Source organism: Engystomops pustulosus, chromosome 3, assembly GCF_040894005.1.
Source record: "Engystomops pustulosus chromosome 3, aEngPut4.maternal, whole genome shotgun sequence".
Classification (NCBI taxonomy): Eukaryota; Metazoa; Chordata; class Amphibia; order Anura; family Leptodactylidae; genus Engystomops; species Engystomops pustulosus.
The window spans coordinates 39,814,437-39,920,380 of NC_092413.1; the positions used below are offsets into that span (position 1 = coordinate 39,814,437).

A 105,944-nucleotide genomic window follows, 5' to 3' on the forward strand; every position below is an offset into this window, starting at 1 on the left:
TTGTTTGCACAGGCTCTCTTTATTTTGTTGGTTGTGCTAATCGGCCTTTATTACTATAAAAAAGAAACTAAAGGTTTTTGGATATAAAATGTCTTGGAGTTACTGCATGTCCCACAGCCGTCCTGTGGTAATGAACGTTGAATCCAGGTAGTCAGGCAGGACTCTATAGCGCATGTCTGGCCACTGCTGCCAAAATGTGAGGTGGTCGTATCTGAGGAAGCTATCTCGTTTCTAAGGGACAACATGACTACATTTATGAGAAATTATCTTCACACAGGAACATTTTTTAATAAGAAATGAAATTGAAGAAATGTTTACATATGGCAAATGAATTAAACTAAATGTGGATGCCCAGATGGGAACACCCCTTTAAGTCAATGGGGTCATAGAGGAAATAGTGGAATTTGGGTGTGTGGGGGGGGGGGGCGGTCTGATGACTTGATCTTGGGAAAGTTAGTTCTGTTCCACTAAAGGAAATAAATGGCTAGTTGGGCATGTGGACTGCACTCATACTCAGCGGGACTGCTGGAGATCAGCAAGTAGTTTTGTCATGGATGGATTTACGAAAAAGGAGATCAGGGGGATCCCGCACAGTGTTGACAATAAAGTAGCAGAAAAAATTCAGCACAGGTTTGCAGTGTGAACAAAGAGGTGTCTTTATTTAAGCAAAACCATTGCTTTGACTAGTGAGCAGTCTTTTGCAAGCTTAAAACTCTAAATAACCTTCTCTCCATTTGGCCTTGCTGCCGGAAGAGGGTCCGAGATAGGTGAGGGTCCCATAGTGACGTAAATACAGAAAATCGGAATACCCCATTAAATTGACATTTGAAAATCAACTTTAATGTAGTCATTGTGTGATACTTATACCCTGTTAGGCTGGTGCCACACGCAAACGCAGACAAAGCGGCGCCTACCGGGGCGGGCCGCGGCCCGATCGCATCAGCGTTTCGATGGAAACGCCTGCGATCGGGAACGAGCCGCCGTTGTTTCGCGTTAATTTAATGCGAAACACCGGCGGCTTGTTCCCGATCGCAGGGGTTTCCATAGAGCCCCGGTAGGCGCGGCTTTGTCTGCGTTAGCGTTTTCAAACGCAGACAAAGCGGTGCGTGTGGCACCGGCCTTAGGCTTGGCTGAGATGTCCCCAACAGCTTGACGTCAGCCTGATGGCCGGAGCACTACTCTCCTCTCCTTCCAGCGTCACCCCATACCTCAAATGACAAATCTCCTGCTTATCTTATAGAGAGGGTAGTTGTCAAGGCAGGAATAGCAGTGAGGACATCCCCAGGGCTGCACAAACTGCCTCATTAGCATCCGAATTAAAATGTGATACTTTTTTTTTCAGAAATGGCATAATTGATAGAAATAATAAAGTTATGATATAAATCACAGTGTATTTCTCTACAAGATGCTAGCAACACATTATAACACATTATATAGGACGCGTGTTTGCTTTTCTCAAGTGTCTCAAGTGCTTATTTAATGTCTGGTGCTGAATCCCTTGAATTGAAGACTGGGGATGTCCTTCTCATTAGAAAAGTTGGTGCGGTCGATTCTTGAGCTGGGACTTCCCACTTTACTGAGCCAGGCTTTCCTATTAACAAGAAAAAAAACCCAAAAAAGTATACATTTAATATCAAACAGCTCAAGCATCCAGTATTTGCACACTTTTAAAGGGAACCGTTCACATTACAAGTGTCAGTAGCCACATGACCCCACTGCTCCCAATTTAACACACAAGTAAAAACGTTTTCCAGACATATTTTTCCTTTTTCATTCAGGATCTGTCATCGGTGAACTGTCATTTTTAGGAAAAATTAAGTTTTTAACCCTATGCAAATGAATTTATCTAGTGAGGTCAGCAGACCGCTTCTCAAAAATGTTTTAGATAATGAGTTCTGCTTTAAACAATTGCAACATTCCCCACATGGGCCTAGTCTTGTCTTGTGGGCCTGGAGGCAGCCGGGGCCCAGAATACCGGAGTGGCTATGTCACGGTGCTGGGTATGAGGACCGGAGAGTGAACCTGCAGCCTGGCAGGTCTCCAGCAGGTGGTGTGTGCAAGAAATATGGATGGAGAGGCTGTAATACTGGTTCTCCCTGGAGCAACCCCTGAGTGTCTGTAAGATAGGTCCCTGGGTAATGGATGGGGAAGCCAGTGGTGGTAGACAGCCGTATCTAGGGATCAGAAGGAGGCAATGTTGTGCAAATCATCTCACGGTTCTTTATTGAAGAACAGGTAGCAGGCAACGGGCCAAAACGGTCAAACAGCAGGTCTGGGTTCTGGTACTGGATTGGTCATCGAGAGTGGTTCTTTATGAATAAAGCACCAGTCTGGTAGTAGATGCAGGCTGGGATAATTTTGATGGAGCTGTGTCCAAACTATGAAAGCTGGGACCGGGTTCCGTGGCAGCACTAAAGGTGTACTGAACACTGTCTCTCTCTGGTCACTCAGACCATGTGGTCTGGACTCCTGACAGGCAAAGAAGACCATGAGGTCTGGAGAGACCGGTTAAGGCTGGGCTAAGACCATGTGCTCCCACTGCACAGGGGTTTCATACTCCCTCTGGTCAGGTGGTAGCACCTCTCCAATCACACTCCAGTTTACAATACAGCCACATAATTGGATAACATCTTACACCCATTTAACTATTTCCTTTCCAGGCAGAGGCTACAGCTGCTATTTCATAATCTCCCAGTGCTAGAAACTTACTCATAACTCAAACTATACTCATTACTGTCCTGTGCTCCAACTCTGGATGATGCACTGACCAGGAGCATGGAGGAAGGGTGAGTACAGTGGCTTTTTTATTTTTTATACCCCTGGGTCCTTGATAAAAAATCAACTCTGATCTGGGACAATCCTTCTAATGAAATGTAGACCTGTGAATTGTTTTTGCTTCCTTCAGTAGTTTCATTCAATGAGACTGTGTAAGCTTGCCAAAATGCATAATGCTGAAACGGTAACAGATATGGTTGATACACTTTTAAGACTTGTCCTGGACCACTGGTTTAATGTTAGTTTTGCATTACCGTACATAATAAGGGAATGGGACAATTGTCTTCTGACGAACCATGGAGAGCATAGACTTAAACCAAGTCTTCTTATTTTGAAAGGGTCTAACTTTTATTACCCCTTTAATGTCTCTTTTTTCTAAGAACATGACCAGGCAATTGTTCTCCATGCTTTTGAAGTCTTGGCTTCACCTACCAAATTACTTTATCAAGGGGCCTAGTATTACACTGTGGGTTTACGTGCTTTATCTACGCAATAATAGTTGAAAATGTGTGGACAACTTGCAAACACACAAAAAAATAAAAACATTGTAGCTTGTAACATGAATGGAGTTATTTAGGTTCTTTGTCTTTTCATAGAGACTTCTTTTCATATCTCAGCTGTTTGTGCTGTAGACATCTACTTCTCCCTAAGTAGATACTGCATACAATACATCCCAAACGTGTCTTTTATAAAGGTACATGGGGTCATTCACTACGTGTCCTACATGTTTTTTCTGGAGCCAAAATCCTTTCTTGTTCCTTCTGCATTACAAGCGCCAGATTTGCTGGCACCACAAAACCCTAATTTTTCCGACACTTATCACGTTTTTTTTGGTGGCCCCGTTTGAGTGCAGCTTTTGAATCCTGACACTTCTACTGCAATTCTAGTTTGCAAATAATAAGATCAACAAAAAGCAAGTCTACCAACTTTTATACCACTTTATAAACGTGGTTTGTCATTTCTGACACTTATTTGTTCTACTTACAGGGCAGCAAATAAATTCAGATTATAATATGTACCCTCCAAGATTGATACTACAGTCTTTAAAAAGCAGTGGCATAAAAACCCCCATAGCAGTCGTAGTAGCTGGTATGGGGCCCGCACAGAGCAGGGGCCCGCTTGCTGCTTTTCTGTGACTGCCAGGTTTGTGATGTCAGTACACGGCCTGCTAAGCGCTATTATATGGTACCTGTGCCTTTAACTTCTGTGTGCATTGTCTGACACAGACGGCTGATCTATGACTCATAGATCGAGCTGTCTGTGTCTTCACACTGCAGCCGAGCAGAGGAGCCGACTGCGTCCAGGCTGTCAGCACTGGTGGGGTGGGGGGGAATGTCTGGACAGGTGAGTAAAGATTTATTTTTTTCACTGGCTGCAATAAATGCAATAAAGGAACCTGGACAGGGGGAAGAGGGGAGGTATAAAGAAGATTCTGTACATATTGTAGGGGGTGTATAAAGGGGAGCCCTGGAGAGGGATATATAAATGGGTCTCTGTATAGGGGTTGCGGGGATGTATAAATGGGGAAGAGGGAGCCTTGGAGAGGGGGAAGTGTCCTTTTATAAAAAGGGGGTAGGGTTGTGAAGGGCCTGCATAAAGGTGGCCCAGGATCACTGACTGGGCCACCTTTAGCAGCCCATTGAGGGGTGAGAAAAGGAGCACTATATAAAGGAAGGGAGGCTTTATTGTATAGAAAGAGGTGACACTGTGTAAAGGGGTAGACGGAGTGTGAAAATTATAGAAGGTCACTGTATAGCACCATTGTATGAGGATAGGGGTCACTTTATAGTAGATAAGTTCTGTATAGAAGGGGGGTATAGTATAAGGGCGCATTCATACTGCCGTTGGCCGCTGTACCCTAGTTCGGCGGGCACACGTCAGCGCCGGGGAGAGGAGAAGGGGGTGAGCCCTGCTCATCCCCACCCCTCTCCATAGAGGAATATGGCGCACGGTGCCGTATGCCGAGAAAAGATAGGACGTGTACTGCACCGTACTGCTCCCGTAGAGCGCCGTGTGCCTATTGCTGTCTATGGGGGTTGTATATCGGCCCTTTATACGTCGGCCGCGTATATACGTCCCCCATACGGCAGTGTGAATATAGCCTGAGAGGGAGGTGCTGTATAGAAGAGGACACAGTATAGCAAGCAGATGATCTGTAATGGAGATGGACTTCTGTACATTGGTGGGTCAGGAGAGGGTGCTGTATAACGGGGTGATCTGTATAGGAGGGAGTATGGTATAGTAGGAGAGAGCTGATTTATGTCAATATATAGGGGGGATGCTGTAAATAAATTAATGAGGCACTGTAAAACATGGGGGATCTTTACATACATTGTGATATTGGTCATAGGCTAAAGGTTTTTGATTTTGAAACAGTATGCCTTCAGTGTCAGATTTTTTTCTTGGTGAGGGTCCCAAAGCTGACACTAGCTATGGGGCCCCAGGATTTCTAAGTTAAACAGCAAAACTTAAAGTAGTCACATGACTATCCCATCCCTTATCAAGTAACTTGGTGCGGGAACTGTATGAAGACAATGGGGGCCATTTATCATTTGTGTTTTTGTAGGCACAAGAACAGGAAAAAAATTTTGGTGTCGTAAAGGCTTAATAAATTGGAGCGCAGCCAAAAGTGCCTGAAATTATTCCACATTCATGAAGGAGAAATAGAACTAGTTAGACTTGCTTATTGTGGGTCAAAGTGTGTGACACAAATTGTGCCAGAAAAAAGGATTGGAGAAACTAGAAGAGACTGGTGGAAATCCTTTAATAAATGACCCCCAATACGTGTGAAACAAGTAAAAAAAAAATTAGGCTTGTGGGGTCCATGAATTTTGAACATTCAAGAGCAATTGGCAGTCGTAACCCTTCCCTGGCTATACAAATAAAGGTATTAAGGGTTTTTTGCAGGTCTCATAAATACTTTCTTTTTGAGTGTTGCTGCTCTCCGGAAGGGATGGTAAGGCCTGGTGCACACCAATGGAAAATAAGTCCAGAGATCAGTCAGGGTCTGCAGTGAACAGTGTCCTTCTTTAGTGAAGAAATTGAGGTACAAATCAATACAAGCAAATCAAAGGGATGACTTATCCACTCTCCTCCCTGGCAGAAGAAGGGTTAATGCTGGGGAAAGGCCAGGGCTAGCTGCCCCTCTCTTTTTCAGAACCCCAGAAAAGGCCCGGGGTCTATGGCAGACTCTCCCCATCTCAGCTTCTTCTTCTGATTGATCAGGTAGCCTGGCAGTCTTCATCTTCAAGCTCTGTTCTCTAACTGCAGACACAAAGGACTGGGACTATTCTACCGGGGAGGAGTGGTTACATTTTGCACAAACCCAATGACAAAGCGTTTTCCAATAGACTTACATTGAGTCCCCATAATATTCTAAGGCAGAGTTTCTAAAGTGTAAACAATTCATTCTAAAGATCAGGCTGTCTGCTTTTCTGATAAACAAGTCTGTTTTTCTTCTACAAAACAACCTACCATGGCTGTAGAAAATTACTGACTTATCTGAGAGATAGAGATACATAAATCAGAAACATCTCTCATTGTTCTTTAGCCTTTTCTACTCGTCTATACAGATACAGTAATAATAAACAGAATGTTTATAACAAAATGCTACAAATTAATTAACCCTTGATGTAAAATGAAGTACCGTATATACCGGCGTATAAGACGACTTTTGAAGACTTAAAAATCTTCTGTCCAGTCTGGGGTCGTCTTATACGCCGGTAATGTTTCTCACCTTTCCCGCGATCCACCGAAGCTCCGCTGCCGGCCCGCACCTGACCCCTGCGCTGCGCTGATAACTCGGCGCAGCACAGCCGGCAGATGTTTTGAATTGTGACAGCCGCGGGCCTGTTACAGCGCACGGACTGTTCTGCATCTGGTCCGTGCGCTGGATCAGGAGGGCCCGGAGCTGTCATAATTCAAAATTAGAACGGGCCCCCGATCGATCCCATCGCTGACGCAGGCTATGTGACGCGTCTGCCTGCGCCGGGTCTGCTGAGGTCTATGACCCGGCACCTGACCTGCAGACGCGTCATCAGCCGTCGCCTGCGCCGGATCCCCTGATGAGAGGCAGCACGAAGAGGAGCAGGATAAGGTAAGAATTATGTTTTTTATTTAGCATAAATATATAGGGCCCTGTTTGGTGGTGGGGGACATTATTTATGGCTACTGGGGGTGCAGGACAGTAATTATAGCTACTGGGGGGCAGGACATTAATTATAGCTACTGGGGGGGGCAGGACATTAATTATAGCTACTGGGGGGGGGAGGACATTAATTATAGCTACTGGGGGGGGGCAGGACATTAATTATGGCTACTGGGGGGGCAGGATATTAATTATGGCTACTGGGGGGGGCAGGACATTAATTATAGCTACTGAGGTGGGGCAGGACATTAATTATGGCTTCTGGGAGGGGGGCATAATTTAAATTTTTACCGGTGTTTTGTATGCGTTGGAAAAGGGGTAGTCTTATACGGCGAATATATCTTAAACTCTATATTTTAAACAGGAAAGTAGGGGGGTCGTCTTATACAACAGGTCGTCTTATACGCCGGAATATATGCTAAGTGCTGAGTCTGCAGAGGGAAAATATTCAAATGTCCAAAGTTCAAAGTTTCTCTTCAGAGAGTGAACAATAAAGGGTTAATAGTCATACTTGACCATAACATTGCAAACAATGGATTTTATGTTGAGTAATTGAACAGATAATGGGGTATTGTCACTCTGTATACTGTATAATACACCCATGCATCTCTGGCTGTTGAGTGTCAGTGAATAAAGTGTAGAATAACAGGTGCACCGAACAATGGTGAATGGATCTGCTGCAATACAAATATCAGAGATCCTAAGAGACAAAGACGCGATTTACACTTGGTAAGAAATTAACATGAATTTTGTGAATAGTACAAAGACCTACTAAATAGATTGTACAAGTTATCACATCAGCCAGTATTCAAGATCACATTCTTTTTAGAGTCATCTCTTCTAATTCTCTGTATAAAAATGCATAGGATGAAATTAACATGAAGTAATGAAATATCATGAGGTGACACATATACACCGATTTTCCCTGAATTGCCCCTGGATTTTGGCACACGCGATCGGATTGTGGCGCATCGGCGCCGGCATGTACGCGACGGAAATCGGGGGCGTGGGCGTAAAAAAACCTGACGAATTTGGAAAAAACGCCGCGTTTAAAAAACAAATAGTGTCGCTGGACACGCACTTAACCTTCACTCGGCCCGGCTTGGTGAACTCCAGTGCGTTCAACGCAGCAGCGACACCTGGTGGACGTTGGAGGAACTGCCTTAGTGAATCGCCGGAAGACCCGAATCCTCCGCAGAGAACGCGCCGCGGGATCGCGAATGGACCTGGTAAGTAAATCTGCCCCATTGATTCGAAAGAAAAAGATTTGGATCCGAAACAAGTCATTTGAAAAATTCAGAAAGCAAATCTTGGATAAATCACATCTCTAAAATCACAATTTCACCAAGGAATCACTTATCTATATATATATATACTGCTCAAAATAAAGGGACACTTAAATAACACACCCTAGATTTGAGTGAAAGAAATGTTCTTATTGAATCACAAAAAAATCATCAATGGAAATCAAATGCATTAACCAATGGAGGCCTGGATTTGGAGTCACCCACACATGCACATTTGTGGCTTCTGGAGCTCATTTTATAGGGCTCTGGCAGTGCTCTTACTGTTCCACCTTGCACAAAGGTGGGTGTAGCGGTTCTGTTGTTTGGTTGCTGCCCTCCTACGACCCTTTCCATGTCTCCTTATGTACTGGCCTGTCTCCTCGTAGTGCTTACCGCCTCTGGGCACAACCAAACAGACACAGCAAATATTCTTGCCACAGATCCCATTGATGTGCCATCCTGAATGAGCTGCACTACCTGAGCCACTTGTGTGGGTTGTAGAGTCCGTCTCATGCTACTACGAGTGTGAAAGCACCATCAACATTCAAAATTGACCAAAACATCAGCCAGAAAGCATTAGTACTAAGAAGTGGTCTGTGGTCCCCACCTGCAGAACCCCTCTTTTATTGAGTGTGTCTTGCTGATTGCCTGTGAAATTGATTGTCAATCAGTGTTGATTTCAAAGAAGTTTGATTTACTTGGAGTCATATTGGGACACATTTACTTACACGGTCCTAGGAGTTCACAGAAAGTGCATGGTTCAACGATCTTGCACTCTGCCGTGATTAACTAAGATCGTGCGCCCAATATCCTGCATGTGTCGCTTCCCTGCTCAGGTCCACCGGAGATCACCTTCTTCTTCCTGGTGTATGTAAGTGCATTATCTTGCGACACAATTGGAATCTTAAATCCCGTACTTAGTCGGAATCAGTCGGATCATCCGATGGCCCATGCCCCAATTTCTGTCGCGCCAAAATCTGATTGTGTGCAACACAACCTGTCACAGCCACGCAATCCCCGAAAAGTGCGGCCGCGGACCTTTAGTAAATAAGCCCCACTGTGTTATTTAAAGGGGTTTTCTAGATCTCTGCCTGCTGTATTATCACAGAGATTATATATAGTATGTATATATAGAGAGAGCGTATATACACATAGAATATAAATATTAGCATTCATCATCTATATTAAGAAAATGCTCACATTTCCGAAATGCTCCTATGTGCTATAGTCATTAAGAAATATGATATATTACTATGTAGAGTGAGAAGTACTGAGGGAGGTCTTGGCTTGGTTGGAAGGAATTGTGAGAAACTCTCATTTGTTTGACATGGCATCAGTCCATTCAGGATACGTTTGCAGTATAAGCCCGGAATGCAGGTATGGGGTCTCCATAGAGAAACACATTTGTCTATCATTTCCAGTAGGTCATATGTAAGTCACAGGATATACAGAGGTCACATGGGGACAGCATGTAGATAAAGAATGGACATGGCCCTGGGAAAGATTATACCACCCAATACCTGTGCATTGTCAGGATTAATATTAAACAAGGTGATTTAACTAAAAGACCGAAATAAGCAGGGATTCCAAGCACACATTCTTCTTGTATCATAAGAGACCTGATGATGTGATCACAGGCTGCATTATCATATTCTGCATTCTGTCATCACAATCTAAACCCATATCGACTCTGCTTCCTTTTGTCTACATTAAGCATTGTGGCTCTGTTATGTTTTCCTCGCTACAGACTTCCGGTCGCATTGTTGCTCAATAATTCCATTAGCACCAGCAAGGGAACTGGAGCATACACTGAGCAGGATGGAAAGGCGGCGCATGAGAACGGCTACACATACAGGCAGGTCATTCATTCTTTTCATCATAACACATTCATTTGTCTCCAGCTTATGACTTTTACAATACATCTCCAAAGGGGAAACATATTTTGAGAAAAAAAAAATTCACCCCCTCCCCCTTTCACGATCCTTGTTAAAACTTATCACATGGATGTTGAAACATTGGATATGAATATGGGACCTGGATAATAAAGTAAGCACACATCAGTCTCTGGGTATGGACATTTCTAACATTATATGGTATTGATTTTGCTGAAATTGGAAATACCTTATATACTCGAGTATAAGCCTAGTTTTTCAGCACAAAAAATTGTGCTGAAAACCCAAACTCGGCTTATACTCGAGTAAAAAATATATAGGTTTTACCAGGTTTTTGTGGTAAAATTAGGGGCCTCGGCTTATACTTGGGTCGGCTTATACTCGAGTGTATACGGTAATCTCTGTATTGGGATATTCTCATTAGCAGGTGCCACTGGGAAATTTTTGTAAAAATCCTAATGTGCCTGAAATGCCCTGGTCAATAGTAAGAACTATATATTCTTTAACTTCGGAATTGTGTGCCATATATGTTCTCCTTTCAGCCTGGCAGCTGGAAGGGGGTCAGCTGGCCATGTCCAATGGATATGTCATAAATATTTTACGCAGAAGGGGCAAACACCATTACTATAAAACCTAAAATATGAGACCTTGGCTCATAAAACACATAAATAATCAAACAGAAGTTACTATTCAAAAATATAACGTTATTATGTATTTGACACCAAACATTAATCACTACTACCGACCTTCATATCCCTGGGTGGGGTCTGTAAGTCTCATTGTGACCTTGTTTATCAGTGGTTATCGTATTTAATTGTTTTTCAGTACTTTCTCTAAACTTCTTTTACCCGGACATACTTCTTGTCTTGGTCTATACATGCTCTCTTCGGCTGACCCAGTATTATCTACAAGTAGTTCCTGCTTTTGTCATTTGGTTGACTTCCATGCTCCCCTCATCTAGAAAACATAAGGGGCCATTTATTATCGACTTTCAAATGAAAACCGTTGGAAATGTATTTTTTCCCTTGCTATGTCTCTTGCGCCTTATTTATGACATGTTGGTGGCACAATTTTGGTGGTTTTATGACACTCAAGACACTCAATATTTTTTTTTGGGAGCAAAATTGTGACGCCGCTTGTGATTCAATAATTTTTCTGCCACATCTATATTTCCGACTTGTTGTTTGGTACAATTTTTCAGCTGTTCTATGGAGTTCTATTTCACCTTCATGAATGGGGAGACAGCTCTTAACCTTTTTGTTTTTGTTTCAATTCATTAATCCCTTGCGCCACAATCTTACATCAGACTGAAAATTATAGCACGCTTCCTGAGCCACCCTGTGCCAAAATTAATTAATGCCTGCCATAGTTTCCTCTCTTTCTAGTCCTGGGTTTAAAGTTCCTGTCTTTGCCCACAAGCAGCATTGCAGTCTGAAAACCTAATTCATAAGAGAAACAAGGGTCCCCTACATGACTAACCCAACGACTGGCATTTGTAGGTACCAAAGGATAGTACACAGTGGGGCTCATTTACTTACCCGTCTGGAGAACTTCACGAAGTACAGAATGTCTGACGATAATGCACTCTGGCACGATTCACTAAGATTGTGCGCCCGATATCCTTCATATGTTGCTTTCCCGCTCAGGTCCGACAAAGTTCACTTTCTTCTTCCTGGTGCATGTAAGTGCATTGTCTTGCGACAAAATTTGAATCTTAAATCCCGCGCTCAGTCCGAATCAGTCGGATCGTCCGACGGCCTGCCCCCGATTTCTGTGGCATGAAAGCCAGCGCAGCCACGCAAAAATCTCCAGTTAAATGCCTATTACAGTGGCGCAAATCCTGTAAAAATTTAAAATCTGACAAAAGCGCGATCCACGGACCCTATGTAAATGAGCCCTAGTCTACTGCAAGTCAGTGTTGGAATATAAGTAGTTTTGATAATTGTGGTGGCTTTGTTGTGCCAGTGTCCTGTAGACTTTGGAGAAGTCCAAGTAATCACTTATATTGTAATTCTATTTTACCACCTTTGTAGAACCTACACCAAAGCTAAAACACAAGCAGTGTTACTAAAATGTAACATGTGTACAATGGAATACATCTAGCAATTTTTAGAGATGTTTTTATACTTATTAAGCACCTGTACCACTGTAATAGTAGATCAGTTTATAGTAGAGCCTGCCATTGCGTTCCTGCGTTCTCTAGTTTCTTCCCACACTCCAAAATAAGTTTTGGCAAAAACATTGTAAAATGAGAATACAATATCTTTCCCCATAGAATATTAAGTTAACGTTCTGCATTATTACAATACAGAGTTGCACACAATCTCAGTTTGGTTTCATTGTGGGCTCACCATATAGTAATTTATAAAGTTATATTTATTTCTATATAACTTACTAAAGAGGCTGCTGTTCCTTTAAAATGATATCGGTCATCTATAATAAGCTCAAAAAGTTCTAAGCTGCTTCCATCGCTAATTAAACATTCATAAGCAGTCATATTCTTCACAATCCACAGCGCCAAGAATAACCAAGCCACTGCAGAGATCATGTTCAGCATTGTGAAGAGGCTGAACAAAGTTACCTGGAGAAATAATCTAACAGCAGATCAAGAAAAACAGAATCTAACCCCTTATAGGCAGAAGACCAGCAATGAACATAGTGCATGATGTTTTACTGCAGTGGTATTGTAAATCCCAAGAAACAAGTGTTTTAACTCCATGCAGACCCATAAAATATCAAGGTCTTTGACACAATTTTTGGCGCAAAATTACAGCAGCATAAAGCAAGTCTAGAAGGTTATATTAGACCTTCATGAATGGGGAGACAGTTCGAAACCATTGGGGAAGATTTATCAAGTCAGAATATTTCTAGTTGCCCATGGCAACCAATCACAGCTCAGCTTTCATTTTACCAGTGCTCATGAATATTTTAAAGGGGAGCTGTGATCGGTTGCCATGGGCAACTAGAAATATTCTGAATTTCAGACAGCTTGATACATCTGCCATTGTGTTCGTCCGCCACACCATTAATCCCTTAAATCCACCCTGCACCCCAAATAATAAATTCCTCCAATAATCTAGTTAAATTAGTAAAACATATTAAAATATGGATGAAACAAGCCCAAAAAGAGAAACATACACAGATACCCATACATACCATTTCATGTATTCCCTATTGGCCTCAAGGTATATAGACTATATCATAATGCAAATTAGTGCAATTTAAAATGACCAAATGAGAAGGAAGAGGAAAATGCATCTTACAAAAAATAATAAAATACACTGAAGGGTTAAGAACAGGGGGTGCCAGTGGCATTTAATAGTACTATATTATAATAGTATGAATGGCTACCTCCCTTATAAGGTGATCTGTCAGCAGGTTTGACCATACAATTGTCAGGTTTGCTGGAGAGAATGCTGGTACTTCTGGTTCTTCTGGTGGTGCTAGCAGCGTTCTCCAACCTCCAGTGCGTATCCGCATAAACTCCTCCTCTCGTCCCGGGCAGCGGCTCTGAACTGCTGAGACTTGTGGTACCTCTGCATGGTGCCTGCTATTGTGCTTGGTTATTCTGCACCATGAGGGGTTAATTCTCAGTAGTTGTCCAGCTCCTATCAGGTTCTGGAGGTGGGGTTCTGGCTGCATAAATAGCAGCTTCACTAGTCACCTGTGCCAGTGTTTGAAATCCCTTCATCACTCGCTCGCTGCATTAGGTTGTATTGCTCTGTATCTGTAGTGGAATTGTTGTGACCTCGGCTAGTTTTTGACATTGACGTTTTGCCTTCTGACTTTGTTATTGACGTACCCTCTCGTTGTGACTCCGGCTAGTTTACCATACTTTTGTGTTTTATGTTTGTCAGTCTGTTTGTGTTTCCCTTCCCACACTTATCCAGTGTATTTCAAGTCTTCAAGTAGTCGCCCCACGGTTTAGCGTGGGGGGGCTATAGGAAGGAACAGAGGTTGGGGCAATCTCAGGGCACACTATCCCCTGTCTTCTGTGTTAGCCAACCCTAACAACAATACTGTAGATATTAGGTATTATCCTAGTAATCTCTGTAACCTTACCTTTGTGTGTGTTGTTAATGGCAGCAGGACTGTTAACAGTGAGTTTAGATACCAGGATTGTAGCTGGATTCTGAGCAGTCTGGTGCATTGGTGTGTGAGATCTCTTTACTGTACTGTTACACAGCCCCTTCCCCAGCTATGAGTTACTGCTCTTTGATATAATCTTACTGATTTCCTGTTCTTTATGACTTATGTCGTGTTTGCAGCAACTTTGGAGACTCAAACACTGGGGGAAATTTATTATGGCTTTTCCACCCTTTTTCTGGCTTCTCCGACCTACTCACCACTTTGGGCGTGTTGGGGCAGAGAGCAGGTGATTATTCCGGGGTGAAGGCCTGAACGCCCATATCGTCACATTTACTATAGTCTCCGCTACTATAGTAGTCTTTACTACTTTATTATAGTAGAAAACAGTAGTAGACAGTTCCACTCAGGTCTACAGGTCAGAACTGGAGGAGTTTGTGCACGTGTAAGAGTCTGGAGCAACTTAGTTGTACTAAGTCTTAATACTTCTGCTGATTTCCCAGCACTTTGTAGTTTGATTTAACTTTTTTACAGACCCTCCATTTCATATTTCTTTCCTACTTTTAGTAGGAAGGAGGCCATGGATAAAAAAAAGATTACCACAGTCACAGTGCCCGGATCTATAAGTAAGGCTATATTCAAATGAACGTGTGCCCGTGGCACGGCGGGCACACGTCGGTGCCATGGAGAGGAGGAGGGGGTGAGCAACGCTCACCCTCGCCCCTCTCCATAGAGAAACCTGGCTCATGGCGCTGTATTCCGGTGAAAGTTAGGACATGCCTGTCGGCTGTCGTACCGCTCCATACCGCGCTGTGAGCCCATTGCCGGCCTATTTGGGACGTATATACGACGTATGTATGCCGGCCGTATATACGTCCCCCAACGGCAGTGTGAATGAGGCCTAAGTGTCCCTGATTTATCTTGCTTGATTGTAATGATAGATTTTCTTTTAGGATTAATCATAGTTTGTGTGTAGTCTCCATGGAAACACAATGGACAGCACAGGTGCCATAAAGAAGTGTATTTTGTGGGCACTTAAATAATTTAAAAAATTGGATGAAAAGCCTTTAACTAACAATCATGGACTTGGGCTCAACCATAGATCATATCCAGCTCACAATAAGTTTATTTCTTGTGTTCCATTCCGCTAAGATTTAGTTTTGTATAGAGCATTCACATTATTAGCCATTACTTGTAATGAAACATTGCATACAAATCGCTACATACTGTCTAGCTGTTTTCACTTAACAGAGGCCAATTTTGTGAGTTGCTGGCATCTTGCCATAAGGTTCATGGTATTCGTATAACAATACACTGTTTGTTCCGCTCTTTATTAATTTGTTCCCGAGTGGGTGTAACATGTATTACGCAGTGTGTTAAAACCTTCTAATCATCAAACTAATGTCAAAATTATTTCTTTTTATTCCCAGTCTCTGTTTCCATGCAGCAGAGACTATAGAGCAGAGCACAGAGGTAATAAGGCTCCCCATGGTGGAGCTGCATGGATTCTTACACAGGCTTGGACCTCTCGTACCACCACTGTACATTATGTGGAAAGATAATCTTCTAGGGAGGATAGAGTTTTAAAGAAAGAATATCACAATTTATACGGAATCCATTGAAACTTACCATGGATGAAATTAGATCCATATGGGGTTACATTAATGGCCTTATACACTATAAACACTATATTGTCTCCATTCAAGATGAAGATTTGTAATATGGTTGCATGCTTGAATCTTTAACTTAAAGCGAACTTTTCGGCAGAAGTTGACCTAAGAAACCACCACCACCTTATCTCCCTTTCATATTGTGGCCCATCATGTCCACCACATATTATAGCCCCCTTGTCCTCTCCTCAGATGATGGGCTCCCTCATCTTCTCCTCAGATTGTGGACCCCCTCTTTTCTCATCTCTCTTATTGTTGATTCTCTTATCTCACCCACTTATTGTGGCCCCTCTCTTATCTCCCCCTCATATTGTTTCCCTCTCTGTGTCACTTATTTTGCCCCTCTTATCCCTCCCCATTTTAATGTGGGCCCCCTCTTATCTCTCCCCCTCTTATTATGGCCCTTCTTATCCACCCATATTGTTGCCCCCGTCTCATCTTGTGCACATCTCCTCAGCTAACTCTCATATTAAAGGCCCCCTCTCATTTCCCACCACTTACACCAGTCGGCCAGTCCGACCCTGTAAATAGGTTGCATAAAGTCATAGAGGCAGAAATTTGAGAGCTGAAGTCAAGCTCTCACTGCCTCAGAATGCCTCTTCTGCTTTGATTGTCATCATGCAGCAGACTTCTGGAAAGCTGGTTGGTGATAATCCATCAAATGAGGCATTTTGAGGTGGGGAGAGCTTGACTTAATTTTTAAACTCTCTTCCTCCATGACTTTTAGAACCAATTTACATCTCACTACAAAGTTTATTTTCTTGACGATGCCACCACATTGGGCCATGAAAGAAACATAACGTGGAAGATGTATTTCTGCTTTGCAACATACCCATAGTGGTTTATTGGGTCAAATTCTGCTGACAGGTTCCTATTTACTTACTCTTGCTCTGTATTTTTAATACTGTAATCCAATCCAATAGAAGTACGAGTATAACTAGTACATGCTGACAGACAACTGCTGCTCTTCCTGTTGTCGTTTTTGCAAAACCTTTAAAGTCATTGGAAACACCCATAGCTTTACACCGGCTTCTAGTCCTGCTCCCTGACCTTGTGAGTATCCATTATTTTACGCTTCTCGCATCCCGTCCCTTTTTTTTTTTCGTACAACTACATGGTACTCCATCCAATGTTTTACATCTTGGTGAACAATTGTCAATCTCCATATTTTGGATTTTTATGAGATTGTTCTTCATTTTATGCTATTTTTTTGTACTTTTTGCTAATTTTTAATAAACTCTTTTAGAATGATAAATAAGTTGGACTTGTTTCTTTAGGCCCAGCATGTGCTTACTAAAATGCTGACATCTTCTTGAGTAGTAGAAGAGCCTTTAGGCATCTTCAGGCACCAGCGCACTGCTACAAAAACTACCTGTATACCCCAAGAGCTACTCCACTGGCTGCAGGACTCAGGACCCTTGAAAGTCTTCAGACCTGGTTAACCCTATAGAAGTCTACACTATTTTGCATAATAGCAATCTCTAGCAGTGACCAGGCCATATGTAGTTTCATAGACAAAATCTCATAGAAAATGCAAATTGCAATCCCTATCAACAGAAAGAAGATATTTCCATGTTTGATTAATGAGGCGGGAATCTTAATTTTTCTATGGCATTTGGGCGGTACTGAGATAGTTTTAAATAGATTTGGATCATTCCCTGGATGGGCTTACATTTATTTTTGCTGACAGCGAGAGACTTCCATGCATTGTAAGGTCTAGTTCCAGACGAGAAGGAAAGAGGCTCTTTTGCGGCACGGGCTCACCTTATAAATTATTCAGACACTAAGTGCATTATGCTTCTACTTGTTCTCTAGCTGAAGCAGATAGAAAAAAGAGCAGGAACCTTGATGGAGAGGTATTCAGGATCTGTGGCGCCTGATATCTGCACAAGCTTCAATGGATACCCCTGTAACTGCACGTAAATTATCTTATGGCCACTCTCTATTTGGTGCTTATGACTAGCACTTTGGGGGTTTTTTTCTTTACATTTTACATCCTTTATTATTTAAGGTAACTGGGTCAGTAGAGTAGTACAATTGTATTCCTGAAATAGTTGAGGACAGTCTGTGGAATAGACACTATCTTATTATTGTATGCACACATCACAAATTCAGGACTCACCTTTCTATTTTTATTGGTAGTCTTCAGCCTTAAAGGGACACTGTCACCAGCTTTTACACCATTAACCCCTAAACGCATTATGGTGTACATGTAAGTCATAATTCTGTTTAGACAGGGTTCACACCATGTTATTTGCAGATTTGTTAGGACACGTCAGGAGGTGCCCTTAAATCGTATGGCATAGACGTATCCCACTGTATGTTGATACAGTGGGATACTTTGCCCGGGACCCCCTCTCCCCCCTAAATGTGGGGGAAGGAGTGTACATCTGCTTCCAATGACTGTCTGCTACCAATGAACAGGGTGTTCCCCAAGTGATGTCACTGTCCTAATATGGATACTGACATCACCGGGTCCCCCCTCCTGCCGCGTGACGTATGTGCTCGGCGGGGCTGTGGGGAGAGATGCAATATGCTGGTGCAAAAATGGGGCAAATGCCTTTTTTGTATTATTTCATCACATTTGGAAATTTTTCTAGCTTCCCAGTAACCAGCATGGAATATGAAAAGTTGTCACTAGGAAGTACAATTTGTTACACAGGAAACAAGCCCTCACACATCACTGTAAACGGAAAGTTATGAATTTTGAAAGACGGGGAGTGAAAAATGGAAACGCAAAAAATGAAAATGACCTGGTCCTTAAAGTGTTAAAGTAATAGTAGAGTAGATGTAGATTGTGAAATATCCTTTTATATCAGTGTTCCCCAACCTTCTTGTATCTGGGGACCTGCTGCACCCAAAATATTTTCCTAGAGACTGGGCCAGGTAACCCTCTTACCATGGTCCCTGAAAAAGTATTGTGTGCCACGCAAATAGTCAATATCTAACTGCAACCCATATAATGGGGCACATTTACTAAGGGTCCGAATCGCGCATTTCCATCAGTTTTTCCTAATTTTACCATTTTGCGCCGAATTGCCCCGGGTTTTTGCCGCACGCGATCGGATTGTGTCGGATTGTGTCGTATCGGCACTTAGTAAACTCCAGCGGACCTCGGCGCAGCAGTGACACCTGGTGGACATCAGGCGCATGACCTTAGTGAAGCCCGGCAGAACGTGAATCCATGTCGGACAACAAGCCGCGGGATTGCAAATGGACCGGGTAAGTAAATGAGCCCCAATGTCTCATATCCTGAAGCCCCAGGTCTAAAATGCTACTTTCCCGCAGTTACCCCCTTTTCTGTAGCCCCCTCTATAGTGCCCCTTTTTCTGAAGTCCCCTGTTAATGTCTTGATAAGAAGACGGCTAAAGAAAAGGGGATATTAGAATATCCCTTTTTTATAGCCTCTCACACACCTATAATGTTCCCTTGTCTTTTGGCTTTTCACTGTGTAGAAAAAAATCTAAATACCACATATACACAAGTATAAGCTGATTTGAAAAACTGGGAAAACTTAGCCTTGAGTATAAGCCCAGGGTGAGAAATATCTTTAAATATCTAAAATGTCCAGCAGCCTCCTTAATAAAATGTCCAGAAGTCTTCCCTCACTAATAAAATGTCCAGCAGCAGCCTCCCTGCCATTTATGAAATGTCCGCAGCAGAACCCCTCAGTTAAATGTCTGCAGCAGAGCCCCTTAATAAAATGTTCCCAGGAGTAATCCCCCATTAATGAAGTGCCCCCAAGAGTGCTCCCTCATTAAATAAATGCCCCCAGCAGTGCTCTCCCCTAATGAAATGCCACCAGTAGTGCTCCCCCCCTAATGAAATGCCACCAGCAGTGCTTCCCATTATTGAAATGCCCCCAGCAGTGCTATCCACTAAGGAATTGCCCCCAGTAGTGCTCCCCCATTAATGAAATTCCCCCAGCAGTGCTCCCCCATTAATGAGATGCATGAAATTCCCCCTAGCAGTCCCCCCAATAATTATATGTCCACAGCGGATGCCCCATAAAAATAATAATAAAGTCAACACTTACCTCTAGCGCTCCTTCACCCCACGGTTCAAATTTCTTCTGTCCTCAGCTTCCTGGCACAGCAGGCAGAGGCACGTCTATACTATGATGCGGTCATGTCGCTGGTTGATGACATCATAGCAGGTGAGCACTGGCAGGAAGCACAGACGTGCCTCTGTCTGCAGTAGTGATGGGAAGTTGGGCTCTTCTCAGTGAGCCTGATCATTAGGTTCCGCTCACTAAAAAGTGCCGGCTTTTTTGGCACCTAAATGGCTCCCTATTAAATATAATAGGGAGACTCCATTAAGAAGAGGAATCAGCTGTGAAGGTTTACCAAACTATCGTCTCCCTGCCCTGAGCTGGCTATTGCATAGTGGGTTCATTACAAAGGAGAGACCCCAATAAAAGTCACATGTCCTGTCCTCCTGCCTGCCCCGATCCTCTTTAATGCAAGGAGCGGCTCACTGAATCAGCTCTCGGGTGAGAGCCAACTTCCACCGTTCACTGAAAAGAGTCAGTACTTTGTGCCAGCTCGGTCATGAACGACCCATCACTTGTCTGCAGTGCCAGGAAGTTGAGGACAGAAGGAGCTGGGCCGCAGGGTGAAGAGGAGCTCCGAAGGTAAGTACCATTTTTTTCCCCCCAGGTCTAAGTTTCTGGCTGCGGCATGGGAACGGGTGTTCCATTACCAGATCTTGGCTGTTGCCAACCACTGTTTTATAGGATTCCATTGTTATGTCAAAACTTTTCAGTTTACCCATAAAAAAAAATCACCCCCGAAGTCTTATGCAAATGAGTCGGGAAGAGTCTTTTTTTCCTGCCACTTTTTGAGGTTACAGTTATTTTACTTGGGCTCTGTAGAAGCTAGAACTATGGTTATGAAGTCATTGCAAAGATGAGACTCCGTACTGGGTTGTGTGGGGAAATTAGAGGTTACCAGGGCAGAACAGCTGGCGATAGCCAAAATTCTATATCAGGAAAGGAAAACAATAGCTACACATTTGCTAGATGCCACATCTCCTGGTATTTCAGAAGTTAACAAAATGGTAAATGCTACAATTCGCATGGAACTGGGGTTCTACCTAAAGCATAATGCCTTGGGGAAATTTGAAAAGCTATGGTGTAAATGGCTGGGTTGCCTAGGATTAGGGACGGAGGAGTTGCTCAGAAGGTGGATGCAGGTGAACCTAGGGGGACTGGCGAGGGTGAGGTAGAGGCTGGGATAGCGCAGGGGCAGTGTTGGGTTGCAGCAAATAAAGGGTATAGCTTTGGACTAGGTGGGTCCGGACCGCTGGGGTGGGGGTGGTTTTTTTGGTCATGCACTGTAATTTCTGTATTCATAAAAGCAGTAATGTATGTTTTAAAATGGATACTAATGTATATGCTTGAATAAAGATCATTTGATTTTAAAGAAAGATGAGACTCCCATCCTTAAATTTATCTAATAACAGTGATAATGACAAGAAGTCAAATACATAGGGGGGACTGGATTAGTGCCATATATATTTACTAATATGCTCCAGCCTCTTAGTACATCTTACACCGGGGTGAGCCCTGGAAAGCAATTTCCACCAGGTCAAATTGTTTTCTATTGATGATAGTGTGACATGTAATAAATGGGGCACAAATTACATCAAACCCAAATCCAGCAAAACTCATCTTAAATATTCCTCTCATTCCTCTCCCTCTTTGTGTAGCAGTTCCTCACATTTTTTAGATCATTGTTTGCAGTTGTGATTTACGTTATGTTGATCCAATGTTGGATAATCCGGTAATGCATTACATGAAATTTACTTCCCAAAAGGCAGCTCTGTTATATATACTGAACTCCCTTATCACATATCTTCACAGGCAACTCCCTTTCTACCTTAACATGCTTGCTTCGTCTACTCATACCAAAAACACAAAGATGTTAACGGTTTCTTAAAGGAAACCTACCATTTGAAAATGGTCATTCTGACCCACACATACCTGCACATAGTTCTAGATGAGATGATAAAGGAACATATTGGGGCAGATTTATCAAGCTGTCTGAAAGTCAGAATATTTCTAGTTGCCCATGGCAACCAATCCCAGCTCAGCTTTCATTTCACCAATGCTCATGAATATTTTAAACGGGAGCTGTGATTGGTTGCCATGGGAAACTAGAAATATTCTGACTTTCAGACAGCTTGATAAATCTGCCCCATTTTCTTTAACCACAGAAAACGGCCGTTTTGTTTTAAAACCAAATCTTATATTCTGCCAAGTACCCATTCGGCGATTCTGTGTGTGCCACACAGGCTGGTCCGCACTTGGGCATCAGCATAACCCCTGCGATCTCCTCGCCAAAGCCTCCCTATAGTACAGAACTTCGGCTGTGGGAACTGAAGATGTGATGCACAGTGCAATACTACGGGCACACTACGTTTCTGAATAATTATGCTAATGCACAAGCGCGGATCGCCTGTGTGATGCACACAGAAACGCCAAATGGGTACTTGGCTTAATAGAAGATTCGATTTTAAATGGCCGGTTTCTGTAGTTAAAGAAGATATGTGTGGGTCAGTATGGCCATTTTCAAATGGTAGGTTTCCTTTAATGGCAAAAACTGTTATTGGGAGAGAAAAAAAGGACTGGACCGCACATCCACTGCGTATTGCACAGCGTCTGCTGCTTCTGTGGTGCGGTGCTGATGGGGAGACGGAGCCATGAGGGCTATGCCTGCTTAGGTCTTGGTCTCTGTTGGTGCTGCATTGCAACAGTGGTGGATGCCCTGAAGTGGATAGTGGCTTATGCAGTTTGATCAAAATGTTACTAAGAACCTCAAGCTTGTTTTGTAAATGTAGCCTAGTGGCAATAGATCATTGTATGTTATGTGGTTGTGCGGTCCATTTGAGTGGTCATCTCAATAGATTTCTTTTGACCTTGTTCTTTTTTTAATGGAGCGGTGATTGGGCTCTCCTTTTATGTAAACAGGAGCACCAAAAATAGCGGACCAAGCTTGTAGTATGTGAGAGCTATAGAGACAGCCAAGTGTAGTGACATATTGGGGGACATGTATTATGGAATCTGTGCCTAAAAAATGCCGGGATCTTGAGTTTTTTTGGGGCGCAGAATAGTTGCGGATCATTTATAATGAGTTTGCGCCAGAAAGAACAGATGTTTCAAACTATCCCGACTCCTCCGTCTTTTTTTTTTACGCAAGTGGGCGTGGCCTAACTTTTTCACATTATCCATCACATTTATGTGTATTTTGCCGGCATTTTTAGGCGCAATTTTTGCCGCACAATAGATCAGGAATAAAATGGTCAGAGAGCAAAATTTAGGCGCAGTCCATGTAAGCTTTTGGCACACATCTCATTAATGTTGGCATTTTTATGGCGCACGACTGATTATTACCGTCTACCCATTATTTACTTACAGCCTTGCGCCACTTTAAAACATCGGGCTGTGCTTTGCGGAGACTAATCTCCGTTGCCAACAGTCGTGCTTGCACCAGAATTAGTAAATCCCCCCATTGGGAGGGTTTTAACAATGTGTCTCAGGTTCCGCCAGTTTCTAGATGGAAAATACTTGTCTTTTGCTGAGCCAGATTTATCATTGTAATAATGAATTCTGGTGCAGTATAAGACTGTTGGTTCTGTTAGTTGGTCTAAACTGTGCGCCAGAATTTTGGGCGCGAGGACGATTTCCTGCAAACCACGCCCCTTTCTTGCGAGGCCACACTTATTTTCCCAAAGGCCACGTCCCTTAATCGGACAAGTCAGAAAAGTGCCAAAAAAAGGTCTACAAGCCTTGATAACTGTGGTGCAAGGCATTTTAGACAGTTTTTTTGCGCAAAAACACCAGAATTGTGGTATTTACAATACCCCCAATATAACCCCCCCATGTTGTCCTTTATCTGAGCTTTACTTGTATGCTCGAAAATAGGAGAAGCATGAGACATTAAGTATTCACCGTTTGCTGTGATATTTAACTCACACGCTGTCTATTTCCTTCTGATCCTTCTTGATATGGTTCTAATCTTTCATTGGAGTCCAGCTGTGTTTAAACTGATTGGACTTGATTAGGAAAGGCATACAGCTACCTATATAAGATCTCACAGCTGTCAGAGCTTGTAAGGAACTTCCCAAGGGGAGAAAATTGGGGCAAGGCACAGATCTCGCTACCAGTCGCTTCAGGAAAACCGGCGGAGGCTATAGCAAAAAAAAAAACTGGTCGGAGCCACTTAGTGAATATGATCACAAGATCGCCGGCTGTTTATGTATTATAAGTCTGTAGGTGAACATTTATGTTTCAGTTGAACTCACTTGGGAAAGAATTATATCAGGAGAAACTTTACTCTTTGAAAGCAAAGTATTTTTGCTGTACACTTTGAAGCTGAATTCCATCCAGTTTCTCCATTTCTAGTGTGTGATCTCAATAGGTGAAGAGGTTTCCTTGTTCCAAGTAGAAAAGGGAACAAAAAGTACAATACATAAGCATAATGCACTTAGAAAATAGATGGGAACTTAGAAAAAAATTAGGTTATAGGTAAGTATTCTATATCTGAGATGTGATATCGCTTTTACCAAAATTCCAGGTTACTATGTATAGAAATAGCTTGATTACACATTCTTTCTTTTTGAAAAATTTATAAAAATACAGTTGGATAAAAAAAATTGCGTGATTTTTATTTGTACCATCAAATCTAGAAAGTCACTACCAACTTTTATTTTCTTAACACACTTTTATGTTGTATATTTACAGCTGATTTGTTCGTGTTTTTGTATTAAATACAGGCAGTCCCCGGGTTACATACAAGATAGGGTCTGTAGGTTTGTTCTTAAGTTGAGTTTGTATGTAAGTTGGAACTGTATATTTTATCATTGTAATCCCAGTCAGAACTTTTTTGGTCTCTGTGACAATTGGATTTTAAAAATGTTGGGTTGTCATAAGAATCAATATTAACACTAAAGCTTCATTACAGACACCTGTGATAACTGTTATAGCTGATCATTGTAGCCTAGGACTAAAGTACAATAAATTACCAATATCCAGTGGGCCGTTTGTAACTATGGGTGGTATGTAAGTCGAGTGTTCTTAAGTAGGGGAGCGCCTGTAATTCACAATAAAAATTACAGTTGAAAACAAATAAATAAAAATAAAACAATAAAAATATGAATACTGTGAAAGCTACAATCAATTTGTTTTCCAAAGGATTCCAATCAGTTGTTACTGACAAATCACCCAGTTAATATTCTAGCAGCCTAAGACTACATTCACATGACAGTGTGGCCGCCGTACTGTAGCACGGCAGGCACACGTCGGCGCCTATAAAGGAGGAGGGGTTGAGCGCTGCTCAACCCCACCCATGTCCATAGCGAAGTATGGCGCACGGCGCCGTATTATCTGTCAATATAGGACATGTCCTATCTTTCTCCCAGCTAGGGAACGGTACGGCGCCGCAGGTGTTCTGCACCATACTGCTCCCGTACGGAGCCGTGCGCCCATTACTGTCTGTGGGGGACGGATATACAGCGTATATACCTCACCCGTACACAGGTCCCCCATACGGCCGTGTAAATGTAGCCTAACATTTTTTTCTTTTAAGACTGTATTTTTATAACTAATCCCATTGTAGGCCAGAATATTTAAGTAGACTTCTCTATATTGTAGTTAGTAGTTTTCTGCTACAAAAGTGGCAAGCATATTGACAGAAAATATAATTTTACTAGATCAGGGAAAATTTTGACTGTACATATTGTACAAGGCAAAGGCTATAAAAATACATTAAAAAATCTGACAAAATATCATCAATCATGTCTACCAAGACTATTTACTCTCCTCTTCGTAATAAGAATATTTATTTCCAGATCTCACATAGCCACACCCTGGGAAGTAAATTTCATCATCACTAGTGAGATATATATTGTAAACCTTGAACTCATCCAATACTTTAACTATTTATTTTATTACAAATCTCTAACCCTACGACCAGTGATGGAGAATCCTATGGCTTGTGCCAAAACTTGAGTTCCATCAAAATCATTAAGTTCTTTTTATCAACATCCTGCGTTAAAATAAATGATCACATAAACACAACTAAAACTCTATTTACTTTATTCCAAGGAACATAATAATATACAATTATTCACAAAAACGTTTCCAGACTTCACAGATCAGGAGAGGGCGGTCTATATACATAGAAAGTCTTACTGGTGTATGAGGCTGAAGACCAAATATTTGGGAGTTGGATTAAACATTGTTTGTATTGAGAGTTGTTTTTAAAAGATGAATTTAGAGTTTAGAATTAATAAAAAAACACACATTACATTACAATCAGAAGTGGACATTCATGTAGACATGTCATTGTACTCACTGCATGTAAGCCACCAGTAAGGAGATGAACTCACTAGAGTTCAGTTTTGTTGACCCTCCATTGCCCTTGTCTTTCATTGCCCAGCTCTGAAAAAAATTGCAGATTTGTCTAACATTTACCTAAATGGGCACTTAAGATGTGACATATCCTTATCCTCCAGGACTCCAGAAAAATTAACTTATATTTTTTGGATTGTCGTTGTTGTTTTCAGTAAGGAGATCTCACACACCGGTGAATAATAATAATAATCTTTATTTATATAGCGCTATCATATTCCACAGCGCTTAACATATTATGTGGGACATACAGTGGCGTAACTAGGAGAGGCAGGGTCCCATAGCAAACTTCTGAATGGGGCCACACAAACCCCTTAAAAATAAACATACAGTATATACACACCTTATATACATATATACATAGAGTACCATATACACCCATGCATCAATACACAGACATACAGTACATACACATCACATATGCATACACATTTAGAGCAAAGCACAAATACACACATACAGCATATTCAAATATAATACCCCAGATGCCACGGCCCCCTGACACTGTGGGCCCCATAGCAGCTGCTATGGCTGCTACCGCTGTAGTTACACCCCTGGGGACATATACAAATATAATATTACATTACAGAGTACAAACAGTCATATGGAACAATAGGAGTGAGGGCCCTGCTCACAAGAGCTTACAGTCTATAAAATACAGTGCTCCATGTCATGGCACAATCCTGGAATATAAATGCATTTTTCACAGTCCTGCTGCTGCTAACAACACACAAAGGTATGGTTACACAGATCTCCAGGAACAATTGTCTGCAACTTTGTTTGGTAAAAATTGCTGACAAATTCAATTTAATTTGAAGGGGTTCACTTATTTTAATAAATTGATTACCTGGGAAAACGGGGAGAGACTACACATCATGGTGCTGCGGGGGGTATATAGAAAGGGCTCACAGGCTGAGCTCTCTTCATACACAGCGGGTGTGTAGAGACTTGTAGACCAGCCAAAGATAGTGATCGCTAATAGCCTACAGTAGTATTGCAGTATATAGTAAGAGCGATCAGACCCTCCAGGGTTAAAGTACTCTAGGGGGCCTGAAATAAAAAAAATTTTAAGTCAAGTGCCTGGTTCTATCAGTAAGTGTCGTTGGTTTATCAGGCTTGATATTTGATGGTAGATTTCCTTAAAGTGAATGCCAACACCTGCAGTACCAATCACAGCCCTCCTTATTATAAGGGTCTTACTATTTAATTTAACTATATTTGATTGAAACAAATCCTGGGCTATTATCAAAAAGTCTTGAATACTGACCCTAATTCTACAATCATGCTATATTATATTACATTATATTTCTCTTCATCCAAAATTCCTTAGGAAATATCCATAGCATATAAAAACTGCCATTATACATAACATAATGTATTTTGGCAAATCAGAATAAAACATATTGAACTATTTATGTGTAATCGGAATGAAAAATAATACGGTACTTGAAGAGAACAGAGCAGGGAATTACTTGTCCACAGAGTAAATTCAGCAACAATACGGCTGCGGATTTTCTAAATATTAAGCGAATGTCTGGAAATCATTTATTTGACTTATTCTGAAGTTAAACATGTTTTATGTTGCTTTTGCTGAAATCCACTGAATGTGTTTCCGAGGTAATGATTTAATACATATCATATGGAGGGCTATAAAGAATGTATTACCGGGACAATGGTATCACTGCTCAACTTCACAAAGTTAAACACTTGTAGAGGCAGTTCCTGTCCTGATTACATTGTGTAATATTTTCCAGCGTTCCGCATTGATGGAATGGTAAGAGTCAAGTGATTGAAACGTTTTCATGGAATTTCCAAGTGTTCCTTTTCATTGTCCAGTCTTGCGACCTTTTCTGTAGGTGGGGTTTGTTTAATCCTTTGTTTAAAACTCAGAATCTCAGACATTTCCTCTTTCCTGACAGAACTGAGAAAGGTGCTTCGTGCACAAGTCAAGTCATATTTAGCATTGTCTTGTTACTGTTTCCATGCGAAAAAAAGGGCGTGAAAGGTTTTGCAGTGATTAATGTGACTTTCTCCATAGCCAAAATGTTTTAGGATGTACTGTTCTATCAACAGAACATGTGGTTCTTATGGTTAGAATATACAAAACTTTCACAGTTGCCATTGGACATGTTACAGTCTGCTCCACCTTAAAGGAAACCTGCCACTACAGATCTCCCTATTAAAGTCGATCCGGTGGCAGGTGCATCTAATTTATAGTAGGGCAGCCCTTTTTAGGGCTAATCCTTTAGTCCCCCATATCTTTTATAATTTTTAATTGCCCTAATATGCATATTTACCAAAGAGGCTATTGGGGAGTGGAGTAGCCGGAGCTGAGGCTACAGGAAGCGGTCACTCCACACCCCAGTAGCCTCTTACGATCCTCCTACCAATCCATCTTCAGTGCGCTGTTCCTTTTAGCACATGTGCAATCTTGGCTCCGAAGCCGGACCGAATGTGCATGCGCAGAACCCGGCTTCGCAAATGAGAGGCTCAGCTGCATGCTGAAGATGATTTGGTAGGCGGACCGCAAGCAAGTTAATGCAAAATTACATAACTGCATTTACCTGCAGCACAAGAATCCACAAGGAAGTATAAAAGGTGAAGTGTGTGGCTAAATTATTAATCAGTAAAAATGAGTGTGCTCATGGTGAATAATTCACACGAACAGCCGAATATTTGATACATATATAACATAAGTAAGATACGGTATAAAGTATTTGGAAATTTTTTGTCCTCTTTTCCTTGCTGTTATATAATTTGCTTTGTAAAGTAATTGATGCATGATTAACCTTTATGTACACACAATACATGAAATATAGTACATGGTTAACTCAGGATGTCATTTAGTTGCTAGGGGAGTATTCTGGAGAATATTTGAGGAATGCAGAGCCTCCCAATGGTATTTATACAAATTAATAATAACCTACCTCTTTCTTCCTCAGTTCTCCATCAAACAGGGTTAGGTGGGAGTGCTGCATTGGCAGTGAACACGGTGAGGAATGCAAGTTGAAAGAGAATAGTTTGCTATCTTATGCAGTCAAACTGTGTTTCTCTGGATTTTTAGGCCAAGTATGCTTTTAATTAATGTCAGGATTTCTGTGAGAATAGAATAGCAATACACGTCTTTGCTACAGTTTGCACAATGCATTAATTCAGACCTCAGCATGAGCCGCAAAATCGTAGGAGCAAATCAGTAATAAAATGTGTAGAGCCCCTTTCAACAGTATAAATGTGTGAGAAGACGGCTGACAGAATGACAGCTCCAGATCTTATCACCGCGGTTTTTCCCTAATAAAAACCAGATGAGAATTTGGCATTCTTGATTTCATTAACCAAATACTGTTCTAGCAATTTTGTATTATAAAATATAATCTTCATGTCTGTAATCATATATCAAATAAAGTCCAGATAGAAACTCAAATCCTCATGATAAATAAGGTTATGAAATATCAAAAATAGGTGGATTTTATTTTAAGTAGTTTGTAATACCAGACAAAGTCCATGGATGGTTGGTTTTGGTTCTGGTCCCTGGCTACTTGGCCTCACAGGTGACAACTGGATGACAGCCATTAGTCTGGGTATGTATATAGAAAAGATATACAAACAAAGAGACAGACAGACAATAGTGAGTTCAATCTAATCAGGTCTAAACCAAGAGAGTGGTACTGAATTGAGAGGTAAATGGAATAGTTAAAAGGTACAAAACACCAGAATTTGGAAATATCCATGAGAAGTGCTGCAGATCTGACAGTATAACTTGCAAATTCAATCAAGGGACTTCCATTGATCCTTAGAAATTGTACTCCCAAATGGTAACCGCATAGCAGTCGCTCCATTCATATTTCATGGGTCTGAGAAATTTGAGCTCTGTATTTGGTTTAATCTGGCAGAGCCATAGTCACCGAATGGGGTGGCAATAAAGGGGTAAGCACCTTTTTCACTGACCATCCCAAATTATATGAGGCTTAGAAGCTAACTGAATATCGCTGACCACTTGTCAACATGGAACCATGGAACCAGTCCCATAGTAGAAAATGGTTACTGTACTATACAAAATCAAATACTATGGAATACTAAAGGTTTACTATGGATTTTTTTTATAGTTTCCCCCCCAAAATATACATAAAGGATGTGCATAATTGTTATGGAAGAATATCCTTACACACAAGGGCAGATTTACTAAGAATTTGGGAAACTGCAGTAAAAGTGCTGTGCCTATGTATAATGCTGGCTGTGACGGATTCATTAAGATCATGCACCAGAAATCATGAATCTGTCGCTTCCCTGAACTGGCCCGACAGAGTTCACCATCTTTAACATAGGGTGTGCAACAGACTTTGCGTGTTAAATTAGGCGCACAGTCGGACTGAGCGGCGTAACGCTCACTAATTTGGGTGGCATGGTGCTTAGTGCAGCTGCGCCACAAAACATATGGCTGTTATTTGCTGTTTTTTTAATTCAAATTACTCTTATTATGGTCACGTAAAAAAAAAAATCACAGCACCCTGCATGGGCTTCTACTTCTCTCCATGCATGCTGCTGTGAGTTCATGTGATATGATATGCTGTGATTTCATGAGATATATACTTGGTGTACAGTTTAGTAATGTAAGGAAGCTAAAGGACCTGTGATGATGTCATCCTGGTCACATGACATCACTGCTGCATGCATGGGGAGGAGCTGCTGGATTCAGCCTGAGGAGGCCACGCCACGCCCACCTAAACTCAGTATAGACATCCTTGGATACCAGGTACAATTATAATGTTGAATTTTAATGTTTTAGTTAAAAGAAGGGTGTCAGTTAGTTACTAGGGCTCTATGGTAACCTGTCACTAGCTGTGAAAAATATTGGTTTATGGAATGAATTTATGTTGTATTTGATGTATACATATATAGCTGTTGGCAGCTATAGGTGGCTACCAGGCAACAAAAGAGGATGAAACAATTACACATGGTAGAGGGGTCACTATGGTAGGTTAACATTTAGACCTATGCACCTCAATTTCTGTGACATTCTAAACTTGTAAGTAGACTGCAATAAAACAGCATGGGGGAAAATTTGAACCTTGTTTCTATAATGAGAGAAGCTGGCTGCTTGCCTACGGATCACAAGCATTAGACGTAATGTGAACACTGGAAAGCATTTAAGTAAAAGCCTCAGCAACAAGTTTAACAGCTTCCATTTGCATTGAACATAGGGAAATAAGTGTGAGATATGAACAAGCGCTTGTATAAATGCACGGTAAATGCTATATGGATGATCTAGAATATCTCGTATTGTCAACAATTGTAGGAAGCTTTGTATTAATGTAAAGTCCAAATCCTGTATCTGCCATATAAGGAATTACAACAACGTGTACATTACTGTACACTGGCTATATATCTATATCTATATATATATATATAATGATATACAGGCAGTCCCCGGGTTACATACAAGATAGGGTCTGTAGGTTTGTTCTTAAGTTGAATTTGTATGTAAGTCGGAACTGTATATTTTTTCATTGTAATCCCAGGCAGAACTTTTTTGGTCTCTGTAACAATTGGATTTTAAAAATGTTGGGTTGTCATAAGAACCAGGATTACCAATAAAGCTTCATTACAGACACCTGTGATAACAGTTACAGCTGATTATTGTAGCCTAGGACTTAAGTACAATATATTACCAATATCCAGAGGTCGGTTTGTATCTAGGGGTCGTATGTAAGTCGACTGTTCTTAAGAAGGGGACTGCCTGTATATATATTGCATTCCTGTGAATACTATGGGGCACATTTATTTACCCAGTCACTGAAGTTCACTAAAGTGCATTGTCCATCTATAATGCTACGTGCAGCGATTCACTAAGATTGTGCGCCTGAAATCCTAAATGTGTCACTTCCCCGCTCAGGTCCGACAGAGTTCACCTTCTTTATAGTGGTGCATCTTAAACATAGGGGTTTCAATCAATTTAAAAGTTAAATCCCGCGCTCAGTCCGAATCAGTCGGACGATCCGACAGCACGCCCCCTAATTTGTATCACATGGAAGCCAGGGCAGCTACACCACAAAAGGATCACATGCGCCACATCCCAGCGCAGACACTTATTTAATACTTATGCAAGCCGTTTTAGCCCCGAAAAAGGGGCACAGTCCGACAAAAGTGCACAGCGCGACCCTTAGTAAATGAGCCCCTACGTATGTTTTGATGCATCATTTACTTTCCAAAATCGCATACCTCTGGCTAGATTTGCACATAGGCGGATAGTTATGTTTTTCTGGAGCAAAGTCAAAAACTGTACATGCACATTTTCATTTAGTCTTTAAGAACATGTTACTTAACAACTTAAAGGGGTTGTACAAACTTAGATTGTTATTTCCTATTCCATGACAATCTGACCATCGGGCGTCATACTGCTCAGATCCCAATGATTGCAAGAACTAATCACATGAACTTAGGTCCTCACTCACTGACGGAGCAGCAGGTTATGCATGCGTCTGACAGCAAGTTTGTTAAAAAAAAGTTCCAATAAAAATTTATTAAAAAGAAAATTGCATATAGCAATCAGAGGTTAGCACTATAGACGTGGGGTTCTGGTTTCAAGTCCCATACATGTCACCATATGTAAAGATTTGTATGTTCTCTCCATGTTTGCGTGGGTTTCCTCCCGGTCCTCAGGTTTCGTCCCACATTCCAAAACATACTAATAGGTTGATTAGAGCCCGATTTGGAGAGGGACTGATTTGGCAAGCTCTGTGCAGCTTTTTGGGTCTCAATACAACCCTTCACCCGATGAAAAACGTGAAAAATTTCAAATTTCAATTTATGAAAAAAGAAATTTTGTATCTGATGATGTTTTCAGACCTGAAACAAGTTATACTAATTTTAATATTGCTGATTGCTGTATGCATTTTTTAAAGAATACATTCTTATTGGAACCTTTTTTTTTTTTAACAAACTTGCTATAGTGAGTGTCTATTTGCACCATTGTTGCAGGTTTTTTAATGCATATGCTTGGTGTTGGTGGTTCAGAGTTACAGACAGCAGGCTGCACTTAGGCACCAAGAACCTGATGCTGTTTGGTATATGGTGGCATGGATCTAACTGGGATCTAACTGACATCTGTTCACCCCTTATGGCAGTGGTGGCGAACCTATGGCACGGGTGCCAGAGGTGGCACTCAGAGCCATTTCTGTGGGCACTCAAGCCATCACAGAACAGAGGTCACCAGTCAGGAACAAATCCAACAAATCTTCCTGCAGTCCCAGGCGACTTAAGAGATGCTGCTTTTAGCGCTATTTTAAAGCAACACTTCATTGGCTGTTTGGAATGGTGGGAAAGTGAGAAGGTGTGGACAGGGCTGCATTATCTTTGAAAGTCATCCTGCGGGACCCACCATTCTTCTTCTACAGACCCTGGAGAGACGCTGCAATGATAGTCTGAATTTGCCCTCCTTCTTTCAACTGTATTGGTGGCCTCAGGGACTAATACGATTGAAAGATGTGGAAGAACGTGTAGCAATAAGTTACAGCTTAAAATACCATGTTGGCACTTCGTGAAATATAAGTGGGTTTTTTGTATTAGTTTGGGCACTCGGTCTGTAAAAGGTTCGCCATCACTGCCTTATGGGGTTATATGCATCTCATCAAGTGGTGTTCAGGTGAGCAGCAAATTTATGGTTCTACACTGGGACAACTTCCTGACATTATTACCCGAGCTGTCATCCTCTCTGTTTCCTTTTTTTTTTCTATATGTACATCTTCACTGTATCAGGACTGATATTTACCAAGACCATGGATATTTTAAAGGACCAAATATATTACAGCACAAAACACAAAAAAAGAAATGATAAGATAAAATATAAGTAAAACATAAAAACATATTCACAAAATAATTTACACAGCTGTATTTATTTCCTCTTTTTGAGGGTAGCAGAAACAAAATATACACAACTAAGATATGAGACCTACACAATATAAAATAATGTTTATTGCCCAAGTTGTATTTTACATTCCCATTCCTAATTCTCAAGGTTAAATTAATAAATTATTAAATATCAATTTCTTTAAAAATATCACCGCAATAATCAAAAGCTTATAGAGAATGCTACACTGTGTCATTATTGTTTTCTCATGAATATATTCTAAACATGAGTTAATGGATAATATTCCATTCAACAATCAGTTCAATATATAAAATAATAACCAGAAGACTGTTTAGCTCCCTCTAGTGGTGGCTGCACCCAGTCAGAATTTCATTACCCAACTCTTGGTTATTAAGATGTTATGGAATCAAAAGAGAGTAACAACTTATGAAAATTAATATGAAGAAATAGAAACCCGGGGTACCGCCTCACACTACACATTGGTATATTTTCAGTGGGTAAAAAATCAGGTAACATTTTAGAAGCTTAATTGCATAGATTTTCCCTCCATGGAATTTTGGCTGCATGTACAGTTATTTTCCAGCTAGCTACATCTCTTTAACAATAAGAAGTACTCTGCTAAACCTTTAAAGATTAAAAGCCATATGTCATTGCACCACATGCACAGATCAATGTTACTAAAGCTTTTAAAATGTTATGTTATATGACATCCAGTGATTCCGTATAAAATTAGGAGAAAAAGACGCTGAATCTGCTCCTGCATGTACTTTTACCCTTCAACAAACTCTTGTTCCTTGTAGATGGCTCACACCAGAATGTTGTACTGTGTAAAACAATGGCTGGCAGCAAATCAAACAGTAATTACTGAATCCCTGTCACGAACATATGAGAATGTCAGAGTACATAAACATAACCTTGTGCACTTTTAGACAACTTTCTTGATTTATCTGAACCACTATATTTTTAAAACCAAATTGTTCTACCAGTGGCATTTATTCTTCCACTGTCTCATTACCCTTTTATCAAATATCACTTCACATAGGGAGCTATGGAGCAGTTACCAGACTTTTCTTTTACTTAAAGGAAAATTATGCAACCATGAGACAGACGTCAGGGACCACCCTTCTGGGGATGGTGATCAAACAGGGTGGAAGGCATCTATAGGATATTTATGTTGTATCCTGTGGAAGTGCCCTAAATGTCCCAGATGGGAATTCCCTTAGAGTGTAAAACTGGCCACCATTTAGTACAATGCACTTCAGGAGTACATCAGTCCCCTGTTCTCATAATCACTGTGGGTCCCAGAGGTTGGGCCTCCAAAAATCAGACACTGATTTTCGATGGGCCCCAAGAACACTGGGTTTCTGCAATTGGCATTCAAATGCAATTTTCTCACTAGCAAGGTATGGAGTTCTACCTTCTCTTTGCAAAAGTTGAATTCTGGAACCAAAGGGCAAATATGAAAATACATTTTCCAGGATGGAAAACATTGCCTCCTTATCTACCTTATTAGGCAGCCCCATTAAAGGGATATTCCCATCTGGGCATTTACATTTAATTTAATTCATTTGCCATATGTAAACGTTTCTTCAATTGGATATTATTAAAAAAAGTTCCTGTGTGAAGATTATTTCTCATAAATGCAGTCATGTTGTACCTTAGAAACGAGATAGCTTTCTCGGATACGACCACCTGACATTTTGGCAGCAGTGGCCAGACATGCGCTATTGTGTCCTGCCTGACCTCCTCGATTCAGCGATCATTACCACAGGACGGTTGTAGGACATGGAGGAACTCCTGGGCATTTCATATACAAAAACCTTTTGTTTCTTTGTGCAATCCCTCCAGCAGAGGAGGTCATATCCAAGGACACAGTCTTGTTTCTAAGGGATCATATCACTATATTTATGAGAAATTATCTTCACACAGGAACATTTTTTTTAATAACATCTTATTGAAGAAATGTATATATAGGGCAAATTAATTAAATTGAATGTGAATGCCCAGACGAGAATAGCCCTTTAACATTCTGCATGACTTTCAAGAACCCTAATGACATGATATGGGGATTTATCAAGCACTCGTTTACAAGCCTTGAAAAAGATGCAATTCCTGGCCATGAAAGACTTGATAAATTCCCTAAAAATCTGCAGCAATAATTGACTTGCAATAATTAAACTGCAGCAAATTTATCAACTGCAGGTTTTTTCATCACGCAGACGCGCAGCCTAGTTCATGGAGCAATGTGCGCCGGGGTTGTCTTCCGGCCACATCGCTCCAGGAATAGTGCTCTAGTGGACGTTCCTTGCCCCTGCCGGACTGTCGAAGGCCGCTGGATCTTTGAGTTACAGGCAGGGCCACAACTCGGATTTTCAGGACTAGCAGATTTTGAGACCCCTCGCTCCCCAAGCACATTAGCTTCCCCTCTTATGTTTAAGATGTTGTGTAATGTTAGTATAAGTTTAGGAGCTATCACTGACTCTGAGCTGCAAACAGACTGTGGCCTCCTAATGGCCTTTTTAATCTGATGTAGTGCATAAACACAGAAATTTTAACATAACTAAATGTCATAAACTGGGGATAGCACTAAATCCAATCTTATTACATACCAGAATTACTACATAGAAACATTAGCAATACCATGATTACGATACAAATACAGGACCACCACCAAATGACTGCATAAACAGAGGTCCAAAGGTCTCCTCCATCGTACAGGCCGTCCAGCTTGTGAGATGGATGAAGAGCAGCGGAGCAGGGAGCTGACAGCTAAGAGGTGGGATCCAGTTCAGGAGCTGAGTTCTTCCAGGTCAGATCCCACCTCTGCACAACCTAAAGGAGAGAATGGGCAGGACTCTGGACTCTAGGGTTCCTCTCCTGTCTGGCCCCTGAACGGAGTCCTACTGATGGTGACACTGGTTACCTGATTGAACATTGTTATGTTTAGTTTGTGCTTGTTTACTTCACTGGGGACTAAGCTTCTAAATGTTGTATCATTGCTAATATTCTTGACTGCAAAGCCAGGAAAAGCAAGGGCACACCCTTATATCTCCCAAAGTACACAGTCATAACCAACCTACGGCAAGACCCATTTATTTAATGTGAATTCATAATAATCACTATTGTTTTGGGATGTACACTTGAGATAAGTTTGCTATAGGATAAGACATGTTTTAATGAAGACTTTATGGAGCTTTAAACCATTAAGGATGTTTTTCTTTTTTTTTTTTTGCAAAACAACATTTCAGTGTATCATGGTGTGGCCACGAAATCCAGTACAGCCTCTCTTGCCAGTTTTGCAACTCCCAATTATCCATACAAAACCATGCACTTTTCCCTGTGGACAAGGGATGGTGCACCAGATCTCACGGCCACACCCTTAGTGCACCCATTGATTTCTCAGCATTCAGCTTATGGATTTTCCAAGTAAGACATGTTTATGATGCCGGACACTTAAAGCATAAATGTCATTTGAGATTTTTGATATTGTGTATGGGAGGATGTAGTGCACATTTGTCTAATACACTTTATTAACAAATTTTTCTTTGTTTGTAAAGAAAACAAGCTACCCCTCCCATAGAGATACGTATTCCAGCATGTCACAGTGTGTGTCTATGGATCTAATCTTCCTTTGTTAAACAACTCTGGTAGTGAGGATTAACCCCTTCTTTTTCATGTTTGAAAATTATGCTCAAAGCATACTGCAGCTAGGGAGAGAGCAGAAAGGGTTAACACTCACAGCTGTGTAGAAAACACGAAAGAAGAGAGAGATTAGTCTTCAATCCTGCAGACAGATTTGCCCTAGCAATGTAGAAGTAACATTGTAACTAGGGGGCACTTTACAGCCTGTTACTTTACAAACTAAGGCTGCATTCACACACATGTATGGGGGACGTATATACGGCCGATATACGTCCCCCATACACTTCTATGGGCTCACGGCATCGTACGGGAGTGGTACGGTGCAGCACACGTGCGGCACCGTACCGCTCCGTACACGGGAAAAGATAGGACATGTCCTATCTTTTCCTGTATTACGGTGCCGTGGCCCATATGTCCCTATGGAGAGGGGCGGGGATGAGCTGCGCTCACCTCCTCCTCCGCTCCCCGCGCGCTGCTGTGTGCCCGCCGTGCTACGGTGCATGTAGCCTAAGGAGAATTTGTTAATGAAGTATATTCGAAAAATGTTCACAACTGCCCCCTCCACACAATATCAAAAATCATCTGAAATGACAATTAATCTTTGACCTCCAGGCCACGTTTAGTATACATGTGACCTTGGAGCCGATAGGTTCCATTTAAAGTGTATTAAATAATAATGCCTCAGTAAAACTTAATTAATAAAGTTCAATCCATCTCATAATTGTAATTAATCCCATAAACAATATAATAATGAAATATAAACAACAAAAGCAACATTGTTCTCTATCCACACATTTTCAGGCTGTGTCCCCAGCAAAATGAAACAGATTGCAACAATTTTGTAGCAGGGATTCCAGTTGGAAGTTCTACAATAGCGTCTTATTATCTCCAGACACAGATTAGTTTCCCTATAAATTTATATTTATTGGAAAAATGTACAGTATTTTCATTCATAGTTGGAGCACCAGCATCAAGAATTGCAAATGTTTAATAAGGCGACTCAGCAGCTTAAGATGCATAATAGTATATGTCACCAACAACCGTCAGCAATAGTAATTTTCTCTGTAGAGCAAGGAAGCTTCAGCCGTATTGATTCAGGAACCATCTAGAAGCACAGACACGATTTTTACAAGTAGGTTGACATCTAGTGCGAACATCTAGAACTACAACAACAAAACATCCAGGCAGTATCTGTTTTAGTGTTTTATGTTTTATGTATAATGTTATAAAAGGATTTACTGTACACACCAACATTAAAATTAAAATGTGTTCAATCATTTGACTCTATGTGGGAAAATTTTCAGTTTTCTTCCCCAAACGCTACTATCAGGGCAGTCGCCAGCACGTGCTGGGGCCCAGAGCTGCTGGGGGGGCCCACATAAGGCTGTACGTAAGGAATCCATGGGGGTGAAGGAGGCTGTATCTTATGAATCCATATGGGGTAAGGGGGACTTTATATAAAATAACCATGAGGGGCTGTATATAAAATAACCATGAGGGGGCTGTATATAAAATAACCATGAGGGGGCTGTATATAAAATAACCATGAGGGGGCTGTTTAGTATGATAAACTAGGGAATATTTTATGGAACAGGAGACTGTTTTAGTTTCAGAATTTTTAATGTTATCATGTTAGTTCACTGCAAAGAAGCCCACTGAGGCTCTGTCACCCGGGGTCCTACTGAGACCTGGAGCCAATCCTGGCCACTATGGGTGTGGCCCGTCATGTAAGCCCTGGGTTGACATATTTACTCCCGCCATAAAACTTAGGGGAAATTGTTGACATGGTGGAGATTGATTTCCAGTGCTTAAACTCACCATCAAGTTAAGCCTGACCCTCATAGTTCATCCGGTGTGTAGTGCACCAGTGTGGCGAATATTAAGACCTGTGCAATAAGTGCCATTCTTAATGAATTCCCCCTTATGTTTCAGCTACTGATATTCTTACTGACTATTGTTACTGATTGTTGTGACTCCTCTCTTTAGTACATTAGCGAGTGAATAGGTGCCTTCCAAAGATGCCGATTAGGTGTAGTCTGTAATGTGTCCCAAATATAATATGCCAAGGTGCAGCATGTTTGGTGGCATTTAGCATTTTTATACTACTTATGTCAGCACCTGTCCAGCAACAGCGCAACCACAACCAGGCTTGGCGGTAGCTGTCAGACTAGGTAAGTGGTGGCGAACTCACCCTGTGACGTCCCTGCGGGCTAAGGCCCTGCCTAAAGCAGATAAACCGCCCTGGTAAGGGCGAAGCCACTATCAGGAACCTGAGTGACCCTACAAGATGACAGGGAAAACTCACTTCGTCTGGCAGCTGCTGGATGGTCGAGTGGACAGGTAACCGGCGTACTGAGATAGACCAGTGTTCACACTGGTGCACAGAATACGCGGACACAGGTCTGAGACAGGGAAAGCGGAATAACACTAGAAGGTAAATGGTACTGAGGGACAAACAACAGATACAGGAAGACAGGCGGGATATACACAGGGCAGGTCAAGATCAAGCGGGATATATACAGGTCAGGTCAAAATCAAAGGGGTTATATACAGGTTAGGTCCAGAAACAGACAGACAAGCGGAGACAAACAAACTGGGTCAAAACCAAGATGGCTGCAAAGGCACAGAATCGGATACAAAACACAGAATAGCAAACAAGATAGCAAGAGCACTAGATACACAGGTAAGACTTGACATAACCAGCCAGGTATGATGGGAATAGGCAGGTATATAAGGCAGTTCCCGGACACGCCTCCAGCAGCACACTGGAGGAACTGTCAATCAGGCTAGTAACCCTTGCTGGGCAGGGCTGAAATGCAAGGAGCAGGGTGTGGCTCAGTTAATCCAAACACAAGGACTAAAACATAGTTCACACACAAATAAACGCCATCTATTCCGCAAACTGCGGATAGTGCGACGTTTAGGCATGGACGTTACAGCTTATATGCACACTTTATCACTTATTTGTGAGTATAAAATGTACTATGGGCCAGATTTATAAAAAGTGTCCTAAGGTTACACAGTGTAGAGTTAGACTAGACAGTCTTTTTCTGCACCAGATTCATATAAGTGTCTGTTGCTGGGTGATAAATCTCTCCTAGTATAAGACTGTCTAGTCGTACTCTGCACCTCCTATTAGTTGGCTTACTTTACACCAGAAAGTTAGGAAAAAATTCTGTCTGGTCCAGAGTATTTTTGGCACACTGACCTTTCTGGTGTGGGGCCACGCCCCCTTTTCACAGGCCATGCCCCTTTTGAAGAGATAGTCGTAAGAGAGACAGAAAACTGTCTAAAACCCTTTATTAATGTGATACAGATACTTTTTTTAAGTGCAAACTACAACAGAATTCTGTCGTAGTCAGATTAATAAATCTCCCCCTATGTGTCTATGGGGCAGATTTATCAAGCTGTCTGAAAGTCAGAATATTTCTAGTTGCCCATGGCAACCAATCACAGCTCCCCTTTAAAATATTCATGAGCACTGGTAAAATGAAAGCTGAGCTGTGATTGGTTGCCATGGGCAACTAGAAATATTCTGACTTTCAGACAGCTTGATAAATCTGCCCCTATGTCTTTATATTTAGCATTTCTATGGACACCAAAGTCCAGTCTCGGTTTGGGAGCACACACGTTTAACCTAGTGTGAACGTTGTTGGAGTAAATGAAAAGGAGGATGAGACTTGATGTGGAACTCTTTCTCTCATTTCTCCGTCTTATGGTGTGGTGAGCTGGATTGGAATAAATGACTTATTAATATGTAGTAGAGCCGGTTTTGCATATGTATAATTTTTAATTCAAAAGATGTCACCTGCATAAAGACAGCTCTCACGAATATTGGTATGAAGGAAAAGGGTTCGGGTTTTTGCAGGTTCATAATTAATCAGTAGAGATCTGAAACTCAGGGCAACCAGAGACAGATCCTTCTAGATATCCAGCTCCTTTCTTTGTGCAGTGACCTTCCAAAGGAACTGCAGCTGAACTCCTATTTGACTGTCAGATTCCCACTGAAATAAAACGGATGGGGATTCAGAATAAGGGAATAATACACCAACCATCCCAGGCACATGAACCCTGATTACCCAGCACCTCATTGAATACCAGATGAAATTCATCCCCAACTACAAATCAACACCCTTGGTAAATAACCACATGAAATAACCACAACTCTGGCCTCTCCTCATCATCTCTGGGCAGTAATCACCATGGCAGTAGCTGCAGTCCGCGCTGTATCACCAGGGCCGCCATCAGGGGAGGTTAAGTGTGACTGTGTTCAGGGGGCCTGACTAGGAGAAGGGGCCCCAAGTCACTGTGTACATAGGACTAGATTATCATTGTGTGGGGGACTGACAAAATTTGTCAGTCCAGAGCCCCAAACTTCCTAGTGGCGGCCCTGTGTATCACACTACTATTTGTGCCTGTAGAATGAGTGTCGCGCGACTCGCGCAACACTATAAAACTTTCTTAATGCCAAAAGTACAACAGTGAATGAGCCAGCAGTGACTCAGTGCTGAAACAGTGTGGGCTGGGGGCTGTCAGATGCCTTGATATATATTGAAGGAAGTGCCGTAGGCCCCCATTCCCCTACGGACCTGGTCATCAATTGTTACGTTCCTTGTAGTATACGGCTAATATAACGTAATGTACTCACAAAAAGAATAACACGATAGTAGCTGTAAGAAGCAGACACGGCATAATTCATTTGGAAATCAATCCTGTGGGGATGTTTTCCTTCTTTGCAGCTAGATTGCAGCTATTAAGTATATTTTTAGCATTTCATGGTAATGGTTGTTTGTTGCACTATGTCAGACACTAAAATCTCCTCCCACGGAAGGTGGATTTGGACTTGTCCCAAGCTGAAGAACAAACAACATTGTCATTCAGTGTATAATGGAAACATCACGGGCACAGCACCCCAAATGTTAGATACGCCTCACCTTTGGCTGGAGGTTTATGGTTAAATATATAACAGATCTATATTTAATTTCTTGCCTAAGCACCATAAGTCTTTCTGCTGCTACATGGAGGCTTCTTTTAATATATATATATTTTTTAAATCCAGCTGTAAATGTTCGTTTTGCATTGGTGTGGAAACTGCCCTGAAAGAGTCTTTACAGTGTTAACGTAAAATTTCTCCATTTAACAGATTAAAACCTTTTTAATCTTTTACCATATTCCAATTAGTCTACGTATCCTAACATAGATATGTACCCTAGCATATCCTAACGCAGATGGGGTTGAGGGTTTATTGGTATCGGATGCTGTGATACCATGAATCCAGATGGGGAAGGCTGAAGATGATAGGAGACTTGAGTATGCTTTGCACCCCAGGCATGTGCACACTACACCTCCACCTCACTGCACATGTTCTAAACATCGGGCACAGTGACGCTAGGTGTACTGACCTTAGCTTTACTATGTACAATATGTATGTGACAGGGGGTACCAGCAGACTCATTTCACTGAATCCTTGTAGCCTTGACCCTCCTGAATCTTGCAAACCTGGCAGTAAAAGCTATGGGATTATGGCATGCATGCAGTTTAAAACCCCAAAACCTGACAGGTTCCCTTCAAATGGACCTTTCACCATTGATCCAACTCTTTGCATCCTTTATAGATGCTCCACTGTCCACCAGCTTGAACCATAACCCTGTGTACACCAAACCTGTACCTGAACCTCAATCCTGCTCCTGCCAGTTTCTGGGAGACCGTCCTTGTTCTGGACCGTGTTCTGTAGGGACCTTGATCCTGTGTCAGTTCCCCAAAGTCAGAGTAGAGAATGTCAACTTTATATTTATGCTGATGACACCCAGCTATATACTTCTGTACATAACATCACCCCTGCCTTAATCCAGAACACTAGTGACCGTCTCTCTGCTGTCTCTAACATCATGTCCTCTCTCTTCTTGAAACTTAATCTTTCTAAGACTGAACTTCTTGTCTTTCCACCATCTACTAACCAACCCAACCCGACCTCTCCATCTCGGTCTGTGGGATCACTATAGCACCAAGGCAGCAGCTTGGGGTTGTTCTGGACTTTTCACTAGGCAATGATGGTGGTGTCTGTGTCATAGAGAACATCATGGGAGTGACAAGGAGCCAGCTGCAGGGAGCATAGGTAGGTTAGTATTACATTTTTATTTCTGTGACTACCTATCTACTGGGGGCATGTGCTTTGACTACCTATCTACTGGAGGCATGTGCTGTGGCTACCTATCTACTAGAGGGCATGTTCAAATTGTATGGCTCCCACGTATAAGACGACCTGGTGTATAAGACGACCCCCCTACTTTCCTGTTTAAAATATAGAGTTTAAGATATATTCGCCGTATAAGACTACCCCTTTTCCAACGCATACAAAACACCGGTAAAAATTTAAAAAAAAACAGATTTGAATTTAACATGGTCCTTTTTTTAATTTAAATTCTTATGACTTGCAGGTATATGGCAGGAAAACTGTCGCTCATAAACATAAGGCATACAACAACAACATTACCATTACAGCACAGCCCCCAGTATTATACAGCACAGCCCCCAGTAGTATACAGCACTGCCCCCAGTAGTATACAGCACAGCCCCCAGTAGTATACAGCACAGCCCCCAGTAGTATACAGCACTGCCCCCAGTAGTATACAGCACAGCCCCCAGTAGTATACAGCACAGCCCCCAGTAGTATACAGCACAGCCCCCAGTAGTATACAGCACAGCCCCCAGTAGTATACAGCACTGCCCCCAGTAGTATACAGCACAGCCCTCATTAGTATACAGCACTGCCCCCAGTAGTATACAGCCTGCCCCCAGTAGTATACAGCACAGCCCCCACTAGTATACAGCACAGCCCCCAGTAGTATACAGCACAGCCCCCAGTAGTATACAGCACAGCCCAGCCCAGCATTAAAAAAAAAATAAACTTATATACTCACCCTCCGGTGGCCCCGATGTGCTGCGCTGCTCCCCCGATGTCCGCGCGGCTCGTCTTCAGTCTTCTGCGCCGCCTTCTTTCTTCTGCTGGGCGCCGCCATTGATCTTCCCCGGCAGGCGCCTAGTATGACGCGCCGCTGCTGACGTCATAATAGGCGCCGCCCCGGGGAAAAACATAGCGGCGCCCAGCAGAAGAAAAGACGGCGCGGAAGACTGAAGACGAGCCGCGCAGACATCGGGGCCTCCGGAGGGTGAGTATGCGCCCATGCGCCGCTATCTTTTTGAGGCTGCCGGCAGCCATCGCTGTGAAAACACTCGCGATCGGTGCTAGCAACGATCGCGGGTGTTACCGGTAAACCTTTGCTGCAATATGCAGCAAAGACTTACCGGCTATGGAGAGGGCTCAGCCCGTGAGCCCTCTCCATGCAGCGGGATTACCGGCGTATAAGACGACCCCAGACAAGACAGAAGATTTTTCTGTCTTCAAAAGTCGTCTTATACGCCGGAATATACGGTATATACAGTAAGAAAAGATCCAAGCCGCACTATCAAAACAGAAAATGGGTAAACAAAAATAAAAAGTGGGTGCACGCCTAAGAGGGCCGGGCATCAGGTCCTTCAGTTATAGAGAGTAAGGAAAAATAGGCAGCACACCAGATTGTAGTGAAAAATACCTTAGTGGATTTATTCCATGTGAAAGAGCAACGTTTCAGCTCCAAACAGTTTGAGAAAGGCTCACTGTTTGGAGCCGAAACGTTGTTCTTTTACAATGAATAAATCCACTAAGGTATTTTTCACTACAATCTGGTGTCTCTCTCTCTCTCTCAACCTTGAGAAGCTTGTGCAAAATAAATGATACTAGCCTAGTATCAGCCCAACTACAGAACAATATCAGCTATAGTGGAATATTACACTAGATATAATATTAAGAGAAATATAACACCAGAAAATTAAAAAAAAAAATCAGAAAGAAATAGAAAAGCTATTCAAATTCTTGAATCATTCTTGAAATATGTGAATTATATTAGTTCATATTTTAATTATATGATATTCTAATCTATTCAGAGCGTGTAAGAATATGGACACAATCAAAATTTTATATAATATATGTGTGTATATCAACTGTGTAGACTTTTTACATCATGAGCACATCGAACCTCTGTAATGCAGGCTGAAAATTCTTTCTTTTCTACTTTAAAAGGTCAAGATTTGAGTAGCCCAGAGCCCATGTAACAGTAACAGCTCTGTGTACCGCAAACCATCCGGAAAACAGACCTTCTGGCAAACGTGAGACCCTGAACTGACGAGGCAGAAAAGGAATTCTCTCCTCTCCAAATATTTCTGCAAGTGAGATATTCACATCCACTCTGTATTTTGGCATATACAAGACTGAAGTTACGAAGAGGGAAATTCCAGAGGTTATTCTTTTATTTGTTATGGTTCAACAAAATATCACATTGACAAATACTTGGAACTTAGTGCTGGAAGTTTTATACTGTTTTCAGTTACACAGCAAATTAGAGTGTTAAGTGGAATATACATTAAAAAATCTACAGTGGCACATGTGCCAATTTTTGGTGCAGATTCTTTTGCTGCCTCGGTGTGTAAAATCCACAGTTAAGAGTCGTGCAGACCCGAATGGCACAGACCTAAACATTGCGGTTTTGGGTCACCAAACCCATACTTCAGGCAGAAGTTCAGGACCAGCATTCAGGTTCAACCCCACCTGGAACAGAAATTTAGATGGCGGCGAGGCATATGTGCTGCCATTTTCTATGAAATTATAGACACACTGGCTTTTTTGGTGGCATATAAAGGCTTAACATCCACAAACGTTACTGGTTGGTTCTTCAAGGTTCGGCTGAACCTAAACTTGAATGGGTCTGCTCATCTGGTAATACCCACTCACCCATCAAACAGTGGCAACTAGTAACCAGTGTCTATAAAGATACACTACATTAAGGCCTGACTGGTGGCAGTGATTATACTAGACTAAGACCTGGCTGGTGGCAATGATTACACTAGACTGTGGACTGACTGGTGGCAGTGAATATACTGGACTGTGGACTGACTGGTAGTAGTGATTATACTAGACTGTGGACTGACTGGTAGTAGTGATTATACTGGACTGTGAACTGACTGGTAACAGTGATTATACTAGACTGAGGACTGACTGGTGGCAGTGATTATACTAGACAAAGACCTGGCTGGTGGCAATTATTACACTAGACTGAGGACTGACTGGTGGTAGTGACTATACTAGACCGAGGACTTACTGGGGGCAGTAGTTATAGTACACTGAGAACTGACTCGTGGCAGAGATTACATTAGAATCAGGAAAGACAATTGGCCATGCTTACACTAAATTGATGACTTAGGTGGCCATGATTAAACTTGAATCGAGAAGCCTGCACTGCTGGGACTGAAAGTATTAATCCGTGCTGTTGTGTCTGACCAGACCCAGTATAGCTCTAATCGGACATCTGCCTCTACAGTTTGTCTATTCCCCCCAGGGCAGCCATCAGGAAATTCGGGGCCCCATACAGCAAAAGTGTCTGGGCCCCAACACACCCCAAAACCGAACAAGCCTCCTGCCCCCCGCAGTGACCTTTCACAAACAGGGTTTGAGGCCTGTTGCTACGACAAGGCACACTCTTCTGGTAGATTGCCAATAGGAGTCATACTATTGAACGTCACGTGCAATTTTTCACATTTTCATAAAAAAAGCTAAATCCTGCTATTGAGGGACCTGCTCAGGTTTCAAGTCACTTTGAGAGGCCTAAATAAAGTAAAACCCCATAAATTACTCCATTATAGAAACTACACCCCTCAACGTACGTAAAACAACTTTTATGAAGTTTGTTAACCCTTTAATTGGTTTACAGGGGTTAAAACAAAATCGGATGCAATTTCGAAATTACATTTTATTTGGCTAAATTAATGTGTTTTTCATAAAATGTACAAATTCTCAGTGGATAAAATTCCAAAACGCTCCTCAAAATTTGATCCCCCATCTCTCCCGCGTATAACAATACCCCATATGTGGTGGTAACCTGCTGTATGGGCACACGCCAGGGCATTGAGGGGGAGCTGCGCCATTCAGAGCAGATTATGCATTGTCACTTTTTATTGGCTATACAATCTTTATTTTTTTGGCAATTTGGACATTTAAGGGCTTATTTTTTGCGACATGAGATGCACTTTACAAATACTTCATTTAAGTGGGTCTATAGCTTTTCGATGAGATTTTATTAACTCTTTAATGTATGGAGGAAAAGAAAATTGTCAATTTGGGGTTTCTTTTTTTTGTATATTTTGGGGGTCGTACACCATACACTAAAAATACTATAATATTTTCATTCTATAGATCACTACGATTACGGTGATACCTCATTTATATAGTTTTTCATTTATTTTTACAATTTTACTGGAGAAAAACTAATACAGAGGAAATCTTATTTGTTTCTGCATCGCCATCTTTTCGGGAACTTAACCTTAATATTTTTTGGTTGACAGAGCTAGTTTAGGGCTTATTTTTTACGTGTTGAGTTGTTCTTTCAATTGGTACCATTTTGGGGCACATAACTTTTTTTGATCACTTTTTAGAACATTTTTGTAAAGGGATTTTATGAAAATTTATATTTTTGGCGAGTTTTTCGGGTTTTGTTTTTACGGCGTTCACCGTACGGGTCCAATAATGTTTCTGACTTATTGTACAGATTGTTACGGACGCGGTGATACCAAATATGTGGGGGGTTTTGGTGATTTTCAGGTATTTTTACTTTATTAGATGTGTATAGGGAATGTTTGTGTTTAGGGGACTTTAACTCTATTTAATTAATTATTTTTATTAAAAATTGTGTTTATTCAGTGTTTTTAACTTTTTTTTCTTTACTTTTACAGGTTAGCTTGAACAAGTGATCCACTGATCACTTGTTCAAGCTATTCTTCACCTAATACAGTGTAATACAGATGTATTACACTGTATTATGTGAAACACTGAGCATGCTGCGCATGCTCAGTGTGTCACAGCCGGGTCCTGCCAGGAGGCACGGACCCGGCACCCGGAAGAAGATCGCGCAGCCCCGGGACCCCCCCGGTAAGTGCCGCGGGGGGGTCCGAATCCTGTTAAATGCCCCTAGCGCGACCGCGGCGTGTTAGGGGTTAACACCCCGCGATCGGAGAAATCTCCGATCGCGGGTGTTAGAGGAGGGTGTCGGCTATAATATATAGCCGACACCCGCAGCTTCTGGCCCCGGCTCCATTCAGGAGCCGGGGCCAGAAGTTTGACGTACTATTACCGCATATTACCCCACCGGCCGGGCCCCCCCCCCCCCTAGTGTCTTAGAGTCCGGGCCCCATAGGGCAGTACCAGTTGTACTGCCCTATCGGCGGCCCTGATTCCCCCTGTAACTTGGGCTTGAAAGAAAGAAAAAAAAAAGCAAAAGTTAAAAAAAAAAAAAAAGGCTGTCCCCTGGGTGTGTTTTATGCCCTCATGGGGGACATATTAAACACACACAATACATATACGGTATGAATAAATAACACAATAGATAAACAATACAGTATATATACGGTAATATTTCCCAATAAAGTTGTAAAAAATACCCACTAACCCACTACACTAGGAAAACCATTGCCATTTTGTCCCTTTTGCCCAAGACTATGCATATTACTGATCGTCACATACAAGATAATTCATTTGTAATGGTCATTTTGAGTTATAAATTTAAGGTGCTATACATTACAAAAAAAAACCGCTTTTCCCCAATTTTTGTAATTTTAACACATACTGGGGCACATTTACCAAGGGTCCGCAGCCGCGAATCCGTCGGGTTTTTCCCGAATATTTCCGCTTTGCGCTGTATTTCACGGGATTGTGGCGCATGCGATCGATTTTTGGCGCAATCGCGCCGACTTTCGAGCGACAGAAATCGGGGGGGGGCGTGGCCACCGGACAACCCGAAGGATTCAGAAAAACCGCAGAATTTAAAAAGCCATTTGTGTCGCAAGATCAAGCACTCACATACACCAGAAAAAAACAGGTGAACTTTGGCGGACCTCGGCGCAGCAGCGACACCTGGTGAATATCGGCGCAAGGACCTTAGTGAATTCCGGCAGAACCCGAATCAGCGTCGGATAACCCGCCGCTGGATCGCGACTGGACCGGGTAAGTAAATGTGCCCCACTGTGTCATTTAATTTTACAAGCAGCAAGTAAATAAAAAGAGTTATGGCCCTTAAACCACTATGGTATGGTATGCTAAAAATGTCTGTTCTTTAAAGGCCCCATCAATAAACAAAATCTACCATCAGAATGACTGATTGAAGACCGGCCATCATTTACATGTGCGTCCGATGAAGTGGTGTCCTATGCAGTGTGTTTTTTATACAGCAATGCATACACTTTGAAGAGATATGAGTTTTATAAAATATGTAAATGAGTCTGAGGGGCTTTGAGGGCATCAGCGGAGCCCCTCTGTGCTCTGCCGTCTTTTGATTTAATCACTCTTCTAGTCCTTTGCCATCCCCCTCCTCCTGCCCCTACAGCAGGTAGAGAGCCCATAACGGCACCCAGCTCTCTGTAAATCCTGCACATGTTCTGTAGTATCTTCACTAAGGGCATTGCTGGATATAAAAAACACATCACCTGACTACACTTCATTGGACACACATGTGAGTGGGTCTACCATCAGTGATTTGGAAGTTAGATTTTCTTTACGGGGTTAATGGAAGGGAGTAAAAGAACTGAAATGCAAAAACAAAAAAACAAAACAAAAAAGGACTACTACAATCAATGGCATCTTACACGACATAACATCAAGCCACCTCACCGCCATGCATGCTTCTTAATGGTGTCCAGACCAGGAAGTAGATGACTCGGTCATTAGGAACGCCCAGGGACACATTTATTAGGACAAGTGGATTTTCACTGTTCCCTAGCTCTTGTACACTGCTCTGCACCAGCTTTCCAGGGTAATTGGGTTATACAATATTTATACCGCCCAGCTCTACAAAGCCTTGATCTGCAGGAACATTGTACTTTCATGACTGAGTGGAAATGTGCTGTCTCAGTGATAATCAATCTATTTGCTTCCATTAAAACCTGCCATTATTTGCAATGTATGCATCAATGAGGAACAGAAATACCAGGAAAGTGCTCCGATGTATTGTGTAACTAGCAGATACTACATAGAGCAGTCAGAAAGCTATTTGCCATTTCAACTTGTGACTAAATTAAAATCTTACCCAGTTTGTCTCTACATGAGCTCTCAACAAATGTTTCTTCCCAGCCCAATAATAAACATGGACATCTGTACTCACAGGAAAATTTTACTATAAATCGGTTTTCAACATGGATCTACTCATGGATTCATGGAGGTGGAGAGTTTAGGGCTGAAGTCAAGCTCTCCCCCTCAGAACACCCCATCTGCTGTGATTGATTTCATGTGCCAGACACCGTGGTCACTAATGTATTTGTAGAAAAGGGGTGTCAATTACCCCAAAGGGGACATTTTGACAAGGAGGGAGATTGACCTGTCCATATACATGACTTTATACAACTAATTTACATCTCACTTCAAAGCTCATTTTCTGGATGATGCCACCAGAAGTTATTTAGCTACTTGATAACTAGTGGTTCATTTTCTAGGTTTCCCATACACCTTTGAAAGCTAAAAATTTCCCCACCCCAACTTCCCTATATTGTCCTGTGTATGGAGCTTTACAAGGCTGTTCAAAGACGTAGTGGTGCTCCAGTGAGTGCTACTTCTGCTTCACCCTGTTATGTTCATCACCTAATACATTGCCTGGTTTCATCTCAGTTCCATGCAAGTGAATGGGGTGAGACACAGCCTTTATACAATGTACAGCATTTTGCTTGTTAAGCAGCAGGGTCGGATTACAGGGAGGGCTCCAGGGGCACGCGCCTCTGGGCCCCTACAACTTTACTCAAAAGGGAGCTCCCACCAGCAATGCCCAACAGTCCAACACAGCTGTGAGCTGACTGTCTCTGCAAGTGATGTGGCGACGGCCTGCCACCAATCTTTGACTCACTGGCTCTGTCCATGAGAATGTGCCTATCTAGTGGTTCTCAATCACATTCCGCATGCAGCATGCTTTTCATGAGCTGTACTGCATTGAGAGTGCCACCTGATCCGCCCCCTTAGTAGCTAACACTGGTTGGCTGGACTGGTTGTGAGCCAAGTCTTAGCCAATCAGTGTTAGGTTTACTTCTTCACAGATTACTCGGCCCGATCTGTAAGAGGAGGAGAGAGAACTCTCTGGGAAGCAGTGGCGCATGGGACTAGGACTAGTAGTCAGTACCACTGCCTCTGTGCCAGCTAGGCGAACATGTAAGAAGGATAAAGTTTAGAATATTTATGATAATTTAGAATAGTGATGTGTACCAGCGGGTACTACCGCCTACCTTAATCTGGTCCTGGTGAGCAGTGGTGAAGAAGCTATAATGCTCACCTGCACCCTGACACTCCATTCAATTCAGTGCAAGTGTCACAAATTGAAAAACACAGCCTTTGCCATCTCTTGCAATCCCTTTCACTGTCTATGGGTGTGCATTAGGTAGCCAAGTGCTGCGCTTGGCGATTTCCAAAACTCCCATAGTATTGAAAAGAGATTCAGGACACATGCTCGACCTGTTGTCTAAGTTCCTTACAAAAAGTGACCGCTGCAGTCTGCAAAGCTGTATTTTTTATTAGTATCATGGAAACCAGTTATTTTTCCTCAGAACCAGATGATTGACACCAAGCCCTCCTCCCACATCCTCAAACCCATACACCCACACAATCTTATCACAACCTTATCGCTACTACAGTACATGAAAATTCTGAGAAATGTTCGAAATGAACTACTATAATTTCTTCTAGTGAATTCAGCCGTACTAGTACAAAACTGCACTTTGCACTTTTGACTATTAGACCTAAAGGGGCACATTTACTAAGAGTCCGTCGGACGCATTTCCGTCAAGTTTCCCGAATAATTCCAATTTGCCCTGAATTGCACAGGGGTTTTGGTGCACACGATCGGATTGTGGCGCATCGGCGCCAATTTGCATGCGTCACAAATCGAGGGCGTGGCCTTCGGACAACCCTACTGATTCGGACAAACAGCAGAATTTAAAATTCAAATTGTGTCGCAAGATCAGCACTCACATACACCAGGAAGAAAATGGTGAACTCCGGCGGACCTGAGCGGGGAAGCGACACATTCAAGAAATCGGGCGCACGCTGTAAGTGAATCACGGCAGCTCAGAATCCTCGCCGGACATTCCAGATCGGCGGACACAATGTGACGGGTAAGTATTTCTGGAATAATTCATTCAAAAGGCTTTGTCAATAATGTGGGTCCTTGAGCAACAGATTCATAGGCCCTGGCATCTGCCACGGTTTGCCGTGTGATGCCAGCCCAGTTGTCAGCACCTATTTATGAACATAATACTTCTTATACTGTATAACTTCATATTACTTCTAAGCATCATTGTAGATCACTGGCACTGCACAGATGTAGACGTAAAATGTAATCTGGTTGTCCAAGCATTTTTTTAATAAAAGTGACCGGTCCCACTCCTCTCATTAATAATACTGACTTTGCCTTTATTAGTAAGACTTCCTGTTGGATCCAATCAAATCCATATTGGAGCCTCCCTTGTTATTTGGCAGACTGGACATCCTTCCTACAAGGAGGCCAACATTTGCTTTAATATTAACATATTTAGACACAAGAAGATGTTTTTGTTATGAACTTTCTGATATTTCAGATATTTCCATTAACATTGATATTATGCTTACTCCTTGTGGACCACAAACAAGTCAGTTTTTTTTAATGGTTTGACATTTGCTCCCTCTATTTTTAATCTCTACATGGCAGTATCAAACTTGGTTAGTGACCATTGATTGCCTAGAAGATTGGTGCCCTGGGTTGCCATCCAAACCACCCACATTGTAATCTGCTACCGGCAGATCCAGATGTTGGTGTATAACCTCCAGCCCTATTTCCCAGACTAATATTTTGCTAACTAAGGTAATGTAAGGCCTCATGCAGACGAACGTATGCTGCAGAACCTGGGTGTACAATACCGGCGGCCGGAAAAAGGGAGGCCAGGTTGCTACGCCGTACTTATAGTAAAAGATAGAGCATGCTGTATAGTTTTTCCGGTGATGGGACGGTAGGGTGACATCTTCTGTGCCGTGCCCAATGCACCTCTATGGGGGCTTTATGCTAGCTGCCGTTCATATGGCTAACATAAGGCTGCCATATACATTTGTATGCATTGGGAGTAATATTGTATACTGTACCTTGAAACACATAGGAGCACATTAACTAAGGGTCCGACTATTTTCATTTTGCTTGCATTTAACAGAGGTTTTTGGCGCACGCGATCAGATTTTGCCGCAATCGTGCCAACTTTCGTGCGATACAAATCGGGGGCGTGGCCACCGGACAACAAAATTCAAATTGTATCACAAGACATGCACTCACATACAACAGGCCGACCTGAGCGGGGAAGCGTAACATGCAGGATCTCGGGCGCACAATCTTGTTGAATCGCGGCAGACTTCATCCTCTTCGAACATCGTACCTCGGGGATCTCGCAGGGACCGGGTAAGTAAATGTGCCCCATAGTCTTCGGTTCTGGCCTGAGCCATTGTCACATGGGAGCACTGCATGCAGCATTCGTAGGTGAGATCTGTCTATTAAGGAAGCAGTACTGTAGTAAAAAGTTAAAAGAAGGTGAAAGGCGTTTGAGATGATACACCAACCCAAAAAAGGTAGTAAGTTATTAGGCCCTTTAACATCATTTCTGCCTAAGGAAAGCCTATAGAACCTGGAGAGGATAACCTTGTGAACCCAAGAGGGTAGCAGAATCCATTCCTGTTACTGTTGTTACTGTGAGTTTTTGCTACTGACAACTACCTGATTAGCAGAGTATGCCTTGTATTTAATTTTATAATACAGACAAGGTGACAATTGATTTTCCTTTGTATACACTTGTAGGCAAATGTCTAAGCATTTAGTCTAAAGTAGTGTATACATTATACACTAATTGTTCAATCCTTACTGTAAGAATCACTGTAGATTATTCACGATTGTCTTACAGACATGAGTAAAATAGGAACGCTTTGTGCCTGGACAATTTGTTGCTTTGGCAACCAAGGTGACGTTTTTAGTACCAATTCAGTATATTATTCACAAGAATAGTAGGGAAGAAGAAACACGTTGAACACATGTCTGTTCCTTATCTAGTAGAATGAATGCAGAATAAAGCTTAGGCTTCACAGTTACTACTGGTCCTGTGACAATAAAGAAGTTAGTGGCCATTTATCTATTTTTAAAAAGTAATTGGTGGGGGTCTTATACCTTGACCCATATATGAGTTGTTCCAGAACCCTCCTGGTACTGGAACTTATACAATGGAAGGAGCTTCTATTCATTTGATTGGTCACTTGTCACTAATCAAGTAGTAGATAGCAATGTAGCTTTATTACATTGCTTTTCTACACCAATGAAATAGGGGGTTTCTTTGGATTTTGTTTGTTTTTCTATGTGTATTTCTATATATTTCTCCTGGAGGGCTGGCGTTGAATGCGTTAATGTGGGGATCCTCAGGTATGCATCAACGTGGCCAATGGGAGGGGGAGACAAAAAGCGCAGAGGATTCAAGTGTATTTCGTTTGATAAGCGAAATATAAAATAGAATATCTCTCACCTGGTTTAATGAAAAATGGAGCATGTCATAAAATAGATTGAGGGACTGCTGCCGATGGGACTCAGGTCCGGGCAAACCAGTGTTGACGGACTTGGCTGTGTAGCGAAGATCCATGAGGAGACGTCCCGTTCTGGAAGGCGCTGTCACACTCAGAGAATAGACTGGGATGTTATGTCCGTAAAAGCAATTTTAATAAAAAGTAAAGGGTAAAACACTACGCGTTTCGGCTCCGGGCTGGAGCCTTCGTGAGGTGGATAATTACATCTTGTTGTTGGTTGTAATTACCCACCTGACGAAGGCTCCAGACCGGAGCCGAAACGCGTAGTGTTTTACCCTTTAATTTTTATTAAAATTGCTTTTACGGACATACCATCCCAGTCTATTTTCTGAGTGTGACAGCGCCTTCCAGAATGGGACGTCTCCTCGTGGATCTTCGCTATATATTTCTCCTGGACACCATAATTTTAAATACCAAAAGCACACAAATTAAGAACAATTAAACTTCAAGAGCACTGTGGCCAATGTTGTGACATCAGGAACCAATCTTAATCATTGGCAGTAATTCTGGCGTAGCAAAAGTGGGCTTGGATTAATATCTATGCCAGACTTGCTTGAACCTTTTTGAAACAAAATATTAAGTGGATAAAATTGCTATTTGGATGACAAGATACCATATTATTGATATATCCGACAAAGGAAATTATTTTGTACACAAGCAATCTTGTAACTCTGGTCAGGGATATTGCATTCAGTAGACCACGCTCAAAACTATAAGTCACTAATCAGTGGCGTAACTAGATGCTGATGGGCCCCAGTGCAAAGTCTGTGCCAGGCCCCTGACTATAATGTGTGATTTATAGTACTAGTCTTCTCATATGGAAAAGTCACACCATAAGGGCCCACTAAGCTTCTTGGGCCCAGGTGCTATCGCACCCTCTGCACCCCCTAAAGTTACGCCCCTGTCACTTATGGTTCACTGGATAAAATTATATCGCAGTGCTCCCAGTGCTTGACTCAAAAGAATGAAAAAATGATGATAAAATGCCTAAAAACTCTGAATTGAAAAATGTCACCAGTGAATAGTAAACAACCGCAATGCCTTCTGCCTAAACAAAATGCTAGTCAATGTCCCCCTATTCAGACCATGTTTAAGATGAGGCATAATCCAGGTCAGGATTTGGGATTTTCCGACAATTCCTTTAAAAGCCAGCCAACAAGAGGGTGTTCATAATGCTACTGATGAAGGAGTTAGAAGATCCGAAACACTTAAAGCTTTTTTTTCTGAAAAACTAATACACAGAATAATTTTTTTTTTGTTCTTTATATATCTGTGGATACTAATCACTTGTTCTCACTATATTGAGGTATAGAAGTTTATGAATACCACGATAGATGGTCAAGTATCTATTTGGCCATACCAGCAATTTATTGGCCAGTTTTTACAGCTGTTTTGTATTTTATCATTTGTATCTACATTTTATATTTCATAATATGTAGCAATATACCTATTGTGATCATTTGTGATTGTCAAGAGATAATTATATTAAATGGTAGATGTTTTTAGGACTCTATGTAAAGGTTTATCTGTGTTTAGTCATCAATAAATATCCATTTAAGTATAAAGACATTGTCTGAGATTTTTTCTTCAATTTTGTTTGTAGTTGTACCAAATGACACTTTGACATTTTGTACAATCTTGTAACTCTGTTCCATTCCATGCCCTCCCATTTTCCATTTTGTGCATCATTGTGTGTAATTGCAATGGCATGAATTAATCCCAAAAATTCCAGAAAGGCTCTACTGTTCTCTTTTTACACACTGTCAATGATCTCATCCACACTTCAGCCTGTACACACGTACACTTGTTACTCACATTGGCTTTTCACTTCTGCTAATGTTAATCTCACTTTCCATTGCAACTTTATATCACAACCAGATACAGGTCTTTGCCATAAATGTACTTTTTAAGACCTTTATAAAACAGAGGCCATACACACCCACCGGGAGCCATGCCAGTGCACTAGGCCATAAAATCATTTCCCTCTGCTCTTATATACTCAGATCAAAGGAGGTTGCTTTAATTATATGTATACAGGATAGTTATCATAGTTATTAACATGATTCTAGATAAGGTTATATAAAGACACAGAGCCACCAAGTCCAACTTATAATCCTACAGTGTTGATCCAATGGGGTTGCTGATGCCAATTGGCCCATTGTGGAGGAAAAAATTTCTTTCTAGTTCCAAATATGGCAGTTATTATCCTTAGATCAATGTCCTCTCCCGAGAATCAAGTTCCCATAACATGAGATATTTTTGCTTTCATGAAAGACATCTAGATCCCTCTTCAACTTTTCCAGTGTTGCAATTCCTGGGGCAGTAAGTTCCATACAGTACAATACTGCTTTTACAGTATAAGACCCATTTCACACACATGTATGCTACATCCAAGCCGGGACCATAGCGTAGCATAGGTTCAGCTTATGAGGTGGAGGGGGGAACGCTCCTCACCCCTTCCCATTCCATAGGAAGCCATGCACCGGGCCACCCTGTATCTTTTTCCAGTGATGGCATGGTACTGTGAAACACATGTGTCACTATGCCTTTCTATGGTGACAGTTTGTACAGCTAGCATATGGCCGCCATATACCCTCTGTGTGAAAGGGGCCTAATGATAGTGATTTCAGGTGAAATAATTGGGGGTATATTACTTATTGATAGAGATCTGCTAGGGGTCTCTCACCATACTTATAATCCTTTACCGCTTTTTTCCAGAACTGCCACAGTAATTGTAACAATGCCCCAGGAGCACCCGTACACACTGGATATACTGAAAGGACACAAATTTTACTTACCAAATTCTTAAACCCAAAGAACTGCTGCCATGTTTTGCCCCACTTTTTAACACATTTAAGGCACTTATTAGCAGCTTTTATGGCTTTTACAAAATGGAGTGTGGTTTATCTTAAAATGGGCCCCTATAGTTTTTCCAATATTTGGATCCTAGAAGGAATAAATGCACTGAAAATGTCTACAGGCAGCAAATGGTAACTGGAGAAGATATCAAGAAGTGATTCATAGTCCAGAGCGATCAAAATGAAACATTAACACAGAAGCAAAGCAAAGAATTACAATAAATGTTGTTTTCATACTAAGTTCATAAGACGTTCAATCCCTGTGCGTAGGTCCTTGAATGGTAACAGGGGTCATTTGCTTTTCACATTGAGATCCCAGACTTATTGGAGAAGGGGGACACACTACATATTAGTGCAGATGTATCAGCGTACAGCTGTTTTCTACAAATGTCCTCCCAATATGCAGTGCGAGCCTCACCCTTAGGCGTGCTCTGTTATCCAGACTGGACTATCACCAAACTTATCATATTACTAAATGGAGATAACTGTACAGCTGTGAAAACATCTGTGCCGCCGATGAGATCTACAGCTGTGTACCCTGGCAAAATATAGTATTTAAAAGAACAGGAGGCGAATGTGTCAGATATTGTACTTAGCGCATGATCTGAGATTTCTCTTACAAAAATGCCCAAAAGAAAAAATACTTTCATCTTGGTACATTAAAACGAGGTTCACCATTACATTACTACCAAAACATGGAGAACGAAATAACAATGTGGGTGAGGCAAGACAGACAATACAGGGGTTTCAGGATGCAGCTTCTTAAGTTTTTACCATTCATTTCTACTTTATTATTATCTTGGGCTGTATTTTAACAAAATTCAGCTTTTTAGTACCATGTAATTGTCAGGCCCTAGGGCTAGTGGACCCACTGGACCACCGCAGACGGTGACGTAAGCCGACACCTGGGACTGGAATCTAAGTGGAACCCGGTTTTCGCAAGAGCCTTCTGCAAAGCGGGGTGGACCTGTAGAGGCCTGGTACCACAGGTGCGACTTGTCCGAGGTTGCAGCCAAGGTGAGGTACAAAAACGGAAGGCAGGTTCATGGTCGGAGACAGGCAGGAGGTCAGGGCAGGCGGCACGGGTTCTGTGTCAGAGGCAGAGAAGAAGGTCAGGGCTGGCAGCGGAGGAGCGGAAACAGGAACAGGTCCAGGGTCACAATAGGGCACAAATTCAATTAACAGGCACAGGGCAACAATACAAGCTTTCTCAGAAGCATATAGCACAAAGCTCCGGCAAGGTGAGCAGGGAGAGGCAGGCTTAAATGGTATTCTGGAAATGGCCAGCGCCAATTTATGGTGCGCTGTCCCTTTACATTTTCTGAAGCCGGCGCACACCAGCCGAGGCAGTAGAGACAGGAGCAGGGACAGGTAAGCGGATGCCGCAGGGTGCTGGGGCACAAGGAGGACCACGGTGAGCCCGTGACCCTAGACATGTCTCGGGTAACGGGAGCACCCATGACAGTAATGCTACTATACTTTTAATAATGTACTTGTGTATCTAGAAAAAGAATCTGTAAATAAGTATTACTGGAGGAAAAAATATAAACTTTACATCCGGTTCAACATTTAAGAAGGCAGTTACCTTTAAGTCAATGTCCAAACTTCAAAAAGCCTTGTGACAATATTAGGGATTGTGCACAAGATCTCTTGTTTCAGAGATTTTGCTCTATATCAGTGCAGAGCAGGGAACTGTTTTGGCCAATTGAGTGTATTACATTGCAGGAATCATTGGTCTCAACATAACTACTAAGGGGGTGTTCCCATGCAAGTTATATTGATTCCAACTACTTTTGTATTTCAAAAATTTGCTTGCACTATTACTCAAACAACCCACTCCCACCATGTATTTGTCATTAGAAGAAGATTCTTCTGCACTAGCCATGCCACTAAATGGCAGACAATCTTACTAGGGATTGAGCAAAGGATCTGTTCAGATTTTTTCTCATCATCAGTGCAGATCAGGGAACTGTTTTAGCTAGTAGAGCAAATTCCATTACAAGAATCCTTGGTCTCAACTTATCTGCTAAGGTGGTCTCCCCATGCAAGTTATGTCCCCCTCGACTAGTTTTGTATTTCACAATTTGCTTGCGGTACTGCTCAAAGAAGCATCACCACCACCAATCATTCATCATTACTCAGGGAACTTACCACTAAATGGCAGACCATCTATTACATAGACATTTTGGGGGTTATTTATCATTAGGCATGCTCCTTGGGACACTTCTGTGTCTAATTTTTGAGCTCCGCACCCATCAGATTCATTAAAGTGACTTTGGCCCTTTAATAAATGGGATTTTTTTTTCAAAAAGTCTCAAAATGCAGAAAAAGTCTCAGCGCATAGACAAGCAGGGGACTGGAGTGACTTTGAGACTTTTTATGAGAAGTTTTGCAAAAGTCTCAAGTCATGAATCTGGCTTTGCACGGTGTTGCACTAGCAGTAGTTCTATATTTAGGCCAGATTAATGAAGAGGTGTATATAGTCCTGTGAGACTTTTTAGCAGTGAAAAGTCTCAAAAAAAACCTCAATGTGACTATTTTGAGACTTTTCTACCCATAAAAATCCCAGGAAAACCCAAAGATAAATAACCCCCTTAATGTCAGTCCTATTGAAACTCCCATTTTGCTAACAGAAAATTATCCAAGAAAAGACTCTCTCTATGAAACATATGTGTCTTATAGACATATCATCAACGGGTGAAGATACCATTGACTTTGTTTTGCCCTTTCCATCACCATTCAATGGAAAAAAGGACTGTGCAATATATTAGGGGAAGTTAATGACGCCTCCAAGGCATGTAAAAAGCCCCATATCTACCAGTTTTGTGGAAAACGATAGCTTGAATCTCTGTCGGGCCAGACCTGGTCTAAATGCATCTGACATGGCAGACATCACTTCCGGATCTACTAGGAGGCCGGAGCCTCTTAGTAGATCTGTCTGCAGAGTGCCGGTGGGGTAGAGAGGGGATTGGCTTTTAAGACTGCTGTTCAAAATTCCAGTCTGAAACAAATTTTCCCCATTGTATCCAAGGTTGGCCAAAATGGTCCTCCTTTCTGTTAATAGAAGGAAGTCTAAAATTGGGTTCTTCACACAACAGGGGTGGTCTTTAGGAGAACATTGATAACATTGTCATGGGCAGCTTGGTCACAGGAGTGCAACATCAATGAGGCGAGTTGAACCTCTTGCCTCAGGCATCACCACCTGCAACAAAATAAGGGGCAGCACCAGGAGTGCAGTCACCTGCTATAAAGCAGGACTTGATGCCCAAAAATAATGGCTCTTCACACTAAAGGTCAGCATGGGTGTGAGACACTACATGGAGAACCCACTTACTAAAAAATAACCTATATAACTACTTAGTGGTGCAAAGGGGGCGCTTTTCTATAGCTCGCCTCAGGCAGCACATACCTCATCCCTGCTTGGTCCGTGTTATAATTATACGCAAATGATGTGGTTCAACATATAGTAGAGCTAATTTTGTCATCTGATTTTCTTTTGCATTGATAACTCATCTATTGCAATGAATTGTTCCAGAAGACAGTCTCTGCTGCAGCTGTAGATACACTACAAATGAAAAGCAGATGGGCAGCTACGTAAGAGCGCATGGAGCATAACCATTGCACATCTATCACACAACAGTAATACGTGGGCAATTATCCCACACTGGTTATCAATGACGTGTTTCCTAAGTCTGCAAACTTGTACGGTTGTCAAATTACAAATGTGTAACCAATTATAGAGTAAGGGAGACAAGCTGAGAGCAGCGAGTGCATAGTGAATGTGCAGTGCGGGCAGCCATGGCTGTGTCACTATAAGGGTGTGTGTTACATAAGGAGAAGAGACATCTGTGCTACGTCTCTCATTACTTGCTGCTGCTTCCCGCCCAGCAAGAGATTGGGCCGCTCCATTATAATTTTCTTATCCCTGTGCAGATCTACGTAGACATCAAAAAATCCACTCTAACTTTGGTTATGTTCACACAAAGCAATGATGTGAATAGAGTGTGAACCATAGAAGCATAAAGTTTAATGCAACTTGGTACAGATTGTATTGCATGGGAGAATCTGCTGTAAAAATTTGTAACAAATACTTGTAAGAATTTACATGCTATGAGTGCTGAAATTTATTTGCATTATTGTACAGTACACAAAAACTTACTTTACTTGTATTATATAACATGTTACTTTGAAATCTGCACCAAAATTTTTCAAAAACTCTGCAGCATGTTATTTTACTCTTCGTTGCACATATATACTCGAGTATAAGCCTAGTTTTTCAGCACAAAAAAATGTGCTGAAACCCCAAACTCGGCTTATACGCGAGTAAAAAATATATCAAAACTCACCTTTCCGGCTTCCCCCGCAGCTGGCTATATACTGGGGCAGGGGGCTGGCTATATACTATGGGGCAGGATCCCGCAGGCCATATAATCGGGAGGCTGTGACCAATGCCTTTGCCACCCTCGGCTTATACTCGAGTCAATAGGTTTTCCCATGTTTCTGTGGTAAAATTAGGGGCCTCGGCTTATATTTGGGTCATCTTATACTCGAGTATATACGGGTATATATATAGATATACCACACATAAATATAAGTTCTTCTTTATACACACCGGTGAAATAAGTATTGAACACTTCATTAATTTTCTAAGGGAACATATTTCTGAATGTGCTTTTGACATTAAATTATTAACAACCCATTAAACCCATACTGTCCCAAAAATGAAACGATAAATGTCCAAAAGTGAATAATGTAACAATGAGAACCAACACAAAAAAAGTTATGAAAAGAGGTTCAAAAACCCATGGAAAGTCATGACACAAGCTAAAATATATCAGTAATAAGAACGCAATCCTGCCACAATCCTGCAACATTAATGATATAAAATATACTGATGATTACAGAAGAATTTTGAAACTACTGAAAGTTTCAGGATGGCTATATAGTCACATGGCATTTCTTCCTACCATTGTAAGGGAGCCTGGGGCTGATTCCCAACGTGTCCTTACAATGTCCTTACGTGTCCTTACAATGGAGGGCAAAGACATATCCTACTGTTTGCACATTTAGTGGGATATGTTGTCCTGTTCCTCCTCCTTCCCCCTTAAATGTGAGGAGGAGTAAACATTGACAGCAGCCAATGATTGTATGCTGAACTGCCTGAATGTATGCTCACTGGAGGGCGGAGTAGGGATGCAATACGTTGCATCCGTCCACCACTGCCTCCATTGGCCTCCGCTGTGTGTACTTACTTATTACTTACAAAACTGGTGACATAGAAAATACTCATTCACCTTCTGTATATACCATATGCTATATTCATATAAATGTATATAATATATATATATATAAATTATTCATAAATGTGTTGAATATGTCTAATTTCCTGGACAAAGGTGAGTTGTGCACAAAATCGTAATTAAATCTTATGAAATCAGACCTCCTAGAGCAAACTTTTTATGTTCCGCTGATCAGTTTCATTTAAATGTTTTCACTGGTCTGGAATGTTTTTATTCTAGGAAGGTCGGACAAAAACGTTCCCTCTGGTCTAAAATCTCAGTTGTAATTAGGAACGGTCTACCGCCAGCTGCTCAAATGAAAAACTACATTAAAAAGTCATCTGTAAGACTAATATTATTTGTATTATGTCATTCTTTCTCACAATTAGTTTTAAATAAAGTTGAACTTTTAGACCAAACATGTCAGGAACATACGAAACTGCTTTACCATTAGCAATTATTAAGTAACAGTGACTGCTGTACACAGGGTACATTTCATAAGGCTGCCTTAAAGGGAATCTGTCATGGAAACAGATGCCGTGGAATTAACAGATGTATTAGCCAGAGGTCTTACTGCACCTGCAGAGTTGCTCCGCATTTACTAAGGACCACCCTACACACAGAGGGGAGGGTATGAACATTGCATATTATAAGAACACATAATTCTGCAGGTAATACTGAAGTTTTACTCCCATAACCAGGCCCTTTTTTGCTTTCACCTTCTCAAAACACAGGAAACTCTCCAAGCTAGCCACTGGGCCAATAACTGGCTGAAGCATCACAACTCTGGCCAACGATAATAGATGATGTCACATCTTATCTCCTCCCTTCCCTGTACAATGACCTCTGTATAGATAACACTGACCCATCATTACATCACTACTGACAATAGATGATGTCACAGCTTTTCTCCTCCCCCTCCATGTACAATGACCTCTATATAGATAACACTGACCCATCTTTACATCACTACTGACAATAGATGATGTCACAGCTTATCTCCTCCCCCTCCCTGTACAATGACCTCTATATATAGATAACACTGACCCATCATTACATCACTACTGACAATAGATGATGTCACAGATTATCTCCTCCCCCTCCCTGCACAATGACCTCTATATAGATAACACTGACCCCTCATTACATCACTACTGACAATAGATGATGTCACAGCTCATCTCCTCCTCCTCCCTGTACAATGACCTCTATATAGATAACACTGAACCATCATTACATCACTACTGACAATAGATGAAATCATAGAACATCCACGACACCTATCTGTACAGATCATGCCTACAAAATTTTCCTGTTTGAGTATTACTGTCTATTGCGATGAGCCAAGACAAGATGGCAGCCCCCAATCCCCTATTCTTGGACAGGTAAGAAAAAGGGATGTTTTGTTATCCAGTTTTAATAAAAAAAATTCTCAGCACATTCCCATTAACTACAGTCCTGAGCATTTGTCTCTGGTGAAAATTTTATTACTTAATTGTTTTCCAATTGCTTAGGTCAGCTGCTCTCCTCTTTTGCTGCCTATGATTTCACATATGTAGCCCATCATGTATTATTAGAGGTCAGAGAGGACACAAAATGGTTATCTGTCAGCCCTGGAAATATAAATCCTATTGACAAGAGACCTGTAAATCACATAAATGCTAACATTTTCTATTATATGTTGGGCTAGATACACTTACATGGAATCCACCTTTTCTTCTGGGCCTTGGACTTGACCTTGTACAGTGCCTTGTCTTGTATTTTTTACCCATCCTACCACACCTAGTTTTCTTGCTTCATCTTCCGTGTACTGCATCGAATTTCAAAGAAATAAATGTAAAAATCATACAAAATCGTTTACTTTTTTGATTATAGTTTATAAATATTTGGCATGGTGAGGGCCTAGCTGATCATCACAGCAGCTCATCCTAGCATAGGGAACTCTCCACACTCATCAGGGCTGGCAGGGAAAAATCAAGAAAAAGGGATGCTGCATGGTATTCAGTTCCCCCTTGGCCATTCCCAATTGGTGATGGCCCCAGGTGGATGTTAAAGGGGAGACCCATGATGGTAATGTGGATAGCCAAGGACACAGAGGGAAATGCATAGCTCCCAACTGTTCCGGATTCGGAAGGACAGTCACGATTTCTCAAAGCTGTCCTGCCGTCCCGGACGATTGTGAGATTGTCTCGGCTTTCCCAGCCGTGTCCTGCACATCTCTGATGCGTCCCGCTTCCTGGTCCCCACACGAAGCGCTCATTGGAACCAGGAGGTGGAACGCAGAGAGAGGAGATGTGCAGGACACAGCTTCCCCCTCCCATAGTGCCCTGAGCCCTGCTTCCAGCTCCTTCTGCTGCGTGGCTTAAACCACACCCCTCCTCTTCGAGACACACTCGGCAGGTGGTGAGGGGAAGAGGCCAAATAAGAAGGGCTGCTGCTGGAGGGATTACATGAGAGGGTGGGGTGCTTGGGGAAAATATGAAAGGGGGTACAGGGAATAATATGAAAAGAGGGGTGCTGGGGGATAATATCAGAGCAAGAGTGCTGGGGAATAACATGAGAGGAGTGGTGCTGGGGGAATAACATGAGAGGAGTGGTGCTGGGGGAATAACATGAGAGGAGTGGTGCTGGGGGAATAACATGAGAGGAGTGGTGCTGGGGGAATAACATGAGAGTGGGGTGCTAGCAGGGCCGGTTCTAGACAAAGTGGGGCCCTGGGCAAAACTAAAATGGGGCCCCAAAATAAAACTATTTTATGACCAGTCACAGTCAGCAAGAGGCTCCATTTAGTATGGTAAAACAAACTGTAATATGGGAGAATTTTATAGGAGATAGATAAATGATAGGGAGATTGATGGGCAGCATGGTGGCTCCGTGATTAGCACTACAGCCTTGCAGCACTGGTCAACATCTGCAAAGATTTTGTATGTTCTCTCTGTGTCTGCGTGGGTTTCCTCCGGGTCCTCCCACACTCCAAAAAATTACTGGTAGGTTGATTAGACTGTGAGGCCCATTGGGGAGAGGGACCGATATTTTCTGAAAGCAGACACTTGCCCCATTTTCAAAATTGCATCAAAGATTTTATAGACACAGGTGCCTTCATGCAATTTTGATTCAAATTGAAACATTTTATTAAAAATACTTAAAATTTGACTTTGATGGCAAAAAATTTGATCCAAACAGAAAATGTTTACCGTCACATCTCCTAAATGTAATACATGGACATGTGTAGAGTTCACAAATGTGCCCTATTGATAAGTTCACATAATATTACTAAAACTGTAATAACCAGATATCTGCTTTTCAGCTAGACATTTTTAGACAGTCAAAACCTGCAAAATATATCAATAAAACAGAATAAAAAGTAAAGGCGCCATAAAACCTATATCATTTTGAAAGCAGACAACCAGGCGATGCATTTGGCAATTAACATTCAAAATTTCCTCTAAAATATGTACAAATCCAGATACTTATATAAAGAAAATCTACTTTCCTAAAACAGTAAGATGTGAGGAGAGCATACATACCCCACACCAATATATTCACCAAAATATGCAGCAAAGGGAACTGCAGAAAATTCACACAGATCTATCATTGTCTGTTCCTTAGACAATGGTGACCCAAATAAATAACTATATATCCATAAACCGAGCTAATGAGATAATAAAAGTCACTTTTAGATGTGCGCCATTGTATTAGCTTCACAATAACAGAACCCTCCGCGCTTCATAAGAATGAGAGTGAGAACGTCATAACATAGGTGTAAATAATGGAGGATGATGGGAAATAAAAACTTTATTCCAGGACATGTGTGTGTTATTGGTGTTACATATAACTTTATGGACATTTTCTGGTCGCGGTGTAGTCACATTAGGCGAAGAGGATTGAATGTCCATTGTATCAGTCAATTTTCCCAACAAAAAAAAACTATCACAAAATAAAAGGGAATAAGAGAGAAAGGGCCACATTTATCACTTTTGTGCGCCTAAGTGTAGTAGTTGCGCCTAAATCCTGGCGCACTGTTTTCCAGAATTATCACAAGCTACAACCATCTGTGATTAATTTCCTGCCTCTTATTAATCACTTTACTTTAACACAGTTTAGGTGCAATTTTGGCGCAGTTTAGGCGCAATGTTAGATTCAGGCACTTACATGTAATCCTGCTACAAGCTCCTCTCTGCTTCTCCCACAGCCCAGAATGAAGATAACACTCACAGCAGCACCCAGGTGTGTGACACCCAGCACCCAATGACCTCCTCAGCAGGGGCTTCTCCTGGAGGGGATCCCCCAGTGCTGGTCTCCTGCTGCACCCCTGTAATTCTGCACAGTATCCCCCTCAGATACACTGGTGATACTGTGCACCTTCGGGCTGGAGTGTTTTTGCGCCCGTTTTTGCGCCTAAATGAAAAGTCGCAAGTGATGAATATCATTAGGCGCAGCAAAACATCTGGATTGCTAGGATAAATGAGGGAAAGCTGGTTATTTTTGCTGCGCAGGTAGTTTGGCGTTTAGTCGCAAAAATGGCACAAAAACGGTGCGCCTGAATGAAAAGGCGCAAAAACAACAGAGAAAAAGGATTGATACATGTGGCCCAAAGTGTGTTCTTGGATAGTTCTGCATAGAGAAGGGTTAAAACCATGAATATTAGTTGATATTATCCCTTCTCAAAATGTAGTAACATATAAAGTGAATATTTCCATTATCTGTGAGGTGCAGCAGCTCCTGTGTGCAGCAAATTCTCCCTACAGCCTGATGGCTAAGAATCTGGATAGGTGGGTGGTTTAATTTCAGGGGGCTGTATCTCTGGCTCTGTTACACATAGAACCTTACTTTTTTTTCCTATGAAAGAAGAGAGTCTCTTTTATATGAATCTAAATTTGTGTTTCTAAAATTTAGGAAAACGGAGATAATAACTGTTAAACTGCCGCTGGGAGTTATTTTTATATATAAAAATGGCACCTGATATTCTCACTTTAAACCTGAATATCTCTGGATCTATGGCACCTAGAAACACAATTCAAGATTCATTTGAAAGAAGAGATTCTCTGGGCCCTTTCTCCCTGGGCAATTGCTACCTTTGCCTACCCATAGCGCCGGTCCTGGGTGCTAGTGGGATAACATGAGAGGGGGTTGCTGGAGGGATAATATAAGAGGGCCTGAAAATGAGGGAGCCACAATGCGAGGGGGGGATGGTGAGGGCACTGAGGGAAAAACATGGGGTGGATAGTGCTGGGGTGATCATATGAGAGGAGGGTGCTGGGGGCATAATATGAGGTGGGAGGTGATGGGGGGATAATATAAAGGGGCCTGGAAATGAGGAAGCCACAATGTGAGGGAGAGATGGTGGGGGCTCTAAGGTGAAAAATATACTGTGTGAGGGTTGGAAAAAGGCGCAAAACCATTTTTGCCCCACATTACGCATGCCACAACTTTTGTCCCTCTTTGGGAGGTATGGAAATAGAAAAATCCAACTTACAGTTCTAGCTTTAGTGTACAGTAGTAACAGCATATCCAACTATGATCAGGTAAAGGCTGGTAGTACAAGGCTGGATGTAAGTGCAGACTTCCCCTTAAATAGTAAGGCTAGAAACGTCTTCTTCAGCCTAGCAGCAACAGTCTGCAGTCTGAGCAATGTTTGGAGCCTTCTTGGCTCTGCTCAGTAATCTGTCTCCTAACAAATGACTCCTCTAGAATCCAACAGTCAAAAAACTACATATTTTTCTAAACTATATAAATGAGAAGTCTACTTCTGTAATGTTCTTAGGTGCCAGCCCATGAGAACGCCTGCTTACCACCAGGTGACGTGAAATGGAAAACATAAGAAATGCATAATAAAATATTTAACTGAGGAACATTGCACAATATATGCCTTTTATGGCCACACGATGGTACATATGATCAGCTAAGATAAATGACTACAGTTGGGGTTGATTTATTATGCTCAGAAAGCTGGTGGAAAAGGCACATAAATCTCCCCATCTAGTTCATGCATGCTATTTGGGGCGTGATAGGGCAGAGAACAGGGTTGGTGGTGGGCGATAATGGGCGTGAATGTTTGGCCTGCAGCATTAACTATAGTCTTCACAGCACTAACTATAATCTGCCGGAAATGCAGCAGATACTATAGTGGAAATCCCCACTAGGTCTAAACCATGTATGATCTGGCAGAGACTGCGCCCGATTCTCTTAAGAGGCCGGTGCCTCTTAGTAAATACAGAATGCTAGAGGGTATTTTAAGACTAAATTCCCCTCAATGTATGTCTTTCTTATATAAAAAATGTTGACACTTACCATTCTGAAGCACACACCTAAAATACAAAAAAAAATAAAAATTACTATAGACGGTATGCTGTGAACATGTGCAGTATAAACTTTGGTTTTCAAGGACCCAATGTCTGAAGTAAATCTCTAGAAAGAAACTCACAGAAACACAGGGCTTAAGACATATTTTAACAGCTGGACTCCATTTACCATCTTAAAGATGGAGACTAGCCCTCACCTGCCCTGAGATGTTCATCAGAGCAAAGCACTTGTCCACTTACTTCTGCTCTTACTATCCTTCCTCCTTCCCTCTTTATATGGTTTTTTTCTATCACAATTCATGTTTGTGGTGCTGGGCTGAGAGATAAGTAAGAGTTGAATTCTTGAGTGGTTTGCTTTGCTACCTCTCATTTATTTGCTTCATTTAGTTAAAGTATAAAGCTTCATTGCGGCTGGTTTTCTCTGCCAGTGATTTGTTTTACCTATCTGTTTTTTTATTCTCCCTGACCTGGATTGAAGTTGCCCACATTCTTCTTGTTTTATGACTACCCACTGCCTCCTGATTTTGTATTGCATTTAAATTTGCTTCTGCCTTCACTTAGCACCCCTGACTTCTCTGGTATCGAGTTTTATCTTTGATCTACTCTCTTGGTTTGACCTCAACTATAGCTTTATCTTCTCCATATGCCTTACATTATTCATTGTAGCCCAAATTACCCACTTGGGGGCGGTTGTCAAGGAGGTTGGGAAACTCGTCTCAATTTGTATTAAGGCTGACTCTACCCTCAACACCTCTGAAATGTCTGTGAATTCTGTCTTGCTAGCTACAAGACAAAGGCTCCCTGAGGCGTCCAATTAAGATGGAATTCACAATAAACTTCCAGATACACTCAGCAAAAGGTTCTAGAAGAAGCTTAGAAGCCCTGAAATTATTGCAAATGCTAGCTTACTGCAAGCTATTGCAATTATTTTGCCCTTTCCTCCACCTCCATGCCAGGGGGCGTGGAGGGGCGTGAAGGGGTCGCACGGAAGGAGTGTGGACGCGACATATGCACTCAGCAGGGTGGAGAGATGCAATACGCTACATACACTCCCTATAGCTGTCCATTGCCTCCGCTGAGGGCATAGGTCGCTCAGGCGGAGGCTTCAGGATGAAAAGACGTATCTTGCTGCATCCTGCTAATCGTATACATCGGGTGCTTTCCCAACATATACAAAATACGTTTATGAACCCAGTCTAAGGCTACTTTCACACGGACGTATGGAAACGGCCGTGTCCGTACCGTACCGTTTTTTTACGGATAACATACGGCCACATTCATTTCAATGGACAATACGTCTGACCATTTATATTGCCGTTGTTAACTCCGTACACTGGCCGTATAAAAATATAGAGCATGTCCTATTTTCTCCCGTATTTCAGTTCCGTATGCCCTAGAAGTCTATGGGGACGTATAAAATACGGGTTACATACATACATGTCACGTATCTACGGCCCGTAAATACGGGACTGGAGAAATCATATGGTCGTGTGAATGTAACCTAAGTCTGTTTATGTCCTACTTCTTGTCAAGGTCCTATATGCTCCTGTGCAAAATCAAGCTCAGGGTCTGATGTATGATAGGAATAAATGACAATAATCCTGCATAGTGCCATTCCTTTCTGTATCCAGGAAAATTCCCACTGACATTGAGCTATGTTTAGAGTCTCGGTAAGTTTCCTAATTTGTTGAGCATGCAAGTAGGGTTCTTAAGTTCAATGATAAAAGTCGTAGAGAAAGCAACCACACCTACCCTGAACACGGCCAAAAACTTCATAATCTACAGATTTCAGAGAGTTTGAGGCTTTCACTAGGCCAGACATTGTCATGCAGGTGAAAGCCAGCACCAGGGCATAGGCTGGACGCATGGAGGCAGCTTCACAGTCTGACATCTCCTCTTACAGCTGTCACGTAGAGGAAAACCAACCAGATTGCAGCCAAGCCGGTGACCATCTGGGAACTTACAAGCTTAACTGTTGCAATGACAGACAATCCTGGCATTATTGGAAAAAATCTGGAAGGTTATTTCTCATCCCCTTTATAGAGGTATTGTTTCCAAATCTTGGAATCTTCATTAGCTTAGAAATACTTGACACTATGAAATTATTTCTTATGGTTTAGCGTAAGACCCCCCCTATAATATGTAGTAGCATATATACATAAAAAAAGATTGTAGGTGAGGTGTGATGCATAGAGAAAGCAACCGGCGTAGTGTTCAAATATTAAAGAATAAGCATGTTGTTATAGGATGCAATATATTCCATCATTAGTATCTCTGCTCCAGGAAATGTGCGCACACAGCATCCATCCCAGAGAAGGCATTAATGTACAGCAAATATATGATCCACGCCAGATAACACGCATAGGCCACTGCAGCAGGGTGATTGTGCACTGCAGGCTGCTGAGTTTGGAATATGTCAAACTATTTTTATCAGGCGTTCATTTTGTAGATTTACTGGTGAGCTGTTGCCATCCACTGGACTATCTTAGAAGTGCAGCCCCTAAACAATGTAATATCGGTATATGTATAGTAATAAGAACAAAAACAACATTGGAGCTTATTTACTAAGAGTTCGCGGATTGCTCTTTGGTCGGATTTTCAAAATTTTCGGGATTTGCGCGGCTGTGACAGGTATTTACCTGGGCATTGTGTCGCACGTGATCGGATTGTGGCGGGGCTGCGCCGGCTTTTATGCGACAGAAATGGGGGGACGATCCAACTAATTCGAACTCAGCGCGGGATTTTAAGATTCAAATTGTGTCACAAGACAATGCACTTACAAACACCAAGAAAAGGAAGGTGAACTCCGGCGGACCTGAGCGGGGAGGCGACATATTCAGGATATCCAGGCCAGAGTGCATTATCGTCGGACACTCCGTACTTTGTGAAATCCTCTGGACGGGTAAGTAAATGTGCCCCATTGTCTAATATGGTGTCCTTATGTTCCACTTTGATATACTGTATAAACAGGAAACGCACGAAAGAGATCAAACTGTAAAAAGATGGGACTCTGCCTTCAGGGATATATGTTTTAAAAGTGGTATAATTAAAGGGATGTGTAAAGTGCTACGGAATTTGATGCCGCTATATAAATAAAGATTATTATTATAAAGGGGTTGGCCACTTTACCGCATGTTTTTTGTAATGTGGGGGGGGCAGGATATTACTTAATGTACCATTATACATCTATTAAAAGTTTTTTGCCGCTTTTTATTTATGAAAAGTGAAGCCTCCTGTCTTTTACCTCATCAGCCAGACATTCCTGAGCATAAAATGGCCGAAGATGGAGGGTTATTTGATCTCTGACCATGAGCAATTGTCCTTCCGGGACCTTACGATAGTATTCATGAATATAGGACCATGGTCCTGGCAGGCGATTGTTCATGGACACATAAGATCACATGACTATTGATCTTCGGCCATTTTATGGTCAGGAATGTCTGGCTAATGAGGTAAAAGACATGAAGCGATGCAGAACTTTTAATACATGTATATTGGTAAATTACCTAATCTCCTGCTCCCAATAATAACACATACATTACAAAAATCATGAGGTAAAGTGGCCATCCCCTTTCACAATAATCCAAATGTACAAAATGCACTTCTAGTTTCCTGACACCTATTTTTGGCACAATTTTTGTACCATATTGAGACCAACAAAAAGCAATTCTTCCAACTTCTAAACCCCTTCCTGAATGTGGAGTGTCATTTGTACCGCCCATTTTTTCCAGCGGTGCGCCAAACAAATTAAGGACATGCTCCACGTAGTAAAATTACAGTGCAAAACACCCCTAGACTTGTGCCAGCAAATACTCGTAGACCTACCTCAACAAATTAATAGCCCCCCCCAGTATGAACACTGTTTTAATTTTAATGTATTTGCTTCTTACATGTACAAATAAAGGGCATATTAATGAACCAGTGATCTATGATCCATGCCAACATAGGGTAAAAATTCACAAAGCAACCAAAACCAAAAACATTGTATTGAACGCATTTGAGCAAATTAATGTTATTGTTTGTAAGATGAAAAGTTATACAATTTTCCAATATCCTCTCTGTATCAATTCTTCACAGTTTTCTAGATCTCTGCTTGCTGTCATTGTACAGAAAGCTTCTGTGTGTATTTCCATTGGGTAGAAATCTGACCATGGTCACACAGGTGCACGACTCGTTATATCACACAGCTCTGATTACTCTCTGTGATACTAACGAGCTGTGCACCTGTGTGACCACGGTCAGATTTCAATCCACTGGAAGTAAACATAGAAGCTTTCTATGGAATTACGTCAGGCAGAGATTTAGAAAACTGTGAGGAATTGATGCAGAATGTATATTGGAAAATTGTATAACTTTTCATCATACAAACAATAAAATTAAATTGTTGAAATGGGAAAACCCCTTTAATCTGTTTTAGGTAGCTTGAGACATAGGGGCACATTTATTAAGAGTCCGTGGACCGTATTTTCATCGGGTTTCCCGACTTTTTCCTTTTTGCGCCGCATTTAACTGGAGTTTTTGGCGCAATCGCGACGACTCTCATGTGACACAAAATCGGGGGACGTGGCCATCAGACAACCCAACTGATTCAGACTAAGCGTGGGATTTAACATTTAAATTGTGTCGCAAGCCATGCACTTACATGCATCGGGAAGAAGAAGGTGAACTCCGGCGGACCTCAGCGGGGAAGCAACACAAGCAGGAAATTGGATACACGATCTGAATCCTCGTCAGACAACGCAACTCTGGGATCGCGACGGGACGGGTAAGTAAATGTGCCCCATAAACATGTATAGAACAAATAATTACATTTTTGTGTGTTAGACCTTAATAAATTCTGTGACACTGTAACTGGTTGCATTAATGAGGTGACCGGTGGCTAGCAATAAAATGACACAATGGCTCTTTAAATTTGGAGATATTGGCCCAGATTTATCAAAAGGGAGGCAAACTGCCTCAAAAATCTGTACGGTGCGGCACATAATTGAATACTGGCATACAGACTTCAATTATCTGGTGCCCCTTGCACTGCCCTCAAAGTATGGAAATTTTTTGGTGCACATTTTAATTGACAGTGTGTGACACAATTCTTTTGTGTCTCTGTAATAAATCTGGTCCCTGACTAATCACTAACACTCACCTTTAGGTGCACATTTTTCTGTCTTGTCGGCACGGAGCAGCCATGACACAAAACTGGCACAGACTTTCTAATGCAAAGTCATACAGAAAACTGGTGCAGCCACTTTAACATATCTGGGCCCTTGTGGTTGGAACTCATAAGGAGACTGTGGCTGCCCCTAAAAATGGGAGACTGTAACTGACAATACAGACGGGCTGTGAGGTGAGGTAGGCTCACTGCCAGGGCTGAATTATAGGTGGGGCTCCCTGGGTGTGAGCCCAAGGGCCCCCACCATCTCCCCCCCCCCACCCGCAGGCCCCCCAACAGCTGAGCATGTCTGACAATGACTGTGTTACAAAGACTCTAGGTCGTATATAAGAAATAGAAACATTCTATATATGAATTACAGAAGCATCATCAGTCTTCTAGGCCCCGAGAGACTCATGGTTGGCTTCAATCTGACCACCACTAATGTGGCTCAGATCCAAGCATAACTTTAACTGATAAAGGACCAGTCCTTTTTTAGTTTTTGTGTTTTTTCTCTTTTACTTCCCTTATTCTAAAAGCTGCAACTGTTAACCCCTTTACACATCCATATTAGGGTTTTTCTGATCTGCAGGACAAATTGTACTTGGGACCATTTAATATTCCATGAAGTGCACTGGGGAGCTAGAAAAAAAAAATTCTAAATGCCTTGGAATTGAAAAAAAATAATTTGTGTCATTTTCTAGGGGGCTCTGTTTTGACGGCTTTTCACTGTGCAGTTCAAATGATATTTATCTTTATTCTTTAGGTCAGCAAAATCATGGAGTTACCAAATGCATCCACTATGCTTTAACCCTTAAAGATAAAACAGTTTCATTGATACCATTTTGAAAACTATACACAACTTTCTAATTCAGATTTTTATGAGGGTCACAATTATACATTTAAATTCTAGCTTTCTAGAGGTTTTAATGAACCAGTTTAGCACATCTGGGACATGTCATTTAGGGTCCCTATGGAATTTGAGCCCAAGAGAATTTCCGCACCATGCTGTTCCCCAACATCACAGTGTTGCACCAAGTATATGAAAAGGGCTCATGTTGCTGACACCGATCGTGGGTGCAATTCCACCAGGGGCATATAAATGCCATCAGTGTGTGGACGCCAGCATCTTCGCTGGAAAATAACCCCCTCGCTGATATCATCGTGGGGGGCCACAACCCATTGCTGTGATAGCCGGTAGTCTATGTGAGACTCCCAGTCTTGTCACAGATCTAAACCCCTTAAGGATGCAGGATTTTTTCGTTAATTTCTTGCTCTCCACCTTTAAAAATCCATAACTTTTTAATTTTTCTGTGTGTGAGGGCTTATTTTGTGTGTAACAAATGTAACTATTTTTTATTTCCTCTAGGGTACATTAACCCTAAATGGTCTGATAGTTCCTACCATATACTGAAATACTACTGTATTGCAGTATATGCCATTATTGCACAGTATTCATTACAATGAGCCACTGGCTCATTGTAACAAATCTGCCGAAACCATGCAGCCTCGGGTCTGACAAAGACCCAAGGCTGTCATGGCAACTGACGTGTGGGGTGCAAGCACCGACCACGGCTATTAGTGGTGGGGGTTTGCTGCAATATGCAACAAGCCCCCCCGGTGTATGAAGAGGACTCAGCCGTTGAGCCCTCTTCATACACCCGCACACCTTTGCACCGTACAGCTTTAAGCGTCAAGGGGTTCCTTTGATTTCATTTGTTTATTTAGGTTTATATAAATTCTTAACCCCTTAATGACCGCCCTACCGGGATTCTACGGCGGTCATTAAGGGTACTTCTTCTGACGCGACGCCTTTCTACGGCGCCGCGTCAGAAGAAGATTTCGGGACACCGGGTCAGTATAGTGCCGGTGTCGGGCTGTGATATCACAGCCCATACCCGGCACTAACACCCGGGATCGGAAAAACTCCGATCCCGGGTGTTTAATCCCTTACACGCCGCGGTCAAGCATGACCGCGGCGTGTAAGCGTGTCCCCCGTGGATCGGACCCCCCCGGTGTGCTTACCGGGGGATCCGATCCCTCCTGCCGCTGCCCCGGGTCCCGACGAGTGACCCGAGGCTGTCGGCTCCTCTTCTCGCCGGGTCCTGCCTTCATGCGCAGCATGCTCAGTTACTTACACTATACACTGCAATACAAGTGTATTGCAGTGTAAAGGCTTGAATAAGCGATCGGATGATCGCTTATTCAAGCCAAGAAGTAGAAAATGTAAAAAAGTAAAAAAAAAAAAAAATTAAAACTTTTTATAATATAATTAAATAATTAAATAAAATAAAAGTCCCATAATCTCCCCAGTAACACATAAAATGCATATACAGTAAATAAAACACAAAAACATACATATTTAGTATCACCGCGTCCGTATTAATCTGTACAATAAATCTAAATCAATATTGAACCCGCTCGGTGAACTACGTAAAAAAAAAACTCGGAAAACTTCCCATAATATACAATTTTTCATCAAACACCATCACAAAAAATGTTCTAAAAAGTGATCAAAAAAAGTTACGTTCCCTAATATGATATGACTGAAAAGAACAACTGTTTTCGCAAAAAATAAGCCCTCAACCAGATCTGACAACAGAAAAATACGGAAGTTATGGCCCTGAAAATTTGTCAATAGTAAAAACAATTGCGATTTTCTCCAATATTGGTTTTGCTCAGGAAAATTAAGCAAAAATAAGAAAAACTATATAAATGAGGTATCACCGCAATCGTAGTGAACCAGAGAATAAAGATAAAATATTATTTTTTACATTACGGTGAGCGGGGGAAAAAAAAATGCTAACAATCCAAAATAAAAATTGATGATTTTGTTTGTGTCCCCCTTGAAATAGTTAATAAAATCTCAAGAATAAGCTTTAGACTCCCAAAATAAATTATCTATACATTGTATCTCATCCCGTACATAATAAGCCCTCATATGATCGCATTACCAAAAAAAATAAAAATTTATAGGTCGTACAATGTGACAATACAAATCTGCAGTGAATGGCGCCTCCATTCATTCTATACTCGGCCGTGCGCCCGTACAGCCGTTTACCACCACATATGGGGTATCAGTACACTCGGGAGGAATTGGGCATCAAGCGTTGCAGTGCGTTTCATCATTTAATTTATTCTGAAAATTTCAGTTTTGGCCTAAATGAATGTATTTTCCAAAAAAATTCAATAGTTTCTAAATCACAGGTCCATATTTTTTAACCCATGTGAAACACTTAAAGGGTTAATGGACTTAATAGAAGTTGTTTTACATACGTTGAGGGGTGAAGTTTCTATAGTGGGGTAATTTATGGTGTGTTACTATTATTTAGGCCTCTCAAAGTCACTTGGAAGCTGAGTTGTCCCTCAAAATGTGAGTTTTGGCAATTTTCATGAAAATAAGAAAAATCGCACCTAAAGTTCTGCACCTCATAACATCCTAGAAAAATGACCGGAAGCATAAATTATCATCCCAACATAAAGCAGATATTCTGTAAATGTTAATTATCAAACTTTTTGGGTAGTTTTACATCTTGTCTGGAAACCAGAACATTTCAAACTTGGAAAATGAAGAATTTTTACAAACTTTTGCCAAATTTTCACTTTTTCAGAACGAAATGCAAAACTTATCACTTAAATTTTATAACTAACATGAAGTACAATGTGCCACGAGAAAACATTCTCAAAATCACAGGGATATGTTAAAGCGTTCCGAAGTTATAACCAATTATCGTGAGACTTGTCAGATTTGAAAAATCGAGTCTGGTCATTGAGCTGAAAACTAGTGTCGGTGATAAGGGGCTAAACATGTTTGGTATTGTTGTGTCCCAAAAGTCCTGATCTCTCAAAATATGAATATGGTAATTCCTGGTGGTGAATCTCAAAATAAAAAATAGTCCCGAAGTGTCAACATTTCTTTTAGCAGTTTGCAACAGATAAAAAATGTAATAAAAAAGTAATTAAAAGACCATACAGCCCCCAAAATGTTAGCAATGAAGACATCACATCAGGGCACATTTACTTACCCGGCCGACGGAGTTCACCCGAAGTGCATTGTCCGATTCACAAAGATCGTGCGCCCGATTTCCTGCATCTGTGGCTTCCCCGCTGAGGTCCACCGGAGTTCACCATCTTCTTCTTGGTGCATGTAAGTGCATTGGTTGCGACACAATTTGAATATTAAATCCTGCACTCAGTCCGAATCAGTCGGATTGTCTGACGGCACGCTCCTCGATTTCACCGATGCGCCAAAATCCAAACGCGTGCGACACAATCCCCTTCTAAATAGCTGTCACAGCGGAGCAAATCCCGAAAATGTCCAAAATCCGACGAAAGTGCGTTCCTCGAACCCTTAGTAAATAAGCCCCATCATCTCATCCTGAGAAAACTTACCTTACACAGCTTCTTACACTGAAGATAAAAAAAAAATTATTGTCCTCAGAATAAGGCAAAATAAAGAATGTTTAGTAAAAATGATTTACATTTTTTTAATCTACTAAAACATAATATTAACTGTATAAATGTGGTATCTCCATGATCATACCAACCCAAAGAATAAATGGGAGGTGTCATTTGGAGCACACAGTGAAAAAGTGTGCAAAAACAGGGCCAAAAACAAAAAAGCACAAATGTTTTTTTTTTGTCAAATACACCACATTTAAAATTATTTTCCATTTTCCCTACAAACAAAACCAACGTATTTTTCGCAAAGTGCCAATGCGACAATTTAAGCAGTAACTTATTACTCCCTGCTCTTTCACAGGATTAAATTGTATAGGCACCTGAGGACACCAATACAGTAGAAAGAAGGAGAAGAAGTTTGGATTATCATTGTAGCTTCCTTCTAGGGTCCTGGGCTGCCTGGGACTGCAAGAGGTCTTGAGTCCTGCCTGGCAAACTCTGCCCTGGGGTGATGGCAAGAGTGCCCTTATAGAGGGCTCCGAGTGCCACATCTGGCACCCGTGCCATATGTTCGCCACCACTGCCTTATACAGCTCTGTAAACAGAAATATAAAGAAGTTATGGAATTTTAAAAGTGAGGAGAAAAAATGGAAACACAAAAACGAAAAAGGGATTAAAGGGGTTGTCCGAGACTTGTCAAATAAACAAAAAGTGTCCGGGAGGGGGCTGCTTAAATAATTAAAGATGTACTTACGTTCCGGCGCCCTCAGGGTGTCCCGCGCTGCTGTTTCTCTGGTCTGCGCGCCATGTAAACAAACATGGCCGCAGGAGCAGTACTGGATTCAGTTGCCGGCTGGACCCGACAACCATCCGTCCCGCATATAAAATGCTGTGAATAGGGATGGATGGGCTTGGTTGGACAGCACTGCAGCGCTGTATCTTCCCTGAAGCTGTGTCAAATTTAGGCTGGCAGCTTTCATCTCATTGAGGTTCAGGCAGTATGTAATAAAGAGTAGAAACCAGCAGTGAAACAGTTACATGAAGTGTATAGTCGGTGCTGTGTGAGCACTAAGATTTAATTGCTTCAATTACACACATGATAAACCAGGGACACTGACTCATAGATCCAGGCACTGTGACCATGGTAATCTTCTTATATTTGATATCCATGGTCTCCTTCCTTCTAAAATCAATGTTTAAATGTTATGGTCTTATATTATGCCCAATGTTATCTCTTATAAAACCAGAGCCCCCAGTGCTGCAGCTTCACAAGCTGGTAATCTATCTTCCCTTGCTCCCTAAGCCCTTAACCCCTCCCTCTGCCTGAAGTAAACTCACTGCAGAAGAAGAATTTTCAGCACAAAGTGAAAAAGAGAAACGCTCATTTTACAGCCTGTAGTGTAACAGCCTGTGAATCAGCAGTACAGAGGGCCTCTGGTAACACTCCAGGAGCCCTTGGGGCTCATTAGCATAACTGTATAAGTTGATAAAGAAAAAAGCAGGCCATGGATATAATTACAGGCTGTAAATATAAGAAGATTGCCACAGTCATGGTGCTGGGATCTGTGAGTAAGTGCTCCTGGTTGATGGTAGATATCAGTGGACTTCATGTTGACTATTTTTATAGGGAAAAAAGTATATCTGCCCAGCTCCTCCTGCTCTATAACATGCTGGCTGCAGATAAGACACTGGGGCACATTTACTTACCTGTCAGAGACGAAGTTCCCCAAAAGTGCATTGTCCGACCATAATGCACTCTACCACGGTCAACTACATTCGTGCGCCCGATATCCTGCATGTGTCGCTTCCCCGCTCAGGTCCGCCGGAGTTCACTTTCTTCTTTGTGGTGCATGTAAGTGCATTGTCTTGCGACACAATTTAAAAGTTAAATCCTGCGCGGTCGGATCGCCTGACGGCACGTACCCCGATTTCCGTCGCATGGAAGCCAGCGCAGCTACGCCAAAAACCAATCGTGTGCGACAAAATCCCAGGTATATATAGCACCTGTTAAATACCTGTCAAAGCCGTGCAAATCCCAAACAGCGCAAAGTCCGACGAGAGTGTGATCCGCGACCCTTAGTAAATTAGCCCCAATGTGCTGGAATGCTTCATGGAATGCATGTCCATGTTGTAGAGGAGGAGAAACTGGACAAATTACACATAGGGGCTTATTTACTAAGGTCCCTCGGCCTCATTTTTGTCGGGTTTTCCGATGTTTTCGGATTTGCGCCACCGGGACAGGTATTTAACTGGCGATAGTGTTGCACGCGATCGAATTGTTACGCGGCTGCGCTGGCTTTCATGTGACAGATTCGGACTGAGCGCGGGATTTAACATTCAAATTGTGTCGCAAGATCAAGCACTTACATACACCAGGAAGAAGAAGGTGAACTCCATCGGACCTGAGCGGGGAAGTGACACATGCAGGATATCGGGCACACAATCATAGTGAATTGCGGCAGATGTGCATTATCGTCAGACAATGCACTTTGGGTGAAGTCCTCGGACAGGTAAGTAAATGTGCCCCATTATATCTTGGGGCAACATGTTCAGACCGTAAATAAAAGATAAAATTGTGCATAATATAAACCCATGGCTGGGTAACAAATGTCAAGTTGTAGAAAAGGAAAAGAAAGATGAGGAAGGGGTTTATTTTTTGCAATCTTAGACCAGCACAAGGATAATACTGAGGACAGTGTACTCAGACAGTGTATAGGTACTAAGAGCAAATTATTCTAGGTATTTTAGAAGCTGCCAGGTGAAAAGGCTGAGGATGACAAATAATAATGAGGATGTTATCGTGGGAGAATTAATTGAGGCACAGAGTCACCTGATTGTGTCAGGTCCAAGTTTTATAATGTACAATTTATATTTCCATAGTTTTGACCTCATTCTCACAAATACTGTATATAGAATAGAATCCTTCAAGGCAAGAAATGGTTCTTCTAGTGTAACATTCATTTCATGCTGAGCAAGGTCAGCCAAGATTCCTCCGGTGACTGGGCTACAGTGTGGCTATTTTATTCCATATGAGAGCTCTCATATAGCAAGAAGGTTACTTGATAAATGAACACAGGAAAAAAATATTTGAAATGCCAGAACAAATATTACAAGGACAGGGGAGAGTCTACTGTACGTGGGGTCCCATAGTGACGTTTCAGTAGGGTTCACGTACATTTACATAAATGGACATTTATATAAACTAATAATAAATACTAAACAATTATTTATAATCAGGAGCGTAGATGGAAATGACTGTAACATAGAACAAACCTGCTTGCCCCCACTCCTTCTTTATCAAGGACCCCTACTTCAATGTCACTAACACATTGCGGCACATTTACTAAGGACAGTGTGCCAGTTTTTTGTCGGACTTGTGCAAGCAGTTTCCAGTAGAAAGAACATGCAATGTATTTAGGAAGTGTCTGCACCACAGATGTGTTTTGTGGCTCAGCTGCACTAGGTATCATGACACAAATTATGGGGCGTTTCAGTGCTTGGTCGGACCGTGCCCCAGATTTAACATGCAAAGTCAGACAGAAGTGTGTTGCACGCCACATGTTAAAGGTGCACCAAAAAAAAAAGCGCGGTGCACTCTGTTGGAGCCTTGCAGGCGCGATAGATTCATGACGAACAGGCGCCAGAAATCCTTAATCTAGCGCCGTCTACACTATAAAAAAAGCAAAGTGCATTAAAGGAAACCTACCATTTCAGATCATCGGTGTAAGCTGTAAACACCGAGCACCAGCTCAGGGTGAGCTGGTGCGGGTGCTTAGTTTCGTTAGTGTTATAAACCGCGGTATCGCGGTTTTAACACTTTTTAAACTTTATAGCAGAAACTGCTTCGGCGCTGCGTGCGCACGATCGTGCGCGCGCCTACATAGGAAATGCCGCAAGCGGCTTCTGCTATAAAGTTTAAAAAGTGTTTTTAACACTTTTAAAGTGTTTTAAACAGCGATACCGCGGTTTATAACACTAACGAAACGAAGCACCGGCACCAGCTCACCCTGAGCTGGTGCTCGGTGTTTACAGCTTACACCGACGATCTGAAATGGTAGGTTTCCTTTAAGTGCAGTTTGCACTGTTGTTAGTAAATGTGCCCCATTGGGGGAGATTCATTTTGCCATCGCCTACAGTTTCCTGGTGAGGAAAGTACATGAATCTTTCTTTCCCCACCAGTTTTTGGGCTTCTCTAACCAGCGCATTACAGGGCGGAGAGCAGGGCCCACCACATTTACTATAGTCTCTCCTGGAAAACCAGTGGAAACCATAGCAAAAAACTCAGCCAGTTAAGTTCTGTTCTATCAGTCCCACTTTACTAAGAGGCCGGAGTGCCAGCGGGGGCATTTTAAGACTAGTGTGTTTTTGCCTCCATCGGGTCCTGGTTTCACTCCTCACTTATCCGACACCTCTGGAAAGATTCTATGAAGCTTTAAGGGACATCTGTACCATCTAGATAATATTTTATAATTTTTCTCCTGGACACTACACGATAATGGCATCTTGTGGAAGAAGAGAAAGGCTTTTTCCATCTCTGCTTCAGTAAATAGTTCAGTTTGAGGTCTGCAGATAGTTCAGTTTCCCAGGCACTAACAAAGCCTGGCCTGCCCGGAGTAGAGGTCCAGAAGAGGGCCTCGAAGGTGATAGGACAGGGACCAAAATCAGAGTGGGCATCGTCAGCAAACACATAGGATGACAATTGTTCTAGCCATAAAAGGGGAACGTCAAGATGGGAGGCCCTCAGGTTCTATGGGTGGGATGGAGATGCCACCTAATATCTGACCTAATCTGATGTCTAAGGAGGCCTCCCAGGGTAAGAATCTCTGCCTGCCCATACCAGAGGGAAAGGCAGGATAATTAAACAACGGGGTCATGGGGCCCTTCTGTCTAAGGAGAAAAAGTAGGGATAAGACAATAAATGTAGGGGCCGGAACCCAAGATAGGGTACAGAGCTTCGGATGATTCCAAATGGACCCATTGCTTGGCCCCTGCACAGTGAGCCCAGTCGACAAAGTGCAAGACAATTGCAATTTTAGCTAAACTTCCCCCAGATAAATCTACAGAATGCTGAACACAGCCTTGAAAAAAATAAATATGGAGGATGGATCAGGAGGGTCTGATAAAGGTACAGGAATCGAGGCAGTACATCCATTTTGAGAACATGTATACGGCCAAACCAGGATAGGTGTCGGGCAAGATCTCTCACATTGTCCTCTAAGAGAGTATTGTAATTTAAAGCATAAATAGTCTAAATAGCGAATATGGGAGTCTCGCCATTTAAAGACAAGCTGTGTAGAAAGTTAAAAACGAAAAGTTCTCTGAGCACTAGTGGGGCGCTAAAAGTAATCCAGGAACAATGGATGTGTCCAAAAAAGAAGCAATTTATTCTTAGGTAGGCATAAAATATCAAGGCATCAAATACAATATAATGCCAAATAAAATAAGTATAAAATGTCCATTTAACGCGTTTCGGGTACTATGACCCTTTATCAAAATTACGGACAGTAATGCAATATTGTAGTTATTAAAACAGTGGAATAAATACATTTAGGAAGACATACCTGTAAGTCTAATTGGTTGTTAGAAGCAGCATCAATAGCGTAGGACCGGAAGTGACCGGCGGTGTAAATGGCGCAGAACCGGAAGTGACTCACGGAAGTGACGTCACTCAACCCAATGCACGTGCGCAAGGATTCGGTCCATCACCACGAATGCGTGTGGACCTGTGCATGCGCAGAGTGAGCTCCAAAGCCGTGGAATTCATCAGAAGAAAGTATACAATAGAAGAACCTGAATAAGGTATACTGATGAAGAATATGAAGTAAAATAAATAAAATAAACACCCAGTAATAATAAAATAATGAATGATGTATCTATGTTTGCAGAGGGTTAATATTAAATTAATATACACCTTCCAAGCTCTCTTTCAAACCAATGGGAGTAAGACATTGGAGCTTAAAAATCCAAAACATCTCCCTCCTTTTGAGATGGTTGAATCTCTGTGGGGTAGATGCATCAATAAATTCTATCGGGATTAAACTAAAATCTCTAAAACATTTATTGTGATGAGTAGCAGCATGTCGGGATATGCTATGTAAAGCAAAACCGTTCTCTATATTGGACCTATGCTTGTTGAAGCGTTCCCTCAGGGGTTGGATGGTCCTACCAATGTACTGGAGTTTACAGGTACATTCTATGAGGTAAATAACATAACACGAGCTGCAGTTCATAAAGCTCTTAATCTCAAAGGATTCTCCTGTAGTATGGGAAGTAAAACTTGACTTTCTATGTTTGATACTCATACAACATTTACACCTGTTATGGCCGCACCTATAGCTGCCTAGCACTTTGGGAAAGAAACTAGGGTGTATTTTACCAGATTCAGGGCGGAGACGGCTAGGAGCCAAGATGCTTTTGATGGTACGTGACCTCCTAAATGTCAGTTTAGGTCTTTCGGGGATAATTTTTTTCAAAAACGGGTCATGTAATAATATCCCCCAATGTTTATTGATAATGTTCCGAATTTCTGAACTGCCAGAAGTATAGGTAGAGATGAAATTGACCCCTCTTGTCTCTATATCATCTGTAGTTGTTTTCAACCTAGGTTCAAGGCAGGCTTCTTGGCTCAAAGAGCCTGCTCTTGCTTGCGCTGTAGCTAAGAGGTTGGGGGGATAGCCCTTGGCCCTAAATCGGTCTGTTAAAACTCTACTTTGGGATATAAAGTCTCCATCCTCAGTACAGTTACGCCTTATTCTTTTATATTGTCCATACGGGACATTGGTTAGCCATTTTTTGAAGTGGCTGCTAGAGAAATCTAGATAGCTATTGCTATCGACCTTCTTAAAGAACGTCTTGGTCTTAATCAGGCCATCCGGTGTATGGAAGACAATAACGTCTAGGAATTCAGCATTATTAGATGTAATTTCACACGTGAATTCAAGGCCCCACTCGTTTTCATTTATATCTCTTACAAACTCCAGTGCTTCCTCCTTGCTACCCTTCCAAATTATAAAAATATCGTCAATGAATCTCTTATAGAGAAGGCACTTACCAAAAGCATTGTGTGGGTAAACGAACTCTTCCTCAAAGAGCCCTACATAGACTGGACTGCAGGGATGGATGCATCATTCTGCAGAAAATGGGATACGGCATGGATGCCTAAGTCATGAGGAATTTTGGTATAAAGGGAAGAGATATCCATGGTTATGAATAGATAGTTGTCTGCCCATAACTCCTTTCTAACATATCTTACCAAATCTGAAGTATCTAATATAAAAGATTTGAGACCTCTAACATATTTTTGCAAAAATATATCGGTATAGTGAGAAAGGTTGGAAGTTAGAGAGTTAATACCTGATATTATTGGTCTCCCCGGGGGCTTGGTGTAGCCGGCTCTTCTATTCTAAGATACTGATATTCTTTTTTTATCTAGGATCCCTTTCTGGAGACCCTCATCTAGAAGGTTATACAGTTTCTTTCTATATTCATTCGTAGGATTGTGGTCCAATCTGGAATAGAACTCTGAGTCAGACAGTAACCGCATTGCCTCTGTAACATAGTCGGTCCTATCTAAGATGACCCCCCCCCCTTTATCGGCAGATTTAATAACTATATCCTCATTTGAGGCTAGATCTTTTAAACTTTTCTTTTCTTTGGCTGTTAGGTTATCTTTCCTGCCATGGTGATGTTTTATGTTGTTAGTACTTGAGTGGAGTTTCCGGAAGTCAGTTGACACAAGAGTGTAAAATGTGTCGACAAAATTGCCCCTATGATGGGAGGGATAGAAGAGGGACCTGGGTCTCAGACTCGTATGAACCGGGGCTATAGTATCAGGTGATACTAGCTCCTCGGAGACAGTGGTGGTTTTGGCACTAACAATGATATTAAAATGTCTTTTTAGGGTGAGGCCTCGGACAAATCTATTGAGGTCCAAAAATAATTCAAACTCATTTGACCTCGACGAAGGACAATATGACAGACCCTTTTCAAGAACTTTAGTTTCAAACTCTGATAGTATATGAGATGAAAGGTTAAAGATTTTAACCAAATTAGCCCCCTGATTATCCTTAACAATTGCTAATTCCGGCAGTGCCAAGGTTACCTGGTTCTCTTGTACTTGGGGGTCTCTATTATGGAGTCCTCCTCCGATATGGACGTGTCTGGGTCGTTTTCTGCCGCCTCTTTTACCACGCCTGCAAGGTTTTTTCATTTCATCCCTAAAGAGGAGGCTGGATGGCTTACTTCCTTTACAAAGGGGTCTAGAACGTACTGTTGTACTATCCTTTTCTTCAGGCGTGCCCCTGGTAATCCTAAAAAAGATACCGTCTCATCTGGTGAAGGTAGATCCTGTGTTTTGGATGCTCCCAGGGATATAGTCCCTGTACGTGTACCCGCTGAATGTGTATAGAATAACTGATGGGATTCTTCAGCATGACTATCATCATCACAACTAACATTATGTGTAGTGAATATAGTATCTTCAAGGGAGGGTTCCGTGGGTATATACCTCCCCGATGGTAAATTAGGTTTTGAAATATTTTCAATATTATCAAGATTGGTTAGGTCTAGTGAGGAGGGCATCAACCCAGAGATGTCAGAATGAGGACAGGCAGGCAAAGGGTTGTGTGCAGTATTTTTACTCTTATTTATTTTACCATTATATGTCTGTGGGGCACTCACCTTTGATGTAGTGGTCTCAGTATGACCCTCTGATGGTATTTTAGTATTTATATGTCTCGTAGTGTTCCATGTTTTGTTAGCCTCATCCCTCTTATCGGTCTCTCTGTTCAACATCTTGGGGTCCCTGTTCCCATACTTCAAATGTTTAGAATTTTTAACTTTACTATTTTTTAAAGGCTGCATGGTAGGATTGATCTTGGTGGCAGGGCCCCTAATGGGTTTTCAGTAGCCTTGCTTCTGTTTTTAAACCAATATTTGATGTTCCCGGTTCTATAATCTGTTCTGTCTCTATCCAGTTTTTTAGATTTTTTCTCTAAAATCTCTTTTTCAAATACATCAATAGCTACAGTAAGCTTTTTATTTAGTCTACCAAAACTACTATGATGTTCAAATGATGTTAATCTATCCATTATACCATCGATTTTCTCAGAACAGCTTACAGACAATGCAAGTCTTTTTGTACATAAACATTGCAACAAAGACAATGAGCAAGTGTGTAATAACAAATCCCATTCTTCAATAAATGAAGGATCATTCTTAAAGGCCGGATCTGGATGTAATCTCAGGCCTCTTGGTATGATACCTTCTTTGATGTATATGTCTAGAAACAGTTTGTCTAGATGGTGTTGAGTCTCGAACTTGAGAGTTTTCTCCAGTTCAAAAAATAGATCAGAGATCATTTTTTCATCAGATTGGGTAACAGTTCTTTCTGAGTTACCAGCTGGGATGGACTCCTCCGGTATAGATTTAGTAAACACGGCGAATGTCTGTTCCCTTGTACGAAATCTCTTTTCACCGTTATTCATGGTGGAAAAACCCAGTGGATATCAGAAGAGTCAGCCAAAATAATCCCCAAGTGCCAAGCACCGGAATCCGTATGAAAACCGGAAGAACTGTGGGATACAAAAATAGGGAAAAAAGGCACAGGAGGCGGCGCCTCGGGTGATATCGTTGGGTGAAGTGGTATGTGAAAATGCCAAAGAGGTGCTCACCTTGTGAATCCTTCAATAAGCGCGAGTATAGCCCAACCGTAGTCCAGAGAACGAGTGGATGTTAGCAGACACTAGTATCCAGGATACAGATGGCAGCTCCCAGGGCTCAGAATACCAGTTATCAGATAGTGATAACCGTTGACAATAGGAAGTTAAAAACGAAAAGTTCTCTGAGCTCTAGTGGGGCGCTAAAAGTAATCCAGGAACAATGGATGTGTCCAAAAAAGAAGCAATTTATTCTTAGGTAGGCATAAAATATCAAGGCATCAAATACAATATAATGCCAAATAAAATAAGTATAAAATGTCCATTTAACGCGTTTCGGGTACTATGACCCTTTATCAAAATTACGGACAGTAATGCAATATTGTAGTTATTAAAACAGTGGAATAAATACATTTAGGGAGACATACCTGTAAGTCTAATTGGTTGTTAGAAGCAGCATCAATAGCGTAGGACCGGAAGTGATCGGCGGTGTAAATGGCGCGGAACCGGAAGTGACTCACTCAACCCAATGCGCGTGCGCATCCCAAGATGTTGAACAGAGAGACCGATAAGAGGGATGGGGCTAACAAAACATGGAGGAACACTATGAGACATATAAATACTAAAATACCATCAGAGGGTCATACTGAGACCACTACATCAAAGGTGAGTGCCCCACAGACATATAATGGTAAAATAAATAAGAGTAAAAATACTGCACACAACCCTTTGCCTGCCTGTCCTCATTCTGACATCTCTGGGTTGATGCCCTCCTCACTAGACCTAACCAATCTTGATAATATTGAAAATATTTCAAAACCTAATTGTCAGGTTCGCTAGGGAGATTGCTGGGACTTCTGGTTCTTCTGGTGGTGCCAGCAGCGTTCTCCGTACCCCGGCGCGTATCCGCGCAAACTCCACCTCTCGTCCTGGGCAGCGGCTGCTAAGATCTCGCGCTGTCTAGGAGGGGCTGGGACTTTGAACCTCTGCTTGGTGCCTGGTTATTCTGCACCGTGAGGGGTTAATTCCCAGGAACTGTCCAGCTCCTATCAGATTCTGGAGGTGGAGTTCTGGCTGCATAAATTGCAGCTTCACAAGTCTCCAGTGCCAGTGTTTGAAAATCCCTTTCTCCACCTGGTTGCTGCTAGTTTGTATTGCTCTGTATCTGTATCTATATTGTTGCTAACTCGGCTAGTTTTGGACTTTGACTCTTTGCTTACTGATTCTGCTTTTGACGTACCCTCTAGTTGTGACTCCGGCTTGTTTACGATTCTTTTATGTTTTATGTTTGTCAGTCTGTTTGTGTTCCCCTTCCCACACTTACCCAGAATATTTCGAGTCTTCAAGTAGTCGCCCCACGGTTTAGCGTGGGGGGGCTATAGGAAGGGACAGAGGTTGGGGCAAGCTCAGGGCACACTATCCCCTGTCTTTTGTGTACCAATCCTAACAGAAACACTGGCCACACATAGGTCTGCATCCTGTATCCGACCTGCTACATTCTCTCCTTCCATGGAGCCTTTGTCAGCTGTGGTCGCTCAGGTCCAGACCTTAACTCAGCTTGTTCAGGATCTAGCTTCCCGTCTCCAAATTCAGGAATCTATGCAGGTTCCACGGCGGACATCACCGCAGGATCCACTGCCACCCACGCCTGAACCTAAGGTTCCTCTCCCTGACGTGTTTTTTGGTGACCGTAAGAATTTTTTTTCATTTCGGGAGGGCTGTAAACTTTACTTTTCTTTACGCCCTCGTTCATCGGGCACAGAGATTCAAAGGGTGGGCGTGGTAATTTCCCTGTTGCGTGGGGATCCGCAAAATTGGGCTTTTTCTCTCCCACCTGACTCTCCATCCCGTTCTTCTCTTGACGCTTTTTTTTCTGCTTTAGGCCAGATTTATGACGAACCTGACCGTCGAGCACTTGCAGTTTCCCACCTTAGATCTCTGTGTCAGGGAAAACGGACAGCAGAAGATTATTGTGCCCAGTTCAGACAGTATGTGACTGACTCGCAATGGAATGACTGCGCCCTAAAAGACCAATTTATGTCCGGACTGTCAGACCGAGTACAGGACTTAGTCTTAGCTTATGCCGAGCCTCAGACATTAGATGATGCTATGACTCTGGTCATCCGAGTTGATCGTCGCCTAAGATCCAGGCGATCACCTCGGGTGTCCTCGGACTGTCAGCCAGCGGCCAGTCCGTCTCCAGGTAGTCCAGAATTGGAATCCATGGAGCTGGATAGCATCTCTCCTGCACAGCGGAAGCAACATCGAATAAAACGCCATCTTTGTTTCTACTGTGGAAGTCCTGATCATCAGATCAACACCTGTTCCAAGAGGCAGCAGCAGGAAAACTTCCGCTCCTAAGCAGTAGTCGGGGGGACTGCTTAGGAGCTCAGGTACTCCCTATTGTGTCTAGAATGTATTTACCTTGTACGGTTAAGTTTCAGTCTGTTTCCTGCACTGGTCGCGCCTTTTTGGATTCAGGTGCTGCGACTAATTTAATCGATTATAATTTTGTCTCTCAGTTTTGCATGTCATTGATTCCATTGTCCACTCCTATCCAGATGTCGGGTGCGGATTTGACCCCTCTACAGGCAGGGTTGATCAAATTCCGAACCCCGCAGATAAAGCTTATGGTAGGAGCTATGCATGAAGAATGGTGTTCTTTCCTAGTTATGGAAAACCTGTCTGAAAATGTCATTCTTGGTCTACCCTGGCTCCGGATCCATAATCCGGTAATTAATTGGGAAACTCTGGAGCTGGTTCATTGGGGTCCTCTCTGTAAGGAACACCTGACCAGAGTTTCACTATGTACAGTAGTGACGGAAGATCAAAGTCTTCCAGGTTTTCTCTCTGACTACTCAGATGTGTTTTCAAAACCCTTGTCCCAAGTCCTTCCTCCTCACAGGGAGTTTGATTGTAAAATTGACCTTCTTCCTGATGCTAGATTGCCAAAGGGTCGTTATATTGAGGAGAGTTTGGCAATCGGACATATTCGTCCCTCTGAGTCGCCCACTGGGGCCGGGTTCTTTTTTGTTGAGAAAAAAGATGGTGGTTTACGGCCGTGTATTGATTATCGAGAATTAAATAAGATAACGGTAAAAAACTCAGGTCCCCTCCCCTTGATCCCGGATCTCTTAAATCAGGTTTCTGGGGCCCAAGTTTTCTCTAAATTAGACCTCAGAGGGGCTTATAACCTGATTCGGGTCCGAGAAGGGGATGAGTGGAAAACCGCATTTAATACACCTTTGGGGCACTTTGAATACCTGGTTATGCCCTTTGGTTTGAGTAATGCCCCAGCGGTTTTTCAAGGCTTTATGAACTCTATCTTTCATGATTACATCGGTGTGTTTATGGTGGTGTATCTAGACGATATTTTGATTTTTTCTCCTGATATGGTTTCTCACCAGCAACATCTCCGCCAAGTACTTACCAGGTTGCGCAAAAACCACCTCTTCGCTAAGCTGGAAAAGTGTGTTTTTTGCGTCCAGAAGGTTTCCTTCTTAGGTTATGTTGTGACTCCCTCTGATGTACAGATGGATCCGAGTAAGGTTCAGGCGCTCACGGACTGGGTTCGGCCTACCAATCTTAAGGCCCTACAACGATTTTTAGGTTTCGCTAACTATTATCGGAACTTTATAAAGAACTTTTCTGTGATCGCCAAACCCCTCACGGATCTAACCCGTAAGGGTGCTGATCCAAACAACTGGTCCCCTGCCGCTTGCTCAGCGTTTGAAACTTTAAAAGCGGCATTCTCGTCAGCCCCAGTTTTGGTTCAACCTGACCTCTCTCTACCGTTTGTTGTGGAGGTTGATGCCTCCGAGGTAGGAGTAGGTGCAGTGTTGTCTCAGGGGTCCTCCACTCTCACCAGACTGAGGCCCTGTGCATATTTCTCTAGAAAGTTTTCCTCTTGTGAGAGGAATTATGATATTGGTAATCGAGAGCTCCTTGCCATTAAGTGGGCATTTGAAGTCTGGCGACACTTTTTGGAAGGAGCTCTTCATCCGATAACTGTGCTCACAGATCATAAGAACTTAGTATATTTGGATACTGCTAAGCGTTTGAACTCACGTCAGGCTAGGTGGGCCTTGTTTTTCTCTCGCTTTAATTTTGTGGTCACCTACCGACCTGGGTCAAAAAATGTGAAGGCTGATGCCTTGTCCCGTAGCTTCGGGACTCCTGAGCTTCCAGCGACTACGGACAGTAATATTTTGTCTCCAGGTGTTGTGTTGGCAGCTGTCTCCTCCCACCTCTCCTCTCAAATTTTAGCAGGACAAAAATCTGCACCCAAAGACCTTCCGGAAGGCAAATTATTTGTTCCTCTTTCTTGTCGTTTGAGAGTGTTGGAGGAGACGCATTGCTCGGTATTGGCAGGTCATCCGGGAATGCGGAGTACCTTGGATCTCTTAAAGAGAAGTTACTGGTGGCCTCACATGACTAATGATGTGCACGCATTTGTCCAAGCCTGTCAGGTCTGTGCGCGAGGAAAGACTCCCAGGAGACGTCCTGAGGGGCCTCTTCTTCCGCTTCCAGTTCCCACCAGGCCATGGTCTAAAGTGTCAATGGATTTTGTCACTGATCTGCCAGCATCTCAAGGCTATACAGTGATTTGGGTGGTAGTGGACCGTTTCTCCAAGATGGGACACTTTGTTCCATTAAAAAAGTTACCTTCAGCTGAAGAATTGGCTGATTTGTTTATACAGAATATTGTACGCCTCCATGGTATACCAGATGATATTGTGTCTGATAGGGGCGTACAATTTGTTTCCAAATTTTGGCGAGCATTTTGTTCTAGACTGGAAGTTAATCTGTCGTTCTCCTCAGCGTTTCATCCTGAGTCTAATGGTCAGTCCGAGAGAATGAATCAGGAAATGATTCAATATCTGCGACTCTTTGTCTCGGACAGTCAGGACCAGTGGGTGAAATTCCTTCCGTTGGCAGAATTTGCTATTAATAACCACTATAGTTCGTCCACACAGGTATCTCCGTTTTTCTGCAATTATGGTTTTCATCCTCGTTTCTCTTTTTCATCTGTGCCTGTCTCTAATATTCCTCGAGCGGAAGCTATTGCATCCAAGTTGCGCTCGCTCTGGTCACAAGTTCGGGAGAATATTCGGAGGGCACAAAATTCTATGGTCCAACAGACTGAAAGAAGGCGCACTAACTCTGATTCGTTTGTGGTGGGGGATAAAGTGTGGTTATCCACGAAAAACCTTAAATTGAAGGTCCCCTCTTTGAAGTTTGCGCCCAGGTTTGTGGGTCCGTTTGTTGTTACTCATATGGTTAACCCGGTTTCCTTTAAGATTACACTTCCAGCAGGGTGGCGGGTCCATAACACCTTTCATAAGAGTCTTTTGAAGCGGTATGTTGAGCCTGCTTTGCCTCTTCCTGACCCTCCTTCTCCATCTATTGTGGAGGGGAATCTGGAATTTGAAGTGGAAAAAGTGGTGAATTCCAGATGGGTAGGTAACTCCCTGCAGTACCTGGTCCATTGGAAGGGTTTTGGTCCTGAGGATAGGTCTTGGGTTCCGGCTAGAGATGTTCATGCTCCACGGTTGCTCAGGTTGTTTCATCAGGCCAACCCTCAGAAGCCATCTTTAAGATCTAGGGGTCCGAAGGCCCCCCGTCAGGGGGGGGGTACTGTCAGGTTCGCTAGGGAGATTGCTGGGACTTCTGGTTCTTCTGGTGGTGCCAGCAGCGTTCTCCGTACCCCGGCGCGTATCCGCGCAAACTCCACCTCTCGTCCTGGGCAGCGGCTGCTAAGATCTCGCGCTGTCTAGGAGGGGCTGGGACTTTGAACCTCTGCTTGGTGCCTGGTTATTCTGCACCGTGAGGGGTTAATTCCCAGGAACTGTCCAGCTCCTATCAGATTCTGGAGGTGGAGTTCTGGCTGCATAAATTGCAGCTTCACAAGTCTCCAGTGCCAGTGTTTGAAAATCCCTTTCTCCACCTGGTTGCTGCTAGTTTGTATTGCTCTGTATCTGTATCTATATTGTTGCTAACTCGGCTAGTTTTGGACTTTGACTCTTTGCTTACTGATTCTGCTTTTGACGTACCCTCTAGTTGTGACTCCGGCTTGTTTACGATTCTTTTATGTTTTATGTTTGTCAGTCTGTTTGTGTTCCCCTTCCCACACTTACCCAGAATATTTCGAGTCTTCAAGTAGTCGCCCCACGGTTTAGCGTGGGGGGGCTATAGGAAGGGACAGAGGTTGGGGCAAGCTCAGGGCACACTATCCCCTGTCTTTTGTGTACCAATCCTAACACTAATTTACCATCGGGGAGATATATACCCACGGAACCCTCCCTTGAAGATACTATATTCACTACACATAATGTTAGTTGTGATGATGATAGTCATGCTGAAGAATCCCATCAGTTATTCTATACACCTTCAGCGGGTACACGTACAGGGACTATACCCCTGGGAGCATCCAACACACAGGATCTACCTTCACCAGATGAGACGGTATCTTTTTTAGGATTACCAGGGGCACTCCTGAAGAAAAGGATAGTACAACAGTACGTTCTAGACCCCTTTGTAAAGGAAGTAAGCCATCCAGCCTCCCCTTTAGGGATGAAACGAAAAAACCTTGCAGGCGTGGTAAAAGAGGCGGCAGAAAACGACCCAGACACGTCCATATCGGAGGAGGACTCCATAATAGAGACCCCCAAGTACAAGAGAACCAGGTAACCTTGGCACTGCCGGAATTAGCAATTGTTAAGGATAATCAGGGGGCTAATTTGGTTAAAATCTTTAACCTTTCATCTCATATACTATCAGAGTTTGAAACTAAAGTTCTTGAAAAGGGTCTGTCATATTGTCCTTCGTCGAGGTCAAATGAGTTTGAATTATTTTTGGACCTCAATAGATTTGTCCGAGGCCTCACCCTAAAAAGACATTTTAATATCATTGATAGTGCCAAAACCGCCACTGTCTCCGAGGAGCTAGTATCACCTGATACTATAGCCCCGGTTCACACGAGTCTGAGACCCAGGTCCCTCTTCTATCCCTCCCATCATAGGGGCAATTTTGTCGACACATTTTACACTCTTGTGTCAACTGACTTCTGGAAACTCCACTCAAGTACTAACAACATAAAACATCACCATGGCAGGAAAGATAACCTAACAGCCAAAGAAAAGAAAAGTTTAAAAGATCTAGCCTCAAATGAGGATATAGTTATTAAATCTGCCGATAAAGGGGGGGGGGGTCATCTTAGATAGGACCGACTATGTTACAGAGGCAATGCGGTTACTGTCTGACTCAGAGTTCTATTCCAGATTGGACCACAATCCTACGAATGAATATAGAAAGAAACTGTATAACCTTCTAGATGAGGGTCTCCAGAAAGGGATCCTAGATAAAAAAGAATATCAGTATCTTAGAATAGAAGAGCCGGCTACGGCCCTCTTCTACTATTTGCCTAAGGTCCATAAGAGTGACACCAAGCCCCTGGGGAGACCAATAATATCAGGTATTAACTCTCTAACTTCCAACCTTTCTCACTATACCGATATATTTTTGCAAAAATATGTTAGAGGTCTCAAATCTTTTATATTAGATACTTCAGATTTGGTAAGATATGTTAGAAAGGAGTTATGGGCAGACAACTATCTATTCATAACCATGGATATCTCTTCCCTTTATACCAAAATTCCTCATGACTTAGGCATCCATGCCGTATCCCATTTTCTGCAGAATGATGCATCCATCCCTGCAGTCCAGTCTATGTAGGGCTCTTTGAGGAAGAGTTCATTTACCCACACAATGCTTTTGGTAAGTGCCTTCTCTATAAGAGATTCATTGACGATATTTTTATAATTTGGAAGGGTAGCAAGGAGGAAGCACTGGAGTTTGTAAGAGATATAAATGAAAACGAGTGGGGCCTTGAATTCAAGTGTGAAATTACATCTAATAATGCTGAATTCCTAGACGTTATTGTCTTCCATACACCGGATGGCCTGATTAAGACCAAGACGTTCTTTAAGAAGGTCGATAGCAATAGCTATCTAGATTTCTCTAGCAGCCACTTCAAAAAATGGCTAACCAATGTCCCGTATGGACAATATAAAAGAATAAGGCGTAACTGTACTGAGGATGGAGACTTTATATCCCAAAGTAAAGTTTTAACAGACCGATTTAGGGCCAAGGGCTATCCCCCCAACCTCTTACCTACAGCGCAAGCAAGAGCAGGCTCTTTGAGCCAAGAAGCCTGCCTTGAACCTAGGTTGAAAACAACTACAGATGATATAGAGACAAGAGGGGTCAATTTCATCTCTACCTATTCTTCTGACAGTTCAGAAATTCGGAACATTATCAATAAACATTGGGGGATATTATTACATGACCCGTTTTTGAAAAAAATTATCCCCGAAAGACCTAAACTGACATTTAGGAGGTCACGTACCATCAAAAGCATCTTGGCTCCTAGCCGTCTCCGCCCTGAATCTGGTAAAATACACCCTAGTTTCTTTCCCAAAGTGCTAGGCAGCTATAGGTGCGGCCATAACAGGTGTAAATGTTGTATGAGTATCAAACATAGAAAGTCAAGTTTTACTTCCCATACTACAGGAGAATCCTTTGAGATTAAGAGCTTTATGAACTGCAGCTCGTGTTATGTTATTTACCTCATAGAATGTACCTGTAAACTCCAGTACATTGGTAGGACCATCCAACCCCTGAGGGAACGCTTCAACAAGCATAGGTCCAATATAGAGAACGGTTTTGCTTTACATAGCATATCCCGACATGCTGCTACTCATCACAATAAATGTTTTAGAGATTTTAGTTTAATCCCGATAGAATTTATTGATGCATCTACCCCACAGAGATTCAACCATCTCAAAAGGAGGGAGATGTTTTGGATTTTTAAGCTCCAATGTCTTACTCCCATTGGTTTGAAAGAGAGCTTGGAAGGTGTATATTAATTTAATATTAACCCTCTGCAAACATAGATACATCATTCATTATTTTATTATTACTGGGTGTTTATTTTATTTATTTTACTTCATATTCTTCATCAGTATACCTTATTCAGGTTCTTCTATTGTATACTTTCTTCTGATGAATTCCACGGCTTTGGAGCTCACTCTGCGCATGCACAGGTCCACACGCATTCGTGGTGATGGACCGAATCCTTGCGCACGTGCATTGGGTTGAGTGACGTCACTTCCGTGAGTCACTTCCGGTTCTGCGCCATTTACACCGCCGATCACTTCCGGTCCTACGCTATTGATGCTGCTTCTAACAACCAATTAGACTTACAGGTATGTCTCCCTAAATGTATTTATTCCACTGTTTTAATAACTACAATATTGCATTACTGTCCGTAATTTTGATAAAGGGTCATAGTACCCGAAACGTGTTAAATGGACATTTTATACTTATTTTATTTGGCATTATATTGTATTTGATGCCTTGATATTTTATGCCTACCTAAGAATAAATTGCTTCTTTTTTGGACACATCCATTGTTCCTGGATTACTTTTAGCGCTCCACTAGTGCTCAGAGAACTTTTCGTTTTTAACTTCCTATTGTCAACGGTTATCACTATCTGATAACCGGCATTCTGAGCCCTGGGAGTTGCCTTCTGTATCCTGGATACTAGTGTCTGCTAACATCCACTCGTTCTCTGGACTACGGTTGGGCTATACTCGCGCTTATTGAAGGATTCACAAGGTGAGCACCTCTTTGGCATTTTCACATACCACTTCACCCAACGATATCACCCGAGGCGCCGCCTCCTGTGCCTTTTTTCCCTATAAGCTGAGTAGAAGACATTGTAACAGACGTGATGTTTTGAGATATGTGCAATATTTTAGGATTGGAAAGCTAAAGCCTTTACCAGATTTATATACATATGTATGAAGAAATTTGATGACCAAAACACGTTTTCATGTATGCCACCCATTTCCTTTCTCGAATAACTAATAATGCACATACAATTTGGGTTGCTTATGTTGGTGAAGACCAGTCTATGGCTCTCTGCCAAGTGTGCCATGCTAAAAGTCACAGAGACGGCTTACCTTATCCATTATCACACTGAGAAGCCCTCCACACACCTAACACGTTTCAAATAATGGTGTTCATGGAAAGTAACCAATTATGAAAATAACAAGATGTTAAATGTTTACAATAGAAAATATAATTGTGAAATCATTTTATGGTGAAGAGCAATTAAAATGTAATGATGTATGAATACAACTCAGATGGAGCAGGAAGCCAATGAACCAGATGGTGTTCTTATCCACTTTCGTTATTTGCTGTTCAGCTGTTTCCTACAATTTGGCTAATTAATATTTCTTTTCGGTGCTCTATGCTGAATACTTAGAAGTAATATCAATCTGCAATATAGTTACACTCACCTGCCAAAAGTTTCTCTGTAAGGAGATGTCTATACAGTGATCATAAGACTAAGGTCAGGTGCTGTAATATATTTAGCGCTGTGCTAAATAAAAACCAGATCTATTAATTATATGTTGTACAATGCAGCTAGGCAATATTTAAGTATAAGGCTCAGTTCACACCTGCATTCAGTAGGTTCCGTTCCGCTTTCTGTTATGAAATAGCAGACAAAAATAGTGCAGCAGTCTGCGTCTTTTTATCGTTTTAATCGGAATGGAAGGTAACCTGGAGAATGTCGTTCTTAATTTCCTTTATGCTCTCCTAAAATGGAGATTGTAATGGAAACCCCTGATGCAGGTGTGAACTAAAACTTACTTTTAAAGGAACTTTGTTAGGTTCTAAATGCCACCTAAAACTAATAATATTACTGTAAATAGCATCTTTAATATACAGGGTGAATCAAAGTCAGATAGATCTGTGTGTTTAGAAGACATTGTAGCAGATGTTATAGTGTTTTAAGAACCTGATATTTCATACATGAAAAAGGAAATGGCTTAGGCTTCCTTTCCTCCATTAAAAAAAGTAAAGAACAGAGGTTTGACATATCACTTAAAAATCGCATTTACATCAATGCAAAATTTGTGTCATCCGTTTTGTCCCGTTTAGGCAGGGATCTGTTATCGCTTTTTTAACACAGGGAAGGAACGGTAGTGTGAATTTAGTCTTATCTGAATTTTCCAGAAAGTAATGAGTGAATGGACCTTTCTTTAAGGCCATGTCCAGACCATGGTGGCCGTCTTGAAAATTGTTATATTGGATCAAGGGCAAGTTTTTGCAATGGGAAGTTAATCATGTGGCAAATCAAAGAAGACCAGAAATCAATTGCCATAAATGTATTTATTATCTCACATGTGGTACAAAAGTTATCAACTCCACTATAATAATAATAATTCCTTAGTTTATCCTTAGTTATCTTAGTTTTTTCTTTATTCCCCTCTTATTTTTGTGTCTTCATTTGAATTGCATACATTTTTACCTGTTCAGCAAAGTTCACCACTACCTTTTTTCAGTGTTGTCCCTAATTTATCTTTAAAATTCAGATGAAAAAGTCGCAAATTTTTGCGCGAACAAACTCCAGTCCCAAACAGAAGTAAGCAAGAGATCTGTGTTGTTAGCTCAAGACTGTGCGATTATTGTGCGACTTAAAAAAAATGCAAAAACCAACAAACTCAAATTCTAAATATATCACCTTCTAAGATAACTTAAAAAGATAAATGCCCCATCAAGTTATTTTATAACAATTAAATACAGTCAGTGAGACGGACCAGAATTTTTCATGTAATAATTGTGCAGCAATTAGCAGAACCTTTTAAATTCTACACTCACTGTTAAATACCCCGGATGGGGTAATGGTTAAAGTGCGACCACTTTAAAGTTCATCTACCAATGTAAAAGACTCATGCTTTGGATAAAAGTCCTTAGGTTTATTGTACTGCAAGATTGGTGGAGAATACAGGCCATGCTTGGCTGATTGTATACTTGCTTCCTTATAAAGTACAAATAGCGACTCTAACGAGATGTTAATATATGTAATTGTTTATTTTGCAAAGTAAATAAAAACAAGTTGAATTTTTTTTAAAAAAAAAGGTCATCTACCATCTACTCGTCCAGTCCAGCCTGGTTCCTGACGCAATTGTCTCCATGCAATGTGAATAGGCGAGACCAGTCAGGACTGGAAGAGTAATGGGGGAATGAATAAATTATAAGCTGATTGTAAAGCGCTATGGAATTTGATGGCGCTATATAAATAAAGATTATTATTATTATTATTAAGACTAAGCGCCAAAGACTGATTAGAATGCTTTTTATAACTGTATCTCGCTGAAATTGCGGAGAAGTTATGAGAAGAAGGATTCCGCAGGACTAGTCTACTATCCGTTACTCCAATTATCCTGGAAATTGGTATTTCACTCCTGTAGTCCTAAAAAAACCCATAGGCAATAAATTGTTTCGTTCATTTTATACAATTTTGTGCCTTAGGTTTATGTTAAGGGTTGGTGTTAGGAGAAGCTAACTGAAGAGGTGTGCAGATCAAGTAATAATCTGCGAGACATACTACAGTTAATGGACCAACTCACTCACTAGGCCTGTCTGGTCCCTGACGTCACGACTTCCTGCAAACCGAACAAATAGTACCTGGATGGAGTAGGCAGACTGGACTAATGAGGCAGAGTGAATAAATTATAAGCTAATGCATTCAGAGGTGCTCCAGTGATGTAAGCCGAAGCACCTCAGACTAATTTGCACCATTTTTACAACTCTTTTTAGACAAAATCATGTCATTTTGTATTATAATAAAAGAAGTTTCAAACAGAAGAAATCCTAAGCAAGGAAATTATATACAAGATGGACAGATAAAAGTAATTAAAACGTTACAAAAAGGTACAAAATACCTATTCTGTGTGGATGAAATATGGTCCCTCTAGACCAGTGGTGGCGAACCTATGGCACGGGTGCCAGAGGTGGCACTCAGAGCCCTCTATATGGGCACCCGTGCCATCACTCCAGGGCAGGTTTTGCCAAACAGGACTCAAGGCCTCTTGAAGTCCTAGGCAGGACCCTAGAAGGAAGCTACAATGATAATCCAAACTTCTTCTCCTTCTTTCTACTGTATTGGTGTCCTCAGGTGCCTATAAAATTTAAACCTGTGACAGAGCAGGGAGTAATAAGTTACTGCTTAAATTGTCGCATCGGCACTTTGCGAAAAATACATAGGTTTTGGTTGTGGTTTGGGCACTCAGTGTCTAAAAGGTTTGCCATCACTGCTCTAGACCATACATGGCGAACCTTTTAGAGACTGAGCGCCCAAAGTATAACCAAACCCCACTTATTTATTGCAAAGTGACAACATTTAAGTGCAATTTAAGTAGTAACTTCTTGCTCCCTTCGCTCTCATACTTTCAATCGTATCAGTGTCCTAAGAGCAACAATATTGTAAAAAGAGAGAGTGACAAATTCAGGGGATCCTGAATAGGAAGAATTTACGGGTTTGGAACTGAAGCTACATTGATAATCCGGATCAGGCTCACACCTTCCCATTCCTCCTGTAGTCTCAAGCAGCACTGTTGCTTTAAGATAGCACTGAGTACAGCAAGTCCTGGGCTGTCAAGGAATCCATGAAGATAGATTGCATCCACTTTGGTGATTGCCTGGGTGCCCACAGAAAGGGCTCTGAGTGCCACCTCTGGCACCCGTGCCATAGGTTCGCCACCACTGCCCTAGACCCTCTAGACTCAACTATGACAATCAAATTTAGGACCACCACTCCCACACCTACTGCCCTTGTGATGTACCGTAAACAATATTTCATGTAATTATATATGATAAAAGGCTTGCTGCAAGGTGTAACGCACCAATAACAGAAAATGGCCAAGTGTTCGGATGGCAGCAAACAATCATCAAGTCTGCACCTCAAATGTCCGGCATTATGGGACTGTAAATCAATTAAGCATAAATAATTAACTATTGCTAAATTATTGCTAAATATAATTTTATACTGTTATTGCTAAATATAATTGTATACTATGCCCCATAATGAGTGTATAAATGTGTACAAAAATATGATTTTTTTATATTTAAAGGGGCTTTCCAGTGACAACAAGTTAGCCTATCGGGATAGGGGCCATATGCTGATCAGTGGGAGTCTCTGATGGGACCCCCAGTGATCATGACAACTGGGGTTTGATGTACCCCAGATAAAATGATTGGCCATTTGCGCAAGCGCTGGCTACTCTATTCATCTTTATGACGCTGACGCTGTTATCAACATAGAGATAAATTGAGCAGCCAGCGCATGCACAACTGGTTACTCTGTTCATCTGGGACAACAACGAACCTCCAATAACTGAGACCACCAATCAGCAAGTTATTACCTATCAGAAATCTGCAATGGGGCCCACCCTTATAGTTATGCCCCTGCTTTGCAGAAAGCCTTTTATCACATATGTTTACACCACAAGGGCAGTAGATGGGAGAGCAGTGCCCCTAAATTTGATTGTAAGGGGTGTGTCCAGTGGGACTATATTGCATCCACTGTAACATAGGGATAATTGGTTTGATCTGTCGCTCTTGTATGTCATGAAATAAAGATTGAATAGATTTACTATATTGGCTGTTGCCCCACACACTTCTTTTGCTTTGCAATTGGTATAGGATTGGTTTGTTAAAAAATAGGACCAATGTGTATATATACACTCACCGGCCACTTTATTAGGTACACCATGCTAGTAACGGGTTGGACCCCCTTTTGCCTTCAGAACTGCCTCAATTCTTCGTGGCATAGATTCAACAAGGTGCTGGAAGCTCCTCAGAGATTTTGGTCCATATTGACATGATGGCATCACACAGTTGCCGCAGATTTGTCGGCTGCACATCCATGATGCGAATCTCCCGTTCCACCACATCCCAAAGATGCTCTATTAGATTGAGATCTGGTGACTGTGGAGGCCATTTGAGTACAGTGAACTCATTGTCATGTTCAAGTAACCAGTCTGAGATGATTCCAGCTTTATGACATGGCGCATTATCCTGCTGAAAGTAGCCATCAGATGTTGGGTGCATTGTGGTCATAAAGGGATGGACATGGTCAGCAACAATACTCAGGTAGGCTGTGGCGTTGCAACGATGCTCAATTGGTACCAAGGGGCCCAAAGAGTGCCAAGAAAATATTCCCCACACCATGACACCACCACCACCAGCCTGAACCGTGGATACAAGGCAGGATGGATCCATGCTTTCATGTTGTTGACGCCAAATTCTGACCCTACCATCCGAATGTCGCAGCAGAAATCGAGATTCATCAGACCAGGCAACGTTTTTACAATCTTCTACTGCCCAATTTCAATGAGCTTGTGCAAATTGTAGCCTCAGTTTCCTGTTCTTAGCTGAAAGGAGTGGCACCCGGTGTGGTCTTCTGCTATTGTAGCCCATCTGCCTCAAAGTTCGAGGTACTGTGCGTTCAGAGATGCTCTTCTGCCTACCTTGGTTGTAACGGGTGGCGATTTGAGTCATTGTTGCCTTTCTATCAGCTCGAACCAGTCTGCCCATTCTCCTCTGACCTCTGGCATCAACAAGGCATTTCCGCCCACAGAACTGCCACTCACTGGATTTTTTTTCTTTTTCGGACCATTCTCTGTAAACCCTAGAGATGGTTGTGCGTGAAAATCCCAGTAGATCTGCATTTTCTGAAATACTCAGACCAGTCCTTCTGGCACCAACAACCATGCCACGTTCAAAGGCACTCAAATCACCTTTCTTCCCCATACTGATGCTCGGTTTGAATTCTGTGTTTTAGAGGAAAAGAAGGGGTTATATACCAATTTCCAGAACAATTGGAGCAAAGTCAGTTCAGTCCGCTTAGATTTGGACCTGAACAAAATTTTTAAAAAAATGTGTCCAAACTTCAGCAAATTAAATTCTTGAATGATTCACTCATCTCTAAAAACAAATAAGGTTGTCGATTTGGGATAACCATTATTTGTAGGTGTGGTGCTTGCAGTTTAGCAAACAATAGGGGTCCTGCTACCTGTTATAAAAGTTGTGTCTCATATTTACCAGATCTGTGCTAAAATCACAGCTTGGCCGCCCAACAATTGCAAGAGCAGGGGGTTTTCTATCCTCCATTAGCTCATGTGTAACAACTGCTCAATTACATGCGGCGGGGGGCAAATGAGTCTTATTCTTTTGATTGGTGGGAGTACAGGTGGTCCCCTACTTAAGAACACCTGACTTACATACGATCCCTAGTTACAAACGGACCTCTGGATGTTGGTAATTTAATGTACTTTTGCCTCAGGCTACAATAAACAGCTTTAACAGATATCACAGGTGTCTGTAATGAAGCTTTATTTTTAATCCTGGTTCTTATGACAATCCAGCATTTTTAATACTCAATTGTATCAGAGACCAAAAAAAATTTGGCTGGGGTTACAATTATAAAATATACAGTTCCAACTTACATACAAATTCAACTTAAGAACAAACCTACAGAACCGATCTTGTACGTAACCTGGGGACTGCCTGTATTAGAAATCGTGCAAATTACAGTCCTATACAAAGCTAAGTTCCTAGTTTTAAAACTAAACCTCATTCATATAAAAGCTATCGTGAAGCTGGAGTTGCATGGTCAAGTTCTCACAAATATATGGTTATTTGTTGCTCAAAAGCTACAATAACCATGGGCTGTAATGAATAGCAAAGCGGGAAACTTATTATGGCAAACACTATGATGATTCACTTTTAACACCAGGACGACGCACAGAACAAGATTTGAAACGACACATAAATAAGACATAGTAATGAGATTCCATCTTACACATCCTTGGTAACCCTATAATCGCAGCAAAAACATCACAGTCATGATGTCAGTGGATGCAATGCACGCAGATTTGCATGTAACTATTTACAGTGCAATAGGGGTATTAT

General features: G+C 41.9%; 1 protein-coding gene across 3 annotated transcripts; it reads right to left on the reverse strand.

Moving 5' to 3' along the window:
- Positions 1-305: 305 nt before the first annotated feature.
- ACYP2 (acylphosphatase 2) lies at positions 306-71,813 on the reverse strand. 3 transcript variants are annotated; one of them, XM_072140553.1, is made up of 5 exons: positions 71,666-71,813; positions 69,903-69,919; positions 65,312-65,421; positions 1,432-1,591; positions 306-566 (listed from the first exon to the last, which is right to left on the reverse strand). In XM_072140553.1, exons 1-4 carry the CDS (start codon positions 71,802-71,804, stop codon positions 1,477-1,479), a joined length of 381 nt encoding a protein of 126 aa, XP_071996654.1. In that variant the 5' UTR covers positions 71,805-71,813; the 3' UTR covers positions 306-566; positions 1,432-1,476. The 3 variants fall into 3 exon arrangements, with proteins under 3 accessions (XP_071996654.1, XP_071996653.1, XP_071996652.1); XM_072140552.1 differs by lacking the exon at positions 306-566 and having other exon boundaries at positions 1,017-1,591; XM_072140551.1 differs by lacking the exons at positions 306-566; positions 1,432-1,591 and adding an exon at positions 59,123-59,420.
- Between the last annotated feature and the right edge of the window lie 34,131 nt (positions 71,814-105,944).

What these genes read in the sequence shown, in the direction of transcription:
- ACYP2 (XM_072140551.1), bottom strand. Translation starts at nt 71,804, where the DNA reads ATGTCAGACTGTGAAGCTGCCTCCATGCGTCCAGCCTATGCCCTGGTG. An exon ending in GAAGAAAAGGTGGATTCCAT is followed by an intron (nt 59,421 to 65,311) that starts GTAAGTGTATCT and finishes CCTCTGACACAG; the next exon opens with AACCCGTGCCGCCTGCCCTG.